We start from the raw sequence: 129,239 nt of genomic DNA, 5'->3' as shown, positions 1-129,239 counted from the left end.
CGAATGTAGAACTATACTGTCTAATTTATTAACAAATTCAAACCTACCAAAAGATCTTTCTGACGATCTTGCCCGAATGTTTAACATCTGTCTTAACCAAAACTACTTTAAATTTAATGACGCTATAGTCCAACAAAAATACGGACTACCCATGGGTCTTCCTACGAGTCCTCTATTTGCTGACATCTTCATGGATAACTTGGAAAAAAATATTTTTAGTTCTAACTCACTTCTTTTAAATAACGTTTTTATGTGGAAACGTTATGTTGATGACATTTTTTGCATATGGAAAGGTACAGAACGTCAACTTAATTCCTTCTTGTCCCTCCTTAATTCGTTCCATAAAAATATTCAGTTTACAGTAGAAATAGGTACTAATTACAGTTTAAATTTTCTAGACCTATCCCTTTCCATTATTAATAATAAATTTAATTTTAATATTTATAGAAAACCTACTTTTACCGATACAGTCATTCATAGTACTTCTAACCATCCCATTTCCCATAAACATTCTGCCTTCCATTCTATGGTCCACAGACTTGTCACTATTCCGCTATCTAAAGTTGACTTCAATATTGAACTCTCTATAATCAAATCTATCGCCATAAATAACGGATATACCCATACCTTAATTGATAAAATCCTTGCAAAAAAACAACGACTCATATTTTGTAATAAATTCCTGTACAATAGTATCCCCAACATCGCAGTAAACAAAAACCATGGTTGGCGTAGAATTTTATACATTAATAATTTCTCGTCCTCATGTGTTTTAAAATTTCCAACAGAAATTAAAGCCGCTTTTTATACCAATAATAACCTAGGTAAACTTTTAATTAACTCAAAAGATAAAGAAAATAATTTAAGCCATTCTGGCATCTATAAACTTAAATGTAATGACTGCGAAGCATTTTACATTGGTAAAACTGCAAGAAATGTTCAAACGCGGGTAGTTGAGCACTTGAGATGCTTAAACAACATAGGTTTTTCGGAATTTGCAACACATTTAATAGATAAAGATCACTCATTTGATAAGCCTTCAGGTGTAGAAGTATTACATAGAAACGGGATAGGTCTACGCCTCAACAATTTAGAAGCACTCGAGATAAAAAAATCCCTTAAAGTCAATAAAATCAATTTACTAAATAAACAATTAGATTTAACAAACAGCCCCATTTTAAATATATTTCCATTTCCTGCACCTATGTTTACCCCCTCTCTCCTACCTAAGTCTTCCACCCCCACCAAAGTTGATGTTCTCTCTCCCTCTTCCAGCTTAACTATAAGTACCCATACACCTCTGTAATTAATTTAATATGTTTTTATTAACCCTGATGAAGGTTCGGGCTGAACTGAAACCGGTTGGTTATAAATATATACAATAAAGTGGTATTTAAACAAAGTTATTTTATTTTAATTAATAAATTGACATTACTCACCATTATTTCATTTACACTTGTGACAGCGTAAATATTTGATACAAATATGGCGACGCCGCTATTTCTGTTAATTTTATATTTTGTTGCATAGTACGAGTAGCCCGGTATATTATAATTAATTTCACTCGATGAATGCGTTTCTGATAATATTATACAGTCAAGTCTATTTAATTGCTTAATAGTTATTAGAAATTCTTCGAAATTTTTTTCCAAAGATCTAACGTTCATATGTATTATTATTAGGCTGGCTGTAGGTTTTATATCTATAAAATCGTTTGTATTATTTACCGAGTCAAAAATCCTTTCGTCTATTTTATATGTATTATCTATTGCGTTTATTATAAAGTCGTTCATTTTGAGGTAGTAATAAAATTAACAATAATGTTGGCGCTGGGAATACACTTCACATTTGCAATTATAATATTATATGTGTTGGCTTGTACATTATCACTGCGTGTTAATGTACAAGCCAACACTTTGCGGGCGGGCTTTTCGTAATATTTTTTTGAAATATTGTGCATATTATTTAGGTTTTCGTTACACTTGTAATTAATAATATGCATCATTAGTCGTAATCGATGCGATCCCTCGCAATTTTCAGCATTTTGTTTCTATAGTTGCACCTAATACTGTTGGCTGCGTGGTCCGTGGTGTTTTTTTCTCCATATTTAGAATTTTGTCTGGTGCAGTTTACACATGCTGGTACTGTTTTATCTCTTCCCGGACATTTTGAAAGGATGTGGTCGCCCATGCAGTGTGGGCAAATTGGAGGGCTGGTTCGGTGTAGGCATCTTTTAGCCGTATGCATGAACATACAGCAATGAAAACATTGAGTCAGTGGATCGCAATCTTCAATTTTTACTCGTTGAAACTGTATATTTAGTTTACCGAGTGCAAGGAGACTTTTTCGCATTTTGCCACTAGTTTCCATGATGTAGCTAGTGAACTGGCGCTGCTTTTCGTTTATGTTTGTGTTTTTTATCTCCGTTATAAGTGTGATTTTGTTGTCTTCACTTTCCTTGTAAACATCTTCAATTCCTTCGTTCTGGGTAATTATTCCGCAAACTAATTCGTCTTCAGTAAGATTGGATTTTAATCCTTTTATTATTATTTTTGGTCTTTTCTTTTGAATTTCATTTACCACCAAATCGGTATTCAGTTTTTTTATTTCGGCGGTTAAGGTATTTGCATATTCCTTTTTTGGGCATGATATTATTATTTTTTCTTCTTTTGTTTTTCTCAAACCATTTATTCCTATCTTTATGTTACTTAAATTTATTTCTTTTTTAATTATCTTTTCAATTTCTTCTGCTTTAGCATTATTTTTGGTCGACGAAATGATGATTGAGAATCTCTCTTCTTCTCGAGGAGTGACTTTGGTTGTTGATAATACCTGTGCATAGGATGGTGTTGTTGCGCTTTTCATTATTTTTTCAAAGTTTCCCACCAGTTGGTCGTTTTTTTCGATAAGTTTGTCTTGTAGTTGAATTATTTGTTGTTGCATTTTTAATATTTCAGATTTCACTTCATTGTCAAGATCAATGATAATTTTTTCGATATTAGTTTTGGTTTTCGAGTCTTTAACGGTTTGTATTTTTTGAACTTCATTTTTTAGCGTACTTAACAACTCTTCTACCGTCATGAAAGTGTTACGTTGCGGTGTAACAAAGCGCGAAGACAGTACCGTGGGACGGGCTGCCGTTACGAGCGTAAGGTTATAACTGCTTCTTTACTACCAGTATTTATTCACTTGCTTAGTGACAGACAAAAATCAATTAGACTTGTACCAAAAATCAAGGTAATGGTTTGAGTTCACCACTCTAGGTACGTATTCTGGAAAAATATGAATTTATTTTATTTATTTATTATTATACATTTTTGTCATTGTACAAATAATGTGAACACGGGTATTGTATACATTATGCACATTGATATGTAATAATACAAGTACAAACTACAAGTTCAGGTCAAAGTACGTCGAGGATAAGCTGTAATGCAGGCCTGAATACATTATGTCCCAGTCCACATTAGTTTCTAACTAGGCAGTGCCTTTTCTAAGAAACTAATCATGACATCAATTTCTTTGGTTATTTAAGTTGTTTCGTAAGTATTAATTATTTCGTATGTAATATTAATTGAACGTAATATTAAATTGTAAAGATTTATAAAAGTAGGTATATTATATAAATTTATTTGGATAATTAATATTCTAAAGGCCAATTGAGGAAAAACCATGTAAAAATTTTTTTTTTGAGTGAGAAGAATTAAAAACAAACATACAACTAAGTATTCGCATTAACTTATTATTTCCAAATCTGTCCTGCTGAAATCTGATAACTATTTTGCTATTTTAGGTAAGGATTACTATTCCCACAGTTTCAGTTGTGAAGGGGTTTATTATATACTAGCTGTACCCCGCCACGCGTTGCTGTGGCTCAGGCAGTGTGTGCAGATAGAGAAACAATAGCGCGTTTTGGTTTTACGTTCAACAGAAGGCACTGTTTTACAACAACAGCTTGTTTCACTTATCACAGGTGACATCTATATAATATATATAAACAGATGCGGATTCAAATACAAAGTTGTGTCAAAATTACAAAGCAATCAGTGAGGAACTTTCGGAGATTTAAGATTTTGAACAAACGAACATTTACATTTTTTTTTATATATAGATATATCCATAATTATTTTATTATAATATATGTATCCATAATTAGTTGAGTGTTGACTAAGGAAGAGCAGGTTATTATTTCCTAGTCTACGTGAGGGGATATTCATTGAAAGGCAGTCGTAGTTAAAGTAGGCAAATCAATAATACAATTAATTATTTTGAAGAACCATTTGAGATTAAACTTGTTTACGGTTCTTCTAAAGGAGAAAGAGAAAGTCTCTTCCTTATTCTAGACTCCCAATAATTGTTGGACAAATAATTAAAATAAATACTCACATCGTTTTTAACTGAAAAATAAATATTTTTCTATATTTCGTCTCGATTACCTAACCCAAGTTTCAATAAGAAAATAGCAGAGAAAGCAGTCATTTTTCGTAAAATAATATTGAGATTAACGAAGGCTTTTTCTTTATTTATCTCTTAGGCACGAATGGTGTTTATTACATATGTCGATAGAAAGGACTATGTTCTGCCAGATATTTAATGTAATTATATCACAATAATAAACAAACTCGGTTTAGCTGCTAGTTTGAACAGAGATTCATCGCCTTTGAAGTCCATTTTAAAGTTTCTCTCGAGATTATTGCGCATTTCCAGAGTCATGTGGCCTATGCTAGTCAGGTGCCAGCATTCTGATTACTGGATAGAATTTTGTGTCCATTTTTGAGTCCCATTATTCTCCAAATTTTTCCAAATTGATGAGATTTCTGAAATAGAGATTGAAATAATGTTAAGTTCGGGTCGCTAACGTCAGGTTCTCTGCTATGAGGGGTAATTGGCGTTATGAAATAAGTAATTAAGCATACTATATTCACTAACTCTATTTTATGATGGTGTTAATTAAATCTTTTTCTGATTTTTCTGTTTCAAATTTTCATTTAGGAATCGCTAATATTGTATTCAATAATTAAATATTACGGTTTGAATATTTAATCTTTAATTTATTAAAAAAAAAACTATTAATATTTTTGAAATGTCTAGTTAACCCAGCTATTAATCCCAACATGATTAACAACAAGATTTGATTGAAAAGTGATGCCCAAGTCTTAAAGTTGTAAGTTTCAAGAGCTTTGTTATCAATATTTTCAGTAAAGATCACTGGATTTTTTATTCGAGAAATCTGACCATTTAAAATTTTGATATATTTAAGTGAAGTCTGTTTTCACTGTATAAAATCAACAATTTGTTGGGAGAATATTACAATTATAAATATTTGAAATAGTTCTAAAAAGTTGGAGGCATTGAAAAAAGTAAAATAAATACATCAAGAAGAAAAAAAATTATAATTTATTTCTATTAGATCTATCAAAAAATTTATACCTACATAAAAATGGAAATATAAGTCATTTTGAATACATGTTGGATAACGAAAGATTTTTTAAATATTTATGTTGAGGGATCAGTAGGATTTATAGGCCCTGTTAGGAGTTCTACTGAGCCGAACCCTCTGATATGAAAATATCTGGAGTCGGTGAATAATTTTCCCATTTGATCTCTGGTGAGTTGACGTGTTGTTCTTGTATTGTTTTGTATTTATTTCACTTATATAATGGACTTGCATAATGTTGATTGACTAGATGATGATTTGTGGAAATGTGTGTGGAAGGGTTTAGATTTTCCCATTGGAAAGATTTAACACGGACATAAAATCGATAAAAAATAAATTAATGTGTAAACAAGATTGAACCAAAGTATGAACCCTGTGGTACTCCACTAGGTGCATTATTTTTTTTCTGACACAAAACATTATGCTGTGTAGTAATCAACCTGTCTTTTTCTTTAACAGCATTTATTTTTGTTTTAATATTAAGAACATCTCTTTTTTAAAATTTAATTTAATAACACAATTCCTCCTGTAAAGTCATGCTATGCCAGAACATTTGTTTTGCCATGTGGTATCTTCAACAAGTCGTAGCAACGTTATGTATGGTTATGTTAGGTTAGTTTGCGTCGTACTTACTTATGGCCAGACGATCTTCTCAATCCAGTCTAGATATTGACTGACTCTAGTGTACACGGCGGGAATGGTGGAACCACATCCAATCCCAAAGGAGGTGATTCCAACCTGGTGATGGATACAGTCCTTCAGCCTATTGGTTGGCAGGTTAATAGTGAGAGGTCCACCGCTGTCTCCCTGAAAGATAAACACTTGACGGTAAACCGATACGATATTACAGGACAACGGACCTCTTGCACCACAAATACTGAACTCACACCGGCCACAGTAGGTACTCCTCTAATGCCATTACACGAAAAAATCACACTTCTATTAAATATAACACCAATAAATTTGTGTGTTTTCGTTTATAAAGTATTCAAAAAGTTAAATCCTTTTCTATCGTAAAAAAAAAAAATGTAAAAAAAATATCAATTTTTAAAAATATTAAAAATTAATAAAATTTCAATTTTTATAATTTTTTTTTTTTTGTAATTTTCAAATAGGTAGGTAGGTCGCTAAAATAGTCCACAAAATAAATAGTAAGTATGTAAAAATGAAAACACAATTAGACTAACGCTGCACGTGTCTTTCCCGCCATCAGAATTGCCGGCGCAGAGCTGCTGCGGGATGACACCTTGCTTCATGGTCCTCGTCACTCCGAAGCTCTGACGGCACTGCTGGTTGCTGAAGAAAGACAATTCCACCTCCTGCAAGGTGACCGAGCCACTGCCAGCTGAAATAAGGAAAATCATTCATTGTTTTCTCCTTTCTACCGCCAGTGGCGAAAGCAGCGCTACTGCACTATTTTTATATATTTTTAAATTTTGGGATGCTGAGCGGGGAGGAGAGGAAGTTCTGGGAAATAAAACAGTTGGACGTTTTGAAAACGGGAGCCAAAACATGACTCGCGCCAGTTGCCATTTGGTTCAGGGCCGGCTCTGATGTGGACACCCACACCTACATCCTTACCTTCTTTTCCCCATCTACTTTATCCTCACTACGCACAACTACTGGGGTTGCCATACACCTGGCTAAAGACGGTTGGGAGCAGTTGGTACTATTGTGCTGTATTGACATTAAAAAACGTAAACTTAAGAAGTTAAATTAAAGAATTTTAGTAAAGTCTATTAATACGTGAAGGTTAACTAATCAAAAAACGTGTGTAAATTGTTGTAAAGATTTTGATAAATGTTACTTTAGTGCACTTCTGTTTAGAGTTGTAAAACATTAACAATATATAATATATCGGCTTACAGTCAGCAAGTTACGGATTTAAGTTCATTTAAACCGGGGACTTATACATCATCAGCAGCGCAGAATGTTGATATTCCTAACATCACAAAATCTGATATGTTAGCTGCAGTTAAAAAACTCAAAGCGAAAACGTCATTTGGACCTGATTTTATTCCGTCATTTTTATTAAAGGGTTGTATAGAGCCTTTATTAATACCCCTACTTTACATTTTTAATTTTTCACTTAGCACGGGAACATTTCCTAATTTATGGAAGATCTCTAAAGTTACACCACTGTATAAAGATGGGGATAAATATTTGGTCTCTAACTACAGACCAGTAGCGATCCTCTCCTCTCCGGCAAAATTGTTCGAACTAATAATTCATAAATATATCTACGCCCAAGTAGAACCTTATTTAACAGACGAACAACATGGTTTTAGATCTGGCAGATCGACTGTGTCAAATCTGATGGTCTTTACGGAATATGTATCTCAAGCTCTTGACGGTAACAACCAAGTTGACGTCTCATACAACGACTTCGCAAAGGCTTTTGATACCGTAGACCCGCTGATACTCTTAAATAAATTAGACCGTTTTGGATTCTCGGTAAAAATTTTAAATTTATTTGTAAGCTATTTATCAAGTAGACAGCAATACGTAACGTATGGTATTTCTAACTCGTCGTACTTTCCCACAAACTCTGGGGTTCCTCAAGGGTCTAATCTTGGTCCTTTACTTTTTTCCCTTTTTATTAATGACATTCATCATGCTATAAAGTTTGCGAAATTTTTGTTATTTGCAGATGACTTGAAGCTATTTTTAAGAATCCGGACCTTAGAAAACTGCGCACAGCTCCAGAGAGACATAAATGCTATCGTGGTATGGAGTGAAATTAACAAATTAGGTTTTAATTTTAAGAAATGCGCCATAATGTGCTATACTAGAGCAAACACTGTGATTTATTACAACTATAGGATGTCCCAATGTTCTCTTAAACATATTTCTGAACCGAAAGATTTGGGAATAACCTTTGACCCACACTTAACATTTCACGTTCATATTGAAACGATATGCAGCAGGGCTTTGAGAATGCTTGGATTTGTGCTTTGTAACTCCAGGCATTTCTGCAGCTCTGCCGTGGTTCGCTTGCTATATTTTAGCCTAGTACGTAGTATTTTGGAAAGTGGCTCAATAATATGGGGACCAGGGGATGCAACGTACACTTCTATGGTAGAGAAAGTACAAAAGAAGTTTCTACGTTATCTTTATCTTAGAGACTTCGGGTACTATCCCTATTTATACCCATCAGCCTTCCTTTCCGGAATGCTAGGTATCGATAGTCTTGTCAACAGGCGAAAAGCTGCGTTGCTGATGATGGCCTATAACTTGTTGAACGGTCACATCAACAATCCAGAAATTTTGAATAAAATTTTATTTTACGTCCCTGATAACTTCGCAAGAGCGCGTAGACACAAACCATTCATTCTTCCGAGATGTAGGACTAACTTACCATCAGCAATGCCTCTCGGAAGAATGATAGGCCTTCTTAACTCACTAGCCTCTGACATCGACATTTTCCACCTGCGCATCACTAAATTTAAATTGCTAATTAGGCAATTATGATTGTATAATGTATCTTTGTTAATGGATATTTTTATTCTGTAAATATACATGTAAAATATAAATAAATAAATAAAATAAATAAATATACCTAGGCTAGTTCTACCCCATCCAATGGCCTTAGCAATTGTCTGCTCCATTGTCTCGTTTTGCCACAAACAGACGGGCCGAACGAAATCTGTCAACCTGTTGAAAAACAACCAAATCAATGTGTGTTGAAAATACTAATCACCAAGGAAAAATAAGTTGCATGTTCCATTAAGTCAGGTGAAAGTTTTTGAAAAATGCTGACGAGAATCAATATTTATAATGCGATATCAAAATATATAAATAAATTAAAGACAGTTGTTTCACAGAATTTGAATATTTCATCAAATTTCAAAGTAAAAATGAAAGTTCTGTGAAAATTCCATCCAAATTCTTATTTCGCCCTAGCCCGGCTGTTTCACACTACATTGATAATAACAATTAGAATTAATGGGACATTCACAGAGCTTGAATAATACATTTGAAATTTTACAAATAATTGTTCTAATTCTGCAAAACAACCCGAACTACTAACGGTAACATAAGTTATAATCAACAAATATTAAAAAGGTGATTTTAAACATCATTTCGACGTAATAAAAACATTAAGCGTCCCAACGAAAATTGGTATGGATTTAATTATTTAAAATCTTATGGATAATTTTAACAAATCTTCGAATTTCAAAGTAAATTGTCATGTTCTGTGAAAGATATTTTCAAGTTCTGTTATTATTTCAGTTATGTCAAGCAGCTAGCCTATAATGATATAATAACAGAACTTGAATGGGACTTTCACAGAACCCGAAAATGAAAGTTGAAATTTGAAGAATCATTCAAATTGTCGGAAACAACCCGTATGAAAATGGTAATGAACCCTTACTTGGCTGGTGTGGCTAATCTCAGCAGTGCTATGTCGTGATACTTGCTAGGCGACTTGTACTCAGGGTGAACAATAATGGACTGGATCTGGATATCCTGTAGTTCCGTGTCGTCCTTGGTAAAGTCCAACTCACCGAGGCGGACTATTTCTGGTCTACCGCTGGAAAATATTATAACAAACGATCTTCTTCAAACATAGAAAACTTATTTTGTGGTGAAATTTTATTAAAAAACAAAAAATACTTAGTTTGTATCGCTTTTTAAAAACAACCGAAGTGTTTCGGAAGCAATGTCTACTTCTGCAGAGTTATATTTTTCAAATATGTAAAGTTAAAAAACTGACCTAACAAGTCCAGAGTTTCTGGTAAAAGTGCAGTGGGCTGCAGTAAGAACGTAAAACTCGCTCAACAGAGAACCGCCACATAACCAAGAAAAGCCAGCATTATCCGTTAGCCTCCAACCCATAGCTACCTGTAAATAGGCGAAATAATAATACAACCGTCTGGAGCTAGTGGGACTATGGAATCCACAGTTGGGGTATGTTGTGAGGCTGAGGGTAGTGGGGAGTATCTGGTCACCGAACTAAATAATAATACAACCGTCTGGAGCTAGTGGGACTATGGAATCCACAGTTGGGGTATGTTGTGAGGCTAAGGGTAGTGGGGAGTATCTGGTCACAGAACTAAATAATAATACAACCGTCTGGAGCTAGTGGGACTATGGAATCCACAGTTGGGGTATGTTGTGAGGCTGAGGGTAGTGGGGAGTATCTGGTCACAGAACTAAATAATACTACAACCGTCTGGAGCTAGTGGGACTATGGAATCCACAGTTGGGGTATGTTGTGAGGCTGAGGGTAGTGGGGAGTATCTGGTCACCGAACTAAATAATAATACAACCGTCTGGAGCTAGTGGGACTATGGAATCCACAGTTGGGGTATGTTGTGAGGCTGAGGGTAGTGGGGAGTATCTGGTCACAGAACTAAATAATAATACAACCGTCTGGAGCTAGTGGGACTATGGAATCCACAGTTGGGGTATGTTGTGAGGCTGAGGGTAGTGGGGAGTATCTGGTCACCGAACTAAATAATAATACAACCGTCTGGAGCTAGTGGGACTATGGAATCCACAGTTGGGGTATGTTGTGAGGCTGAGGGTAGTGGGGAGTATCTGGTCACCGAACTAAATAATAATACAACCGTCTGGAGCTAGTGGGACTATGGAATCCACAGTTGGGGTATGTTGTGAGGCTGAGGGTAGTGGGGAGTATCTGGTCACCGAACTAAATCATAATACAACCGTCTGGAGCTAGTGGGACTATGGAATCCACAGTTGGGGTATGTTGTGAGGCTGAGGGTAGTGGGGAGTATCTGGTCACCGAACACGGCTACAGCCATTTCAAGCAACATTTCTAAATAATAATACAACCGTCTGGAGCTAGTGGGACTATGGAATCCACAGTTGGGTCACATTAATTATGTTGTGAGGCTCACGGTAGTGGGGAGGGGAAGGAGGTTTTGAGACTTCCTGGATATTCAGATCTCGTCACCGAACACGGCTACAGCGATTTCAAGCAACGTTTCAACAATATTACGTATTATTTGAAATGAATACGTTGTTAAAATAATACATATTTGGTATTCTTCTGTAGCCTTACCCCTCGACCACGAAGACATAAAAAAATATAGGAAGATAAGATGATTAGATGTTAAGGAGATACGAAGATAAAAGTTAACATTAAGAACATAAGAAGAAAAGAGAATAAGAATATAAGAAGAAAAGAATATCAGAAGATGAGAAGATGAGAATATCAGAAAATAAGAAGATAGTACGATAAGAGGATAAGAAGGTGAGAGAATTAGATGATTATAAGATAAGAAGATAATAAGATAAGAAGACAAGAAAATAAGAATATAAGATGAAAAGAATATAAGAAGATAAGAGGATTAGACGATTTGGAAGATAAGAAGATAAGAGGATAAAAAGATTAGATATTTTATTAAGAGTTTTGAGTATGTTTTATCTTACAATGTGGGGGAATGCTCCTGGGTCCGTGACGGTGGTTCCCCCTATAACACCGAATACAGGGTCATCTGGTTCCGGACAAAACAGTGCAGAATGCTCCAAGCACTCTAAAAGCAACAAAAAAACAATGTTATGTTTGGTCTTCTATAATCGGGAGAAGCCGATATCAATTCTTAATCGGAATAGACTCTATTTTTCATTTGCAAGTGTTTTTTTAATATTATTAAAATTGTATTCAAAATAAAAATTTAAAAAAAATTGTTTTCTCTTACTCTGTTGACTAATCCGTACGCCATTTTTAGTTCCGAGAGAATTGACGATTCGATCTGCTGTTCCTGGTCTCTTTACATCATCATCGGTACAGCAGAAAGTCAGCCCATCCGCTGTATAAACCAAACAATGTGTAAATACAAACACTCTACGGCTGGAGCCAGTGGGATTATGGCATCCCCTAATAGGGGCGGGAGAAGATGAGAGGGAGGAATGGTCGCCAAACGCCGCTAAAGCAATATCAAACAAAGATTCTGAAATATGCTATTTTACTGTGGTAGTATAACTCAAATATTTGATTTGAAAATTGTAACTGATTGTTCAGAAAAGCGATAACTTGGTACTACATACCTGCAATCTGAAAATTATTTTATTTCAACTAATTGAATGAACCTATCGAAGTCCTGTTTTAACTCGACTATTTCCTTGACGGCCAGCATAGTCCAGTGGTAACGCATTGGACTGCCATTCCGAAGGTCGCGGGTTCGAACCCGACGTGCGCAAATAAATTTTATTTGATTAATTTGTGTTATTTCACAATTAATTAATTAAAATAATATATAGTATATTTGCGGCACGTTCCAGAGTGGAAGATACTACCAGTATCGCCCTGGTGTAAGACCACCATTCAGAATTGAAACGTTGCTCCAAATGGCTTTAGCCGTGTTTAGTGACTAGATCTGAACAGCCAGGTACTTCCCCACCTTCCTCTTTCCCTTCCCCACTTACCTTCAGCCTCACAACATCCCCCAATTGGGGATGCCATAGTCTCACTGGCTCCAGACGGGAGCAGTTGGGACTCTTGTTAGGTATTCACTATAAAAAAAATAAAAAAAAATTCCTTGTTTGGTGTATCTGTTAATTTGTTTGTTACGTTCCGGAACCGGTTCAACATGGTTGCCGTATTGAATATTACATTTTTATGTACAGCCGTCAATTTGGAATATTTAATATTATGGTACGTTAAAAGTACGGTAAGACGTTAAATTTACAATTTAAATTGTAAAATTCAAAAAAGTGTCGTTTATAATTCAGTACCTAATTACAAAGGACTGTTCACAGAACTACTACTAGTAATTCTGTACTTTGTATATCTTTTGTTTAAATTTTTGACAGATTTCGAATTATTTCAAGTATAGGTAAATTTCTAGTTGTCTCTCTTTATTTTTTCAACAAAAACATAATTATAGAGAAAATAGATAATATTTGTTGTTGAATTCAAGATCATTCAGGTACCTCGCTCAATACATTAACACAAGAGGCCCTGAGGAGGGTCATTTCTCTCAAGGCCTGCCATCTTCGGGGATGCTGTGTGGTGGCTCTTTTTAAGTAAAATGAAGAGAGGAAGTTCTAGGGAGGAATATGATAATGAGGAGTGTGTCGGAATCTTGGGGTCAGTGTGTCCGTGAGTGACGTCCGGCCCGCCACACAACTCACATCCTGCTAAGTCACCAAACATAGCGCACTACTTGGTGATCTACGGCAAAGGTTATCAAATAAATAGCGGCGATCTGCCTACCGATTTATATGGGAAACCGGCTGGTATTATCGATTTTATTTATTTTTCAATTATGTACATACATATGTAACTACAAATCAATTTAAAAATAAAATTCACCTGTTCCCTGAGGCAATGGGGTAGAATAAACACTTTTAAATAAAGCGACCAAAAAAACAACAGAAAAAAATAATGTTTTCATTTTAAAATAGAATTACTTTTTAAATCACTGTCCGAATAATATGTAAAGTTAGCGACGTACTACTGCAACGCTAACCGATGTTACAATGCGCTTTGCTGAAACTGGTTGAGGTCAAAATACTATATACTACCTCTCGCATGGTAAGAACTACTTACAGGGTCGGACTCAGTAAAGGCACAGTTGGAAGGCTAAACTAGGGCGCTAAATTGAAAGGCGCGCTGGGAATTGACTGAAAAAATGTAGTAGAATTGTTTTAATTTTTACGCTACGGATAATCAAATATTCCTCAAAAGTTCCTGTGTGGGAAGTTTCGAGCTATTTCTAGACTTGTTATACTGAAAGCAAATGTCTGTAATAATAATCACGGCCCAGACAAGCCATGGACTAAGCATTAGTGCCATTCTGTATGTATGGCATTGAAGTCAAATCTAGGGTGAGAGGAAATTGCCTGATTTGTAAACAAGGTGGTGCATAAAGAACTAACTAACCATCACGCCGTTTTTCCGCAGGGGTAGGCAGAGAGGACGGACCGCCAAACAACTCGGTCAAACCACACACTCCTTGCCTCATTCACATTCATACATCGTCTCATACATACTCTTCTATTATTCTAACTCTTGACATGGCCCGACTCGAGTATCTGATTCACTTGGTCGTGCCATGTCCTCCTCAGGCGTCCTTGACTTCTGCTACCATTCACATGTGCATCGTATATTCTCCTTACACTCCTTTCTACGCTCATTGGCTCTACATGCCCTTACTATCTAAGCGTCCCTTTATTGGTCTTACTCATTACGCTTACATTAGCCTTGCACTTTTTGCGGATCTCCACATTTCTCAAACGATCGTACATGGTTTTACCACACATACGCCTCATGGATCTCATTTGAACAGCATTCAGTCTACTTTAATCCTTTCTCTGCCAGTTCCATATATCAGGGAAGGTACCAGCACTCCATTGTGGACTGCTAGCTTCGCTTCATTGGACAATGTTTAGTTAGCGCCAACTGCGTTCAGTCCTCCATGAATGGAGTTACCTGCATTTCCCCTTGTTTCAATATCTCTGTCAGCCTTCCCATCTCTCTAGAACATACTTCCTAAATACACAAACACATCCACCTGCTCCAAGTATTCCTCGTTCACAATATCATGCATAAGAAAACGTTTAAGTTAAAGCATAATTATCAGGAAAAACTTATAGTAATTTTGAAATTCTTAAGATAAAAATAAAATTCAGTCCACCCTACTACACCGTCCATTATTAGGTAGGTACATGAACAGATTTACCAAACTGCGGAGAAGGCCGGTTTACATGAACCGGTTTGTTTATCTAGATTGTTGTATGACCTTTATTTAACAACCAAAAATGACGCACAAATATATGATGCCTTTAGCAAACATGTTATTGCCAAATCAAGCTGCTAAATCCTTAACTAACCAACCGATGATGGTAATTTAATAGGAAGAAATGATATAATACTTGCTGCGAACAATTGGAACCCTAAAGTTGAAACCCTTGACTTCTGGATCAGGATACAAAAATTTTTCATGGATAATGTCATCTTTGGCGATGCTATGTGGAGTGCCTCTGTATCCTGGCATTGTTTCGGGGACCAGATCTGATTACCGTCTCATACCCCTCCCTCTACCAATTACACCAATTGAGGAGACCAGTTTAACTCGTCCGTTTTGTAATTTTTCAAGATGGTAGCCGTGTTGGGTACTGCCTTTTTATCCCGCCAGAGTTCGCATGAGCGTGGATCCTACTAAGAACTGTCAAATCGGAATAATCAATATTATTGTACCTGCCAGAATGAAGAAAGTTTAAAAAAATATTAATTATTGTCAAATTGTATTATTCTTATTTCAAATAATGAAATGGCTCATAAAATATAATATGCATTACAAAGTAGTAATTGAAGTTTCCTCATAGAAAATTAAACTAATGATTTCCGAAGAAATTTTGGTTTTAATTTAATAAATACTAACTGACGGTGTACCTGGCGTTGCTGGGGGTTATTCTTAAGAGGAAACTACAAGCCATAAATGTGTATATTCTTGGTATACCTTATATTGTAGGTAATAGGCATTAAAATCGCTTGACAAACGGAGTCTAGAAACCTTCGATTTCAAGCAAAAAATTGGTTTTATTTATTTTGTAAATAATTTTTTAAGAAAGCAAAAAAGTTCATCAAGTGAAACTGTCCCAGATAATCTTGGCTATAATACTGTATTTTTTAAAAGTTGTTTCCATTATGCGTTCATACATTTCTATTGAAAAAATATTTATTTTTTAGTAGTTTGCATTTATATTTTTTATTAAGTAATTTATTTTTTTTATTTGTAATCTAATCAAGCGAAGCGATAGTAAAATCTTTAATTTATCTAAAATATATTTTTTGGTTTTCATAATGTACACCAATTTGCTATAAAGATTAATCAAAATAGTGAGTTGGCATTAAGCGTCGCCTTAAGAGATAGACAAATACCATTAGGGACTTTTCTGTAGACCTTTTTAAGATATACAATTCTGTAGTACATTATTCTGATGTATCTCATAAGGTTTAGCCAGCGTTAGCAATGTAATTTTTGATGACTTGGTTAAAAAATATCGACTTTTCTCTACTTTCGATAAATACAATATAAAATTAATATACAAAATAAACCTTCCGGAAAAAATTCTCTAAATGATAGTGAAAACCATATCAAAATCTGTTACGTATTTAAGAAGAACTAAGCACATAAACAGACAGACGCGGATACCGACTATATTTTATACTATTTGAAGAAGAGAATATTCAAAACATACTTTTTCAGATGCGATGTCTACAACTATTCACAGAACTACAAGTAACGCGGTATTCACTTTGAACTGCATATTTTGACATTTTTAGCGCAAATAATCCGATATCTAATAATTATTAATATAATTTAATATTTTTTTGAAGAGTTGGTATAACCCTGATTTAGTAGGTTATTTCACAATAAAACTGAGAAGAATAAGGTTAGATTAATTTATTGCCTTTTGACATCAACACAGTCTAGAAGAGATATGTACTACTAAAACCAAAAAAACCCGAAGTCACGTGTATACATTTTTGAATTTATTTCTTAGTAGTAAAATATGATGGGATTTTCCTATTGCTTAAAATAGTCCGAAACAATATTACCTACATTTGAATTTCCGACAATTTTTGTCAAATTTATGACGTTTCATTATGATTTTTAACTGAATATCGCACAAGAGTCCCAACTGCTCCCACCCATCAGAAGCCAGTGAGACTATGGCATCCCCAATTTGAAGTTATGATGCTGAAGGTAGTGGAGAGGGAGAAAGGTAGGGAAGTATCTGGCTATTCGGATCTGGTCACCAAACACGGCTAAAGCCATTTTAAGCAACGTTTAGATTGTAGCGTGCCTCTACACGGGAGGTCCTAAGAAAAATAATTTCACTCGTGGCCTGTCATCTTCGGGGTTGCTTTGTGGAGGGTGGTATCTTTGGGGAAAGGAAGGAGTGAACCTGGATCTTGAAAGACCCGTGGTATAGGAGCTGTTGAACTCAAGATCAAGTCGTTAAAAGACCCGTTCTCGTGCACCGTTGCCGAAGAGATCTATGACACTAGTTCCTAGGAGCATCGTCCATTGAGATACCGGTAGAACAATGCGACGCCTGTGTTCTAAAGAAGCAGAATATATCAAACGGGCCGCCCGTTTCTCTTCTGTCAAAGTTTTTCTTTTCAGATATTTTAGAGCTCCATCCCAGAGGTGGTTGCCAAGTTCAACGGTCGGCGTACGATTTATATAAGGAATTATTTAAAGTTTTTATTCTAGATAAAAGAAAATTACAATTTACTTAATTAACTAGAAATAACTAATACATTACACACACTAACACATTACATTACACATAAATACATTATACATAAATACTTTACACATAAATACATTACATAACGATATTATCCACTTTCAGTGTTTTGTTGATTGAGCATAAAAGTGAACAATTTATTTTTAAATGTCCTATACGTTTTTGAATTTTGTCTGGAAGGCAATTATATATATTGCCCCCCTCGTAACCAATGGATTGCTTGCCGTGGTAAGTATGTATGGTGTTTAAATGTATGTTATCGTGTTGCCGTGTAAAGTGTGTGTGTACTTGGGACGTTTTAATTAGTTTTGTATTTGTATGTATGAGTTTATTATTGATTTTGTAAAGAAGGAGACATGTACAGTATAAATTAAATTTTCTTAATGTAAACAGTTTTGTTTCCATATATAACTTTTTAGTGGATGTTCTAGGTTTGAAATGAAATAGCTTTTTGATAACTTTGTTTTGTGTTACCTGTAGTTTATTTATGTATGTTTCATATGCGTTTCCTCAGATTTCTATCAAGTAGTTAAATGTGAATGTGCGAGGCTGTAATATGGACCCTTTTTAATTTTATTTGGTAACAGATATGATAACCGGCTAAATACGCTAATTAAAGGGGTGGTTTTATCTTTAATATCTTGAATATGCTGCTTAGAGTGTTTATCAATGCACATCCCAAGATATCTCTCCTGTATCAGGATTTGCAGATTGCCATATTCAATATGTAAGGGTGCACGAGGAGGAATGATTTTACGGGTTGAGCTAAACATCAGTTAGCAGTTGTGTATTATTATTAAATGAATACATTGTGAAATAACGCAAATTAAATGAATATATATTTGTAATCATTTCATAATCAAATGTATTGAAACCTCCGGGCCAATGTCAATGTTCTTAGTTATAGTAATGGATTTTCCAATAAGAGGTATTATTTTGAATAGCCCGCTATTTCGGTAGATGTTACTTTCGAAGCTGTCATTTTTTGATATTTGACAAGTAAAAACTACGCCATCAATAAAAATGGAACGATACACGCTTCAACAACGCATTGAAATTATTAAAATTCACTTGAGTGAATCAAATGCAAATCATCTTGAGTGATGAGGCCCATTTACACCTTAGTGGCTTAGTCAACAAGCAAAATTGTCGCATCTGGGGCTCGGAAAACCCAAGCGTTATTGTTAAAAAGCCTCTTTATCCTCAACGTGTGAGTGTTTGGTGCAGTTTATGGTCCGGCGGAGTCATTGGACCTTACTTTTTCGAAAATGAGGCTGGAGCAACAAATACGGTGAATGGATTGCGCTATCGAGAGATGATTAATGAATTCTTATGGCCGGAATTAGATGGTATTGATCTGGACAACGTTTACTTTCAACAAGACGGCGCTACGTGCCACACAAGCAACGAAACCATTGATCTTTTACGATTGAATATCAAAATAACACCTCTTATTGGAAAACCCTGTACTTATACTTATATTGGTGACATCAGTTTGTTTTCAAATCGCACTTCTTGGGTTTATCAGTTTCTTGTAATTCGATGTCGGGTTTTTCCCAATTCTTCATTAAATAGGTTAGACAAAATAAAAATGAATACTGTAACATCTCTTGAACAAAACACGCACGTACTAATGACATACTTATTAGGATGGAGCGGTCAATGCGGAGTCGAGTTGTTCACTCGATGGGTACTTAGATCAAACTGGCTGGCTCGGCGTGGCTCGGTGTGACTCGGCGTGGCTCGGGGTGGCTCGGCGTGGCTCGTCTCCGTGTTCCTCGCCGTGTGTACAATTTACAAGCAGACGGTAAACTGGGTACCTTTTTATCTGAAGCCGAACAAGAGTACCAACTGCTCCGAGCCGTCTGGAGTCAGAAAGACTAGGGCATCCCCAATTGGCGTGTGTTATGAGGAGGAAGTACCTGGCTATTCAGATATGATCACCAAACACGGCTAAAGCAACAATTTCAAGTAAGGTTTCAATATTTTGAATGGTCGTCTTACACCAGGGCGATACTGGGAGTATCTTCGACTCAGAAACTTGACGCAAATACTAGCTGTGCACCACCACGCGTTGCTGTGGCTCAGTCTGCCTGTGTAGATAGAGAAACAATAACGCGCGTTGCTTTTACGTCCAACAGATTATTTTATTAAAAAAAAGCAGAAGGCTTTTAAAGAAAATCATTTGTGTGTAATAGATGGCGATGTTTTTTAAAAAACAAAACTTGTTTTTACTTGTCACAGGTGACATTTATATAACACAGGTGCATAAAAACAAACGCGTATTCGAATGCAACGTTGTGTCAACATTTCAAAGCAATCGGTGAAGAACCTTCAGAGATTTTTAATAAATAGAAGATATTTATAAATTGTAAAACAACAGTAAATAAATCAAATAAAATTTACTTGCGGCCGGAATTTGAACCCGTGACCTCCGGCTTACTTGTCGAGAGCCTAAACCTGGAACACGGAAGCCGTCAACCTACCTACAGTGTAATATTTGAACCCGTGACATCCGGCTTACTTGTCGAGAGCCTAAACCTGGAACACGGAAGCCGTCAACCTACCTACAGTGTAATATTTGAACCCGTGACGTCCGGCTTACTTGTCGAGAGCCTAAACCTGGAACACGGAAGCCGTCAACCTACCTACAGTGTAATATTTGAACCCGTGACGTCCGGCTTATTAGTCGAGAGCCTTGACCTCGACCACGTAGTTTATGCAGATTTTATTCACACCACAATTTTTTGTAGGATTCCAAATTTGAAGTTCGTTCGATGCCATAGAGTGTGAGAAATCGGCTTTTAAAATCCGAACCCAAGTCTTGCAACTAGGCCCGTAAAATGATGATTTTTCCAAAAACGGTAGTTTTTTGCAGATTTTCTAATGGATTTCAATTTTTAAGTTCGTTCGGCGCCTACTAGTTAATGCGGTAGCCATTTTTATATTTTTTCACAGACATATGAATATATTGACTAGAAATTAAAGGTGAGGGGTAAAATCAACTGTTGAAGAACGAAGGGGGTAAAGCTGACTGTGATTCGTCAATAAATCAATCTGACAGTATATAGGCATCTCGCATTATAATATCACCATTTAGTTCTTAAAAGTAAAATCTGCTTTTGAATGAATAGACATTCTTACACGTTATGAACAAATTTGCGAAGTCCAAATTTGGCAAAAAAAAATTTCTTCTATTTTCAGAGTCGAATATTTTGTTTACGTATTTAGTTAAGACACTTTTATAAGTGTTCATAATTTAGTTCCCAGTAACCAACGATGCGTACAGATATATCTCGATGTGATAGTATATGTTTCTACAAACTGATCCATATTATACGATATAATTACGCTTAAAATAATGCTTACATATGGAATGTAATACGGAAATTGGGTTTATTCTCTTTTTCACCTCTATTTTTACAAGTTTTCATAGCTAAGCCACCATTTTGCCGTGTTATTTCGTAAAATGCCTCGACCATAGCTCGACGCTAGTTCGAACAAGAATGATGACGTCACATTCTCAAGATTCACGGGAAGCCATACGCGAGCCCAGCCGGCTCCAATGGAACCGGTATGGGGAGTGGGGAATAATACGATTTTAATCACTTAGGGCAGGTCTACTAATATTCACATGTATATGTATTTTTTAAATATTATGTTTATGTTCAATCTCAGCCGAATGTTTTTTTCCGATTTTTTGTGTAAGTTTTTTAAATTGAATACAATTTCAATTTTTGTAAGCGGTGAACGATTCATTTATTTATGTGAAACTCTGAGATCTAATACTCTTCTAAAATAATTTAGCAACAACTTCAAAAGTAATGAGAAAAAAAAACTTTACCAATTGTCACTAAGCATCAAATATGTTCTACCGCTCACAGTTTTATTTTAGATCTGAAAAGGTTAAAATGCGTCAAAACGTAAACCCAGCTGCAAAGGTTCTTAAAGTTTGGGTTTAGTTAAGTTTTAAATCTTTAGTAGCCGAAAAAAATTTAAGCAAAGAAAAAATCTAAAACAGATTAAAAAAAAATCGGGTTCTCAATAAATGTGATGTACATTCATCAGCTACCCGCTTGTATGTATTTTTTCTATTTGCACTCAAATAACCAACCTTTTCTTTTTTTCTAAATGTTAATAATTGAATGTACGTAGCAAAGTCCTGTTTTGCATTTTATCTGTCTGTGAATTTGTTTTTAGGATCCGTTTCCAATTCAAGATGGTGTCCGTTTTAATTTTTTAGTAAGGATTATTTTTTTACTTTTTATATCGTCGTCTTTATTTCGACGTTCTCATTCGCATTTTGTCAATATTATACCTATTGCATCCTGCCTGAACAGATTAAAAAAATTAACTATAATTGAGTTAGTGACGATTCTTGGTAAAATTGTATAATTTCTTTTTTGATATAAAAAAGTTAAATTAAATATTTTTGGTTTATAATTAAGTAGGTCGGTATTGTACCTAGTTACAAATCTTATAATTTTTAGAGAAAATGTTGGTTTTGATTAATTTATAATTGAAAATTAGAATCATACTTTTTGAGACACGAGGTCCACTGTTCATAGAACACAGAACTACAACTAATAATAAATTCAAACAGTTTGAGAATGGATTTAAAAGTCGATACAGCTGTCACAATAATAATTTTACACAATTGAAAATTAAAGATGAAGTCTTTTTTAAACTAAACTTTCAATAAAAAATACATAATTTAATATAACTAAAGAGGATTTGTGAGTAAATGTCCCTCGTGCTTGGTTGTTATATTAAAGAAACGCTGACCCTCCTAAAACGCCAAAACCCTATTAATAATTAATTGTATGTCGAATCCGGGAACGTTTCGCAATCAAATGTTTCGATTCTACCCATCACTAGAAACACAGCTCATATCTATCGTTTTCTATGGAATACAATAATACATCATCTGTCAGTTTTGACTAGGGGCGTATAACTCTCGCATAACCTTGTAACCCTGATGGGAGGAGTTATCCTCAACCCAAATTCTTATAGACAAAACTGTTGTGGCTGAAAGCTCAGATCTCATTGGCTCAGAGCAAAAATTGTAGTTTGATCTCTCGCTCTCTACCATAGCGACTTGTGTAACAGAAAGAGAAGTTAAGCACGTGTTATGCTGCGATAAAAATAAACGGTAATTTCCAAGACGCCATTTCGAAAGTCAAAGTCAGTTGAAGTTTTTAGCGTAAATATTTTGAATTTTGAAAATCGTCTAACCCATCTAAAAATAATGTTGCGTGCTAGAATTCTTCAAGGTGATAAATTAATGCCGTGTTGTGTTAAAGGTTGCTCAGACGGATTCGATAATCGTGCTAGCAAGAAGCAGCAAGAAATACGTTTGTTTGTGGCTGTCATTTCGCAATTGAAAGCAAAAATACGGTACTTTTGGGATTAAAAAAGAATGCTTGGCAACGCTCAGTCATCATTTATAATATCCTGTCTATCTCCACCAACTGAAAGAAGGACCCGAACCGTTGTCAAATACAGGTACTAACCTCTCGTTCTTTGATACAATGTTCCTAATTCCTGAATGTACTTCATTGGCTAATAATTTAATTAATTTTCCTTTTCAGACCTATCCGTATTCCGACGCGATACTATACCACGTATTAGGATGCTAAAACTGCTAAACAAAGCCACGATTACATCAAACAAGGTCATTTAAACCTCTCCAGAATTGCATCATGTAAGTATTCAGATTTAACCAGCATTTTCCATGATGTTTGCTGACGACAAAGCTGAGGAAATTATATGAAACCCTTGCAGGAGAATTTGAATAACTTTTAGTGCTGTGGCAATAATAATTAACACTTAAATTTGTTGAATATGTATTTTGTGTATATATTCTTGTATTTTTGTGCAAGGTCAAATTAAATCCTATTAAGTTGTTGCAGTAAGACTGGGTTCGATTCCTAGTTGAGACCGTTACTTTTTATTTTTCTGTGTCTTGTTCTGTTTCATGTTTTGTTTAGATATATTAGTTTTATCTTCTACTTCAATGATAAATCAATGCTCAATACATCGGTTGTACTGACCCTGTTTTGTATTACTGTCCATTGTCTTTTTGAAAATAAAAAGTATTTTTATGTGTGCATAGCTGTGGGTTTTTTTTATTTTCCTTTTCCTGCATTCCAATATTTTTATTTTTAAAATATAATTTTTGTGGGCTAATGATTGAACGATGTTAGCTGGGTGCAGTTATATTGTCTATGTTTGCACTTTTTTAAATGGCCTTGAGATTTATTTATGGTCCACAATATATTTACCTGTCTGGACCAAACGACCGTTTTATCTGTGGTCGTCTGTGGTTAAGGGTGTGACAAAATGGGGCCATACAAAAAGCCCGAAGATATCGATCTAGAGAGTGGTTTATTTATGAATCGGACAGCCTTGGAGTGAGGTCGAGTCAACAGGAAGGATTCGAGCAACTGCTTCAGACGACAAAATTACGGGAGATGCTGATGGCGGAATTAGCTAGTTTGAAGTAATCGCTGGTCATCACGTCTATCTTAACAAATTTTCCAGTTCTTTCCTAAGAGCTGTACGGCGCCTATCTGTGATTCAGGTCACACATTAATCTTTGTACACAATGTCACATATTTAACTGTAAATTGCTATCATTTAAATTCCTTCCGTGCCCGTAATGCCGCACACACCCTGAAAATATGTTAATCATGTCAATTGAGAGTCTCTTGTTCTTTTTGATTTGAATAAATGTAATTAATCATCATCTTTCTTTTTATTCAAAATCTTTCTGTCACTAAACCTCTTAGCGTTACAATGGCGCCCTAGCGTGGTTTGATTTGAATATAAGTTTACCTGATTGTGTTACAATTGGTGCCAACGTGGTAGTTGGACATTTGTAAAATAACTCATGTTACAATGGCGCCCTAGCGTTGTTTGATTTGAATATAAGTTTACCTGATTGTGTTACAATTGGTGCCAACGTGGTAGTTGGACATTTGTAAAATAACTCATGATACAATGGCGCCAACGTGTCATTTTAAATTAATTTATTACTATGTAAAAGTATCATGTTACAGCGTAACACGTGGACCTGAGGGGCTTTTAAGGTCCGTGGCGTAACTTTACTTTGTAGACAAACGTGTGTTCATCTCGTGCCAATCGTTTGTACCTGTTAATAATTTGCTAATTCGAGATAATATCCCTTAAACTGTTTAAAGCAGGCAGTTAAATTTATCATTTGATACTTGTGATAGTTATTAGTAAGTTCTAATGCTGATATTTTCTACTCGAATATTTTGCATGCATTGCTTCACTTACGCCATATCAGTACACATAAGTTGGAGCTGAAATTAATCCATTATTAGACGTTTTGTTTGAAATTGAGTATTACCTATCAATTTGACCTTGAAGTGACAATTTGTGTTACGAAGGAACTGATTAAAATAATCATACATTATAAAATTTGTTGACTTATATTTATATTATTTGTTGGTATACCTACCGTTATTTAATCGTACCTGCAAAATTTGTACTAAACTCTTTTTTATTTTGTTAGATTAAACTTTATACGAAGGGGACCAAACATGTGAATTATATTCCACATGACTTTTGACTAATGAAATATAGAAGGTTCTCATAAAATCTAAGGACTTCCAGGTTAAAGCTCTGCAAAGGAAGCCAAGCATCTTTAAGGTCACACCGGTTGTAAAACTTTTCAAAGAATCTGAACTGTCCTCAAAAAGTTTAAGACCTAGAAAATCAGGGAATATATATACCCAGATGCAACACGGCAGCTACAAGTCCACTACGAATTTCTAGTCCAAAAACTTTTAAAAAATTTACAGAATGCAATAAAAAGTGGAAGAGCTATTACAACTTTTAGAAAAAACTAAAAGAACTTTTTTTTGTAACTACTGTTGGTAACCTACTATTTTTTTACTCAATCCTGTATAAGTTTAATCAAATAAATTAGCTCCCCAGTTAAAGTCGAGGATATATCTCTACTAACTGGGTAATTCAATTAGTAAATAATAACGTTTTATAACATTTTATTCATAATTTGTTCCTTTTCTTAATATTTTCAATAAAAAATTAATTATAAAAACTGAAATTACTTCAAACGGGCAGATTGTATGACAAACGTAGTAAAGAAAGATACGACATGACATCGAAAACAGCGTTACTGGTGTGAATATAGGTCGGATCCTGGTTAATGATTTTCCTGGCTGCAGACTTCAGGATAAACCACCCTCAGATAGGAGAAGGCTCCGGAAGAATAAGATTTTGGTAGCTCCTTTCCACAAAAACGAAAATTCCTTTTTAATGTCAGGATAGTCAGTATCTATTTCTTGCGCGTGTTCCACTGCCACTAAAGTGCCCCCTTCACACTTGATCACATTATCGTCTTCTACTCCCAATCCTGAACTGCAATATTGCATCACGAGGTGGTGTTGGACTCTCTTCTTCGGGGATTGTCTCTGATTTCGACTTTATGGCACCGATGTCTGTCGTCATAATTTCCATGTCATATTAATTGATACCTTATTTCAAAGTTATCAAATTCTGCAGAAAAAAATTAACGGTCAAAACTTTTATTAATGCGGTCTAATAACACTCAGTGACGAATATGATTATTTGGACGTCAACTCGACTAAATGCTGATTGTTAGTCCGTTCCGGGTTTAGAACAAATTATGTTCAGAAGAATAGAAAAACTATCTTTTTGTTAAGCTGGTCAGCTTATTACAATTTGATGGAAAGCAGAAAAGCACCCAGAATCAGCGTGTAACGAGGAACTTAAAAATGTTTAAAAAAAAGAAAAAATAGTACGTTAAACAGCCATTCGATGACAATGTTACGTTTGAATTTCTGTGAAACAACTGGCCTATAAAAAAGTAACTTTTTCATATTTAAGTTGGAACTATGAAGTAAAATATATATTTTTTAAATAATTCATTACTTTAGTTCTAAAAAGAAACAAATCTTTCGAAATTTTGTTAATAAAAATGGCGGAAATTTTTAATTTGATAGGCTTTCATTCCTTGAACTTCATTTTCTTGCAAAGATCCTCCATACAGCGTCACCAAGGATGTCAAAGGCACTGTCTTGACGTCACTCACATACCAGAGGGAGGAAAAAATCCATACATGCGTCACTCCTAGACGCATTGACCTCCAGATTTATTTATATCCGAGAAGTGAACGTTTGCTTTCGATACATGAAAAAGATTGTTTCCGCAATGAGTCTAAATGTCGATCCTCAAATCTCCATTTCGAGAATACGAATAATTGCAGTCAGAACATGAAAAGCGTCGATGGTCTTTTCGGGCACATAAAAAAGGGTTTTTTTCCTATGTCGGTCGGCATGTGTTTCCTAAAATGTCCCTTTTGTGAACATGAGTAGTTGTTTTCAACATGAATAAGGTTTTTCTCCACTGTGAGTCTGCATGTGTCTCGTCGAATTTCCCTTTTGAGAACATGAATAATTACAATCGGAACACGAAAAAGGTTTTCCTCCACTCTGAGTCAGCATGTGGCTCGTCAGATGTGACTTTTGAGAATATAAATTGCTGCAATGGGAACACGAATAGGGTTTTTCTCCACTGTGAGTACGCATGTGTCTCTTTAAATTTCCCTTTAGAGAACATGAATAATTGCAGTCGGAACATGAAAAAGGTTTATCTCCGCTATGAGTTAGCATGTGACTCCTCAGATGTTCCTTTCGAAAATATGAATAGTTGCATTCAGAACATGAAAAGGGTTTTTACCCAGTATGAGTGCGTAAGTGCCTTTTGAATTTTGACTTATGAGAATAGGAGTTGTTAAAATGGGGACAAGAGAAACGTTTTTCCACAGGATGCGTCTTCAGATCTGTCGGTAAATTTACAAATTATACGTTTATAAAAGACAGTAAATACCAAAAAAAACTAACAAAATAGGATGGAACGAATTGTTTATTTTAAGGAAAAAAACTGATTTTACCTGCTGTCTGGGTAATTCTTGCAAAACGTTGTAAGCATTCCTTTTTAACATCCGGAAGGTCTATGGCAATTTCTTTGTAAGTAAATCCCCCCTTATCTTCTTCTGGGAGTCCAAGTTCCGCCTTTATGGGAACTGTCTCCACAGCAATGCTACCTAGAAACATTTAAAAAAATAAAAATATACTTATGAGAATATTTACGATGCAATATTTAATTGATTAACGATACAGAAGTGAGAGTCAGGTTAAGAGACTTGAAGGTTAATTTAAGAAAAAACAATGACTCCATATGTCCACTTCAGAGACCGGTGCTTCAAGAATGACACATTCGGTACGATGTTTGGTTGGGTAAAGTCAATGGAGTCAAGTTTTCTTACATCAATATTAACGAATTTTTAATTCATATAACTACGCATAACCAACATCACGTCGCAAATAAGATGAGGTGAAAACTTGAGGAATTGGGAACTTATCGTTGGCAATAGCGGTTTCCTTGGTCGGGGTAAGGCTCTCGACTAGCAATCACGAGGCCACGGGTTCAAATCCCGGCGTGCGCCAATAATTTTAAATGATTTATCATGATTGCGTTATTTCACAATGTATCCCTTTAAAAGATACGGAAAATATTCTCAGAATCGTCCGGGTTTCACATTAACAAATAAAACATTGATCAATTAACAAATGAAACAGTGACCAGATATGAATAGCAAGATTCTTAGCACCTTCCACTTGCATATCTCCTTCCAGTAACCTAAACCTCACAATTTTATCCAATTGCTCCAAGAGGCTGGGAGCAGTTAAGACTCTTGTGCGGTATTTTTCAAAAACAAAATATTATGTTTAAACAGTGTTGTAGTGTGGCTGTTTCCGGCAAAGATACAATAACAATAAATACCAAATAGGTGTATTTACGGAAAGAGGGGACGTTGTGTTCAAGCACATGCCTCGTCTGCCTGACAAATCAAAATATTTTAGATAAAATACGCAATGCAACTAACTAGCAGTCCCAGTACTCTCCAAATTATGCAAATATTCCTTCTTTACATCTGGGAGGTCGAAGTTTATATCAGTATGCGACATTTCACATCCACCTTCTTCCTTGGGCTCTGGTTCCGTCTTTATGGAAACAGTCTCTGGATTAAGTAGATCCATATCACTGCTGTGGTAGCGTTTGATAATTAGTTCAAGCCCAAACCAATTTACCTGAAACATAACATAGTTGTAACGGAATTCTAATTTGTATGAGCTTTGATTATTTGATTTCACTTGGAATATTCTGTTAAAATCGTTGTCAATGGTCAGATGACTCCGTATATAAAGATACATTGGTATTATTGTTCCATTTTATCCAAATAAGAAGTCACAAAGTCCATGTTTTTATAATCCGGTATAATTTTAATCAATGTCTTCGAAATAATATATAATATACGAAATATGACGTCGTGATAGTCTAAATATTCCTTGAAAAAACCCCAAATGGATTACTTTCCTTAAGCATTAGAACTTACCAATAATTATCACAAGTATCAGATGATAAATTAAATAATGTGGGTAAAACGGAGTTTGGAAACGGCAAGGAACGACGGTGAAGAAACAATGTGTCAACAATAAGGGACAGTAATGACGTCAGAGAATTTTTTTTGTTTCGTAAACTTGACAGTAATTCTTTCAAATTAATTTATATTTATATTATGTTGGTATTTTTTGTAATCATATCACTTGCAACGGCTCCCGCCAGGGAGTAACTTGATAGAAGTATAAAATATCGGCCGGCGTGGTCTAGTGGTATACGCTTTTGACTACAGATCCGAAGGTCGCGGGTTCGAACCCGGCGTGCGCAAATAAATTTTATTTGATTAATTTGTGTTATTTCACAATTAATAATTAAAAATAATATATAGTATATTTGCGGCACGTTCCAGAGTGGAAGATACTCTCAGTATCGCCCTGGTGTAAGACCACCATTCAGAATTGAAACGTTGCTTGAAATGGCTTTAGCCGTGTTTGGTGACCAGATCTGAATAGCCAGGTACTTCCCCACCTTCCTCTTCCCCATCTCCCTCCCCTCCCCAATACCCTCAGCCTCACAACATACCCCAATTGGGGATGCCATAGTCTCACTCGCTCCAGACGGGAGCAGTTGGGACTCTTGTGCGGTATTACTGTAAAAAAAAGAAAAAATCTCTCATAGCGATGACAGGTACTGACTGATATACGGGCCATACAAAGAATAATAAAAATAATCTTTTGTAAATATTAACATTCTCCTAATATTAATTATAAAAGTGCGATGGTATGAGTGATGTCAGTTTATTACAAGATATGTTGAGGGGTGTGGGAGGGATGGGGGATATAGGTATAGGATAAAGAGACGTAGGACGGGAGTAGATAGGAAGGAAGATTGTGTGGTCTAGAGGTGGGTCCTATGAGTACTTTTCGTTACTGGGTACAATGAGTACAGGTACAGGAAAATACCCGGTAAAAATAGCGGTGACAAAATACTCAGAAGTATTTAATCCCGACCTGAGGATTGATTCAGAATGAGTAATTCTAATCGCATAAATTCTGCCCACATATTACCCACAAACATTATACTTGAGAATGATTCCCCCTTTCATTATTCAAAATCCGTGGGGAGGGGGGGTTGTTAGAGAATGTCTGTATACATAATTCAAAATGAGTCAAAATGAGAATAAACATAATTCCCCACAAAAAATTTTCAAAATGAGTTCCCCACGAAATATTTGAAATCCATGGGGGGGTGGTTGTTACAGAACTTCAAAAAAATTCCGCACAGCCAAGCCAAAAACATCATATGTGTTTCCCCAAATGGGGGGGGTAGCTACGGAATTCCATCATTTCGAAAAATTCCTCACAGTTTTCCGGTCGCAAATACACATGAAATATACCCGTCAAAAATACCTTTAAAAATACCTACTAAAAATACCCATCAAAAATACCTACCAAAAATACCCATCGAAAATACCCATCCAAAATACCTATCGAAAATCCCTATCAAAAATACCTACTAAGAATACCCATTAAAAATACCTACTAAAAATACCCATCAAAAATACCTATCAAAAATACCTGGTAAAAGTACCTATAAAATACTCATGAGTATTTTGGAACCAGGTATTTTGGAGATCTGTCACAATGTTGGAGATCTGTCACAAGTACGAAGTATCGAATGGAAATACCCGGTTCTTTTACTGGGTACAATAAATACGCCTCACCTCAAGTGTGGTCCCTTTTGGTGATGGGCAGGACGCATTTACACTATCGAAAAATTGCGACTCTTATCGTTAAAACGAATATTTACTTATTTAATTTTTTTTATTTAAAATAAACAGTAACTGATTTGAATCCCCTGAAATAGTATCGCCGATAAATTATCTTGTTCCTAGTAGATCAACTAGAATCATATTATTGCAACAATCCTGCCACTAATGCTGAACACAATTTTCTAATATATCGCCTGCGTAGATAAAGAAATGATGATTTTGATATCAATGATGAATGAAGTCTGTTATCATATAAAAGATGCATAAAAATATGTTTTTCGTATGCAAGATTGAAAAGATGATTAATAAAGCATACTTAATTCACTATATGTATTTTATGATATTGTAGATAAATCACCGTTACCTTTTTTATTTGGAAAACAACAGTTTATAGATGTATATGTGTAATTTACCTGAGAAATTAATGATTGATTACTTTACTACACTAACACATTAAACTTTAATAATTATACAGAACAGCTAATATATATTATTTAAAATTACAACAAAAATTACCCCATAATGCATGTACTTTGGTTTATTTGGAAAATGAATAAATTTTAAACACACTTTAATTCACTTTAAAGGTGAACTTACGTAGGTCATCAAGTTGAATATATGTTTGTAACTCGCTATCACTACACTTGCTTTTTATTTTAATCACAAAGAACTTTAACAAGCAATATTTTAGAAATAATATAATTTAACTAATTTCGGCAACCGTGTCGCGTGGCCTCGAGCGAAATGTCAAACTCTAAGCCAATGAAATCTGTTATTTTTTTCTAAAAGAAATCGGAGTTGGGCGTGTCGGTTTCAGATGTGTTTCAAGTCCAGACACATAAATAAACCACTCACTAGACCGGAAACTTCGGGCTTTTCGTACTTAGCAAATTGGTCATAGGTATATTTAGAAAAAAAATTGCGTGCAACAAAAGTACGTCACACACCATCGACGAGGATAGAGAAAACTAAAAAAAATGCGCGACCATAGACAATATAATATTCAATCGTAGCCTACCCCATTCAATGGACTAAAATATTATTTAAAAAATAAAAATCTTAGAAATGTCGAAATATTCCATCACAACAAGAAAGATTTTTAAAACAAAGTGCTGTCCTGCAAAATCGAGCTTAAAGTATCTTTCTTTACTACTTGTTTTTTCAGGACAGCACGAGTCATGTAAAATCTTGCTCCAAGATGAACAATCAATCTGTGTTAAAATAATCTACGATGACTTGAAATTTGAAACTCTTTAAATAAAGGATTTGATTTAAAATCATACAGGGGAAAGGGTTGTTACGGAGAATTTGTACGTTCATTTTCGAGATCTGTGAAAGTCCTATTCAAATTCTGTTAGTATATATCAATAGGCTAGTAACTTGACAGAACTGAAATAATAACAGAACTTGATAAATTTTTTGTACAGAACATGAAAATATATTTTGAAATTTGTAGAGTCATAAAAATTCTTCTAAACAACCCGTCATTTAGGTTATCAAATATGAAATATCAAGACGTGCTTTTTACGTCGAAATCGAATTTTGAAATTTCTCTGCTTTTAACAGAAAATTGAAGAACACAGAATTTTTTGTTTCGTTTACTTAGAATTACATTCATTCATATATATTAAGAAATTAAATTAAAGACCATTATTGGTCATAAATTCTTTATCGGAAAAGAGAATTTCTTGTTTCTGATAAAAAGGAAGCCACGATTCTTTGCATAAAATATAATTTTACTAATGCATTTTTTTGTTGGAAAATGATAAATTAAAATTGAACCACTACGAGGAAAGGCGTTTGGATCATAGCCAGTTAAATAAAAGAACCGGGTATTTTCATGTAGTAGATTGTACTTTGGACAAATCTATAAAATACCTTGTTCCAAAACACTCATAAGTAGTTTATATTGGGACCAAGAATAAAATACTTGTGAGTTATTTTACAACCCCCCCCCCCCCCCTATGGAGTTGATTAAATATTGATGGGAATTACTTCCTTTAAAAATACTCTAATAACTGCCCCTACATGGATTTGAAAAATTACTTTGTGGAAGCAAATATCGGAAATTTTCGTAGGGAATTACCTTTCACAGAAAACTTTTATGAAAACCCCTTCTCTAACTTGACTCAAGTGAGTGTTTTGATGAATAAAATTATTTAAGGAATTTTGACCCAAATATGTAAAAGAAATGTACAATGGACAAAATCAGAATTGCTTGACCTAAATATTCGATTAGAAACGATTTGATTTCGTTTTTCTTGTTGTGTTTTTTTTAAGGGTCACAGATTTCTCACAGTTAATAGATTAAATATCTGCTAGCGCTATAATATTTACATGACGCAAGTCGAAAGAAATTGTAATGTTCTTAAAAGCCCAGGTTCATGAAAATTATATTAACTGTCTATGACTTCATTATTGTCTATGCATAACCTATATATTTTTTGACATGTGCTTTCTTCTCTGACAGTCTTTCTTCCTGTTTCTACACTCTGTTTATCCCGCCCTGTCAAACTTATTATCCCATGCATGTGATGGTTCTTGGTTAGTAATAATAGTTAAATTCATCGCTATTCATTTTGGTTGCGGCCGTTATTCCAGTTTAGTTAGGGAATCATTGGGCGTTTTGTCACAGCAGAATGTTTAAACTGTCAATTTGACATCTACCTATTATTAGATTAGAATTTCAAATGCATTTTTAAAAATTACAACAAATATACTTGTTACATTGATGATTACATGATTACAACGGAATGGCGGTAGACATAACAGTAAATAAATAAAGAATTTATCCAAGATAAACGTCTCTCTCAACCTTTGTCAAAACTTCGAGGTTTTCTAATATGTATTTTTGCTACGACTTGAGAATCCAAATTTAAAAAACTGATTTATATTTGAATTCCGTTACAACTTTGATCTGTTTCAGATATATTTGTTTGGGGTTAAACAAATTACTAAGCCCTACCAAAGCAGACCATGGATCTACTGAAGCCAGATACTATATCCATCAAGACGGAACCAGGGCTGCAGGAAGAAGATGGAAGTGAAATTAAATTTTCGGATTTAGATTTCAACCTCCCAGCTGTAAAGAAGGAATGCTTGCAATATGCGGAGAGTACTCAAACAGCCAGTTAGTTGCATTGCATAAGTGTAAAATATAGATCCTTAAATTCAGATGTCCGGAATCCATCTCTGATTTGAAATGTCGTGCAAACAGGACAAATACTTTTTCACAACATCCTCTCTTGTAATTCATGTGGTGTATATAGTATATACCTTAAAATGCGTCCTTGCCGGAAACCATCATAGTACAGCACTCTTTTAAATGTATTATATTATTTACAATAAGTTGTCGACTCCTCGATTTTTAGCTAATTTTATTTTTGACATAAAGTAAATAACACGTATTTTTTATACGTTAAAATTTTTTGGTTAACTTGGTGTACTAAATAAACGTCTCGATTTATCCAGTTTGAGCGTTTATTTAAGAATGCACAAATAGCAATTACTACACACAATAACGCGTTTGTTTTACAGGATTAATACGAGGAGGCACTATATTATTTTGGCGCGGAATGCGGGTGAATAATTAGATTAAGTTTACAAACGCGGCGTAATACGCTGGCTGACTGGTTAAAAATGATTGACTACTCGCTGCGTTGGGCCTACTTATATAGACAACGCCGGCGGCGGTGGTAAATATGCGAGACCGCTGGTAAACTACGGGTCCCTCGCTTCAGCGAGATTCTTCTGGTAGTTTCGATGGCGCTGGAATTATGCCTAGGCAAAAGCCTAGAACCTTCAAGCAAGTGCGCGAAATGTTCATAGTTCAATCATAATTCAATCGCAAAGTATTGTCGTATGTAGTTCGCTTGGACGTCGCTTAGACATGTAGCTGGTACCTATTTACATTACGCGATGAAATTTGTTGCATAAAATGTCTCGTACATTCTCAGACCATGCGTTTTAAACCGGTCGGCTTTCTCGAATACTCTAGCAGTATCGATCGCTACAAATTCATAAATATTGATTCAGAAAACACTTTCCCATTGACTTAAAACTCTTTACTTATGGTGCCCTAGAGCAGGGTTTTTATTACTTGAAGAAGTTCCCTCAAGCAGACGTCTAAGGTCATTTTTATCTGATATTGACCTTTAAAACTTCCATCCAAATCCCCATTTCTACATTGTTGATCAATGGTATCTTTATTCGTAAAAAAATAGCTTTTTTTTTTTCAATTAAAAAAATGTTTCGTTTCATATCAATAGTACGAAGATACAGGGCTGCCCCCATGTGGGTACAATTGGAGCAGTTTGCTCCGGGCGTCGAATATTTAACCTAACACATGGCCCTTTATATTATTTTTGATAAATACCGCGTTACAAAAAAACACAAATCATCATTTTATCGATTACAGTGATATCCTGCCTTGGCGTGTACTAATTTAGACTGTTAGGGCAGCCAAAATTGGTTTGGGGCTGGTCATGCAAAAATTCATTCTATTTATTGTCCTTTTTTATTCCAGGAAGCATTAATGTGGATAGAGTTACCATAAACGCGGATCTCGGAGCCCGACAAGTTGAAACGGAGCTTACTCATATGAAAATTGACATAGACCTGCTGGATGTTAAAGAGGAATGCTTAGAACGCTTTGGGAAAATAACCAAGGCAGCAGGTAAAACCAATTTTTGTAAACTGAACAATTCGGCCTCTCCTATGTTTTTTAACGTTTCTAGGAACTAACTTAGCTTATTTAATCTAAGTTTAGGAAATAAGTTTCACCGAGTCATTTTCATCGATGTTATTTTTCAAATTTGTCTACAGATCTTCAGACGCATTTTGTGGAAAAAGGATACACTCCTCCCCATCGCAACTACTGCTTCTCTCCCAAGTCAAATTTTGCCATGAACGTAAGCTCCCATGTTATAGAAAAATCTTTTTCTTGTTTCAAGTGCAACTATTCAAATGCTCAAAAGCGAAATTTAAAGAGACACATGCTGACTCACAGTGAAAAAAACCTTTTACATGTTCCTTGTGCAACTATGCATGTTATCAAAAAAGCAATCTCAACGGACACATGCTGACTCACAGTGGAGAAAAACCCTTTTCATGTTCCGTGTGCAGCTATGCTTGTTGTCAGAAGAGTCAGCTGAAGAGGCACATGCTGACTCACAGTGGAGAAAAACCTTTTTCATGTTCAGTGTGCAACTATGCATGTTATCGAAAAAGCGACCTTAACGGACACATGCGGATTCACAGTGGAGAAAAACCTTTTTCATGTTCCGTGTGCAGCTATGCGTGTTGTCATAAGAGTCACCTGAAGAGGTCTATGCTGCTTCACAGTGGAGAAAAACCTTTTTCATGTTCAGTGTGCAACTATGCATGTCAACAAAAGAGCCACCTAACCAGCCACATGCTGACTCACAGTGGAGAAAAACCTTTTTCATGTTCAGTGTGCAACTATGCATGTTATCAAAAGAGCTACCTAACTCGCCACATGCTGACTCACACTGGAGAAAAACTTTTTTCATGTTCCGTGTGCAGCTATGCGTGTTGTCAGAAGGGTCAGCTGAAAATGCACATGCTAACTCACAGTGGAGAAAAACCTTTTTCGTGTTCAGTGTGCAACTATGCATGTTATCAAAAGAGCCACCTAACGAGCCACATGCTGACTCACAGTGGAGAAAAACCTTTTTCATGTTCCGTGTGCAGCTATGCGTGTTGTCAGAAGGGTCAGCTGAAGATGCACATGCTAACTCACAGTGGAGAAAAACCTTTTTCATGTTCAGTGTGCAACTATGCATGTTATCAAAAGAGCCAACTTACGCGCCACATGCTGACTCACAGTAGAGAATAACCTTTTTCATGTTCCGTGTGCAGCTATGCGTGTTGTCAGAAGGGTCAGCTGAAGATGCACATGGTGATTCACAGTGGAGAAAAACCTTTTTCATGTTCAGTGTGCAACTATGCATGTTATCAAAAAAGAGACCTTAACGGACACATGCGGATTCACAGTGGAGAAAAACCTTTTTCATGTTGTCAGAAGGGTCAGCTGAAGAGGCACATGCTGACTCACAATGGAAAAAAGCCTCTTCCATTTTCAGAGTGCGACTATGCATGTTGTTAACAGGGTAACCTGAAGACACACATGCTGACTCACAGTGGAGAAAACCACTTTTATGTTCAAAGTGCGACTATGCAAGTTATTAACAGGGTAAACTAAAGAGACACATGCTGATTCACAGTGGAGAAAAACCACTTTTATGTTTGGAGTGTGATTATGCAAGTTATCACCAAAGTAAACTTAAGAGACACATGTTGATTCACAGTGGAGAAAAACCTTTTTCATGTCCCCTGTGCAACTATGCGTGTTATCGAAAGAGTCAACTAAAGTTCGACATGCTGACTCACAATGGAGAATAACCTTTTTTTATTTATTGTTTTTGTGTTTAATTCGTAGAACTTCATTTAATTTATTTTTTTTATAAATTTAATTTAGATTAAATTTGATAATATTATTATTAAGTTCTGCAACTGTTTTAGTTTTTTATTATTGTGACAGCTGTTTCGGCTTATAAGGCCATTTTCAAACTGTGGTTAGTCCACATTGAGACGACGTATTTATACTCTTTCAAATGTAAATTTTGAAGGTGCATACATTGATTTATTTCTGGTTAAACCGATGACTTGATCTATGGTTGGTCAAACCAATCTATGTTTTCCCCTCAGTAAATGGTAATGAGTTCTTAATTATTTACAACATTATTTACAACTCACAGTGGAGAAAAACCTTTTTCATGTTCCGTGTGCAACTATGCATGTTATAAAAAGAGCAAATTGACGGGACACATGCCGACTCACAGTTGAGAAAATCCTTTTTCATGTTTCTTGTGAAACTATGCATTTTATCAAAAATCCGACCTTCACGAATAGATACGGATTCACAGTGGAGAAATACCTTTTTCATATGATTTAAGATTTTTTTCACTGCCAAAAGTATTTTTGTTATTTGTTTTTGGGGGATTATTCCGTGTTGCGCTAACTCCTTCTTTAGCCAACGTTTAAAAAAAAAAAAAATACGTTTATGTTTGCTCAGAGGGTTGGAGCTGGTAACACGGGATCCCATCCTCATACATAAGCTCACATTTCACCACAACCTCAAATAACACATCTGCCCTGATAATGGACACTGCAATGCTGTCCGAAACGTTGGCTAAAGAAGGAGTTAGTGCAACACGGCATAACACCCCAAAAACACATAACAAAAATACCTTTTTCATCTTCCATAAGTCTCATATTAATGTTTTTTTTTATTTATTTATTCATTTGGGAAATTGACAGTGTACATTTAATCACTTTGTACATAAGTGTTATTTAGTAAAATAAAACCAATTATGGATTTCCTCCTTGTGACTTTAACTGAGACAATATAATTTAAATTTGTGAGAAAGGAATATTATTTAAAAAAATTATACCAATCAAAAGATTATATAAAACTAAAAATTTACGAAACAATACATTTATAGTCATGGAGAGAGTTTGTAGATATAAATTATATCATAATAGAGATATTAACAATAGAGACATAAACATTATTCGTTTTGCTTTGATCAACCCTGAATAGGACACAAGAGCGTGTTTAACGCGCAGGTACATTGAATGGCATCTTGTTTAGCAACTCTGGGCATGGTATATTATTTTAACTACTTTATACAGGAATAATGCCTAATAATTATGATGCCTCCGTACACTCAGTGAATCAATTTTAAAGTATAAAGCTGCCTCCGTATAATTATTAAATCTTACAAATGACTTGTAACAAATTTATTTTAGGAATTCGTTTTGAATTGCTTCAATTTAGTTTATGTGGATTTTCTAAATTGGAGACCAAACAACTGATGAACACTAAGGGCTGCCACCTTTCAAAAACAGTAGACCCGGAATTTTGGAAATATAGTTTTTTTATTAAAATAAAACTTATTTAGTACAAATTATTTAATTAATGCAAAATGTTGTTGAAAATTACCGATGGTAATGTTTTTCTCTTGAGACATTAATGATTTGCACGGATCGAAGCTTCTCGAACCTTCCATTTTTTCCATAGATTCAATATTTTACTGAATTTTACAATCATTCAGATAAAACTGTTATTTGGTAACTCTTTGCCAAAAAAAAACTGTTCTATAAACTAGATAAAATACTCTTTGAGATGTGTGTATTACAAGTCAACATATTTATTTCTAAATAAATAAATTTTGATATCAAAAATGCCAACAGGCTTACAAAAAACTTACCCGTGTATTTTCATTTAAAAAAGTATTAAAATTTACGAAACTCGGAATTTTGAAAACACGTTCCATCACTCAACACTTTTTTAAAATTAAACTACCACTTCACTTTTTAAAGCTTTCATATAATTTTATTTTAAAATTGAGGGTTGAACTATGATATTTTTATTTCATATATTTTCAATCACCCAAATTATTGAAACTTTTACCTCCGTTAACCATTGATTGCATAATCTGATTCTAAAAGTATTTACGATGCTCATATGCCTAAAGCATTTATATATTAAATTAATATCACTTCTGTTTATTTCCTGTAAAATTAAATGAATATTTTTCAATTTAAAATTAGTGTTACACATAACCTCAAAAAATTCTGTTTCTCCCAAATCGTGACGATAAAATCAACGTAGAACTTGAAATTTACTGGTTAATATAACATAATTGATCAATTTGTTTAAACAAAACGGTATAACCACCAATTTATACTATAAATTTTGAAATTAAAACACGCAAAAAACTCGATTCCTAACGTTCCCGCACGCAAATATAACTGACATTTTGTAAATATTAGGGATGTGCAGTTCAACTCAAATAGACGAATTACGAACCGATTCGAAATTCCCCTGCGGGGCTTTTTGTCCCGCGTTCGTTTTTTACAATTAAATAAAACGATATAAAAACCATGGAATTGATTTACATGACATACCGGTTTCGCTTTGTTTATTGGGGTACAAAATTAAACTTCTAATAAAAATATTTATGCGCACGAGTAATTTATTATTACTTTAATATATATTAAATTATTTTCTATACAGATGATAAGTAGAACGAAAAATAATCTTGTAAATAACATAATATGTAAAAAAAAAATCGGAAACACTTAAGAATTATCGCATATCTTCATATATATTTGCTTTGGAAGCAATGTTTTTAGAGTGAAATATATCGACAGAGCAAGTTTCATTCCCCACACGATACAATATCTAAGAACTGTATATAAAAATTAGTGCGAAGGCAACTATATTGAATGGAGCATGGAGTCTAGTATTGTATTTATTGGTTAAATTGTAATTATCATACTCACTTTGCAATGAGTTCGTTGATGATTTTAAATTATAATAAAAAAAACATAAAATTAATTAAATGTGAAGACATTCCCCATTTTAGAACAGTTAAATCTTTGTTAATGCCATATTATAGCAAAGCTTAATTTAAATAAATGGAGATAAAACAACAAGAAAATAAACGCGTTAAAAATAGGTACATTCATAATAACAAGACCACAACGAAATAGCTAACATAACCATCGGGACGTCCTGTGCGAAGGATACCAGAATTAAAAAAGTATGACTTATTCGAGCCGTAAGAAAAGAAAAAAAAATGTTATCGTAGCAGATAAAAAAAGGTTCGTGTCTCCATCATCTAAGCCTACATGAATGATCACAACAGTAATAAAAAAATTGATTGAGTTCGTATTTTGTGAAAAGAACATATGACACCAAAAGCAGCCGACAACTAAGACATGTTTATTCCCAAAAATTTTGACACAACGTTAACAACACTTGCCATCAAAAGAAGAAACTTACAAAAGCGAACCCACAACAAATGCCTGAATACTAAAAAATACTAAACCAAAAATTTAAAAAACAAGCCTGTAACAAGATGAAACTAATTATTTGTTTTCAGAAATATATAAACATTATGTCGCTAGATTCGGAAAAGTAACTAGTGAAACCGTGACCATCCTAAGGACCGTGATCGTTCTAATGTACATACGTCAAACAAAACTACTTGAGGGTTGATAGCAGGTGAATTGCAGGCAGCAGTGCTTAAGATAATTGAATACAACGTTGATAAGAAACACGCATTAAACAGACTAAGTAATTCAAATCTCCGCAGTAGCAAAGTTTTCCTCAATAGAACCACGACGGGCGGTCGAGTGACGAAAACATAGCATTATAATGTGCAAAGCAGGTACTGGGCCGCCTGGGGGAGGGAAATATATGCACAATTAGCCATCCAGATGATAACAATCAACAATAGATGATCAGTCACGACAAGCAGAAAACACTGTAACCCTGTCCGCACAATATGAGTATTCAGTCAGATTTATTTACATTTGATAAACTAATAAGATTCCTTTCTGCGCACAACAAGGTCGCCGCTCTAAATACACCATACCTGCGAAACTAAAGGCAGGTATGATAATATTTAAAGCATGGTTCTACGCAGAGTGGTACCTCACAGGTTTCACAAATAAAAATTGTTCTCTTTTCAACCCTGTTGCGGTCGGCACACCAAATGCACCGGAGGCGCCGTTTTTTATTTACTGGTGGAGGTTGTATGTCGTTTGTTTCAGTCTGTAAGTCAGTGGTCATGAAATTAGTCTTTGGGAAGTGGTTAACGGGGCGGAGGCGGGAAGGGTTGGCAAACTTGTCGTTCACTACTACTCGTCTTGCCGGCGTCCGTAGCTGTGCCAACAGGAGGTGCTTTTCCGTCAACTGCGACACAAGCGACGTCCTGAGCATCAAAGTAGTTACCTTCAATGAAGACGATTGCCGATACATCACCATAGAGTTGTCAATACTCACGTTGAGCAGACGCTTGAACATCTTGTGGTGCCATTTCTGGCACCTCTTGCGTTCAATTAAGTAGGGTTCCAGCATCTGATCTTTTTTGTCAACACCTCCCATGTATTTATTGTAGTCTCTGACAACTTTTGGTTTATATATATTCTACCTACCCCTGGAAGGTCCAAGTTCCATTTCTGCGCCATGGTAGGTCGATATAGTCGTCACCTTCTTCTTGTCTTGCCACGATAGTACGGCGACATCACCAGCGTGGCGACCGAAATAATGTCCGTCAGCCATGTCGATACGACTGAATTCTGGTGGAACATTGGCACTATTAGTGCGCAATGTCAGTCTGTCTTATTTCGCTTGAGGTACCTAGCTAATAGAGGAGCAATTGTCCATCCAAAGCTTATTCAATAGTGGTTTTATAAGCCTAAGCACTGTGAATGTGGATCTCAAAACCCCAGGTGTTGAATCTACAGCAGTTGTTTTTCCCGAATAAACAAAGAACGACCACAGATAGCTAGTCACGGAATCACAAAGTTCAAAATTCTTCAATCCGAATTTAGCAGCCTTTGTTTTAATGTATTTCTTCATACCCAATTGACCTTTCCATAATGTTAACGACTCGTCAATTGAAATATTTTGGCCTGGAACATAAAGTTCTTGAAATTTGGTATTCAAGTGAATTATTATAGGCAATATTTTCGAAAGCCGCATGTCTTCAGGACAAGTGTACCTACGATCGTTGTCGTTGTAGTGTAAACACCTCACCAACTCACCGTACCACTTGTAAGTAATTAATTTTCTAAACATATTAGTTTTCACCAACCAATGAGTTGAGGAACAAGAATTTATTGTTGGCATGCGAATAATTCCTAGCATCATGAAAAACGAAAACAAAATTAAAATTTCATGTCTGTCAGTGTTCCTCCATGTAAGGCTTAGATTGTCATGACGCCGAGCGTCCATCGCATATTTGTTCGTCTCTGCTACAATAAAATCAAGAATCTCATCAGTCCATATAGCTCGAAATGCGTCATAGATGGTATCATACTTAGAGGTAGGCCCTAACATCTGGGGCACAAATGTTTCCTTCTGACCGGCATATGGACTTATGCCAGCCCAAAAGAACTCCGATGCGTTCTCACTATCGGTCAACAAATGATCACCGGTATCCGAAATGGGGTCATCCACTTCTTCAATGATTCTCGGGCGCTCTTCGGGGCTGCCGGCTGCTTTTCGGAAGCGCTCCGAGTTTATTTTTGAAATCCTGGGAAGTCCTCAATTTTCCAGGTGTAAATTTAGCATAAAATAAACGCATTAAGTTTTAGTTTACGTGTTTAAAAGTAAAATAATTTTTCTGTAGCCCCTTCGGGCTTAATTCAAGTTTTAATATAAAGTTTTACATATTTTTAGTTCAAATCTGCCACGTTATCCAAAAAGTGCACAGTGAAAGGCAAAACATCGGTCGTCGGTTTTAAATGCTTACCACATGTGCACGGTGATAGACTAGTGAACAGTTTCAAGTGCGTGTAAGTGATTTATGAGGGTATCTTTTGGGCTATGATGGTTGTAAACAATGTCGGATATGACCGGGCCACACTACTCAGACTTAATAGTGAAAGTGTCTATTTGGACCCTGCAATAGCTGCAAAGATATCGCTGTATAACCTTGGACGCGTTATTACTAAAACAACTACCCGTAAAATTAGGTTTCGTGGTTGCAGAGCTGGACACAGTAGGAAAAAACATCTGGAACACAGCATCGAAATAGTTACGTCACCGCTAACAGAAGAACAGGGAAAAGTAGCAACTCAAATTCTCCCGAATCCGGAGAGAGAATATAACACAGTTAATGCTTGTATACAACGGCATGCCAACTTTAAGAGCCGTCAACTAGGTATAGGATCCTGGAATGTTAGATCTCTCAATAACAAGATAGAGGAAGTAGGGGAGGTTTTCAACGAACAGAATCTTCATGTCCTGGCCATAACTGAGACTTGGCACGAAAATAGTGACTCTTTTTCAATAAAGAGACTCCGAGCTTTAGGTTATGTCGTGCTAGAAGAAGCCCGACCTAAAGCAACAATTTCTCGGGATGACAACATCGCTAGCGTAAATCACGGGGGTATCGTGATTTTAGGTCGCCAGGGCTTGCGTTTAACAAGGGTGTCAATTGGTGCATACCGAACCTTTGAGCACTTGGGATGCCGAGTTTCGTCTGCAGGAGCATCATTCATTTTATGTACCCTATACCGGCCTGGTTCAAAACAAATCACTTTGGATTTTTTTAATGAATTTTCGTGTTTTCTCGAGCGGGTTGTGGGACTTTCCGATAATATTTTCATAACAGGCGACATTAACCTTCACTTAGAGCGTCTAGAATCACCAAATACTCTTAAATTCACTGATTTATTAGACTGCTTCGGATGCCGTCAATGGGTTAATTCCCCAACTCACGATGCTGGCGGAACTTTGGACATTTTTATCTCAAAGTCAAGCGGTCCGTTTCTGGTAGCGGATAGTGTGGATGTAGGACTATCAGACCATCGACTTATTCGCGCAGAAATCGATTTTAACCCACCGAAAATTCCTTACGTTACTATCACATCAAGAGCATGGCGCGGTTTTAACTTTGACGACTTCCTGTCAGAACTAAAAGCTTCTCCGCTCTGTACACATAGCGCATGGGAAACAGAGTCGCCAACCAAACTAGCAGCAGATTATAACACCATCCTTTCAACCCTTTTAAATACATATGCTCCAATTTCTACAAAAACTCGGCGTCTACGAAAATCTGATGCCCTGTTTGACGAAGAATGTCGGAGCCAGAAGAGATTGATGCGTAAATTGGAGAGGTCCTACAGACACTCGGGGGTTACATCACGGAACGATTGGATACAGGCTCAAAAAGAGTACATGATCTTAATCCGTTCAAAAAGGTCTGAATATTGGACAAATAGGATCACTTCAGAGCGTCAAAATCCACGTAGTCTTTGGAACTCGGTTAAGACAGTCATTGCTGATGTCCATGCACCAAAAACAATCGACATAGCTCCGGAAATCTTCTTAAGTCAATACGAGCCCTAACAACCTACGCTCCACCACCGTATTTTACTAAATGCAATAGAGAAAACCTTTCTGCCTTCAAATCTACATCCCTAGAAGAAGTAAGGAAATTAATTCTTACTTCACCGAACAAGCAGTGTTCGCTCGACCCTATTCCAACGTGGCTACTGAAAAAGTGTTGCAATGAAATTGCTCCCTTTTTAGTTCATCTTTTCAATAAGTCACTTAGCACGGGTGACTTTCCAAAATCCCTTAAATCAGCTATCGTAACTCCATTATTAAAAAAACCACAACTGGACGCTGAAGATCTTTCAAATTACCGACCCGTTTCAAATCTGCCTTTTATATCAAAAATATTAGAAAAAATCGCTTCCTCACAGGTCATATGTCACTTAAATTCAAATGAATTATTAACTAAATACCAATCTGCATATAGACGGTTCCACTCCACAGAAACCGGGTTACTACGTGTTTTGTCGGACATAACTACTGCCATTGAGTCGGGTAAACTGGCACTTCTTTCAGTCTTGGACATGAGTGCTGCATTTGACACGATTGACCATGACTTTCTTATTAAACGATTAGATGAATCATTTGGTTTAAACTGTGATGTTAAGACCTGGCTGACATCGTACCTGGCCAACCGTTTACAAGCCGTAAAAGTAGGAAAAAACCAATCAAATTATGCAACCCTTTCATCTGGAGTACCCCAAGGGTCCGTTCTGGGCCCACTACTCTTCATCCTCTTCACAAATGATGTCGCTAAAATAATAGAATCATTCGGCCTTCTATCTCACTGCTACGCTGATGACCAGCAAGTTTATTTTTACTGCTTACCAGAAGAAATAAACAGTCTAAAAATTCGTATAACTGAGTGTATAAAAGCAATTACTCGCTGGATGACCTCAAATAGATTGAAACTGAATCCCACAAAGACTGAGTTTCTGTGGACTGCTACAAGCAGACGTCAGCATAACATTGAAAACTCCCCAATAACCATTTCCGGAAGTGACATCACTCCAAAAACGTGCATCAAATTACTGGGTGTCAATCTGGACGCTAATTTTTCCCTTAAAACTCAGGTGAACAGAACTGTAAGCACGGGGTTCTTTCAATTAAGGCAAATTAAAGCAGTGCGGAGAAACCTTCCAACAGAGGCGACTAAATTGCTAGTCAATTCCTATGTTGTTTCACGTCTAGATTATTGCAACGGAATATATGCAAGTCTCCCTAAATGTCAAATCAACAAATTACAATCCGTTTTCAACGCCGCGGCAAGGCTTATCACCGGAGTATCTAAATACTCCCACATTTCAGAGCATCTCAAAAATCTGCACTGGCTCAAATGTCCTGAAAGAATCCAGTTCAAGGTATGCTGGATGGTATTTAAGTCACTTAACGGAATGGCTCCAGCTTATTTATCAGAATTGTGTATTCCAGAAGATTCCAATTCCCGACAGTCAACCCTTAGGTCAGCAACGTCATCAGCTATCGGAAGGTTGAAGGAACCAAAGCGCACACCAGATACTAAGTTCGGTGAGCGTGCTTTTGCCGTGTCAGGACCTAAAGCCTGGAATGGACTGCCACATGATTTGAGAATGATCGCAGACTCGACAGAATTTAGGTCTAAACTTAAAACGCACCTTTTCAGACAGTCGTATCCATAATTTCAGAAACCTCCACTTTCACAGTTGATGGCAATTTAAATTTAAATTAACAAAATGTAAAAAATACTAAAAATAAAATAAAATAAATCAAAATAATAATTAAAAATAAATAAATAAAAACGATAACAACTAACAATTTTTAGGCTTTTAAGACAGTTAAAATACACTTAAATTAAAATAAAAACTATAGCAGACTTAAGATCATGCGACGACCAGTGTTTTTTGATATAGTGTCCTCTGCGTGCAGTTCTATCTTTTATAAGCATAAACTTTTTAATATAAGTGTGTTTGTTGGAAGTGACTTGCCAGGTAAGTATGTTTTGGTATCTTTTCTAAATAACAAATGTAGATCCTAGGAAATAAATTGTACAGCGCCCTTGAGGTGATTTTTCACAAAAACGGCGCTCTACAAATTATCCAATTATTATTATTATTATTATTATTCACCATCTGCCTCAAGTGTTGGCCGATGATCAGAACGTGCTGGCAACGGTGCACCTCGCGCTTGGCGAATGCGCCCACCGCGAGCCATACGGGTCATTTGTGCCCGAGATAAAGCCGAGAGCTCGGGAGGTACCTGGTCATCCGTCGTATAAACCTCAGTTGGTAAATTCCCGGATACCCAGGTATCTCCCGTTCTAACAGGACGTGCCCTCCCGCGGCGTTGCTGAATAGCAGCCCGGACGATGTTGCTGCCTTCGGTCCCAACACCGTTTCCGCGGGTGCGTCTGTTTCCGCGGCCGCGTCTACCCCCCCGTGACGCCTCCAGTGGAACAAGGAGCTCGAAATCTAAAAATAATGGTAGAAGTTATAGAAATTATTACTTTCTGTCATATTTTGTAAAAGTTTATGTAAAATAATAATAAATAGATAAAAAAGTATATAAAATGTACCTTCTGCGTAGCTGCCATCCACTTGGCTAGCAATACCGCCACCGACGTCTGTCATCAATTCTGAAAATATAACAAATTATTAGAATGCAAGTACATAAATCGATATATACATATCTTAAAAAATAAATATAAATGAATTTACGTTCTGCATGGCTGCCTCCCGCCTGGCTAGTACCGCCGCCACTGACATCTGTCATCAATTCTGAAAATATATCAAACTATTATAATGCAAGTACATAAATCGATATCTTCATAAGAATAACTGTGCTTTATGTTACGTATTTATTACTACAATATTTTTACTAGCACTCATACCATCGTCCGTGGTCTGGAAAACTACTTCCATCATCCCCACATCCATATTCCTTGCGTAAAATGATGACGCCTGTAAATAAAGCAAATATATTATTATATAATTATTCACCGCATTATTTTTGTGTGCAGTGTGAAATAAAATAAATAATGAATACCTCTTCGAAATCATCAACCGGGTTGAGTTTTTTTTTTTTTTTTTTTTTTATATTAACTCCACACAGGAGGCCCTGAAGAAAATAATTTCCCTCAGCGCCTATGTCATCTTTGGGGATGCTGTGCGGAGGGTCTTTTTGTGGAGAGGAAGGAGTGAACATGGGTCTTGAAGAGTCCCATGTTGTAGGAGGGAGGAAACACAGAGGCCGGCAGTTCGTTCCACAGCCAAGCTGTTGAATTTAAGAACGAATCTTAGAAGCGACCCGTTCTCATGTGACAAATGTCAACCGTGTACAAATGTTGGGCGCGCGTTTGGCGTGTATCCCGACCATGCACCGGTGCCGAAGGGATCAATGACGCTAGTTCCTACTCTAGAGTCTACTGTCTGAACCAACTTGTCTCTTCGTCATCTTCTTCGCTGCTGGTACTTATCATTTCTGTTTCGAGAAATTCCAGCAACTCGGTTGGTGGCTCTTCCTCCGTTGCGCAATTCCATAATTTCCCAATGTAATTGTCACAATAATGAGTTTTATGTATTATTCTATCGCTGAATTGTGGTAACCAAAAATCTTTACAATTAGATACTTACCTATTTATTATTTCTGTATGTTATTTTTTTTCTCCAATTCATTATCAATATTTAATATTATTACGATAGTACATACAAAAATGATTATAAGCAATCATTATTAGCCTGAAATTTCCATTCAAACTGACAAGAATCGAACACGTTTAAATATAGCATATAATAATTTGTTATCCTTTGTGCTATGCATAAAAACCTTGTCCTATAAACTTTAGTTTGATATTAAAAAAAAAGATTATTATTAAATTTTTAATTTAAAGAAATTTTATATAAAGATAATGCACAATAACGATAATATACCTACTTTATAAAAATAAAATTAAAATTACAGTTACAAATTAAATAATTAATACCCACAAATCTTCGAATAAATTATCGATTCAATTTTGGTTGGCCCCCTCACTAAATTATGCAATTCAGAAATTTGGTACATAAAACATATTTCGACATTCGAGTTGACATTTTAGAACAATACTTTGTAATTATATAAAAAGTCATTACTGTGTTTCGTGAATACTAAATGTAAATATATGCTTCCACTTTTTACATAAAAATATTCATAAAATACACGGAACTCAATTACTAAAAATGGATTTAAAAATGCGTTTGCGGCGATTTAGCATTTTTTAAATTTTCTATAGGATAATTATTGCATTTTTAATCATCAAAACCTATCAAATATAACATCAACACGTATATAATATATTGATTAACAAATACAAGTTTACTTACCTAGACATTTCGTCGTATTTTTTGTTAAAAACGGTTTTTTGTAAATTCAGGCGCACACACTTCACGATTGTACTTGTGAATAAACGGCGGGAAACAAAACGGTCACTTTGATTCAAGATAGTAAAATATCTATGTAAAATAGCTTCAATATTTCAAAGACAATGACAAGCACTATTTTGTTCTCTTTCTGACATAAAAGAAATAATTAATTTTTAGATGATAGGAAAAGAGATATATGCATTTTAATAATGTGCGGTCGTTCTGGGACAAATATGGTCTTAGGAGAGTATAATGCGCGCACGGCATTTGGGACTGTTTGGGTCTTAGAAGGTCCCAAGGGTTAATAAATTGAAGATCTGCTAGAGCTATAATATTTACAATACGCAAGTCGATAGAAATTTTAATGTTCTTAAAAGGCAAGGTTCATGGAAATTATTTTAATTGTCTATGACATCATTCTTGTCTATGCATAACCTATATATTTTTTGACATGTGCTTTCTTCTCCGACAGTCTTTCTTCCTGTTTCTAAACTTTGTTTATCCCGCCCTGTCAAACTTATTATCCCATGCATGTGCTGGTTATTGGTAAGTAATAATACTTAAATTCATCGCTATTCATTTTGGTATCGGCCCTTCTTCCAGTTTAGTTAGAGAATCATTGGGCGTTTTGTCACAGCAGAATTTTTAAACTGTCAATTTGACATCTACCTATTATTAGATTACAATTTCAAATGCATTTTTCATAACAGTTAATAAATAAAGAATTTACCCAAGATAAACGACGTCTCTCTCTCAACCTTTGTCAAAACTTCAAGGTTTTCTAATGTGTCTTTTTGCTAAGACTTGAGAAGCCAAATTTTATAAACTGATTTATATTAGAATTCCGTTATAACTTGGTTCTGTTTCAGATATATTTGTATGGGGTTAAACATAATACCAAACTCTACCAAAGCAGACCATGGATCTATTGAAGCCAGATACTATATCCATCAAGACGGAATCAGGACTCCAGGAAGAAGATGGAGGTGAAATTGCATTTTCGGATTTAGATTTCGGCCTCCCAGCTGTAAATAAGGAATGCTTGCAATATGCGGAGAGTACTCAAACAGTCAGTTAGTTGCATTGCATACGTGTAAAATATAGAACCTTAAATTCGGAAACTGGGTAAAAATGACTAACTACTCGCTGCGTTGGGCCTACTTACATAGCGCAGCCGGCGGCGGTGGTAAGTACGCGAGTCCGCTGGTAAACTACGGGTCACTCGCCTCAGCGAGATTCTTCTGGTAGTTTCGATGCCGCTGGAATTATGCCTAGGCAATTGGCTAGAACCTTCTAACGGATGCGCGTAATGTACATAGTACAACTCGCAAAGTATTGTCGTAGGTAGCTCACTTGGACGTCGCGAATAGGTAGCTCTTCGACAGGTAGCTGGTACCTATTTACATTACGCGATGAAATTTGTTGCATAAACTGTCTCGTACATTCTCAGTTTGATGCGTTTTAAACCGGTCGGCTTTCTCGAATACTCTAGTAGTATCTATCGCTACAAATTCATAAATATTGATTGAGAAAACACTATACCATTGACTTAAAACTCTCTACTTACGGTGCTTATTTCTTGAAGAAGTTCCCTCAAGCAGACGTCTGAGGTCATTTTAATCTGATGTTGACCTTTAAAACTTCCATCAAAACTCCCGTTTCTCCATTGTTGATCACTGGTATCTTTATTCGTTTTTTTTTTTTTTTTTTTTCAAAAAAAAAATGTTTCGTTTTATATCAATGGTACGAAGATACAAGGCTACCCCATGTGGGTAAAATTGGAGCAGTTTTCTCCGGGTGTCAATTATTTAACCTAACACATGGCCCTTTGTATTATTTTTGACAAATACCGCTTTAAAAAAAAAACACAAATCATCATTTCATCGATTAGAGTGATATCCTGCCTTGGCGTGTACTAATTTAGACTGTTAGGGCAGCCACAATTAAACTCGCGCCAGGCGCCGTTTAGTTCGGGGCTGGCCATGCAAAGATACATTCTATTTATTGTCCTTTTTTATTCCAGGAAGCATAAATGTGGAGACAGTTACCATAAACGCGGATCCCGGACCCCGACAAGTTGAAGCGGGGCTTACTTATATGAAAATTGACATAGACCTGCCGGATGTTAAAGAGGAATGCTTAGAACGCTTTGGGAGAATTACCAAGGAAGCAGGTCAAACCAATTTTCATTGTAAACTTGAACAATTCGGCCACTCCTATTTTTTTCTACGAACTTACTTCGCTTATTTACTCTTAGTTTAGGAAATAAGTTTAACCGAGTCATTTTCATCCGTGTTATTTTTCAGATTTGTCGACATATCTTCAGACGCATTTTGTGGAAAAAGGATTCACTCCTCTCCATCGCAACTACTCCTTCTCTCCTAAGTCAAATTTTGCAATGAACGTAAGCACCCATGTAAAAGAAAAACCTTTTTCTTGTTCCATGTGCGACTATTCAAATGCTCAAAAGCGAAATTTAAAGAGGCACATGATGACACACAGTAGAAAAAAAACTTTTTCATGTTCCGTGTGCAAATATGCATGTAATCATAAGGGAGACCTAACGAACCACATGCTGACTCACAGTGGAGAAAAACCTTTTTCATGTTCCGTATGCAGCTATGCGTGTTGTCGGAAGTGTCAGCTAAAGAGTCACATGCTGACTCACAGTGGGAAAAAACCTCTTTCATGTTCGAAGTGCAACTTTGCAAGTTATCACCGGGGTCACCTGAACAGACACTTGCTGACTCACAGTGGCGAAAAACCTTTTTCATGTTCAGTGTGCAACTATGCATGTTATCAAAAGAGCCACCTAACGAGCCACATGCTGACTCACAGTGGCGAAAAACCTTTCTCATGTTCTGCTTGCAACTATGCGTGTAATCAGAAGAGTCAACTGAAGAGCCACATGCTAACTCACAGTGGAGAACAACCTTTTTCATGTTCAGTGTGCAACTACGCGTGTAATCAAAAGGGTCAACTGAAGAGCCACATGCTGACTCACAGTGGAGAAAAACCTTTTTCATGTTCCGTGTGCAGCTATGCGTGTTGGCAGAAGGGTCAGCTGAATAGGCACATGCTGACTCACAGTGGAGAAAAACCTTTTTCATGTTCAGTGTGCAACTATGCGTGTAATCAGAAGGGTCAACTGAAGAGCCACATGCTGACTCACAGTGGAGAAAAACCTTTTTCATGTTCCGTGTGCAGCTATGCGTGTTGGCAGAAGGGTCAGCTGAATAGGCACATGCTGACTCACAGTGGAGAAAAACCTTTTTCATGTTCCGTGTGCAGCTATGCGTGTTGTCAGAAGGGTCAGCTGAATAGGCACATGCTGACTCACAGTGTAGAAAAACCTTTTTCATGTTCAGTGTGCAACTATGCAAGTTATCAAAAGAGCCACCTAACGAAACACATGCTCACTCACTGTGGAGAAAAACCTTTTTCATGTTCAGTGTGCAACTACGCGTGTAATCAAAAGGGTCAACTGAAGAGCCACATGCTGACTCACAGTGGAGAAAAACCTTTTTCATGTTCCGTGTGCAGCTATGCGTGTTGGCAGAAGGGTCAGCTGAATAGGCACATGCTGACTCACAGTGGAGAAAAACCTTTTCATGTTCAGTGTGCAACTATGCGTGTAATCAGAAGGGTCAACTGAAGAGCCACATGCTGACTCACAGTGGAGAAAAACCTTTTTCATGTTCCGTGTGCAGCTATGCGTGTTGTCAGAAGGGTCAGCTGAATAGGCACATGCTGACTCACAGTGTAGAAAAACCTTTTTCATGTTCAGTGTGCAACTATGCAAGTTATCAAAAGAGCCACCTAACGAAACACATGCTGACTCACTGTGGAGAAAAACCTTTTTCATGTTCGGAGTGCAAATATGCTAGTTATCAACAGGGTAACCTGAAAAGACACATGCAAACTCAAAGTGGAGAAAAACCTTTTTCATGTTCCAGGTGCAATTATGAATGTAATTGAAAAGATTATCTAAAGAGCCACATGCTGACTTACAGTGGAGAAAAACATTTTTCATGTTCCTTTTGCAACTATGCATGTAACCAAAAAAGTCTCCTTAAAATACACATGCGGATTCACGGTGGAGAAAAACCTTTTTCATGTTCCGTGTGCAACTATGCATGTTATCAAAAGAGCGACCTAACAAACCACATGCTGATTCACAGTGGAGAAAAACCTTTTTCATGTTCCAGGTGCAACTATGCATGTTATCGAAAGGATAATCTAAAGAGCCACTTACTGACTCACAGTGGAGAAAAACCTTTTTCATGTTCCGCTTGCAACTATGCGTGTTATCAGAGAGGTCGACTGAACAGCCACATGCGGATTCACAGTGGAGAAAAACCTTTTTCATGTTCCGTGTGCAACTATGCATGTTATCGAAAGAGTGACCTAACAAACCACATGCCGATTCACAGCGGATAAAAACCTTTTTCATGTTCCGTGTGCAACTATGCGTGTTTTCGAAAGGGTCAGCTTAAGAGGCACATGCTGACTCACAGTGGAGAAAATTTCTTTCATGTTCGGAGTGCAACTATGCAAGTTATCAACAAGGTAACCTGAAGAGACATTTGCTGACTTGAAGTGGAGAAAAACTTTTTTCATGTCTCGTGTGAAACATTTCATTTTATCAAAACGCTTACCTAAAGACTCGCATGCTAACCCACAGTGGCGAATAACTTGTGTTATGTTCCAAGTGCACATATTAATGTAATTATAAAGGCAATTTGAAGCGCATGTTGACTCACTACGGAGAAAACTTTTTCTTGTTCCTTGTTCATCAATGTATATTCTCAAAACGCACATCTTAAAAGCCACATGTTGACTAACAGTGGCGACAAATCTTTTTCATTTTCCAAGTGCACATATTCCGTTTATTGGGAAGGCCACCTTACCCCCCATATAGGACATTTGTCGGAACACATGCTGACTCAAGCGGAGAAAAACCCCCTTTTCTCGTTCCGAGTGCAACTATGCAAGTTTTCAACAGTGTAACTTGAAGAAAAACTTGCTGACTTACAGTTGAGAAAAATCTTTTTCGTTTTCTGGCTCCAATTATTCATGTTCTCATAAGAAAGATTTGAAAAAACACGTGCGCACTCACATGGTTTTTTTCATATGCAATTTTGCATTTTATCGAAAAGACTCTTTGACTGGACACTTTTCTTGTTCCTTGCATTAACATTCACCTGCACGAAAACTTTTTACAGAATAAATTCTAGTTATAGATATGATATGTTTCACCTGAGATTTACCAGTATATAAAATTAGTATAATTTTATAATGGTCAAAATATTTATAAACTTTCGATTTCATTGATTTTTTTCTGAATCGCATTGTAAAAGATTAGATTTTTTTAAAACTTAAATGTACGTGTGACTTAAATGTAAATGTTTTTGTAAAAAAGATAATTATGTCATGCTACACGAAAATCAAAATATATGTGTACAGTAATGTATTTTATTATTTAGTATTTTTTTATACAAACCGCATAGATAAAATGTAATCTTGTTTTTATTTTATATGCCCGTAGTTTGTTTATGTCTAGGTACAATAATATAATAACTTATATATTATATACTCTTATTTAATATTTATATAAATGACATTTACGTATGCTTTAAAAATAGTTACTTTGTTTTATACGCGGATGACATGAAAATTTATAAAGCTATAGTGTTTAAACGATTGTATGGAATTGCAAAGCGATCTTGATAATTTGTGCGTATATTGTGAATCAAATTTATTGTCCTTAAACATATCTAAGTGTCACTCGATTACATTTACTAGAAATAAAAACAAAATCATCTATCCATACAACTTGAATAACAAACCTCTACAACCTATGTCTACGTGTAAAGATCTAGGTGTTTACTTAGATAGCAAATTAATTTTTGACAAGCACATTGAACATATTATTTCAAAATCCTACAGAATGGTAGGTTTCTTATTAAGAATATGCAAAGTTTTCAAAAGTGCTAAGACTCTGAAAATTTTGTTTTGTTCATTGGTCAGAAGTCCACTGGAGTATGCTTCCACAATATGGAATCCTCAATATAAGGTATACATAGATTTAGTAGAAAGTATACAGAATAAATTTTCGAAACATTTACTTAAGAAATACAACAAAACTACAAATAATATGTTAACTTTACAAAAAAGACGCACATTGTCAGACCTGTTGTTTCTACATAATCTGCTAAATAATAAAATTGATAGTCCCGAATTGCTATCCGTCATTGGTTAAAATGTTCCAACGAGGCGTACCAGGCACACTACACTATGTCATATTGAAGCCAACAATACCAATGCAGCAAACAACTCAGTAATTACTCGAGCAATCACAACATACACCCATTACGAAAAATTACTACATTTAGACATATTTCATGATTCCTTTCTAACATACAAAACTAATTTATTACATTTCTTAGCATGACATATTTCAAAAATAATTTCACATCATTTTTCAAAACTCCTATGTATTAACAGTCAATTACAATTCGTGAGTTTATTATAATTCTTGTTTTCAATTCAGTTATTTTATATATCCACACACTTCCTTCCTTTTATAATAATCTCTATGGACTACAATAATAGTTACTACGTAATAGGTACTACAACTATGTAATAACTAAAAATATCTAACTGTATCTTATTGTACTGTGTTTGTCTTAACAAATAAATAAATAAAATTATCCACGCACAGGCTGGGCCTTAGTGGGTTCCAAAACAATACTTAAAAAAATATACTTAATTTAATCACTTTTGATCAAAATTTGTTTCCTTTGAACATTACACATTATTAAACAATATAATAAACAACATCATATTTAATAAAATTATATAATATATAATAAAAAATAAAACAAACATTTCTTTCAACTTCATAAATATTTTTAGGAATTCCAAGTTAATGGTTATTATCTGGGTTATAATTATATCCCTTAAAAGGTCGGATTTGTTACAGAAGAGCTATTGCCAAGGACCCTTTCTTCAGAGAATCCCTACCTGGAGTGTCATAAACCACACCCTTCCTTTTGTGTTCCTTGTCTGGGGTACCTGGGGTTTTTCTACTCTTTCGAAAGTGTGCGTGAGAGGTCAAAGGGCTATAGTTAACGTTTGCTTTTCAAACAGTGAACATTCTGAATATTCTGAACATTATTGAACAACGTTCTTGTAGTGACTTCGAGGTTTGTGAGATTTGTGGGAATTTGTCTTCTACAGCATTAACAAGCCATGCTCGTGCAGGTTCGAGTTCAAGGCAGAAAGAAATGGTGTATTTAATTGACCACATGTCTCATCAAATCACTGGCAATAAATTACCATGTAACTGTCAAGTTTTACGCAGCTTATTTTATAATATGCGGCAAGTGAAATTGAACACCAGAGAAGCTACAATACTAAAAATACAGGAAGTTGTAATTTTTTGGGAGAAAGCTAAGATACCAACCAAACACTTTCAAAATTGTGTTTCTAAAAGCACAGCTCAAAATAAAAAAAAAGTAGAAGCTTTCAAGTCAGCCCTTGATGACCTTTTTGATATTACTCGCCAGGATGCATTAAAAAACACTGTTGAAGAAGACAAGCAGTTTTTGTTACTCCAGAGAAAAAAGGGACGTCCTGGCTGCATGGGAGGCGTTTACATGAATTAAGTAAAAGCACAACAACGAAGAGAAAAAAGACATGCAGCTGAGATGGCGAGATTGGAAAAATCACAAAAAAGTAGGTTAGTAGAGTTTTTCTCTCTTTTTTCACGTTTTCCCTATCCTATTTCTCTTCAGATTATTTGACTTGATGCCTATTTCGTAACTGGAATCTTCAACAAGCAGCACATCAGAAGAAAAGGAACAAGAAGAGATGGAGGTGAATTTTCTTGACACAGAGGAAGGAGAACCAGAAATAAAGAAAAAGAAGTACGCGAGGAAGTGTAGAGATTATTACCGAAAGATTGGCTATATTGTTAGAGAGATGTAGTATTTCAGATAGAGACGCAGTTCGAATAATATCAGCTATTGCAAAGGCGTTAGGTTTTGACTCACAGAATTTAATTGTATGGAGAAGTTTAATACGACTTCGCAGATAGCTATTCCGAAAACAAAGGACTGAGCTTATCAAACATAGATTCAAAAATTTCGATTTAGAAGGAGCTGCTGTGCACTGAGACGGAAAATTACTTCCAGATATTTTGAGTAAAGAAAATGTAGAAAGGGTAGCGGTTTTGATTAGTTGTGGGGATGAAGAACAGTTGTTCCTCAGCTTGAAAATGGTACTGGAATTACTCAATTTTCAGCAGTTGAAGAGTGGGGGGCAGTTGAGAAAATCCAGGCAATGTGTTTTGATACCACTGCGGTAAATACTGGTCGCTTCAACGGAACCTGCGTTTTGTAGGAGCAATTATTAGAAAAAAATCTTCTTTATTTAGCATGTCGTCACCATATTTTAGAAATTATTCTAAAATCAGTTTTTGATTTCAGATTGATTTCTCAAATATTTTTAAAAACATTCAAACTGGGTGGTCGAAGCTAGACAAGACAAAATATAAAACTGCTATTGAAGATAAAAATATTAGACATAAAATAGGGAATTCAGATGAAATATCATTTTTTCTTCCAGAACAATTAAAAAACCAACAGCCAAGGGATGATAACAAAGAATTAATTCAAGTTTCGTTAGTTGTGTTAGGACGTACTCCCCCAAAAAATACTTTTGTCAAAGTTCCTGGTGCCATTCATCACGCTAGATGGATGGCAAAGGTCATTTATTCTATCAAAATATATCTTTCCAGGGATCAATTTACATGAACAAATTTAGAAAAAAAAGCTATCACTGACATTGGTTTAATTTTAGTAAACCTTTATGTAAAAGCGTGGTTTAACGCCCCCAAACCCACTTTGGCCCCCAACCAAGACCTACAATTTTTAAAGTTTCTTGTAAAATATAGAGAAATCGATAAAGAACTTGCAGACAAGACACTGTCTAAAATGATAAATCATTTGTGGTACCTCAATTCTGAGCAAGTCGCATTTTCTTTCTTCGATGAAAATTTTGAAAAAAGTGTCAAAACAAGCTTGGCTGTTAAAATTTTACAATTAATTCCAATTGAAGAACAAACATGTGATAGGGATGTGAAAGCAAAACTCAGTGTCCATCAAGTGGATAATTTATTGGATAAAGATATCGATTTTTTTGTTTCTCATCAAACTCTAAATTTTTTCAAAAGATTTGAAATTGATACAGAATTTTTAAATACGGATCCTGATATAAGGTGTGAAAATGCACATTATTTAAAAGCAAAAAAATAGTGAACGGTTTCAATGTTGTCAATGACACAGCTGAAAGAGGGGTAAAATTAATCCAAGACTTCAATTCCTGTTTGACAAAAGACTAAAAACAACGACAGTTTCTGTTACAAGTTGTATCGGAATGTCAAAAAAATTTTCCTGACTCTTCAAAAGCCATGTTATCTAAGCCATTACCACCTTAATCTGATAATTAATTGTTTATGAAAATAATAATAACTTCTTTCTTTCATAATGCTTTCTTTTGTATATTTTAAATAATAAAACTTTGAACATTATTTCTTCTTGTTTTTTATACCTTTTTGCATTTCTCTCGTAAATCCATCATTTTCAATTTGATTTAAAAAAAAAAAAAAATTATAGAAAGTTAAACTTCAACCTTGATGAGGCATAAGTTAACCTTATCCAATTGAGCTGAAACTTCACCAATCTCATTTTTTAGCCAATTGGAGGCTTTTAGGGGGGTCAGCACAAAAATTCCAACATTGATGTTTTGTAACCACCCTAATAGGAAATATTAAAAAAAAATAAGTAACCTAAAAAGAGTATACTACGCACTAATCCAGTCGTTAATTCAATACGGAATTATCGGATGGGGGGGTCATACAATAAGATTCTAACCCCGATCAAAATGGTCCAGAAGCTAATCCTTAAAGTAATCTCCAAGGAACATCAAAATTAAAAAATGTAATACCAAACAAATGCAAAATAACTTTACCTATTTAGGAATAAAGTATTTCAACAACCTTCAGATTGAAATAAAATTATATTAACAAACTTAAACTGAAACTGAAGCACCACTTTCAGAACGAATTAACTGAATAATTGCCTGTTTTTCCCTTTATTGATATTGATTATCAGTCTGTACTCAACTCCACTGTATTTAGATGTTGTCTCTTTATATAATGTTCCTATTATACTTACCTATAGCATAATGGTATTCTGTTTTCCTTATAATTAGTGTAACTCTCTCACCAAGCACAAGAACCAGTTTCTTCATTGGTGAGATGGCGAACATTAATATATTTTGTAACCATATGTACTCATGTAACATCCTGTACCCACTTATATATATATATATAAATAAAAAAATTGTCGACTTATTACAGTTTAGTTGCGGAGTGCAAAGTATGTTAGTTGTATGACGTTATCGCATGGAAATGATTTAAGTTCATTACTATTTTTATGTTTACGGTATAACTTTTATTATTGTAATCACGCACCGATCGTGGGTAATCTCTGCTAATCTGAAATTGAAATCTATGATAGGTAACTACTATTTTATTGATATTTATGCAAGACCGCTTAAGAATATTGAGATAGAAAAAATGTATTATTTATCGTTTTATTAAATCTTATATGGATTTGTAAATTTATAAACAGATGCGAGTTAAAATTATTATGATTACGTACCCAGAATGCTGTTATATTAACCTTCCAGCGGGCGCGCTGTCGTAAAATTTACGACAGACGCGCCTTATAGCTTCGAGCTATGCTAGAGTCAAATCAAATGTCAAACATTTACCGCAAGATATAAATGTTTTTCTCAAAGTGAGTTACGGTAGGGCTATTGAACCGATGACAGAAGAAGAAAACATAAGCTTTCCAAAACTAGGTGTTTGTCGGTTATGTGCACTGGATAAGAAAAGATCCTCAGCATCAATGAAGTGTTGCCGTTGCCAGTCCTTTACATGCAAGAACCATTCTTCAGTTGAGGTGGTTTGTAACAATTGTAAGGATGGGAATAGTGATTCTGACTAAATAGGTCGATAACAAATTTTGTTTTGAAATATTAAAATGTTTTGAGTGTTGTTTCGTTTTTTTAAGAAAGTCAATTTGTTTTTGTTTTAAGTACTGCCTATTATCATTCTTCATATAATTAAAAAAAATCCCTAACATTTGTATAAAGAAAACACCACTTATATGGAGAAAACTTGATGACGTAAAATTTACGACAAGCGCCCGCTCAAGGGAAATTTCTCAACGCGCCCGCTGGAAGGTTAAAACAAATATTCATTATTTTAATTTACATGAAAAGTACAAATTGTATACATAATTATCCAATTAGCCAAACAGTCTACTTGTGTGAAATCTAAGGATACAAATTACCATTGCGCTTAAGATTGAAGGAAGAAACAGAATTATGTGGTTTTCTCTTCCCTTTTGATATTCGCTTTAATTAACTTAGCAATCACGAGAAGCCATTAGGTATATTGAAATTTGATGAAATTATATTTTAAAAATCTACAGCAGTTAACATATATTATATTATATAGGATTTAGCTTAGGTGTTAGCGGTGAGGTTAATTCGTAATGTAAGTTAAGTAATATTTATTTCGCTGCTCGAAATTTAACAAAAAAACCAATATTAACATGTAATACTCTTAACAACAACAGCTAATACTCTTAATTCGGGGGTTCTTGAATTTGTTACCCTAATTTGAGAATAAATAAATTATGCCTTTTCCTAAATAAAAAAATAAGTATATGTTATATATGACATTGAGGCCGCTATTGTGAAGTCAACGGAGGACTTAATTTATTACTTACATTGTGCTATAGATTATCTTCAAAGACATCGCGGTAGATGATAAATGTGAGATCAGTTTCAGTCAAGATATGTAGGGAGATGAAAACGTGCTCTTGCTTTCAAATAAAGGTTTGTTTCAATATGCGGGCTGATGATGGGCTCGAACCGCGAGCGAGGCCGGTACGCTTGTAGGTACCTGCGGATTGATGCGGACAGAGTCGCCGCCCATCGTCACTAATTGTACATGGACGCTTGAATGGGACTGACTCACTTGTAAGACTGACCCATGTACCGCGATGTCACCATGTACCACTCGTTCGAGAACAAATCGCGAGTAGGTAGGATTGCGGCTTAGCTGTCATTATAGATAGGTAGATGAGGCGTACATTTGCCGTCTTACTGGTAGGTTCCAATGTGAGGCGCGTTGCATTTATTGAATTTCTAGAACCTACTCGTGTTTCTTTTAGATTTATTGGTATTATCTTCTTCTTAAATGATATATTACATATTAAAAGAAAAGTTATCCAAAAAATGTACAATTTTTATGTTCTTTATTTATGTATCCTGTATCTTTTTAACTCCTGTACTTACATTATTTTATTTATTTGTCATTTTAATTTCTGAAAAAGAAGTATTTTACCGAGTAGGTATAAAGATTCTACATGATAGTAACTTTTTTCGGAATTCAAACGTTTTAAGGTTGTTTTTAGGTAAAAAATTGAAAATTGGTGAGAGAAAATAAATATCTTCTCGGGAAAAATATTTTTGTAAGGGAAAAACATACATTTGAGTAATACATATCACCTTCCGTAGTTATCGCACTTTACCCTCAGACACCCGGTAAACTCGTAATAAATATATGGTAAAGTTCTCTGGGCACTTAAACAAATAAAAAACAGATACAATTTTAGATTTTCACGGCCAAATGTATAAAAGTGGTTTATTTGAATTATGCCGTGTTGCGCTACCTCCTTCTTTAGCAAACGTTAACAGCATCCATCACCAAGGCAGATGTGTAAAACATCTGCCTTGGTGATTTTAGTTTACCACATCTGCCCTGATGATGGACGCTGTAATGCTGTCCGAAACGGAAAGATCGTAGTAATGTTGGGTTTCTAAGATACCCACGTTGTAGGATGAAGGAAACAAAGAATCATTTCTCAGCCGAGCTGTTGAATACTAGAACCAGGGTAGAGACGCATAGAAGTGATACGTTCTCATGTGACACTTTTTATTTTTTTATGTGAATTGATAAGGAGATTGAATAAAAGGCTAACGTGGTTAGTTGAAAAATCATTAGTTTCTCATCATTTGTCGAGAAATGTTCAGGGCACTCTTTCTTTTCTCCACCGTCTTGGTTGCAGTTTTCGGTAAGTCAATTCAAAATTATAACAAACTAATCTGCTATTTTCATAATTTTATTTTGATTTTTAAAAATGTTTGATTAAAACATTTTGCCTTGGATTTATTACAACCATCTCTAACTTACAATATAGAAATCTTTCTTCAATTGGAACTTCTTCAAGGACGGCTCTTCAGTTTTCTCTGGACGTCAACAGTATTCTGGTAATTTTGAATTCAAGTGGCATTGAGAATGCAGAAGTCTCTCTTCAATAATATCATGGTCAGTGGCGGATCCAGGGGGGGGGTCAGGGTGGTCATGACCCCCCCCCTGGATCCCAGCCCAGGGGGGGTCATGACTACCTAGGTCCTGGGCCCATCTAGGACCTAGGTGGACCACTAATTAAAATTGTTAAACATAATGTTTTTATATATTTTTTGTCACAATATAAATTTTATTTAAGTACTTTCAATATTTAATTAATTTAATATAATACTTTGTTTGACGGCAAACGCATTATTCGGGAACGAACGCATCGAAAATTCGAATGTTACCGCGTCACCGCGCACCGCCACCGGCGCGCGCTTCGGCCGCCACCTTTCATATTATTATGACACATTTCGTGGAACCACGTGTGACGCTTGCGCGCGCTTTGTTTCGACTAACGTCTAGCGTCTAGCAAAACCTAACCTCAATCGGAACGACTAAACTTTATTAATAAAGTGTTTACTTTTATTTGTTTACTAAGTTAAAAAAAATTAGTTCCAATATAAGTAATAGTGTTCTTAAAAATTGTTGCTGCAAATTCAATTCATTACAAGAAATGGTAAGTAATCTAATCAGTTTCTTCATTATGCCAGTGTATGTGTGTTTAAACTCAAATGTTATTTGTTAATGTTCTAAGGCTGGGGTTAGACTCGTAAGTTTTTTTCCTGTAAATCGCTCTTGAAGGCGAGTTTGGCCAAATTCCCAATGTAAACGACACCAAAAGTCACTTAACGTAATTTTAGTAAGTTACAGAACTTATTCTTTCGGAAGTTTTTTGACAGGTCTGGACAGGTCTAACGCGCCCGCGCGAATTACCAGCCTTCCTATACTTCCTAAAGCAATTCTTAAGGCGAGACACAACCTCGTTCATCGAGGTTTTGCCCAAGGCTAACATTTTAATTTATTTCGGCGAAATTATAATTGAATTTAAAAAAAATAAAATTATGCCGCACGAGGGATGCAAGTTATTTATATTTTAGATTAATAAAACAATACCTTACAATTAATATATTTTACGTTCAACGATTTTAAAACTTTATAACCCGTGTATAACTATAAAGTTAGCGGACTTAGCGGTAAGTACCAGATTTTATTTTTCTAGATGATGAATTAATAACTTCGGAAGTGGACACATTTTTAATATTTGTAACAAATTCTTCAGAATCAATTAAAATGAAGGCGTGTGTGGATAGATTTTTTTACTAAGATTACGAAAACGTTAGTAATTTTTTTTAGAAATGCTTAGTATTATTTTTAATGATGGATTTTGAATGATTTACATGAAAATGTTCCGTCTCCGATTATGTTCCCTTAATTTTGTAAAATTCCACACTGATTTTTTTTTTTATACGGCAACACTTTGATATCCGGCGAATTTTTGAATTTGACGTTTAACGTTCACTAGATTTATTAATAATTCACTTTCAGAATATTTTTGTTTGGATTGTAAATAAATAAAATCAATTCAAATTTTATAAATATTTACTCTTATTAGCGTTCCCCATAGTTTGAGGATTGTCGATAATATTGACTACGCTGCCGGCTCGGCCGCTGCTGGCAAAATAGAATGGACGGTATTCATCCACCAGGTAACAAGGTATTAACAAGCGTATGGAAGCATCGGCGAACGGAGATCTCGCTGGGCGCTTCTTACGTATTGCAAGCACCGCGTCATGGCAACAATATTTATTTCAAATTACTTGCCTCGTGCAAATCAGGCCAAAATATGACGGTGCAAGGCGCTCGGTTTTAAAATTTATAAAGCACAAGAATCGAAATATTTCCAGCGTTTATATTCCTCTTAAATATGGAAGTATAGTACTTACATTTATTAATAACATTTGCTGCACACGATTGGTCCTAAAGGAGTTCAAATTTTTAATTCATTCGGCCTCACTATTGAGAAGAGCACGCTGGAAGGCATTATTCTACTCTTCGATAGACTGGATAGACACTTCATACCTACAGTGAATATTACAGTGGAACGATTCAAATTCTTTACCAGGAAGCAAAGAAATAACGGTCAACAAGCTGTTATTATTTGTCTATTTTGTCGTGACAAGCGAAGTGTTACAATAATAATGTCGAGTCAAATTCTGCAAATGCAGAATGCTACGGATATGGTTGGCGAGTGGAAACGTTTTAAGCAATCATTTCTTTTATATATGATGGCGAATAACTACAACGAGGAAAAGGAAATTCAAAAAGTTGCAAGATTCCTACACACAATACTATGTTGAAGACACACCTGACACCATGTTATATTGTGGTGAAATAAGAACACGATTAATAATTGTAATCTGTACTGTATTGGTTGACAATTGACATTACACGAGCCTACGCCGCCCGGGCTTGCGGAGCAAAAGACAATCTTAATGATATACCTAGTGTTACCATATCCAACAATACCTACTTTTTACTTGTATATATTATTATCAAAATTAAATTATAACTTCTTGTAACTGTAACTGACCGGACCTAAGTCCTCCATCACAACACAAGCAAGCATTTTCGGCTTTCTGTGGTGGTGGTAGGAGTTATTGTTGGGTTATTCGTAACCCGGGAATGTTTGTCTTTCTTTAAAAAAAAAAACTTGACCACGACTACGTGACCCCCCCCTGGCGCCAAAGCTGGATCCGCCCTTGATCATGGTGCTTGACTCTGTCAGTGAACAGCGCGACAGATATTATTATAGTTGTATAAAAGCCCATGTTTTAGTTTGATATCTCTCTTTTTCCTTCAGCTCATAACTAGTAAGCACGTATCCGTAATCTTTGTACTCGGTTAACAATAAACTGAGTTATCAATCTCTGAATATCATTGATATGAATAATCCCAGAACCTTATATCAATAGTGGTACAGCCTACAACCATAATCATAACATATATCGAGTTGCGTTGCGCGAACAACAGGGAATAAAATACCTCCACATTTTAACAACAAAAATCCTGTAAAATCTAAAGAATAACATTTAAACCAACATATTAAACAAAAGATAGAATCAGTGGAGTGAATCAGTGAATTCTTAAAACAAATAAAGTCACTTTAACAGTATAAAAACCTGGTACAATAATATACTTAACCTAAAAGTTGAGCGGTCAACTGTAAGTCAACGACTATACCTTAAAAATAAAAGTGAAACCAGCGAATATAATATCACATGAATATAGTGTTAATTATACATTAATCAAGTAATATGTATGCGGAAAAAATATCACTTAAAAACCGAATCTAATACTTTTAAATAACCTACAACAATTTAAAGTTAAAAAGTGTCACAGCAATATAGTATCAATAAGACTTTAATAAACTAATCTGCATGCGGAGAAAAAGCATCTTAAAACTCAAATCTATCTAGTGTAAGTGCTAATAATAAAAATCAGTAAAAAAATCCGTTGAAAAAAAAACACTATTTTATCATAAAAAAGTGCACATTGGAACTCTATACACGCAAAAAATCTCGTTATCCGATATCCGGTACATAGCCAAGTGGTTAGCGTAGTTCATTTGAAATAACAAAATCTCGAGAAGCAGTGTTCGATCCTCAGTCAAACCAAAATTATATTTTATTTTACTTCCCATATTTATTTAATATAATTAAGTATAACTCCATCTCGTGCCGACAACTAAAACTGATAGTGTTAAATTTTAAATAATTTTAAGGTATTAATTACAAACCTGAACTAAAGTGACATCTCTGGAACTATTAAATTAACGACAAAAATAAATAATCACAATCTCTGGTATAAAATTGAAGTAAATGTACACAAAAAAATATAATCAAATTTAACATCACCCAGCACATCAAGCATGGCAACTACAAGAGGAAAAGGTGCACTGGAATTCGATGATAAAAATATGGAAAAAATTATCTTTCACATTGATAAAAAAATGGAAAACATTAAAAAATAAATAATCACTAAAATGGAAAAGATCACTGCAGAAACTCAAAAAAGCATTGAATTCATAAGTAATCAATATGACGAACTACTGAAAAAAATAGATCAAACTTTCTTACAAAATAAAAAAATTGAAACTGAAATGGAAATAATCAAAAAGGAACATCAAGATAAAAATGCAATCGTAAAACACCTCGAAATCAAACTGTCTGAACTTGAATTCAAATCCCGATTGAACTAATTCAAATCCCGATTGAACTATCTAGAGATAGCCGGAATAAAACAATTAAATGGAGAACAGGCGACAGAAATAGTCACAAATGTGGCAGCAGCGGCTGGATTGGAGATAACAAAAAACGACTTAACAAATGTAAAAAGAATACCTGACAGACGTACCGATGCCCCCCCTAAACTGCTCGTACATTTCAGAAACAAAAGCTTGAGGGACAACCTCATTGCGGTAAGAAAAAACATTAACTACGCGTCCCTAAATCATCTTTCACAAGCAACGATATATATTGGAGAAGAACTCACCCATTACCATAAAGAACTGTTATGGCAAACCAAAAAATGCGCCAAAGAAAAAAACTATACCTACGTCTGGTATAAGGAGGGTAGAATAATGGTAAGGCGTAACACCAACGAAAAAATAATATATATTAGACACGTAGATGATTTAAAAAAACTTACTTAAAAAGGTGTAAACTATTCACACAAAATTAATCACAATCTTATTATTATGGAAAATTTTTACTATTTAATTACTTATTCTTATTGTAATCATGATAATTGTTTTATACATTTTAATAATCCTACTATTTCATTTTTTTTTACCATTATAATATTTATTATGACTTTTCTAATCCTTATTGCCTTATTCCAGTCAACGCTCCTAATCTTTTTACATTTTTTAGTAACGCACGATTATTCATCCAAGTACAGTATTTTTTTAATGATTTTAACATTCTCAATTTTGATGAATCTCATTCAAATTAATCAAGCAATAGAATTATTTCATTATATAACTCTTATAACTCATGTATTAATTCTTATTATTCTAACTGTGCTCTTTATTTCACTTCGTCAAATTATTACAAATCATGTAATTTCTCCAATCAGCGTATTAATTTTATTCATTACAATAATTTTAGTGATTTTAATTAGCACAGCTAATTCAATTTACATACCAAATTTTATCAAAATTTCTAATCGCACTGATCTCTTACTTATATTCTCTAAACGTATATATATTCATTTACTTAACTTAATTTTTATTTTATTAATACTTATACTATTGCAATTATGTAATTCCATCAAAATCCTCATTTCTTTAATTATTTTTAAATATTTTATTTACGCTATCTGTTCTAAATGTTTTTGCTCTCCAAATTATTTTAATTATGTTTACATTCTTTGTATAAATTTTCTAATCCATTAAATACCTCCATTTATATTAATCCATTTAATTCTTAAAAGTTTAGTGTCTTATTATAATTCTTCAAATATTTATAATTTTGCAATTCTGTTAAAATTTCTAATTTCTAATTTCTAAATTTCAATTTATTCTTATATTTTATATGATTATTTTACTATTTCAAAAATATATTATCTGTCTGTTCATCTTTTTCAACTATATTGATTACACTATTGGTTCGAGAGGTTTTTATTATCCAAATTACTTTAATTATGTGTAGATTCTTTGTGTATCCTTTCTAATCCTTGCAATACCTTCATTTATGTTAATCCATTTCATTCTTAAAATTTTAATGTTTTATTATATTTCTTCAATTCACAATACATATGCAATTCTTTTAAAATTTCCAAATTCTACATTTTTATTTATTCTTATATTTTATATTGGTGTGTAAGAAGTTATGTAGTTGTTTTTTATGTTAGTGTAAAAAATGATTGTCGAAGGACCTTGAATGATTGAGCAATGCCCACTGCACATAAGATAATATTTGTTGTATGGATACAGGAAGGACTCACCATTGGGAAAGGGGCACTTGTTTCTTCCCGTCTTTTCTTCACAACAAGCGGATTGCACTATATCGTCGCGAATAATAATTTCGTAAGATAAGGGAGACGAGATCTCGAGCGGATGCGGTTTATTGTTAGCGGTTTGGGTTATTGCAACATACTGACTACCAAAGGGCACATAAATTAGCAGGAATGGGAAGGAAGGTAGGAACAAAGGAACAACAATACTATCTCAGTACAGTGGTCGCAGGTATGTGTGTATGTGTGCATGAGATGTGTCTATAATTAATGTCTATTGCGTATTGGCGCAACCATGCCCCCCGCCTGGAAGGGGATGAAAGAATCCACTTCCATAAACCATAAAAAGGTCAGTACGCTTTAACGTTAAAACGAACAAAATTGTAGTAACACGCGGTAAAATTAGTATTAATTTGTAAAAAGGTCAGAAAAATGTTAATATGTGATGCTATTGTATTAATTTAGTAATAAAATTAATCAGCGGTAAATTTAAACTAAATTAAATAGGATAATGTAGAAAATAAAAAAGAGGGCCATAGATGTACCATCTGATGACCAAGTTGCCAAGGACTATTATTGCGACGGTAAAGGGCAGAGTTTTACTACTGCTCTGCGGTATATGCCGGTGTTCGTTTTGACATCAGCAACACGGGTCACTCCGTCCAAACCGGGATATACGTTGACTATTATGCCAATAGGCCATTGAAGAGGCGCAATATTGTCACACTTGATCATTACAATTGTGCCTGCCGTTACCGGGTTTGAACTCGTGTTCCATTTCTGCCGCGATTGTAAAGTATTTAAATATTCCATACGCCAGCGGTTACAGAAAGTCTGGACGAGATGATCGACGAGATGCTTCCTTTGCAGTAAGTTTACGGACTCGTTGGACAAGTCAGCGGCGGGTAGAGATTTTAACGGCGTAAGTGTTAAAAAATGCGCGGGTGTTAAAGGTAACGGAGCTGAAACATCGGTGACACTAAGTACCGACAGCGGACGTGAGTTTAAAATTGCTTCAATCTGAGAAAGCACTGTCTGCATCTCTTCGTAAGTCAGTAGAGAGGTGCCTACGATTTTATTTAAATAACTCTTCAGGCATTTAATGTTACTTTCCCAGATTCCACCAAAGTGTGGAGCTTGAGGAGGATTCATTTTCCATTCGATGCGGTTTTCCCGTAGATTATTTGAGAGTTCCTTCTTATAATTACGAGACTCTATTAGATCGAATAAAGAGTTTAAATGAGACTTAGCTCCCACGAAGTTCGTTCCATTATCGGAGTACATTACACTCACAGGACCACGTCTAGATAAAACACGCTTGAAAGCGTTGAGAAAGACTTCGGTGGAAAGATCTGAAGCGAGTTCGATATGAACCGCACGGGTCACTAGGCAGATAAATATGCAAATGTATGCCTTTTGACTTCGGACCCCCCGACGTCTATAAGGGATTATTTGTAGCGGGCCAGCGTAGTCAACACCTGTGTGTAGAAAAGCCTTAGCTTCGCTGACGCGACAAGCGGGTAAATCTCCCATTATTGGGAATTGTGGTTTAGGCTTAACTTTGAAGCACGTATTGCACCGATGGACGCGCTTCCGGACCAGATTACGCGATGAAAGTATCCAGAATCTCTGTCTTAGTAGAGACATGAGTAAAGTGGGACCCGTATGTAGGTTCTTTATATGATAGTAATCTATTATTAAATCGACTACATGATCACGCGCGGGTAATAGGATGGGATGACGACTGTCAAATTCTATTTCAGCGTTTTTTAATCTGCCTCCTACCCTTAGAATACCGTGATGAAGAAACGGATTCAATTTTGCAATAGCTCGCCGAACCTTCTTCCCATCATTGACTGCCTTTATATCTTCGGAGAAATGTTCTTGCTGTATTGATTTTATAACAGCTATTTCTGCAGTTAAGATATGACTTAATTCGAATGTTCGCGGTAATTTCTTAATGAAACGAAAAACATAGATTACAATCCGAATTAATTTCGGCCATGAACTAACACGAGAAGCTAGTGCACACAGTAAAGGTGGAGCAATTGTTTTGAGGCGGTTATTGTTTTGAACGGACATCAAAACTTTAGTTTTCAGTTCGGGTGGATCAGATACAGATTTCGAATCAAAACGCTGTAAAGGCCAATCATTTTTAGGTAATTGAGCGAATGCGGGGCCATTAAACCATAACGGATGGTCTATGAGTTGAGCGGGGGTGAGACCACGCGACAGGCAGTCGGCGGGATTGTCTTTCCCTTTTATATGATAGAAGCATTCAGCCCCCAGGTGTTTTTGTATTTGTGACACACGATTGGCAACGAAGGTCTGCCATTTCGCAGGCGGTGAATTTATCCACGCTAGAGCAACCGTGCTGTCGCAAAAAGCTAATGTCGTATGAGCTCTTGAATTTGATGCGTAGGTATTACTGACCGTATGCATTAATCGCGCAAGTATTAGTGCTCCACATAGTTCTAATCGCGCAAGTGAAATCGTCTTAGCAGGAGCGACTTTGGATTTGGCACATAATAAACTAATTGTGGTTTTATCAGTATTCGGACAGTAAACATGTAAGTAAATAACACCTCCGAATGCGCGTTCACTTGCGTCTGAAAACCCGATAAGGGTTAGTATACATTGGTGTTCGATTCCTACAAAACGAGGAATTTTAATAGATTGCAGTAATGGCAATTCTTTTTTAAACTGTCGCCAAAGCGTGACAACAGTTCCAGGAGGAGTATCGTCCCAATCAAGCTTGTATTCCCAAAGAGACTTAATTATAAGCTTGGCTAATAATACAACTGGTGCAACGAAACCCATCAAATCCCAAAGACGAGCAATCGTCGAGAGAATGTTTCGTTTAGTACAAATTTTTTCGTTGGAGTTTACAACAAATACGAAATTATCTGAAGCGGGTATCCAATGAAGCCCTAGTATTTTTAGGTTTTCATCAGGATTAAATTCCACATGTTCCTTAACACGACGCGCTGAAGGAATCGTGGACAAAAGATTAGGAGAATTGCTAGAGAACTTTACAAGGTCAAATCCTCCAGCAGCGAACAGCTGAATTAATTCCGTCGATAACTCGGAGGCTTCCTCGACCGACGAACAACTGGTGACGAAATCGTCCATATAGAAAGAGCCATTTTCCACCAAGTTTGCAGCAAGTGGAAAACGAGGTCGTTCATGCGACGCGAGTTGGCGCAGTGTACGCATTGCCAAAAATGGGCTGCAAGACATGCCGAATGTGACGCGATTAAATTCGAACAATTGTAAAGGGTCGCTATTGTTAAATCTATAAAGTATTCGCTGATAACGACGGCATTCTTCTTGCACTACAATTTGAAGATACATTTGTTTTATGTCGGCGGTTATAGCTACTGCAAACAATCGGAACTTAAGTATAATCCGAAACAAATCACCTTGTAAATTCTTACCGGTATGTAGAATGTCGTTGAGCGAGTAGCCCGAATCGGATTTCATGCTCGCGTCCAGAACCATGCGGATTTCGGTAGTTAATTTGTCCTCGCGAACTACAATATGATGCGGAATGACGTAATGGGGTAAGTCAGAATTATCGACAGGCGAAATGTACCCTTTCTGTAGGTATTCGCGCAATATTTTGTCGTACTCTAATTTTATAGCGGGTTGAGCTATTAATCGGCGTTCGAGAGATCGGAACCGGCGCTCAGCCGCTGGCAACGATTCACCGAGGATAGAAGGACTGTTACGAAACGGCAACGCAACAATGTAACGACCTGTCGTGTCACGGGAAGTGGTGAGTTTAAAAATGTCTTCACATTCCTGTTCATCAGGCGTTAAAAACTTCTCGTCTGGAATGTCTTCCAATTCGAAGAAGCGCGAAAGGCAAAAGTCATCATTTTTCGCGAACGTACAAAATGATGGTGTGGCGTTTATACTTGGGGTTTCAGTCATCGTTGGAGCAGTGCCTAGGATGAGATAGCCCAAAGTAGTTTCGATAGCAATTGGCTGGCCGGGATAACCTGATATTTTGTTTGCTTTAAAAATGCGAGCAAACATGTCACATCCCAAGATAATATCAATCTCACCGGGCGTGTGGAAAGTATTATCTGCTAAGGGCAAATTGTCGAGATACGACAACGAGGCGCGGTTGACGTTAACAGTAGGCAACTCACTAGTTATAGTTTCTACTACATAAGGTTCAATCATATACGAGTGAGTGTCGTCGTAGCGAGAGTATAATTTTAGACAAGTCATGCCCTTTGTCAAATTTCTTGAGTCGCCTATTCCCGTGACGTAAGTGCCTTGCGATGATCGCACCGTGAGATTCAAACGTAAACAGCATTTACGCGTAATAATATCCCTTTGGGAGCCGCTATCTATCAGAGCGCGTATTGTCTGCACCTGGCCCTTAGCATCTCGGGTAGTGCAAACGGCAGTTCCTAAGAGTGCAGTAGTATTTGCTCTAGTAAATGAATTTGTCACGCACAGTGATACCGGGCTTGCAGAATTTGAATCGTCATTATCGACGTCTGCTGGCGACGCGGGAGACGGTATTTGGTCTCGTTGTGGTTTTCGCTGATCAGTTTGTTTGAAATGCAACAAACTATGGTGGTGGAGAGTGCATGATTTGCACGTACTCTTTGATTTGCACGCTTTTGTGCCGTGCCTAGTACTGAGGCAGTTCACGCAAACTCGTATATTCGATGACTTGATTAAATTAAATCGCTCGCGTGGTTCTAAACCATTAAATTTAGAGCATTGATACAAAGGGTGCGATCCCCTTTGACAACAAAAACAAATTTCGACAGAGTGATTGTCGCCTTTTTCGACATTAATAAATGTCTTTGCGGAATTATTATTATTTGAGCCAAGACGGCTCGACGTAGGTTGTGCGATTTGCGCGCGATTAAGGATTCGTTGCTGTCCTCTCACAAAATCAATTAAATCAGAGCTGGACGGGAAAATTTCATCATTCCGAATAGACGATTCGAAAGCCTTCACTGTCTCTATGTCAAGACGTTTAAGGCCCAGTTGTAGCAAAATAAATTCTGCGAGATCTTTGATTCGTAACTGTTTCAGTGCGGCAATGTTAGTCGCGTATGTATCTGCAAATTTTTCTAGCGAAGCGGGCGTAACCGAAGTAACAGCAGGTATTTTCAGCAATCGATCAAAGTATGACTCAGCGAGAACGCGTGGATCATTATATTTGGTGCACAATGCGTCCCATATCACTTGATAATTTGTACCGGTAGGTGTGATAGTTTTGCAAATATTTAAAGCTTTTCCCGTCAACTTGGACATCAGATACTGCATCTTTTCTGAATTATCCAATGAATTATTTGAATGGATAACCGAGATATAAGTCTCATAGAAAAGAGGCCAATTTTCTAATTTTCCGTCAAAGCACGCTATTTCTAAAGGCGGTAATTTAATTTGACGGCGAGGTTTTTCAACCGGATTGGCCAGCATGTTCGCTTCGGTATATTTAATAATGCCGAAAATTTCCTCAAAAGCATTTAATTGAGAATATTCAGCGACTGCTTCTGGGTTCAATTCCAGTTCACAATTAACCTTTTCATCTAGAAGCGTTATAAATTCGGACCGAATTCTTTCTAGTGTACTTGCGCCTGATAAAAAAGATTGCCGATTGTTAACACTATCAGAAACCTTCTTCATCTTGTCGAAGACTGATTGTAAACATGCAAAATTAGCGGCCAATTTGGCATTTAAACGTTTCAAGAGTCTTTCGTCACGTGACGACCCTGACGCGCTTGTAGCCATTTTCTGATTCTGGTTATTTTATTATATAATGCGGTAAAAAATATTATAATAATAATATTTATAGAAAATAAATTGATTGATATTTAATTTTTATTCAATAAATTAACTTTTATGCCCGTAGGGTTAACTGATGATGGACACTGCAACGCTGTCCGAAACGTCGGCTAAAGAAGGAGTTAGCGCAACACGGCATAACACCCCAAAAACAAACAACAAAAATAGTCTATGGTAGTTACGTTAAAAAGAAAACTTTTTTTTTTTTTATTGTAGGTAATTAGTTTTTTTTTTTAGATTAACATATTTATGTTTTTATATAAAAATAAATAAAAAATTTTATTCAAAAAAAAAATGTTGCCCAACCGCCTAGCATTCCGTCTCTCTTACACTAGCCTGACATAGTAGATCTCCATCACATTTGAATTTCGAAAGATGTTTGTATGAAAATATAGGCACCGATTAGGCAAATATTTGGATCACGAAACACGCCCACAAGGCACTTCTTTTGTTATTATTTATTCTATGCTAGGTAATATCATAAAATGCCGAATGAAATTATTGTTACTAAAAATGTTTTTCAAAAAAGAAAATATGTCTGCCCCCCAACATTTCGACGGTACCGAAGAAAAATTTCAGATGTGCACATTTTTAGTTTGGCAGGAGAGGTGTTAAAAGTTTCGTTTCTGAATTTTTATTGTTTTCGATAATGTATTTCTCCATTTAAATAAATAGCCAATATATCAAAAATACATAATTTCTTGATTTCAAAAACAGTTAAAATACAGAAATGAAACTTTAAACAGCTTTATTGCAAAAATACAATACTTACACATCTGACATTGTTTTTCGGGACTGTCGATTTGTTAGGTTTGTGAATATATTCACATTTAAACAAAAGATTTTAAAAACAATGTCAATGGACGAAAAAGTTATGGGACAGTAAGTTGTAGACAAGTGCGCAGTACTGTAACTTGGATTGGTCTCGTCGAAAGAAAATCACAAAGAAATGGCTCTCTGCAAGTGTCGATACCTGCAAATAAATACACAAACAAAACATTTACTTAACTGCAGTCATAAAGCGTGAATTATTTTAGTTGATTTGGTATTCGTGATTGAACCTGTCTTGTTTCTCGGGCGTTCTACATATCAACTCCACATACTCCGGTTTTGTTTACAAAAGTAAGTAATTTTAATTTTACTAATTCATAATAGTTGATTAATTTGAGTTGATAAAATTATTAAACAATGATTTAGTTCCGAATACTAAAATAACACGAAATTAATTAATAAACAAGTGATACGTGTATTTGATGAAAAGTAATCGAGCAAATAAATATCCTAGTAAAATAACATACAACATTATATAAAAATATTTTTAATCGGTCACATAAAAATCGAGTAAAATGTTTTTTGCTGTTCCTGAAAAAAGAGGTATTTTGAGTTGTACTTCTCTTCATCTAGGTGTGCGACATATTTCACGGTACCTCACATGCGGATTTTAGCGCAGTGGTGAGAACTCCCTCTAAACCTGCACCGAGATTGGAAAAACCCTAGTTAGAATCCCAAAGATTCCAAGAAAATAAATACGATTATGATATAAATATTTTCTAATGCCGTTCTAAATAAATACACAAAATCCAAACACGATTCTTACTAAAATATTTTACTCAATACAAATGCGGCTTTTATCCCAGTGGTGATAGCGCCCGCCATTACTTTGTAGAGTTTCGGAGAACCTCAGTTCGAATCCTTCTGGCATTAAGTAAAAATAATTATTTCTATTTTATTTTTATTTTCAAATTTTGGCCTTAGAATAACATTAAATTAACAATAACTACTCTTCCACTACTCCAACACATTGAAGTTTTTCTTCTTACCGAAACTTGGCTTGATCCTGATATTCACACCGAGGAACTTGGATTTTCATCTTACAATACCTACCGCCTTGACAGAAATCCAGCCACTAGTACTAAAACCAGAGGAGGAGGAGTTCTTATATCCGTTACAAAATTACTGCCATCCACTCGATTAATTTGTAAGCATCTGGACGTGGAAAAGGTATTCGTTTTACTAAAAACTAAATCAGTGGAACAGGTATTCGTTTTACTAAAAACTAAATCAGTGGAACAGGTATTCGTTTTACTAAAAACTAAATCAGGTAAAATTCTACTTGGATGTGTCTACATTCCTCCTGGATCCAATATCACAGTCTACAGAAACCACATAGATGACCTCGAAACCTTTAAAAATAAATACCCTGATGCCAGAACAATTTTATTTGGTGACTATAATACCCCTTGTATTGATTGGATGAATAAGGACTCTTATAACAACTTAAGCCTACCAGAAAATGCCCGCGAAATAATAGATATGACGAACTTACTCTCTCTACATCAAGTCAATCAAGTCTACAATACCAATAATCGGCTGCTGGATTTAGTATTCTGCAGTGATACCTCAGTCCATATTGCTAAATCAGTTGACGAGCTTCTCCCCCTAGACTGCCACCACCCCGCCCTAAGCATAACCATCACTACTAATAACTCACCAGATGACACAACTGTTCTTCCTAACCTAACTTATAATTTCTCCAAAGCTGACTATTCTAACATGAATCAATATCTTGCAAATGAAGACTGGTCATTTCTTCACCATAATAATACTATTAACTATAATCTTGAATTATTTTACAAAATTATTAATAGGGCCATTGAAAGCTTTGTACCACTTTCACACTTCAAGGAAGCGAAGTTCCCAAAATGGTTCAGTGGCGAGCTAATTAACCTAGTTATCTGTAAAAAAATTGCACACAAAAACTTTAAAGAATCAAACTCTCTTATCGACTACAAGATATTTCACAACTATAGAACTCAATGTAAAAAACTATCAAGAAATTCATATTTCAATTATATAAATGGAATCGAAAACTCTATACCTTCTAATATACAAAACTTTTTCACTCACGTTAACTCTCTTAGAAAAAACAAACAAGGTTTACCCCTTTCAATGCACTTCAAAGAAAAGAGTAGTACTGACATGAATGTAAAAGTTAACTTTTTTCCTGATTATTTTAAAAGCGTCTATGACGAAGATATCCCAGACAATTATATACCACCTTCATCGCTTAACGAGAGCATACATATCCCTGCCATACACATCAACATAAACGACGTTATAAGTAAAATCAAATCCTTAGACAAAAACAAAAAGGCTGGACCTGATAATGTACATCCCAATATCCTGATAAATTGCATTACTTCACTGGCTGAGCCGATTTTTCTATTGTTTAATCAATCCCTTGACACAGGGTGCTTCCCTGATATTTGGAAACGTTGTTATCTAACTCCTATATTTAAAAAGGGTAATAAAAGTGATGTTACTAACTATAGACCAATATGTAAGCTATCTGTAATTCCTAAACTTTTTGAAAAACTATTCCTTGATAAAATTTCACCATGTATTAACCATCTCATTGTTCCGAATCAACACGGATTTTTGTCAGGTAGATCAACTCTGACAAATCTCTCGTTATATGAAAACTATATATTAAACGCATTAGCTAACAGAACTCAAGTCGATTCCATATATACGGACTTTATCAAGGCCTTTGACAAAGTATGCCATAAAATTCTCCTGATCAAACTACGTAAGCTCGGTATTGACGGAAAACTTTTAGAATGGTTTACTAGCTATCTAACTGATAGAGTTTTACTTGTAAAAATCAATTTGTTCATTTCCAATCAATTTATAGCTACCAGTGGTGTACCACAGGGGTCTCATTTAGGCCCAATATTATTTTTACTGTTCATAAATGATATTGTAAATATATTTGATGAAGATATTAATACGTTACTTTTCGCAGATGATTTAAAAATATTTAAAATAATCAAAAGCGCTGAAGATTTTATCTGTCTACAAAATAATTTGAACAGGTTAATTAATTGGTGTTCTCTTAACAAACTTCATCTGAACATAAATAAGTGTTATTCAATTAAATTTTACAGAATAAATCAACCAATTATTCATTCATATAAACTCAATAACTCAATCCTTACCTCTGTCGAAGAAATTAATGACCTGGGGATAACTTTCGACTCTAAATTAAACTTTATATCGCATATAAATAATATTAATAATAAAGGAATGAAAATGCTAGGCTTCATTCTTCGAAATTCCAGAGGTTTCAAGAATATTTCAACATTAAAAATTTTATATACATCCCTGGTTCGTAGTCAAGTCGAATATAACTCCTCGATCTGGTCCCCCCACTACAAATTACATTCAGATTCAATCGAAAAAATTCAACATAAATTCCTAAGACACATTAATTTTAAACTCGGTATTCCCATTGAAAATAAAAAATTATAATTACTTGATGAAAAATCTAAATTTATTAAAACTCTCAGATCGAAGAATTATATCCGACTTAATATTTATGTTCAAAATGGTAAATGGTAGTATAGACAGTCCTGATTTAATTAACCTCATTGAATTTCATATACCCACGAGAGCTACTCGTTCTAAAATTTAGTTTAAATGCAACAATATCAGTACTGAGTATTCCAAACACTCGCTTGTACCTAGGTTGCATGAAGTTAGTAATAGATACGCAGATGTGGCAGATCTATTTAACTGCACGCAAGGTAGGTACAAGAGGGCTATGCTATCAAATCTTTTCAATCAATATTAATTTAATCTAATTCTACCTTATTTGCACTACAGAAACTTATGTACTTGTATCTCTTGTTTACTTACTTTCTTACTCTCTAATGTCATTTCACAATCATATGCCACATATATTTGTAATTCTTTTTTTAAAATATTTCTACGATTTTAACTGTGACATGTTATCATTGTTTATGGTATATTTATACCGTTGATATTAAATAAATAAATAAATAAAAAATGTCTAAATCTCGCAGAATGGTTTGCAGTGTGAAGAAAACACCATCATCACCTCTATTGACTGAATCTGGCCCCATGGACTCACCGTCGGCAACGCACCAGTCAATAATAAACATTGACACAGACTCCCTTATTAACATCTTTGAGTCAAAACTCGAAACAATGCGCACTTTAAGTAAACTCGCAGTTGACGCCATTCATCTAAAATTGGACGCGCTGTCAAATGAGTGGAAGGACCGGTACACCAAAATTATGGGATGTGTAACTGTTCTCCAGGAAGAAAATGCCAGCCCAAGACAGGAAATGGAATCAATCAGAGACGCTCATGATGAAATGGAGCAGCTGATGTCATCGCTGCGGTAAGGACTCGCCGCGGCCTCACAACAGGCCTAATAGGACCTGGCGCTCCCACCACTAACTTCTATGTAAATGAACACCTGACAATAAAAAATAAAATACTCTTTGCAAAAACACGTGCCGCCGGAAAAGAAAACGGCTATAAATACGTATGGGTGCGGAATGACAGTATCTTGGCGAAAAGGAATGATCTCTATCGAGTGGTCACCATTTGTCGTGACCTTAGCAAAATTAGCACTCATGATCAACAAAATATGTGACTTCTACAACACACCCGTTACTGCTGCTGTCGATGCCAACTCTCTCACACTATCCTGTACCCTTGTTCATTCGTCTGTTTCTTGGAAAATTGCTTAATATTTTTGTTTACAGCGCAATACCTCCATAATCATATAATAATAATAACAATAATAATACATTCTTTATTCCAGGATGTGGGGAGGTTAGTGCAATCCCACACATCCCATAGAGGATAAAAGTACAAATAATATTTACATAAAGTAACGTAAATAAAATAAATAAAAAGAGATTAAACAATTAAAAATTAAATAGAAAATGAAATTAAGTTAAAGCAGAGAAGCACGGGAATCCATCGGATCTAAGATTGTGGGAGCAAGTATCTTTCTCCAATGGTCTTCAATGCTCGATCCTGAAGTCAGACGGGATTCTATGATAATAGTGTTTCTGGAATGGTTTATCCTTTCCCTCAGTCCTGCAATCCTGGTTCTTAACAGAGCTGTAAATCCTGGAACTCGCCCTTCTGTTAACATCGAGGAGGCACTGCAGTTCCTGGGGAGTCCGAACATCAATCGGTAAGCGTTATTATATTGAACCCGAAGCCTTTTCATTGTTCTTTTCTTGAAATTAGCTCAGAGCTCGCATGTATACAGGGTGGTGCAAAAGGCTGAGAAGAGCGTCCTTTTCACTCGTGGACTACAGAGCCAAATCTTCTACTGAGCATGTTACATTTTATACTCAGTACACGCCTCTGCCTGTCAATATCTTCATCATCCGTTAACTTGCTGTTGATGATATGTCCTAGATATTTTATGTTTTCTACTGTTTTCAGAATCTTACCATTCAAAAAGACTAGGGGAATGTTTTTTGGGCCTTCCCCGTGTTTTATGACCAACAGTGCTGTTTTTTTCGCATTATAGATCATGTTGGTTTCGTGAGCAAATTCATCACAGATTTTCAGGAGAATTCTTAATCCCCGTATTGACGGTGCCATCAGAACCATATCATCTGCGTAGCTCATATTGTTAACACATAGACCTCCGATGTGGCAGCCCACTCCAGCATTGTTTAACCTGTGGGTTAATTCGTCCATGTATAAGTTGAACATTACTGGGGACATACATCCTCCCTGTCTGACCCCGCTTTTCAAGAAATAGGGTTCTGAGAATCCATCTTTCCACTTTACAAGGTTTTCCTGTTGACGACGCCATGATTCAAGAATTTTTACCACTTTCCATGGTATCCCTCTTTCCTTCCAGTTTTTTCCATAGTAGGGGGTGGGAAACTCTGTCGAATGCCTTACTAAGGTCCAGAAAGTATGCGTAAGTTATTGTTTTTATTTTCCTGTAGTATTCCAGCGTCCGTTTTACGCAGAATATGGCTGAGTCCGTGGAGCATTCTGTTTTGAAACCCATCTGATTGTCTTTCGTTTTCAATTGGGGTCCGATTTGGTCTAAGAGAACTCGTTCAAATATTCTGGCGGTCGCTGTGGCGATGGATATCGGTCTGTAATTTTCCTGTAAAGTTATGTCTGTCAGTTTAGATTTTACTATCGGTATTATGATTGTCTTTGTCATGTCTTTGGGTAGATAACCACTCTTTATGATGTTGTCAGTAGTTTCAGAATCGCTACCCCTGCATGTTTGACGTGTTCGATACTTAAGCCGTCATGTCCTGCTGATGTTCCGGATTTCATGTTTTTAATGGCGGTTTTCACCGTGTTTGCAGTGACTATGGGGTCAATATCATCATAGGCGTTCAAATGCGTTTCGTTTGAGGAGATGGTCGGCGTAGTAGTCGTGAAATGTTTTTTGAAAATATTGGCAATTACTTCAGGATTTGTTTCTCCGTTTATGTTGCACGAAACTTTGGAACGCATGTTTAACATTTTATTAGACTTGTTCCAAAATGATTTGAAGTCCCGATTATCTAAGTCCGCTGCTATTTTATCCATCTGGAGTTGTGTCGAATTCTTTTGGCATTGTTTTAGAGCTGTTTTGAAGGCGGCACGCTTTGTCCTTCTATCCTCCGCGATGGGACCATTGTGCGGTCTCCCATTATCAATCCAGGTGAGCATCGCTTGTCTCGATTTTTGTATTTGTCTGCGACAAATTCGTTCCATCCACAAACTTGCTTATATTTTGGTGTAGTAGTATTTCTAAATATACTAACGGCACTGTATCGTAATGCTTGTACTATACATCCGTAGAGGTGTTTTATTTTGGCACGTTCAGGTTTGCCACCGTCCTCAAGAGATGTATTTTTTGGGTTGATTTTAGCTAGATAAGTTTGCGAACATGAGTTGTAAATTTCGATATCACGTATATTTTTCGGATTCCATAATGCTGGATCCCTTAATATAGATGAAAATACTTCCGATGTTACTATTCCATTCGTATTTAAAGTTATTTCGAGGGGTCGGTGGTCAGTCCAATCAACATCGTAATGTATTTTTATATCGGTAATTAGTTTGTAAATATTTTTTGTAACTAGACAGTGGTCTAACCACCTGGTAGTACTATGCGCGTCACTGACGTATGTGTAAGAATTCTCAGGTAAAATTTCGATGTCGGCACAAATGTATTCGAATTCTTGACAAAACGATTTTAGCTCTATTCCAAATAGTGAGTCGGGATTAGCGTTGAAGTCTCCGATAATAATTATAGCACTATCAAATCTCTTGCCCCAATAAGTCGTCAAAAACGTGGCTTAACCACAGTTTGAAAATGGCCTTGAAAGCCGAAACAGCTGTAACAATAACAAAAACCAAAAAATACTTGCAGAACTTAATAATTATATTATTAAATTTGATTTTAATTCAATTTAAAAAAAATTAAATGGAGTTCTACGAATTAAACACAAAAACGATAAATATGCAGGAATTTATAAATTAAATTGTAACAATTGTCCAGCGTTTTATATCGGGAAGACAACGCGCAATGTCAACATTAGGATTAAAGAATATCTTAGATGCCTAAATAGCAATGGCTTTTCAGAGTTTGCTAATCATCTTATTGAAAAAGATCATAACTTCAATAAAAGCACCGGTGCTAAGATTCTCCATAAAAAAGACCATAGTAACAAATTGAATAACCTAGAAGCACAAGAAATAAAGAAAGCCATTGAAACCAAGAGTTTAATTCTGAATAATCAATTAGATTTGTCAAAAAGCCCAAAACTGGGAATATTCCCACTAAACTGTAAAATTCCCAGTATCCCTTAATCACCTTACAATTAATAATGCCTATTCTCTATTATTACAATATTTATATACACTAATCGTTTTCTTTTAATATATACATAATAATACTAAAATTCACAGCCAAAACTATTGCATCAAACTGTACAGTACTAAAAACAACAAATAAAATTAAATATCTAGGAGTAATTATTGATAAAAATCTGAAATGGAAGGAACAAATATGTCAAGTAGTAAACAAAATTAGAAAATTAATATATATATTTTTAAGAATTAGAAACTTTCTGTCGATAAAAAATCTATATTTAATTTACTATGCCTTAGTTCAATCCACTTTACAATACGCTATTATTAGTTGGGGATCCGCGTATAAATGTAACCTTCTTCCAATTGAAATTATACAAAGAACAATTATTAAAATTATATTTAAAAAATCCTTTGACTACCCAACAGAACGCCTGTTTGAAGAATTTCAAGTACCTACATTTAAAGACCTATACATATATTAAAAACTCATTAATCCAAATTATAAAAGAAAAAGATAAATATCAATTTTTAAATGCAAACAGAACGCGACTTAGACATGTTTTTCTATGCCCAAAACAAAATACGTCTTTTGCACAACATCATTATACTTACCAGGGAAGAACTTTTTTCAATCGTCTACCAGAAGAAATCAGAAACATTAATGATAAAACCCGAATACTGCTCTCTGTCAAGAGACACTTTAAAAATATTCTGAACAAAAACTACTGTCACTTAATTAATCTCATAAATATCCTTAGTTTTCCATAACTTCCTTTCTTTTTTTAAATTTAATAAATTAATATATTATCCTTCACTACTTTCCAAAGAAATACTATAGCAAACATACATTTATGTACAGTGAATTATTTAAGTACTAACTAACAACAACATTTATGTACACTCCCCTTCCATACACAAGCAAATGCTTTCAATGGAAGAGTAGTAAAAAACCCATGATGTAAAATGAATTATGTACTATGTAAACATATTATTAAAAAAAAAAAATAATTAATAAAAAATAAAAAAAATATATATATATATTGTTGTTTCATTTTGGTTTTACTTTCTCTCTCCCTCTGTATGTATATATAATGACACATTTTGTATTATTGATTAGTTTAATTTTGTACCCTGACGATGCTCGAGTGAAGCGAAACCGGTCGGTCTTAAAATTAATAAAAATTCGTGGTTTTAAACAAAAAATATTGTTTTATTTCATTAAAATGTTAAACCACAAAGTGATTGCTTTCTACGAAAATACAAAATGTAATTTTATTATTTGAAAAAATAATTAAATTCATTATTGTACACATATTAACATATATTTTGATATTCGTGTAAGTTGTTACGTAATACAGTCACCTTACATAAAAAGGATGGCCACCCTATAGTAACACTTGTCTCCCCACTCTACTGACCAAGCCGCCAGATGGTCAACACGTGCGCTCTCGCCTCGGGCAACGCCAGTCACCATTCTACCAGGGCCTCGGACAGTCACGCACTCTGCGTCCCAGTTTGGCAATTATTACGCCGCCAATTATTAATACGCCCGAATCTTGCGTAGTTTCCACGTGTTTTAACCAACTCAATTATTGTAATCAACAGTTTGCCGCATCATTCTTAAACATGTTCTGGATCCGTTATATACTCGGCCCGTTGGAAGTCGTTTGTATTACCGTCAAATTCTCCTGTTTCCTCGTTCGTGTGTACCCTCCATTCATCAGGCCTTGGCGAACCGTAAGCTCTCCAGCATATCCACTTAACCTGTGTTCAATTCCATTTACTACATGTAAAATCCTCGTTTCATCCGGTCGTCACAGAGAGAGAAGAGAGTAGAGATCCAATTTAACCCTGTGTTTCTTTAGAAGATGATTAATATACCTTGTGCCTTTACTCATGTGTTATTATTTTGTGTTAGCCTTTCCAAACTCCTGACCGATGGACGAAGTAATGAATAAAGAAGTTCCTCACCCCTGATCGTATCCGAGTCTCATCTGCTTGCCCTTTCACTGAGCTAGTCAATTTATAACCCGGGTTCAAGTCCCGATGGGTCTCAACCGTTAATATAGCAAAGTAGTATGACATAATTATCTTTTTTACACATAATTCGTATTTTTAAGTTTAAAAACATCAAACCTTTTTCAATGCGATTCAGAACAAATTTAAAGAAATCAAAAGGTAATAAATATTTTGACCATAACAAAAGATACATCTTTTATTGACTGGAAACTCTCTGGTGAAACATCATGTCTATAACTAAAATTTATTTTGTAAATAGTTTTCGTGAAGAATGTTAACACAAGGAACAAAGAAAGTATCCAGTCTAAGAGTTTCTTCGAGAAAATGCATAATTGCATATGAAACAAACTAGTCTTCACTGTAAGTGTGGAGGTGTATTTTCAAATCTCTCTTTTGAGAACATGAATAATTGCAGCCAGAAAACGAAAAAGTTTTTTCTTAGCTGTAAGTCAGCAAGTTTCTCTTCAAGGTACACTGTTGATAACTTGCATAATGTCACTCGGAACAAGAAAAATGTTTTTCTCCTCTGTGGGTCAGCATGTGATCCATCAAATGTCCAATATTTCCAATAAGAGGTGTTATTTTGAATAGCCCGCTATTTCGGTAGATGTAACTTTTGAAGCTGTCATTTTTTGACATTTGACATGTAGAAACTACGCCATTAATAAAAATGGAATGATACACGCTTCATCAACGAATCCTTAAAATGCGTGAAAATGATCCGGAATTCCATCGAAAAATCATCTTGAGTGATGAGGCCCGATTCCACCTCGGTGGCTTCGTCAACAAGGAAAATTGTCGCATCTGGGGCTCCAAAAACCCAAGAGTAATTTTTGAAAAGCCTCTCTATCTCTATCGTCAACGTGTGACTGTTTGATGCGGTTTATGGTCCGGCGTAGTCATAAGACCTTACTTTTATGAAAATGAGGCTGTAGCAACAGCAACGGTGACTGGATTGCGCTAACGAGAGATGATTAATGATTTTTTATGACCGGAATTGGATGGTATTGAACTGGACAACGTTTACTTTCAACAAGACGGCGCTACGTGCCACACAAGCAACGAAACCATTGATCTTTTACGATTGAATATCAAAATATCAACACATATTGGAAAACCAGTTATATCTTACATAGGGGTAAGATAACCTTGCCTAGAAACTGAATATGTGAACTTGGAAAATTAAAAAGGTGTGTCGCCACTGTGAGTCAGCATGTGGCTTTTTGATGTGCTTTTTGAGAACATCCATAGATGAACAAGATACAAGAAAAAGTTTTTCTCCGCAGTGAATCAGCTTGCTCATCAGATTGCCTTTTAAAACATTAAAATGTGGACTTACGGAACATAAAACATGTGTTCCACTGTGGGTCAGCAAGTGGGCCTTTAGATGGGCATTTTGAACATGAGAAATGTTTTCCTCTACTGTGAGTCAGCATGTGGTACTTCAAATAACATGTATTGTTAAACACCTAAAATTGAAGAGATTTTTGGTTTTCATATGGCTCTTTGATTGACCCTTTTGACGACACGCATAATTGCACACGGAACATAAAAAAGGTTTTTCTCCACAGTGAGTCAGCATGTGGCCCGTTAGGTCGCTCTTTCTATAACATGCATAGTTACACACGGAATATGAAAAAGATTTCTCCACTGTGAGTCAGCATGCGTGTCTTCAGGTTACCCTGATGATAACTTGTTTAGTCGCACTCCAAACATGAAAGCGGTTTATTTTCCACTGTGAGTCAGCATGTGACTCTTCAGCTGACCCTTTCGACAGCACATATATTTGCACACGGAACATGAAAAAGGTTTTTCTCCACTGTGAATCAGCATGTGCCTCTTCAGCTGACCCTTTCGACCGCACGCATATTTGCATACGGAACATGAAAAAGGTTTTTCTTCACTGTGAGTCAGCATGTGGCTCGTTAGGTCGCACTTTCGATAACATGCATAGTTGCACACGGAACATGAAAAAGGTTTTTCTCCACTGTGAGTCAGCATGTGCCTATTCAGCTGACCCTTGTGACGAAACGCATAGTTGCACACGAGACATGAAAAAGGTTTTTTTCCACTGTGAGTCAGCATGTGGTTCGTTAGGTCGCTCTTTCGATAACATGCATAGTTGCACACGGAACATGAAAAAGGTTTTTCTCCACTGTGAGTGAGCGTGTGGATCTTTAGTTGAACCTTTCGATGACACGCATAGTTGCACAGGGAACATGAAAAAGGTTTTTCTCCACTGTGAATCAGCATGTGTGTCTTCAGAATACCCTGATGATAACTTGTAAAGTCACACTCCGAACATGAAAGTGCTTTTTCTCCACTGTGAGTCAGCATGTGAATCTTCAGCTGACCCTTTCGACGACACGCATAGTTGCACACAGAACATGAAAAAGGTTTTTCTCCACTGTGAATCAGCATGTGTTGCTTTAGTTTATCCTGTTGATTACATGCATAGTCACACTCCGAACATGAAAGTGCTTTTTCTCCACTGTGAGTCAGCATATGCCTCTTCAGCTGACTCTTTTGACGACACGCATAGTTGCACACGGAACATGAAAAAGGTTTTTCTCCACTGTGAGTCAGCATATGCCTCTTCAGCTGACTCTTTTGACGACACGCATAGTTGCACACGGAACATGAAAAAGGTTTTTCTCCATTGTGAATCTGCATGTGTACGTTTGAATTTCGCTTTTGAAAATTCATGGCAAAATTTGACTTAGGAGAGAAGGAGTAGTTGCGATTGAGAGGAGTGAATCCTTTTTCTACAAAATGCGTCCGAAGATCTGTCAACAAATTTGAAAAATAACATGGATAAAAATGATTCAGTTAAACTTAGAATAAATAAGCGAAGTAAGTGCTTAGAAAAAAAAAGGATATGCAAAATTTTTCAAGTTTACGATGAATATTGGTTTTACCTGCTTCCTTGGTTATTCTTCCAAAGCGTTCCAAGCATTCCTCTTTAACGTCCGGCAGGTCTATGTCAATTTTCATATAAGTAAGACCCGCTTCATCTTGTGGGGATCCAAGAACCGCGTTTATGGTAACTGGTTCCACATTAATGCTTCCTGGAATAAAAAAGGAGAATAAATAGAATGTATCTTTGAATGGCCAGCCCTGAACCACACGGCGCGAGTTTAATTTTGGCTGCCCTTACAGTCTTAATTAGTATACACCAAGGGTGGATATCAATGTAATCAATAAAATTATGACTTTTGGTTTTTTGTAGCACGGTATTTATCAAAAATAATATCAAGGGCGATTTGTTAAGTTGAGTATTCGACGCCCGAAGCGAACTGCTCCAATTGCGTCCACATAAGGCTAGCCATGTATCTTCGTACCATTGATGTAAAACGGAACATTTTTTTAATTAAGAAACTATAAACTATTTTTTAACGAATAAAGATACCATAAAAGCTGGAATTTGGATGAAAGTTTTAAAGGTCAATATCAGATAAAAATGACCACAGACGTCCACTTGAGGGACAGATTCAAAAAGAAAGAAAAACCCTGCTCTAGAGCACCTTAAGTAGCGAGTTGTAAGTCAATAGGATAGTGTTTTCTAAATCAATATTTATGAATTTTTAACGTTTAAAAAATACGTGTTATTTACATCATGTTCCAATAAAATTAGGGGAAAATAGAGGAACCGACAACTTATTGTGAAAAGTATAATCATGTTAAAATAGTGCTGTATTTTGGTAGTTTCCGGAAAGGACGCATTTTAGGGTAAATACCCAATACACCTTTTGTATTAGAAGAGAGGATGTAACAAGTATGTGTCCTGTTTACACGACATTTCAAAACAGACATGGATTCCGGACATCCGTATTTAAAGTTCTATATTTTACATGTATGCAATGCAACTACTCTCCGCATATTGCTAGAATTCCGTCGTTACAGCTGGGAGGACGAAATCTAAATCCGAAAATGCAATTTCACCTCCACCTTCTTCCTGGAGCCCTGGTTCCGTCTTGATAGATATAGTATTTGGCTTCAGTAGGTCCATGGTCTGCTTTGGTAGAGTTTGGTTATTTGTTTAACCCTGAAACAGAAGAAAGTTGTAACGGAATTCAGTTTTTAAAATTTGGCTTCTCAAGTTGTAGCAAAAATAGACAATAAAAAACCTTGAGAAAGGTTGAGAGAAACGTCGTTTATCTTGGGAAAACTCTTCATTTATTTATTGTCTATGTCTACCGCCATTCCGTTTTAATCCACCTGTGATTAAACAACTGTTATCATTTTAATAAATGCATTTGAAATACAAATATTTTAATAGGTTGATGTCATATTGACAGTTTAAAATATTCTGATGTGACAAAACGCCCGTTGATTCATTAACTAAACTGGAAGAACGGCCGCTACCAAAATGAATAGAAATGAATTTAAGTATTATTTCTTACCAATAACCATCACATGCATGGTATAATAAGTTTAACAGGGCGGGATAAACAGAGTGTGGAAACAGTAAGCAAGATTGTCGGAGAAGGAAGCACTTGTCAGAAAATATATAGGTTATGCATAGACAAGAATGAAGTCATAGACAATTAATTTAATTTTCATTAACCCGGCCATTTAAGAAAATTGTAATTTGTACTTTAATTTAAATGGGTACGATAAAAAAAATTTGCCTCTCCTAGTAGTAGTACAGTATATATTAATCATTTACCGACAGAAAATGCGTTAGTAAAAATATTTTTTAATCAAGACATAAAAGAATCGTGGCTCCCTTCTTATCAGAATCAAGAAATTCTTTTTTCTGATAAAGAATACATTACCAATAATGATCTTCAATTTAATATCATAATATATATGTATAAATTTAACTCTTATTAAACGAAATAAAAAATACTGTGTATTTAATTTTAATGTTAAAGTCAGAGAAATGTCAAAATTCGATAAAGTCGTAAAAACCACATCTTCATATTTTATAGTCTAAGAACGGGTTGTATCGGTGAATTTTAATAATTCTTCAAATTTGAAAGTTAATTTTCATGTTCTGTGAAAGATTTTTTCAAAATTCTGTTACTATTTCAGTTCTCTCATGCTACTAGCCTGATTGTGCGGAAATCTTTCGTACGCAATTGTGCGGGGGGTTGCGGTAATGCGGATGCGATATAGACTGAGACAAATAAAAACGAATTGAATTGCCTTAGTGTTTTGCAAGAGGAAAATGAGTAGGAAAGGCCAAAAGACTTACCCTGGTCTCGTTCTCCTTAAGCCGCTGGTTCTGTTCTCTTATCAGTTTGCATACAATTAACATTAACACTTAACACAAAACAAAAAACACAGTGAAATTCACTGCGGCGGGTAAAACCGTTTCACTGGACGATTGTGCTCCAAAATAGTCACGGCCGAGTTCAACATATGCGGGTTTCAATATGACACGAAATGTTCGCGGGTAAGATGCAACGATAACAACTGATAACAATACTCCTTGTCTCTGGGCCCGGATCAAGGAAAGGGGACAAGGGGCAAAGGGGGGTGAAGGGTACACATTTAAGGCTATTCAATTTTAAACCTCACGCGCAACTATCCCCCCCGCCTTGAAAGGGTGCGAAATCACCCCTTTTAAAACCGCATTGTCATGGCATTTATCATATAAACAAATTAACATAACCTACAGTTATCCTAAATTTCCTAACCTACATTGACTAAACCTAATGCTACTAGACTACTATTGAGTTGGCAAAGGGTATAGCCGTATTACTGGGCGAATATAAGATCCCAGCACTGTTCTGACACGAGCAACACGAATTACTCCATCTTTTGCGGGGAAAACTTCATCAATAATAGCTAACGGCCAATGTAATGGTGGGGCGTTTTCAGTTCCCACTATTACTACTAAGCCGACCTTTACTGGATTAGTAGGAGTATTCCATTTTGGACGTACTTGCAAAGTATGCAAGTAATCTAATCTCCATCGCTTCCAGAATGATTGAATTAATTTATCGAGTAAATCATGACGCGATAGAAGGTTTAAATTATCCTTCTGGATTTCCATGGCGGGCAGGTTTTTTAAGGGAGTTGTCGTCAAGAAGTGAGCTGGCGTTAACGCAAGGGGCTCGGAGGGGTCTGAAGAGAGCGTTCTACACAATGGCCTCGTATTCAAAATGGTTTCTACTTGTGCAAGTACTGTAGTTGCCTCTTCAAACGATAGAATCTGATCTCCTATTACCCGAAAAAGATGAGTCTTCATACTTTTAATATTGGATTCCCAATTTCCTCCAAAGTGGGGTGCTATTGGCGCATTCAAATGCCAGCTTATTCTATTATTGGCCAAAATACTTGCGAATTCTTCACCAAAATGTGAAGATGACGAAAATGCGTGCAATTCATTCAATTTTCTCTTGGCTCCTACAAAGTTAGTTCCGTTGTCTGAGTATAAATTTGACACAGGACCACGCCTAGAAAGAAATCGTTTGAATGCGTTCAGAAAACATTCGGTGCTCAAACTTGATGCCAATTCAAGGTGTATAGCTCTTGTTGTCAAACACACAAATAAACAAATATACGCCTTTTGAGAACGAATTCCACGTCCGCGTGATACAGTTACCCTTAAAGGCCCGGCAAAGTCTATACCCACATGCGTAAATGGTTTTATAGACTGAATGACACGACAATCTCTATGATCCGCCATTAAAGGTGCAATTGTTTTAGGGCTTAGCCGAAAACACGAATTGCATTTATGTACTCGATTTCGAATTAAACTACGGGCTGACAGTATCCAATATTTTTGCCTCAAAATAGACATTAATAATGCGGGACCCGAGTGACAATGAATTTTATGATAATGATCAACCAACAAATTTAAAACGTGATCCTTTCGCGGGAGAACTATGGGGTGCTTTTGATCATAATTTAAATCCGAATTAACTAAACGACCTCCCAACCTTATGATTCCATCATTCAAGAACGGTCTCAAACGTTGAAATACGGGTTTACACGTCTTTCCTTGTTGTAGATTTATCAATTCCCCGGGAAAGTACGCTCGTTGTATTTCGCGCAATATTTTAAGCTCAACGAACTCTAAATCTGACCCACTTATATATTTTCGATATGGCAACACCTTAAGAAAACGAAATACGTAAACCAAACATCGTAATAATTTATTCCACGAGGAAAAACGCTTTGACAGGGTTAGAATATCATATTCTTCTAAACCAGAAGTCATTACTAACGAAATAGACTTCTGTTCGGGTGGTTCTGTGACCATGTTGACATCAAATGTGGTAATGGGCCACCGTTCAGGCCTAAATTTCATCCACGGTGGGCCATGAAACCATAGCGGGTGATCTAAAATCTGATTGGGGGTAAGCCCTCGTGACAGACAATCAGCGGGATTATCTGTGCCTGCTATATGATTAAAACAGGTAGCCGATAATTCAGATTGAATTTTAGCAACTCTATTAGCCACGAATGTCCCCCAACGGTGCGGAGAAGACTGAATCCAACAAAGTGCTACAGTGGAATCAGTAAATGCGTATATATTTTCAATTTTCAAGCGTTTTTCTAAGGTTTCTACTACGTTATGCATTAATTTTGCAAGTATTAATGCAGCGCAAAGTTCTAATCGTGCGAGAGAAACAATTTTCACAGGAGAAACCTTCGATTTTGCACAAGCAACATGTACTGAAATTGCTTCATGATTTTGGACATGGAAATACACTATACCTCCATATGCCTTTTCGCTGGCATCTGCGAAACCAACAATGGTTACGATGCTACTGGACGTGATGCCAGTATGGCGCGGAATTTGTATTCTATTTAGTGAGGAAAGTTCCTCACAGAATTGCGTCCATATCCTTACAATATCGTCGGGAGGCTCATCATCCCAATCGCATTTGTGTAGCCACAATTGTTTAATTAAAAGCTTGGCATATAAAACGACAGGCGCGATGAAGCCCATAATATCCCATATTTTTGCGACACAAGACAATATATTTCGTTTTGTACAACCTGTTTTAGGTGTAGAAGTGACGAACGAGAATAAATCGGAATTTGGTGACCAGTATAAGCCCAATATTTTATGCATGCTTACTTCATCAAATTCCTTTATCGCTGATAAGCGATGCGAATCTGGAATAGATTCCAGAACATCTTGCGAATTGCTGGTCCACTTGACAAGGTCAAATTGGCCAGTCTTCAATAATGCGATTAACTGAGAGGACGTTTCCTTTGCACCCTCTTCAGTTTCCATACTATATACAAAATCATCCATATATAAAAATTCTTCAATAATTTTCTTAGCCTCAGGAAAAGCTTCTCCTTCATCGGAGGCCAATTGCCTGATAGTTCGTAAAGCTTGAAATGGGCTGGATGTAAGACCAAAACAAACGCGGTTAAACTCATAAGTTTTAATATCTTCGCTGGGCGAGAAGCGATACAAGATTCGTTGATATCTCCGATCACTATCTTTCACTCCTATACACAAAAACATTTTGCGTATATCAGCTGAAAGAGCTATTGGGAATACACGAAAATTCATAATTATATTAAATAAATTTCCCTGTAAATTTTCCCCACTATATAAAATATTATTCAATGACACGGAAGTGCTTGTTTTTGCGCTAGCGTCCAGGACTATTCTCAAACTGGTCGTGATTTTATCCTCTCGTACAACTCCATGGTGCGGAATTATGTATGAAGGCATCTCATTTCCTTCATTTGAAGTGCTGAGAGTCAAATAATCCTTCTCTAAATATTCATTGATAATATTATTATAAGCTTCTCTTAATTTTGGAGAGGCTTCCAATTTACGTTCAAGGCATAAAAAACGTTTCTTTGCCATTGCAAATGAATCACCAAGGGTTGAAACATCCCCTTTAAATGGCAAAGTTACTATATATCTTCCATTTTCAGGGTCTCTTGTGGTTGTTCTTTGATATATTTCCTCACATTCACGATCTTCGGGACTTTTAATAGACGGTACGTTTACCTCTTCTAATTCCCAAAATCTTTTGAGACAAATATCATCTGGTTCTTCTAGCATGGCACAACAAGATACGCTAACATTATCCTCAACCCGAGTTGGTGCTGATCCCAAAATAACATATCCTAGAACTGTTTCTAAAGCATGCAGATTATGCCCCTGAAAAGGGTCTTGAACCCTTTTTGACAACAGGAGATGCGGGAAGAGCTGGGCTCCTAGCAACATGTCAATTTCTCCTGGTTCTCCATATGACTCATCCGCCAACGGTAAGTCATTCAAATATGACAATGAAGGTACATCAACTTTGGCGGTAGGTAAGCGCTCTGTAACTTTATTCACAATCAATGAAGTAATGTTATAATTTATTGCTCGATTGAAACGAGAGTAAATTTCGGTCTGTATGGAGCCTGTAATGGGCTTAGACGATCCTCCAATACCCTTAACGGTGGAACAAGACGGGCGTTGATATTCAAAAAATCCTAATTTTCTACAACAATCCCGAGTAATAAAATTGCTCTGAGATGCGCTGTCCAATAAACACCTAACGAGATGTTCATTTCCGTGTGCGTCTATTATTCCCACTCGTGCGGTAGCTAGCAATACAGTACAATGAGTCTTTAGATTATGAGATCGCACAGTTGAAAAAGTACACAAAGCTACATCAGAATTGGAGCAGCCCGGTTTTGGATCATTCAATTGATCAGCTTTCTGGTTTTCAATTCTTTGGGCATTTTGAGAGTCTGACTGCCCCTTGTGTGATGCACCCTGTTCTTCAAAATGTAACATTGTATGATGAAACTTGTCATTACACTTATGACAATTTTGATTTGATTTGCAAGTCCTAGCCTTATGTCTATCACTAAGGCACCTAAAACAGAATCCCTTGCTTTTGATAAAATTGAACCGTTCCCTTACAGTCAATTTTTTAAATTCTGAACATTTAAACAAATTTCCATGCGATAGATTATTGCAAAGTAAACATTTAATAGGCTGACGATTTTTCTCACTACCAGCGCTCATATAGGCTTGCGTCGATCTTTGTGACCGTTTTAACGTTTCACTTTTATTTTCCACCGATTTTCTTGAAGAACCGGTTCTTTGCAAGATCTTAATTTGTTCACGCACAAATTTCACCAAATCTTCAAACGAGGGGAATTCATTTTCCCGATTGTATGTTTCGAATCCTTTCACCGAGTCCATATCAAGTTTTTTCAATGCAATGTGTAAGAAAATAAAGTCACACAAATTATCTAAATTTACATTTTTAACGGCTGCCACAGCTGACGCAAAATGATCAATGAAGGATTCCAGATTATTAATATTTGCAACAGCAAAGGATTTAAAATCCAAAATTTGATCGATGTATGCAGAAGATATTACTCTTTTGTCGTTATATTTATCGATCAACGAGTTAAAAATAATTTCGTAATTTTCCGGCGATAAAATGATCCCGGCGAACGTTGATTTAACACGGTTACTGATTTTTACCAACAAATAATATAACTTTTCTGAATTCGAAAGTGTATCGTTATTGTGTACGGTATTAATAAAACTTGAATAAAATATGGGCCAATTTTTTATTTCCCCATCGAAATATGCCAATTCAATCGGTGGGAGTTTTACACTACATTTTTTCTGTTCACTAACCACCCGCGAAGTGTTTTCCCGATTTAACGATATTTTTCTTTTGATATGTCCGTACATATCGTCGAACTTGAACCATCTTTCAAAATCAGGTTCAAAGTTTGAATCGATTTCCAAATTTAATATATTTATTTGTTGAGATATGTCCTCATACTTACTTCTAGTCAAGTCTAGAGTTTCAACTAACGAAAGAAACTCCTCTAGAATACTCAAGTCGGAAATTTTATTTGATAGTTCAAATAACTTAGTAAGACGTGCATCTAAAGCATCTCGCTGAGCCGTCAGTAATCTCAACTTTTTTTCTTTAGTGGCCATTATGTATTTAGCAATAAATAATTAACCCAAATAATTAATTATAATTTAAATAACGCTATAATTGAATTAACGCTAGCGTAATTGATCAAAGTAAACAATTCTTCTGATATGTGTTTCCAAATTAAACTCAATAACAACTGAATATTATTATTCTGTTTACTATCTATTGTTAGCGGTCGTTAATACATACCTACGTACTTAACGCTAGCGAAGTATGTACTCGTATTATTAGAATTCAGTATTGAATACAAGTACCTACTTACACAATACGATTCCTTGCGTTAAACCAGGTACCTACATACACGATTAAATTATTGTCAACCTATAATTTGCCACGAGGAATTAAATGTAATTCGTTTTTAATATAACTATTTGACGGACTAAATTTTAACCCATTTATAATGCAAATGCCATGATTTTGGTACAAATAATGATTATAGATTGCAATTGCGAACGAAAGTAATACAATATAATCCGGTTCGAAATTGGACCAATTTGATGATTGTGCGGAAATCTTTCGTACGCAATTGTGCGGGGGGTTGCGGTAATGCGGATGCGATATAGACTGAGACAAATAAAAACGAATTGAATTGCCTTAGTGTTTTGCAAGAGGAAAATGAGTAGGAAAGGCCAAAAGACTTACCCTGGTCTCGTTCTCCTTAAGCCGCTGGTTCTGTTCTCTTATCAGTTTGCATACAATTAACATTAACACTTAACACAAAACAAAAAACACAGTGAAATTCACTGCGGCGGGTAAAACCGTTTCACTGGACGATTGTGCTCCAAAATAGTCACGGCCGAGTTCAACATATGCGGGTTTCAATATGACACGAAATGTTCGCGGGTAAGATGCAACGATAACAACTGATAACAATACTCCTTGTCTCTGGGCCCGGATCAAGGAAAGGGGACAAGGGGCAAAGGGGGGTGAAGGGTACACATTTAAGGCTATTCAATTTTAAACCTCACGCGCAACTATAGCCTATAAAGATAAAATAACATGATTTGAATGGGACTTTCACAGATCCTTAAAATGAACCTTGAAATTTGATGAATTGTTCAAATTCTCCGAAACAAACCTTTCTTATAAATGATTTCAAATCAAATCCTTTATTTAGAGGATATCAAATTTCAAGTAATCTTTAATTATTTTTAAGACAGATTGATTGTTCATCTTGGAACAAGATTTTACCTGACTTACGTTGTCCTGAGAAAATGAGCAGTAAAGAATCATACTTTAAGCTCATTTTTGCAGGACAGGACTTTGTCATATAGATTTTTCATGTTGTGATGGAATATTTCGACATTTTAAACTTTTTTTAAAAATAATATTTTAGGATAATGAATGGGGTAGTCTACGAATGAGAATTATATTGTCTATGGTCGCGCCTTTATTTAGTTTCCTCTATCCTCGTCGAGGGTGTGTGACGTATTTTTGTTGCGCGCAAATTTTTTTCTTCACATATTATGGTTAAGAGGACCAATATGCTACGTACAAAAAGCCCAAGGATGTCGATGATAGTTAGTGGTTTATTTATGGGTCTGGCTTTGAAACCGGCACGCCCAACTCCGTTTTCTTTTAGAAAAAAATAACAGATCTTATTGGCTTAGAGTTTGACATTTCGCTCAAGGCCACGCGGGAAACGACATGGTCGCCGAAATTAGTTGAATTATATAATTTCGTGTCTAAAATATTGCCTGTTAAAGTTCTTTGTGATAAAAATGTAAAGTCAATGTAGTTTTAGCGAATTACAAACATATATTCAACTTGATGTACTTCCTAGGTAAGTCACCTTTAAAGTGAATTAAAAATGTGTTTAAAATTTATTATTTTTCCAAATAAACCAAAGTACATGCATAATGGGGTAATTCTTGTTGTAATTTTAAATAAAATGTATTAGCTGTTTTGTATAATTATTAAAGCTATACTGTGTTAATGTAGTAATGTAATCAATCATTGATTTCTCAGCTAAATTACCCATATACATCTATAAACTATTGTTTTCAAAATAAAAAATGTTACGGTGAATTAATCAACAATATCATAAAATACAAATAGTGAATAGAATTTGCTTTATTAATTATCTTTTCATTCTTGCATACGAAAAACATATTTTTTATGCATCTTTTATATGATAACAGACTTTATTCATCATTCAGCGTCACCTCAGTGCTTAGTTGTCTAAACGACCATTTGCAAATTTTACAGGAGGAGGTTTTCTTTAATTATTTCAATGAAACATTATGACAGGTGTTTAAGATGAAGATATTTCCGTCAAGCTAAAGGTCTCATCAGTTTAAGTAATTCTTTGTAAATTGACTAAGGATAGTTTTTGATACTTTTTTTTACATTTTAAAATGGAGATTGAATAAAAACGCACCACCAGAATTTTGTAAAAGGAGATTGAACAAAGTGGAATTGGAGATAGGGCAACTTTTGCGTAGAACTTTCCGTGCTTTTTTGTTCACAATTCGTGGACAATTCGTGGTGGAATCTATATATATATATATTTATATTTATAATAGTGATTTTTTCTTTGTTTGTTCCTTCTTATTTCCTATACCTTTTCCATACATAAAAGTGAGCTCTGGCGTTATGAAATTTATATACAAATTCACATTTTTATTTTATTTTATTTGTGTACAAAAAAATTTACAACATTACAGATATTTTATCTAACTAATTGTAAAAGTACCATTTTCACAGTGAGAATGTAGTGCCAAAAACCTTACAAACTCATTGAATTTTCCTAAGAATATGTCGAAATTTTTATCTAATATATTTAAATAGCGTATTGCTCTTCCCACGGGCGAATACGGGTATAGATTTGTACGACTCAATCGGCAATATAATATGTTATGATGACGTGCCCGAGAGTGAGACTCTGGGACAAATAAATTGATTTGCGCCAGAATCTCACCGTTAGAGACGAGGCCATTGATTAATTGAAATAAATATTTTAGCAACGCAAAACATCTACTAGTTTCTAGAGAATGGTAGTTAGTCATACCTGGAATAAATTAATCTCGATGGCTATAAATATGGATATGTTCCATAGAGGCGTAAAAATAAGAAACGTAGGAATTTTTTATGAACTCTTTCAATTTTTAAAACATAGGATGCTTCAAATGGGGCCCAGATAATACAATTCGACTCCAGGACACTTAGCATCAGTGAGTTGTAAAGTAGCCTAATTGTTAGTGGGTTTTGAAATGAGCGTGAATTGCGAATGACAAAGCCCAGCAGTTTATATGCTCTGTTGCATAAGTCATTTGTGTGCTGGTGGAATGTCATTTTGCTGTCGAAAGTAACCCCTAGATCTTTTATTTGACTAAAGCGATGAAAAATGTTATCGTTAATTGAATATTCAAATATGATGACTACACTACTACCCTGTGAAAGAGACTACATTGCATTTAGGTGCACTGAAGCTTAAGCAGTTAATTTTTGCCCAGTTTGCGACAGAGTTCCCATCGATTTGTAGGAGGACACAGTCAGCGAGATTTTTTATTATGCGGTAGAGTTTTAGGTCATCAGCAAACAATAAATAAGAGGAATGAGTGATGATTGAGCCAATATCGTTGATGAACAACAAAAATAATAACGGTCCAAGAATTGACCCTTGCGGGACTCCAGAAAAAAACAGGAATTCAGCAGAGCGAGAACCTTTATAAAAAAAGTATTGTTTGCGATTAGTGAAGTATGAAGCAAAAAGTAATAAAAGTTTTTTGGAAAAGCCAAACGTAGGTATTTTTTTAATAGGACATCGATATCGACCTTGTCAAAGGTCTTTTCAAGGTCAAAGTATGTAACATCTACTTGATTTCCTTGGTCGAGAGTTCAAAATTCAAAAAAAATTTTTTTGCACAAAAATAGTACAAAGGGTATAACTTATAGGTTACATCCTATTTCTTCCAGCTAACCCAACAAATACACATTATATCACATAACCCAACAATTACATATTAACAAATAAATAACAATAAATAACAGTAAATAAAAAAAACAGAGGTATTTAATTCGTGTAAGATATTCATTCAAGGTGTTTTGTTTTTAGTGTTGATTTAAATTTAAGTGTGTCGGTTATTTGTTTGATGCTACGTGGAAGGTTGTTATATATTTGAATGGCCATGTAGTGTGGTCCTTTTTGAAAAATAGTTTTGGTTGCTTTTGGGATTAATAGGTTTTCTGTGAACCTTGTAGCGTGTTTATGTGTTGAGTTTTTTTGTGGGAACTTTTCTGGAGATGATCGTACTAACAGGCATAATTCTATTATATATATGCCTGTCGCTGTCAGAAGTTTGAGATTTTTTTTAATTGGTCTACATGAATCCCGGTGATCAGAGTTTTTTTTAATTTTTCGTAGGCACCTCTTTTGGATGATAAAAAAATATTTGGCGTTTACTGAGTTTCCCCAAAAACCTATTCCGTATTTTATCATTGAGTATACGTATCCATAGTATGCGGTGATTACTGACTCGATGTTTAAGATATTTTTAAGGGTGCCTAGAACAAAAGAAAAGCTACTGATTTTTGCAACAACTTAAGATACATGTTCTTTCCAGTTTATATTTGCATCTAGTTGTATTCCCAGCAGTGAACAAGTTTGGGAAGGTTCGATATGATTGTTAAAAGTTAACATTTATGTTTATAGGTGTAGCTTGTACTGGAAAAAATTTTAGAAGTTCTGTTTTGTTTGTGTTAAGCGACAGATTTTGTGATAACAGCCAGTTTGCTATTGATTGACAAGTCTCGTTAACATGTTTATTAAACTCGTCAACATCTCCAGTACATTCAAATAACAGAGCAGTGTCATCAGCAAACATTGAACATTCTGTGCCAGCAATTATTGGAAGTTCATTTATGTACACAAGGAAGAGGAGACGCCCAATAATGCTTCCTTGTGGCACGCCCTTGTTTATGGTTCTCCATTGTGATTCTACCAGTGGCGGTTCGTGGTCTTTTTAACAGGGGGTTCAGAAATTCAAGAGAAGATAAACATATCTAATTAAAATTTACTTACTGTTGTCCTTCGTCAAATAGTCGAATACGGCAGCAGTCACACAACTTAAATAAAGTTAGTGGGAGGGGTACCTACATATTATTGTTTTTAAATCACTTTACACAAGACACAATTATTAGATAATGCGAAAAGTTTTATAGGAATTAAATTATATTTATAATTATTAATAAAGGAAAGATCGTTTACTCCAATTTAAAACCACGATGGGTCGCCTCCAAAAACTAAACAGGGGAAGCAAAATAACCGATTGGTTTCCTCGCAACCACATAACCAAGTACAGCTCGCGTACCAATCACGTTTAAAAACTCGAGTGAATTTCTCGGTTTTCGCGGCACAAACCTGCTTTAATGAGAGGTCAGGACGCGGAGGCCCTTTATTTTTAATTTCCAACCTTTTTTCATAAGTATTGGCATTATTTTTTATATAGGCAACACTGTATTCCGCCATTGTATTAAAAAAATATGACAAAATATTCGCGACAATCAATAAACGCAAACGCATAAAAAAACATATACGCAAACGCATAAATAAACATATACGCAAACGCTTTCAATTTGAAATCCGAAAGAATACTGGAGATTGAGAACTGGACCAAACACAAAATTGCATAACTAGCGACGACAATGGGGCGTTTGCCGAAACTTTCGCAAATATAATTAAGGAATATAACGACTTATCTAAAAAAAAATACGAAAACAGAAATCAAAATCGGTCTACTTCAATAGGTAGTAGATTTACAAATGCCATAAGCAAACGGTTGGAGAAATGCAGAAACAAGAAAACAAAAATATGTACAAAAATGACTACAAAGTTAAATACCATAATATAACATAAAAAATAACACTTGCTTCACTATGGTTCAAAGGTCAAACGTCGTCAGTCAGTCCGCGAAGTGCTCGGGTTTCTTCGGTTACATTCGTCAATGTTCGGAGGTCACGTGATATCACAACGCGTGTTCGGCGCACACAATTTGTCTTAGTTTTGCAAAGAAAGACCAAATTTTGTATATGTCACCGTCATAGGGTCTGTACCGGCTAAAATTCTTTTGTATGAAGAGTTTGGCGCGGATTACAACTCGCACATACTTGGAATATGTATCGTATTTTTCGGTGGCGCGGGTTTTGAAGGCGAAATTTTAATAGCGTGCTATCTATAATGTGCTTATATTATTATGAAACAAGTTTGTTTTATTTTCTCATCTTTTTAATGGGGGTTCGCCACACAAACGCACTTTAGAGAAAACCGCCACTGGATTCTGCAACATTTTTTCGTCAATATTTGAAATTTGAACTTTCTGTTTACGATTGTTGAGGTACGATTCAAACCATTTTAAGGCTAAGCCCCTTATACCAATGTGTTCAAGTTTAATTAGAAGAAGCTTATGGTCAACATTATCAAATGCTTTTGTCAGGTCGAGAAAAATGCCTACGGTTTTTTTGCTAACATTTATACTATCCAGAATTTTGTTTATGAAGTTTAAGACTGCCTGTGTTGTTGAACGACCTTTACGAAATCCAAATTGTTGTGGACAAATTATCTCGAATTTTTCGAGGAAGTTGTAAATGCGGTTGTACATCGAACTTTCAAATATTTTAGAAAAATTTGGTATTCTGGATATTGGCCTATAGTTTGAAATTTCTTGTTTAGGGCCCTTTTACAGCGGCACAAAAACGGATTGTTTTAAGTGTTCTGGGAAAGTTCCAGATTCAAATAATTTATTTATTAGTATTTCTAATGGGTAACTTAAAGCTTATGCACATGTTTTTATAATTTTTATAGGGATTTTGTCAGTGCCGACACTGCTTTTATTTTTCAATAATTCTGACAATTTCCTCTTTGCTTATAGGTGTTATAAAAAATGATCGAGAATGTCTATTTGTGACTGTTTTAGCAGATTGTGATGTGTTTTGTGGTGATGGCTGTGGAGAAGAGTCCTAAATTCATTTGCAATGTTTTCTGGTTCTGTTACCATGTTATCATTTATTTTAAGACAGATTTTTGGTTTAGTTTTAAATTTTGAATTGTTTTAGTTCTCTTTTATTATGTCCCTTGATACTTTGGTTTTATTCTGCGCATTTTGAATACGTTGACTATTGTAATTTCGTTTAGCTATATGTTTTACTTTAATTACAATTTTTTGAATTGTTTTTATTGGTTTGTGATTGACATGTCATTTGTTTGTTTTTGTTTTATGTACAGATCGCTGCCTTAGTTCTTGTATGTTCAATAGACCATTTAGCTAATTTTACAGGAGACGTTTTTTTTTGTTTTTACAGGCAAATTCTAAAAAATTCTCGATTTTGGTCATTTCGTTTAATACATATGTGTAACAGGAAATTATTAAAGATCATTTTTCGAAGATTGAAGCTATATTAAGCCCATATTATGACTTTAAAGGTGGACGTTGAACATGGCTTGAAAACGATGAATGATTATTTTGGATATTGAACATATCGTCTGGAGATTGAGCAATTCGGCTCCCATAAGTTTGAGGTATTTTTTGTTCAATTAGCCAATTAGTGGTAAATTGTATATACAGGGTGATTTTTAGATTTCAAATACTTTACTTTTATCTTAGTTAGTAGTTGACTTAAAGTATTACTTTAAAATATACAAACAGAGTCCTTGAGTTGATTTTTCACAAAAACTGCTCTGTATAAATCATCCAATATTTTCGAAGTTTGAAAACAATGCACAAGTACAAAGCTACCTACCGCTAATATACTACTATCGGTTGTCGGTGCATGCGTGATGTGAAATATTCTTACATCGTACGTATTACGGCCTCCGTAGTCTAGGGGTATTCTTGACTAGAAATACGGAGGTCGCGGATTCAAATCCCGGCGTGCGCAAGTAAATTTTATTTGATTCATTTATGTTATTTCACAAGTTATTAATTTAAAATAACATATTGTCTATTATTTTTTTGATAAATTAATGTTTTTAAGACAAGATTTAATTTATGCATAGCACAAAGGATAACAATTATTTTTATAAGCAATAATTGTTCGCCTGAAACACTCATCCACATTGAAAAAATCTCCTGATAAAAAATACATGACGCCAACGGGACGTCCCGTTGGCGTCATGTATTTTTTATCAGGAGATTTTTTCAATGTGGATGAGTGTTTCAGGCGAACAATTATTGCTTATAAAAATAACATATTGTCTATTTGCGGCATGTTCCAGAGAGGAAGATATAGTGAAAAGACCACAATAAGAATTTAAATGGCTTTAGCCGTGTTTGGTGATCAGATCTGAATAGATACGCACATACCATCTCTCTTCTCCTTCATCCTCCTTCCTCCCTTTCTCCTCTCCATCTCCTTCCCCTCCACACTACCTTCAGCATCACAATATACTAATATACCCCAATTGGGGATTCCATAGTCTCACTGGTTCCAGATGGTTGGGAGCAGTTGAGACTGTGTGCGGATTTCCATTAAAAAAAATTCCGAGTAATGCGTAAAATTATTGAAGTTCAATTTTCAGTTGAAAATTTGTTTTTTTTTATTGTTTCGTTACCTACATTTGATAAATGTAATTTTAAAAGATTACTTAATTTGGAAAGATTTTTTTTCTTTCGGAAGGTCTTATTTGCCGTGAGCTTATTATTTATGTTGATTATCGTGAATAAAATATAACTAACTAACTAACTAACCATCACGCCGTTTCCCCGCAGGGGTAGGCAGAGAGGACGGACCGCCAAACAACTCGGTCTTGGCACACACTCCTTGCCTCATTCACATTCATACATCGTCTCATACATACTCTTCTATTGTTCTGACTCTTGACATGGCCGGACTCAAGTATCTGATTCACTTGGTCGTGCCATGTCTTCCTCGGGCGTCCCCGACTTCTGCTACCATTCACATTTGCATCGTATATTCTCCTTACACTCCTTTCTTCGCTCATTCGCTCTACATGCCCAAACCATCTAAGCGTCCCTTTCTTGATCTTACTCATTACGCTTACATCAGCCTTGCACTCTTTGCGGATATCCACATTCCTCACACGATCATACATAGTTTTACCACACATACGCCTCAGGGATCTCATTTCAACGGCATTCAATCTACTTTCATCCTTTCTTTGCCAGTTCCATGCCTCACTTCCATACATCAGGGTAGGTACCAGCACTCCATTGTGGACTGCTAACTTCGCTTCTTTGGACAATTTTTTGTTAGCGCCAACTGCGTTCAGTCCTCCATTAATGGAGTTACCTGCATTTACTCTTCTTTCAATATCTCTGTCAGCCTTCCCATCTCTCGTAAACATGCTTCCTAAATACACAAATTCATCCACCTGCTCCAAGTATTCCTCATTCACAACTATATTGCACACTGTTTTCGTACTTTCTCTTTCAAACACCATTACTTTAGACTTACTTACATTCATCATTAACTCATTCTTCACGCATACTTCGTTCATCCTAGACACTAGAGACTGCAGATCATCCATACTATTAGCAATCAGCACCGCATCATCAGCATACAACAGGCAACATACTTTCAGATTACTCAAATTCGCGCCCAATCCCACATCTTTCAATTCTTGCATACAATTATCCATGTATAGATTGAATAACCACGGTGACATTACGCAGCCTTGTTTAACACCTTTTGTGATATCAAACCACCCCGTAAAACTACCGTTCACCCTAACACATGCAACGCTTCCCTCATATAGAGACGCAATTGCCTGAGTCAGATTCGCATTCACTCCATACTTGGACAACACCTTCCATAGCTTTTTCCTGTCGACTCGGTCGTATGCTTTTTGTAGATCTACAAAGGCACAGAAAAGTTTCTGGTTTTTTGCCAGAAACTTCTCGGTGAGCATACGCAATGAGAAGATCTGGTCCATGCACCCCCTTCCACTCATAAAAGCACCTTGCACATCCCATATTTTATCCTTTGTTTCCTTTCTTACCCTTTCAATCAAAATTCTACCATACAGCTTGCCAACTGAACTTAGCAGGCTAATAGCCCTATGATTCCCACATTCCATACGTGACCCTTTACCTTTGTATAATGGCATGATCACTGCCCTTCTCCAATCTAAAGGCGTGTAACCTTCCTTTAAACATTGGTTAAAAAGATTGCACAACCATGTGAGAATTATACGGCTACCTCCTTTAAAATATTCAGCAGCAATATTGTCGAAACCGACAGCCTTACCATTCTTCATACACTTAATTGATCTTTCTATCTCATCCATGCTAATTTCGGTAACATTCAGTCCATCATCGTTCGTATCTGATTCGCCGCTAGAATCACTGTCACTCACTTCGCTTTCAAAGACTTCCTCGAAATACTTCATCCATCTCTCTTTTATTTTTTCCTCATTCGTCAACATTTTTCCATCTTTCGATTTTATTACTTTCATGCTTCCGGTTTCAGGGCCACACCGGGACCTTTTGACTTCCTTCCAAAACAGCTTAATGTTTTCTTGGAAATGGTTTGTCATTTTCATTCCTTCTTCCTCTTCCAGGCGTTTCTTTCGTTCTTTCACTCCAACTCTTACTTTTTTCTTACATTCCTTATATACTTCTTTCGCTCGATCCTTCTCTTCGCTGGAAGCACTGCCAGCCGCAATCGGACATAACCATGCTTTCTTCTTCTCTGAGACCAGTGCTTTAATATCATCATCCCACCATGCATCACCTTTCTTTCTACCTTGCGTACTTATTCCACACACCTCTCTAGCAGATTCACAAAGACTCACTTTTATGTGGTTCCATGTTTCGTCTATGCTTAGACCATCCATTTTTTTCCCATTCAATCTCATCTCTGCACAATTCACATACTTACTTCTCTCATTATCGTTTTGTAGTTTTTCTATTTTGATTCTTGTTGGCGTTAGTACCGTTTTCACTTTAGAGCGCCAACCGCGAAAGAGGTTTACTCTCGACACCACCAGAAAGTGGTCAGTTTCAACCTCTGCCCCTCTGAAAACTCTCGTGTCCTCGGTAACGGCTCTCAACCTAGAGTCAATTACTACAAAATCGATAATTGACCTCTCATTTCCTCTTTCCCACGTATATTGGTGGATACCTTTATGATCGAAAAAAGTATTGGACACAAACAGGTTCCACTCTAAACATACTTCAAGTATTCTGTTCCCGTTGTCATTCGTTCTTTTATCCCCAAACATACCTAAGGCCGATTCAAATCCGTCACGTCTAATTCCTACCCACCCATTCAAATCGCCTGCCATTACAATCCTTTCATTAATATTTTTCAGTCTCATCACATCATTCACACCAGTCCAAAAATCATCTTTCTCTTCGTCGCTCTCAGAATTGACAGGGGCATAACAAACAACAAGAAACACCCTTGTCAAACCGATTTTGAACCTAATCCACATTATTCTCGGACTTACACATTCATACTGCAACATACATTCAATCATTCTGGGAGACAGTAGCGCTGCAACACCTTGACAAGCCCTCTCTGTATCTGGTCTCCCAGACCAAATGACGAGCCTATCATTATGCTGCATTGTACCGCTCCCTTTTTTCATACTCTCTGTTACACAAAGTATGTCCAAATATTTGCTAACCATTGTGTCACACAATTCATTCATCTTTCTTTCCATACCTCCTCTAATATTCCACGTACCAATTCGACATTGTTCGAGTTCCTTCCTCCTCTTTGCGCCACCGAAGGGTTGGCGATGTGATGGATAGCGAGCCTTATCGACACCTGTGTCGGCCATTCCCTTCTACGAACTGCTTATCTAGTCTAACATACTGATACTTAGGTATAAATCACTAACATACAAATTAGTATAATATTTAACTTAATCCTAACGCCATCAAAACTATTCCAGATGTCCAAATGAAAAAACTTAATTCTAAAACAAAAAGTATTATAATCACTATAACAATACACTAATCACTGCATAATTGTTTGTAATACGTTAATATTACATTAATTGTTTGTAATACGAACTGCTTATCTAGTCTAACATACTGATACTTAGGTATAAATCACTAACATACAAATTAGTATAATATTTAACTTAATCCTAACGCCATCAAAACTATTCCAGATGTCCAAATGAAAAAACTTAATTCTAAAACAAAAAGTATTATAATCACTATAACAATACACTAATCACTGCATAATTGTTTGTAATAGTTCATATTGGCAGAAGACAAAAGACGCGGCTTCATTTCGATTTCGTCCTTCCTAGGGCGTAGGGGCACGGGGGCGGTGCAGCGGGGGTGTAGAAATTGCCAGATGATTGTTTTGTATGGGTCATCTTGTAGGGGCGATGGTCGTGAGCGAATCAGTGACCGAACCACGGACAGGTCGTATAGCCGACAGACGTCTATAACGGAGCCGGTAAAGGTAACGGCGAGCATGGTGGCGGCAGCGGGGGTTGAAATATCGGTATGTGACGGTCGATGAGGTCTCCACATCTGGTAGAAATTATCAAATACCAAACTCGGGCTCACTGACACTGCATTTTTTTTTGCGGCACCGGGGGTTGACGTATCGGTACGGGGTGGCGAGAGACACGGGTAGGTTGCTGCGACCGCCGATGAGATGTCACATCTGGTAAAAATTCCGGACTCGGGCTCACTAACACTACACTATCCCTTGGGATAAACAATCTTGCTAATTATTCTTAAAACTCGTCATTCTTCCACACCTGTCACCGTAAAATTATTATAACTGCACTAACGTAACTGACAGACAATAAGACACATTTACGTGTACTTTTAACGGCGGAATATATTAAATATCCCTATAAATTAGGGAAGGATAGTGAGACCGACGAAGAACACGTCAGGCTGTCCCGAGAGCCCGACCTACTCCGTCTAATATTATTTTTCAGCTCTTAAAATCCTAAAATTATAATATGCCGCGATTTGGGTTATGTGTGTGCGCTATTTAACATTACATTTATTCTTGTTAGTCATTTGCCTAGTTGGTTTTATTGTAGTTCCTACATAAGAATATGTTTACTGTTTTTTATGTGACTAAAAAAAAACAAAAAATCAGAAACTTTTAACTGAATGAATTCAAAATTGAAATATTTGAACTTCGTTTTCATCAGCGATCTCAGCAGTGATAACGGACAAAATATGTGTCGTAGATGTCTTTCAATCAGACTATGAGGACAGTTGACTTTTTGCACATTTCCATGTCCTGGCTCTTTTGTTGTATTTCTTGAATAAAAATAAGTTTTAATGCACTAATTTAATTTATTAATACTCATTTTATGTAAAAGTCCTAAGTTTGTACATAAATAATTGAATAAATAAATAATAAATGAAGCATCCTGTATATTTGCCTAGCAAATTCAAGAAGTACATTTAAAATATGGTGAAAAAGCCTATAAATGACATAATTTTAAGACTTTTTTTTATATTAACTCCACACAGGAGGCCCTGAAGAAAATAATTTCCCTCAGGGCCTATGTCATCTTTGGGGATGCTGTTACCTTTCTATTTGAGCTACTGTTCTTAGGTGAATTGATTCTGGAGTCGGTGAAGTCATTTTTAGTTCAATAACAGTATATATTCGCAATTAAACGTATTTTTAGTGGAATAATTTCGTTGTTAGAAAACAACTAAAAATCAGCATGGCCGCACATTTTTACTAGCCGGCTCCTGATTGGTTGACAGTGGAGATTGAACATTCAAGACCTCAAAGTTCGGCGGGATGTTGAACAAATATCTATGAACTTTTTAAAAATATTATTATCATAACTTTGAGTGTTTGAATGTTCAATATCCAGGAGATTGAACAAATAAGAACTGAAACATTATTCAGTGAATGGATATTGGCACTCGAAAAATGTTTAAAATGTCACTTAAAAACCAAAAAATAAGTTTTTTTTTAACTTCATTCATAACTCAGTTTTGCAAAAAAAGGTCTATTGAACATACAAGAACTAGGACAGCGATCTGGGTTATATAGATTTCACCTGTGACAAGTAAAAACAAGTTTAAAAAAAAACAGCGCCATCTATTACACACAAATGCTTTTCTATAAAACAGAGCCTTCTGCTTTTTTTCAAATAAAATAATCTGTTTTCTACGTAAAAGTAAATTTGCGTCACGTTCTAGAATCAAAGATACTCCCAGTATCGCCCTGGTGTAAGACGACCATTCAAAATATTGAAACGTTACTTGAAATTATTGCTTTAGCCGTGTTTGGTGATCAGATCTGAATAGCCAGGTACTTCCTCCTCATAACACACGCCAATTGGGGATGCCCTAGTCTTTCTGACTCCAGACGGCTCGGAGCAGTTGGTACTCTTGTTCGGCTTCAGATAAAAAGGTACCCAGTTTACCGTCTGTTTGAATATTGTACACACGACGAGGAACACGGAGACGAGCCACGCCGAGCCACCCCGAGCCACGCTGAGTCACACCGAGCCACGCCGAGCCAGCCAGTTTGATCTTAGTACCCATCGAGTGAACAACTCGACTCCGCTTTGACCGCTCCATCCTAATAAGTATGCCATTAGTACGTGCGTGTTTTGTTCAAGAGATGACACAGAATCCATATTTTATTTGTCTAACCTATTTAATGAAGTATTGGGAAATACCCGACACAGAAATTACAAGAAACTGATAAACCCAAGAAGTGCGATTTGAAAACAAACTGATGTCACCAATGTAAGTATACATAAGTACTATAACTAAGAACATTGACATTGGCCCAGAGAGGTCAATACATTTGGTTATGAAACGATTACATATGTTTATTTACAGCGTTATTTCACAATGTATTCATTTAATAATAGAACACAACTGCTAATTGATTTTAAGCTCAACCCGTAAAATCATTCCTCCTCGTGTACCCTTCAAAATTGAATATGGCAACCTGCAAATTCTGATACAGGAGAGATATCTTGGGATGTGCATTGATAAACACTCTAAACAGCATATTCAAGATATTAAAGATACAATCCCCCCTTTAATTAGCGTATTTAGCCGGTTATCATATCTGTTACCAAATAAAATTAAAAAGGTCTATATTATAGCCTCATACATTCACATTTAAACTACTTGATTGAAATTTGGGGAAATGCATGTGAAACATATATAAATGAACTACAGGTGATGCTAAACAAAGTAATCAAAAAGCTATTTCACTTCAAACCTAGAACATCCACTAAAAAGTTATATATGGAAACAAAACTGTTTACATTAAGAAAATTTTATGTATATTATACATATGTCTCCTTATATACAAAATAAATAATAAACTCATACATACAAATCCAGAACTCATTAAAACGTCCCAAGTACACACACACTTTACACGGCAACACGAAAACATACATTTAAACACCATACATACTTACCATGGCAAGCAATCCATTGGTTACGAGCGGGGCAATATATATATATATAATTGCCTTCCAGACAAAATTCAAAAAGTATAGGAACATTTAAAAATAAATTGTTCACTTTTATGTTCAATCAACAAAACATTGATAAGGAATAATATTGTCATGTGATTTATTTATATGTAATGCATTAGTTATTTCTAGTTAATTAAGTAAATTGTAATTTTATTTAATCTAGAATAAAAACTTTAAGAAAAACCTTGTATAAATCGTACGCCGACCGTTGAACTTGGCAACCACCTCTGGGCTGGAGCTCTAAAATATCTGAAAAAAATCTTTGACCCCGTGCAGAAACGGGCGGCCCGTTTGAAATATTCCGCTATCTTAACGGACTGCAATCTTTAGAGCACAGGCGTCGCATTGTTCTACCGGTATCTCAATGGAGGATGCTCCTAGGAACTAGTGTCATAGATCTCTTCGGCAACGGTAAACACGTCAAACGTGTGCCCAGCAATTGTCACACGAGAACGGGTCGTTTCAACGACTTGATCTTGAGTTCAACAGCTCCTATACCATGGGTCTTTCAAGATCCAAGTTCACTCCTTCCTTTCCCCAAAGATACCAACCTCCACAAAGCAACCCCGAAGATGACAGGCCACGAGGGAAATTATTTTTCTCAAGGCCTCCCGTGTAGAGGCACGCTACAATCTAAACGTTGCTTTAGCCGTATTTCCGTATTATTTTATCCGAATATCCAGACACTTCCCCACCTTTCTCCCTCTCCACTACCTTCAGCATCATAACTTACTTAGACTGGGAATACCATAATCTCACTAGCTTCGGACGGTTGGGAGCAGTTAAAATCCTAATGAAAAATGAATTGTCGGAAATTCAAATGTAATATTGTTTCGGAGTATTTTAAGGAATAGGAAAATCCCATCATATTTTAATACTAAGAAATAAAATTTAACATTATATACACGTCACTTCGGGTTTTTTTGGTATTAGTAGTACAGAGTCTCTGTGTTGATGTAAAAAGGCAATAAATTAATCTAACCTTATTCTTCTCAGTTTTATTGAGAAATAACTTACTAGTTCAGGATTGTACCAACTCTTCTAAAAAATATTAAATTAATTTTTATATTAATAATTATTAGATATCGGATTATTTGCGCTAAAAATGTCAAAATATGCAGTTTAAAGTGAATACCGCGTTACTTGTAGTTCCGTGAATAGTTGTAGACATCGCATCTGAAAAAGTATGTTTTGAATTTGTCTGTTTATGCTCTTAGTTCTTCTTAAATACGCCACGAATTTTGATTAGGTTTTCACTATCATTTAGAGCAAGGCTACCCAACCTTTTTAACAGTTGGGCGAAATTGACGATTTTGAATCACTGGCGGGCCACTGAATACCTGACGGTTCCTATTTCCATGGGGGGGGGAGTTGTTAGAGAATTTCTATAAAACATAATTCCCCACAAAAAAAATTCAAAATGAGTGCTCCCCAGTGGGGGGTGGCTACAAGATTCCATTTCGGACGCAAAAAATATTATATCAAAAAACGGTGTATTTTTGTTTAAAAATTAAGTTCAACAGGTTAGATTTTTTCGTCGCTGATTCTCGTTCTGAGTAGCCTAAATAGCGATAAATCGCCTTCGTTGGCAACACTGGTGACCGCGCGCAAGCTGCATTGTTTGTTTTACCGCGGGCCCGCGACACTTTTTCAAATTGGCGGATTGGCGGGTTTTTTGAAAATGGTTCACGCGGGCCACTTATAATTCGTTTGCGGGTCCCATTGTGGCCCGCGGGCCTGGGGTTGGGCAGCCTTGATTTAGAGAATTTCTTCCGGAAGGTTTTTTTGTGCATTTTAATTGTATATTATATTTGTCGAAAGTAGGGAAAAGTCGATATTTTTTAACCAAGTCATAAAAAAATACATTGCTAACGCTGGCTAAACCTTATGAGATACATCAGAATAATGTACTACAGAATTGTATACCTTTAAAAGGTCTACAGAAAAGTCCATAATAGTATAATATGTATATCTCTTAGGGCGAAGCTTTGCCAAATCACTATTTTGATTAATCTTTATAACAAATTGGTGTACATTATGAAAACAAAAAAATATTTTTTAGATAAATTGAAGGTTTTACTATCGCTTCGCTTGATTAGATTACAAATAATAGTAAAAAAATACTCATTTAAAAATATAAATGCAAACTACTAAAAAATTATTTTTTTTTCAATAGAAATGTATGAACGCATAATGGAAACAACTTTTAAAAAATACAGTATTATAGCCAAGATTATCTGGGATAGTTTCACTTGATCAAATTTTTTGCTTTCTTATAAAATTATTTGCAAAATAAATTAAAACCAATTTTTTGCTTGAAATCGAACGTTTCTAGACTGCGTTTGTCAAGCGATTTTAATGCCTATTACCTACAATATAAGGTATACCAAGAATATACACATTATTGGCTTGTAGCTTCCTGTTAAGGGTAATCCCCAGCAACGTCAGGTACACCGTCAGTTAGTATTTAATTAATTAAAACCAAAATTTCTTCTGAAATCATTAGTTTAATTTTCTATGAGGAAACTTCAATAACTACTTTGTAATGCATATTATATTTTATGTGCCATTTCATTATTTGAAATAAGAATAATACAATTTAACAATAATTAATATTTTTTTTAACTTTCTTCATTCTGATAGGTACAATAATATTGATTATTCCGATTTGACAGATCTTAGTAGGATCCACGCTCATGCGAACTCTGGTGGGATAAAAAGGCAGTACCCAACACGGCTACCATCTTGAAAAATTACAAAACGGACGAATTAAACTGGTCTCCTCAATTGGTGTAATTGGTAGAGGGAGGGGTATGAGACGGTAATCAGATCTGGTCCCCAAAACAATGCCAGGATAAAGAGGCACTCCACATAGCATCGCCAAAGATGACATTATCCATGAAAAATCTTTGTATCCTGATCCAGAAGTCAAGGGTTTGAACTTTAGGATTCCAATTGTTCGCAGCAAGTATTATATCATTTCTTCCTATTAAATTACCATCATCGGTTGGTTAGTTAAGGATTTAGCAGCTTGTTTTGGCAATAACATGTTTGCTAAAGGCATCATATATTTGTGCGTCATTTTTGGTTGTTAAATAAAGGTCATACAACAATCTAGATAAACAAACCGGTTCATGTAAACCGGCCTTCTCCGCAGGTTGCTAAATCTTTTCATGTACCTACCTAATAATGGACGGTGTAGTAGGGTGGACTGAATTTTATTTTTATCTTAAGAATTTCAAAATAACTATAAGTTTTACCTGATAATTATGCTTTAACTTAACTTAACTTTAACGTTTTCTTATGCATGATATTGTGAACGAGGAATACTTGGAGCAGGTGGATGAGTTTGTGTATTTAGGAAGTATGTTCTAGAGAGATGGGAAGGCTGACAGAGATATTGAAACAAGGGGAAATGCAGGGAACTCCATTCATGGAGGACTGAACGCAGTTGGCGCTAACTAAACATTGTCCAATGAGGCGAAGCTAGCAGTCCACAATGGAGTGCTGGTACCTACCCTGATGTATGGAACTGGCAGAAAAAGGATCAAAGTAGACTGAATGCTGTTCAAATGAGATCCATGAGGCGTATGTGTGGTAAAACCATATACGATCGTTTGAGAAATGTGGAGATCCGCAAAAAGTGCAAAGCTGATGTAAGCGTAATGAGTAAGATCAATAAAGGGACGCTTAGATGGTTAGGGCATGTAGAGCCAATGAGCGAAGAAAGGAGTGTAAGGAGAATATACGATGCAAATGTGAATGGTAGCAGAAGTCAGGGACGTCTGAGGAGGACATGGCACGATCAAGTGAATCAGATACTCGAGTCGGGCCATGTCAAGAGTTAGAATAATAGAAGAGTATGTATGAGACGATGTATGAATGTGAATGAGGCAAGGAGTGTGTGGTTTGACCGAGTTGTTTGGCGGTCCGTCCTCTCTGCCTACAGCTGCATAAAAACGGCGTGATGGTTAGTTAGTTTTTTATGCACCACCTTGCGTACAAATCATTTCAAAAGTTAGTCATACAAGATGGCTGCCAGGCAATTTCCTCTCACCCTAGATTTGACTTCAATGCCACACATACAGAATGGCACTAATACTTAGTCCAGGGCTTGTCTGGGCCGTGATTATTATTACAGACATTTGCTTTCAGTATAACAAGTCTAGAAATAGATCGAAACTTCCCACACAGGAACTTTTGAGGAATATTTGATTATCCGTAGCGTAAAAATTAAAACAATTCTACTACAACTTTTTCAGTCAATTCCCAGCGCGCCTTTCAATTTAGCGCCCTAGTTTAGCCTTCCAACTGTGCCTTTCCTGAGTCCGACCCTGTTAGCAGTTCTTACCATACGAGAGGTAGTATATAGTATTTTGACCTCAACCAGTTTCAGCAAAGCGCATTGTAACATCGGTTAGCGTTGCAGTAGTACGTCGCTAACTTAACATATTATTCGGACAGTGATTTTAAAAGTAATTCTATTTTAAAATGAAAACATTATTTTTTTCTGTTGTTTTTTTGGTCGCTTTATATAAAAGTGTTTATTCTACCCCATTGCCTCAGAGTACAGGTGAGTTTTATTATTTAAATTGATTTGTAGTTATGTATGTAATTAAAAAATAAATAAAATCGATAATACCAGCCGGTTTCGCATATAAATTGGTAGGCGGATCGCCGCTATTTATCTGATAACCTTTGCCCTAGATTACCAAGTAGTGCGCTATGTTTGGTGACTTAGCAGGATGTGAGTTGTGTGGCGGGCCGGACGTCACTCACGGACACACTGACCCCAAAATTCCGACCCACTCCTCATTATCATATTCCTCCCTAGAACTTCCTCTCTTCCCTTTACTTAAAAAGACCCACCACACAGCATCCCCGAAGATGACAGGCCCTGAGGGAAATGACCTTCCTCAAGGCCTCCTGTGTTAATGTATTGAGCGAGGTACCTGATTGATCTTGAATTCAACAACAAATATTATCAATTTTCTCTATAATAATTATAATTATGTTTTTTTGAAAAATAATAGAGAGACAACTAGAAATTTACATGTACTTGAAAAAATTCGAAATCTGTCAAATATTTAAACAAAAGATATACAAAGTACATAAATACTAGTAGTAGTTCTGTGAACAGTCCTTTGTAAACCTTGCGTCCAAATTAAGTGTGTTTCTCATTTTCCCTTATTTAATAAATCAAAATAGAAATTTCCTCGGAAATCATAAGATTTGTAAATAGGTACTGAATTATAAACCACACTTCTTTGAATTGTACAATTTGTCCAAAGTAACGTCTTTGAAGTCGTCTTACCGTACTTATACAATAATATTAAATATTCCAAATTGACGGCTGTACATAAAAATGTCATTTTCAATACGGCAACCATGTTGAACCGGAACCGGAATGTAACACACAAATTTACAGATACACGAAACGGCAAATAGTCGAGTTAAAACAGGACTTCGATAGGTTCATTCAATTAGTTGAAATAAAATAATTTTCAGAATGCAGGTATGTAGTACCAACTTTATCGCTTTTCTGAACAATCAGTTCCAATTTTCAAATCAAATATTTGAGTTATACTACCACAGTAAAATAGCATATTTCAGAATCTTTGTTTGATATTGCTTTAGCGGCGTTTGGCGACCATTCCTCCCTCTCATCTTATCCCCCCCCCCCAACTCCCTCCCGCCCCTATTAGTTGTTGCCATAATCCCACTGGCTCCAGCCGTAGAGTGTTTGTATTTACACATTGTTTGGTTTATACAGCGAATGGGCTGACTTTCTGCTGTACCGATGATGATGTAAAGAGACCAGGAACAGCAGATCGAATCGTCGATTCTCTCGGAACTAAAAATGGCGTACGGATTAGTCAACAGAGTAAGGAAAACAAATGATTTTTTTTAAATTTTATTTTGTATACAATTTTAATAATATTAAAAAACACTTCGAAATGAAAAATAGAGGATATTCCGATTAAGAATTGATGTTGGCTTCTCCCGATTATAGAGGACCAAACATAACATTGTTTTTTTGTTGTTTTTAGAGTGCTTGGAGCATTCTGCACTGTTTTGTCCGGAACCAGATGACCCTGTATTCGGTGTTATAGGGGGAACCACCGTCACGGACCCAGGAGCATTCCCCCACATTGTAAGATAAAACATACTCAAAACTCTTAATAAAATATCTAATCTTTTTATCCTCTTGTCCTCTTATCTTCTTATCTTTTTATCTTGCGCCCACTTATATTGTACACAGGTTCCTATTTTTAGAATTTTGTGATAACCTACTGTTACCAGCTCTGTACCGCTTATGTTATGTTTATTATATGTTATGTTTATTACATGTTATGTTTGGTTTATTTATGTTACATTATGTTAATTGTGTATGGCCAAGATCACCCCTAATGGGTGAAAGCTAAAATAAACAATAAATAAAAAAATCTTTTCTTCTTATCTTCTTATCATCTCATCATCTTATCTTCTTCCTATCTCCATATTTTCTTTTCTTTTTATATTCTTATCTTCTTGTCTTCTTATCCTATTATCTTCTTATCTTATAATCATCTTATTCTCTCATCTTCTTATCCTCTTATCGTGCTATCTTCTTCTATTCTGATATTCTCATGTTCTTATATTCTTATTTTCTTTTCTTCTTATGTGCTTAATGTTAACTTTTATCTTCGTATCTTCTTATCATCTTATCATCTTATCTTCCTATCTTCCTACATTTTTTTACGTCTTCGTGCTCGAGGGGTAAGGCTCTAGAAGAATAGCTTATATGTATTATTTTCACAACTTATTTCAAATAACATGTAATATTGTTGAAACGTTGCTTGAAATGGCTGTGGCCTTGTTCAGTGACCAGATACCCCCCACTACCCTCAGCCTCACAACATACCCCAACTGTGGATTCCATAGTTCCACTAGCTCTCGACGGTTGTATTATTATTTAGTTCGGTGACCAGATACTCCCCACTACCCTCAGCCTCACAACATACCCCAACTGTGGATTCCATAGTCCCACTAGCTCCAGACGGTTGTATTATTATTTAGTTCGGTGACCAGATACTCCCCACTACCCTCAGCCTCACAACATACCCCAACTGTGGATTCCATAGTCCCACTAGTTCCAGACGGTTGTATTATTATTTAGTTCGGTAACCAGATACTCCCCACTACCCTCAGCCTCACAACATACCCCAACTGTGGATTCCATAGTCCCACTAGCTCCAGACGGTTGTACTATTATTTAGTTTGGTGACCAGATACTCCCCACTACCCTCAGCCTCACAACATACCCGAACTGTGGATTCCATAGTCCCGCAAGCTCCAGATGGTTGTATTATTATTTAGTTCGGTGACCAGATACTCCCCACTACCCTCAGCCTCACAACATACCCGAACTGTGGATTCCATAGTCCCACTAGCTCCAGACGGTTGTATTATTATTTAGTTCGGTGACCAGATACTCCTCACTACCCTCAGCCTCACAACATACCCCAATTGTGGATTCCATAGTCCCACTAGCTCCAGACGGTTGTATTATTAAAATATTGAAGACAATATTAGTGATTTCTAAACGAAAATCTGAAACAGAAAAATCAGAAAAAGAAACGGTCACATCTGGTTGTATTATTATTTAGTTCGGTGACCAGATACTCCCCACTACCGTGAGCCTCACAACATACCCCATCTGTGGATTCCATAGTCCCACTAGCTCCAGACGGTTGTATTATTATTTTGCCTATTTACAGGTAGCTATGGGTTGGAGGTTAACGGATAATGCTGGTTTCTCTTGGCTATGTGGCGGCTCTCTGTTGAGCGAGTTTTACGTTCTTACTGCAGCCCACTGCACTTTTACCAGAAACTCTGGACTTGTTAGGTCAGTTTTTTAACTTTACATATTTGAAAAATATAACTCTGCAGAAGTAGACATTGCTTCCGAAACACGGTTGTTTTTTAAAAAGCGATACAAACTAAGTTTTTCTTGTTTTTTAATAAAATTTCACAACAAAATAAGTTTTCTATGTTTGAAGAAGATCGTTTGTTATTATATTTTCCAGCGGTAGACCAGAAATAGTCCGCCTCGGTGAATTAGACTTTACCAAGGACGACACGGAACTACAGGATATCCAGATCCAGTCCATTATTGTTCACCCTGAGTACAAGTCGCCTAGCAAGTATCACGACATAGCACTGCTGAGATTAGCCACACCAGCCAAGTAAGGGTTCATTACCATTTTCATACGGGTTGTTTCGTACAATTTGAACAATTCTTTAAATTTCAACTTTAATTTTCGGGTTCTCTGAAAGTCCCATTCAAGTTCTGTTATTATATCATTACAGGCTAGCTGCTTGACATAACTGAAATAATAACAGAACTTGAAAATATCTTTCACAGAACATGACAATTTACTTTGAAATTTGAAGAATTGTTGAAATTTTCCATCAGACTTTAAATAATTAAATCCATACCAATTTTCATTCGGACGCATAATGTTTTTATTATGTCGAAATGAAGTTTATTATCACCTTTTTAATATTCGTTGATTATAACTTATGTTACCGTTAGTAGTTCACATTTCTTAGGACCGGACGGGTTGTTTCACAGGATTAGAACAATTATTTATCAAATGTCAAATGTAATATTCAAGCTCTGTGAATGTCCCATTAATTCTAGTTGTTATTATCAATGTTGTATAAAACAGCCGGGCTAGGGCGAAATAAGAATTTGGATGGAATTTTCACAGAACTTTCATTTTTACTTTGAAATTTGATGAAATCTTCAAATTCTGTGAAACAACAACACTGTCTTTAATTTATTTATATATTTTGATATTGCATTATAAATATTGATTCTCATCAGCATTTTTCATAAACTTTCATCTGATTTAATGGAACATGCAACTTCTTTCACCAATCTTCCTTGGTGATTAGTATTTTCAACACACATTGATTTGGTATGTTTTTCAACAGGTTGACAGATTTCGTTCGGCCCGTCTGTTTGTGGCAAAACGAGACAATGGAGCAGACAATTGCTAAGGCCATTGGATGGGGTAGAACTAGCCTAGGTATATTATGTATTGTTAATGTTTTACAACTCTAAACAGAAGTGCACTAAAGTAACATTTATCAAAATCTTTACAACAATTTACACACGTTTTTTGATTAGTTAACCTTCACGTATTAATAGACTTTACTCAAATTCTTTGATTTAACTCCTTAAGCTTACGTTTTTTAATGTGAATACAGCACAATAGTACCAACTGCTCCCAACCGTCTGTAGCCAGGAGTATGGCAACCCCAATAGGTGTACGTAGTGAGGATAAAGGAGATGGGGAAAAGAAGGTAAGGATGAAAGTGTGGGTGTCCACATCAGATCCGGCCCTGAATCAAATGCTCCCCTTTTCAAAACGTCCAACGTCCAACTGTTTTATTTCCCAGAACTTCCTCTCCACCCCGCTCAGCATCCCAAAATTTAAAAATATATAAAAATAGTGCAGTAGCGCTGCTTTCGCCACTGGCGGTAGAAAGGAGAAAACAATGAATGATTTTCCTTATTTCAGCTGGCAGTGGCTCGGTCACCTTGCAGGAGGTGGAGTTGTCTTTCTTCAGCAACCAGCAGTGCCGTCAGAGCTTCGGAGTGACGAGGACCATGAAGCAGGGTGTCATCCCGCAGCAGCTCTGCGCCGGCAATTCTGATGGTGGGAAAGATACGTGCAGCGTTAGTCTAACCTACCTTTTTTAAAATTACACAAATTTAGTATTTTAAATTAAATTTAAATTTAGAATATTTTATAAATTTTGTAATTTTAAAAATTTGATTTTTTTTTACGTTAGTAAAGGTTTTATTATTTGAATACCTTATAAATGAAACCACACTATTTATTGGTGTTATATTTAATCAAAGTGTGATTTTTTGGTGTAATGGCATTAGAGGAGTACTGTGGCCGGTGTGAGTTCAATATTTGTGGTGCAAGAGGTCCGTTGTCCTGTAATATCGTAGCGGTAAAGTAATTTGTTTATCTTTCAGGGGGACAGCGGTGGACCTCTAACTATTAACCTGCCAACCAATAGGCTGAAGGACTGTATCCATCACCAGGTTGGAATCACCTCCTTTGGGATTGGATGTGGTTCCACCATTCCCGCCGTGTACACTAGAGTCACTCAATATCTAGACTGGATTGAGAAGATCGTGTGGCCATAAGTAAGTACGACGCAAACTAACCTAACATAACCATACATAACGTTGCTACGACTTGTTGAAGATACCACATGGCAAAACAAATGTTCTGGCATAGCATGACATTACAAGAGGAATTGTGTTATTAAATGAAAATTTTAAAACAACAGATGTTCTTAATATTATAACAAAAATAAATGCTGTTAAAGAAAAGACAGGTTGATTACTACACGGCATAATGTTTTCTGTCAGAAAAAAAATAATGCACCTAGTGGAGTACCACAGCGTTCATACTTTGGTTCAATCTTGTTTACACATTAATCTATCGATTTTATGTCCGTGTTAAATCTTTCCAATAGGAAAATCTAAACCCTTCCACACACATTTCCACAAATCATCATCTAGTCAATCAACATTATGCAAGTGCATTATATAAGTGAAATAAATACAAAACAATACAAGAACAACACGTCAACTCACCAGAGATCAAATGGGAAAATTATTCACCGACTCCAGATATTTTCATATCAGAGGGTTCGGCTCAGTAGAACTCTTAACAGGGCCTATAAATCCTACTGATCCCTCAACATAAATATTTAAAAAATCTTTCGTTATCTATACATGTATTTAAAATGACTGATTTTTCCATTTTTATGTAGGTATAATTTTTTTGGTAGATCTAATAGAAATAAATAATAATTTTTTTTTTCTTGATGTACCTATTTATCTTACTTTTTTCAATGCCTCCAACTTTTTAGAATTATTTCAAATATTTATAATTGTAATATTCTCCCAACAAATTGTTGATTTGATACAGTGAAAACAGACTTCACTTAAATATATCAAAATTTTAAATTGTCAGATTTCTCGAATAAAAAATCCAGTGATCTTTACTGAAAATATTGATAACAAAGCTCTCGAAACTTACAACTTTAAGACTTGGGCATCACTTTTCAATCAAATCATTTTGTTAATCATGTTGGGATTAATAGCTGGGTTAACTAGAAATTTCAAAAATATTAATAGTTTTTTTTTAATAAATTAAAGATTAAATATTCAAACCGTAATATTTAATTATTGAAGACAATATTAGCGATTCCTAAATGAAAATTTGAAACAGAAAAATCAGAAAAAGATTTAGTTAACACCATCATAAAATAGAGTTAGTGAATATAGTATGCTTAATTACTTATCTCATAATGCCAATTGTCCCTCATATCAGAGAACCTGACGCTAGCGACCTGTACTTGAAAAAAGGTTAATCTCTCTATTTCAGAAATCTCATCAATTTGGAAAAATTTGGAGAATAATGGAACTAAAAATTAGACACAAACTTCTATCCAGTAATCAGAATGCTGTCACTTGACTAGCAACATGACTCTGGAAATACACATTTATCTCAAGAGAAACTTTAAAATGGACTTCAAAGGCGATGAATCTCTGTTCAAAGTAGCAGCTAAACCGAGTTTGTTTATTATTGTGATATAATTACATTAAATATCTGGCAGAACATAGTCCTTTCTATCGACATATGTAATGAACACCATACGTGCCTAAGAGATAAATAAATAAAAAGCCTTCGTTAATCTCAATATTATCTTACCAAAAATGACTGCTTTCTCTGCTATTTTCTTATTGAAACTTGGGTTAGGTAATCGAGACGAAATATAGAAAAATATTTCTTTTGCAGTTAAAAACGATGCGAGTATTTATTTTAATTTTTTGTCCAACAATTATTGGGAGGCTAGAATAAGGAAGAGACTTTCTCTTTCTCCTTTAGAAGAACCGTAAACAAATTTAATCTCAAATGGTTCTTCAATATAATTAATTGTATTATTGATTTGTCAACTTTACTACGATTGCCTTTCAATGAATATCCCCTCCCGTAGATTAGGAAATAATAACCTGCTCTTCCTTAGTCAACACTCAACTAATTATGGATACATATATTATAATAAAATAATTATGGATACATCTATCTATAAATAAAAATGTAAATGTTCGTTTGTTCAAAATCATAAATCTCAGAAAGTTCTTCACTGATTGCTTTGTAATTTTGTCACAACTTTGTATTTGAATCCGCATCTGTTTATATATATTATATAGATGTTACCTGTGACAGGTAAAAAAAGCTTTTGTTGTAAAACAGTGCCTTCTGTTGAATGTAAAACCAAAACGCGCTATTGTTTCTCTATCTGCACACACAGCCTGAGCCACATCAACGCGTGGCGGGGTACAGCTAGTATATAATAAAACCCCTTCACAACTGAAACTGTGGGAATAGTCATCCTTTGGTCCAAAAATAGCAAAATGGTTATCAGATTTCAGCAGAACAGTTTTGGAAATAATAAGTTAATGTGAGTACTTAGTTGTATGTTCGTTTTTAATTCTTCTCACTCAAAAAATTTTTTCTTACGTGGTTTTTACTCAATTGGCCTTTAGAATATTACTCATCCAAATAATTTTTTTTTATTTTTTTTTTTATTTATTTATTACTTGTCAATTATTTAACATTATAAATGATAACAATATGCAGACTTATATATACAATTTTTACATTATTATTCTACTACTCCATAAGTTGAGCTCCAGGAGCTCGTGTTTATGGGAGGAGTATTTACCTTTAGTTCTAATGATTTTTAAACAATAATCAAAAACTTTTGATATAAATACAAACATAATATTAACATAGGTACACAAATTAGAGAAGTGTGTTTTTAAAGATAATTAAAATAATATATCTTTTTACAGATTGTAAGCGTGAGGAAATTAAGGGTACAATATATCAGGTAAACAAATTATAATTAAATTATATTATATACTTTTATAAATCTTTATAATTAGATATTACGTACCTAATTATTACGTACAATTAATATTACTTACGAAATAATTAATACGAAATAATTGATACGTACAAAAATAATTTGGTAATACGTACCAAACAACCAAAGAAATTGATGTTTCTTAGAAAAGGCACTGCCTAGTTAGAAACTAATGTGGACTGGGCCATAATGTATTCAGGCCCGCATTACAGCTTATCCTCGACTTTGTACTTGTATTATTACATATCAATGTGCATAATATATATAATACCCATGTTCACATTATTTGTCCAATGACATAAATTTACAATAATAATTAAATAAAATAAATTCATGTTTTCCAGAATACGTACCTAGACTGGTCAACTCAAACCATTACCTTGATTTTTGGTACAAGTCTAATTGATTTTTGCCTGTCACTAAGCAAGTGAATAAATACTGGTAGTAAAGATAAACATTGAAATTGAAATCGATTAAAATATCCGATGGAATTCACACATTGAAGAAATTACAAATAAAATCGTGAGGTACATATAATCCGTAATATCCTCAACACAAACGACTTTAAAAAAGTGTACTACGCTTTGTGTCATCCTATTATAGATGAATTATCCTGAAACGCTGTGAATACATTAATCGCTAATCTCCCAACCATTTTCGGAATTCCCCAAGGAACTGTCCTTGGCCCTACACTGATTCCCTTCTTCGTTAATGATTTCTGCACCTAATATATGATGGATACATCAAAATAAATTTCAAAAATAGGATCACTAACAAAGGTCGTGGAACAGTTCTTTGGTCCCGTTATTGTTACAAATACCAACCTGATCAAATTCTTTGCTTCAAAATAATCAAAAAATGTACGCATCGAAATTGAGCATACCTATTATTGAAGAATTCATTCAGTCTCGACACACTTGTGAGACAGGCACAGTAAAATACGTATTAAATTATTTATATGATGTACCTAGTAAATAAATTATTGTCTTTGAATTTTAATTAGTCCATCACGTTTGGTTTCAACGACGTTCAAGGTGGTTCGAAAACCGCAAATGAGTTACTGAGACCTAACCAGCTTATTATTACTATCATTAAGGGAGTTGGAAAGGAAAGGAGATTGGAAAGATATTGGTTGTATTTTGAACGGTATATCTAGTATTTATAAAAAAAAAAATACTATAATATAATAATATAATATTATTATAAATGATAAAAAAGACATAGAACGTCAAAGAAGAGTACTGAGTGTGCGAGCTAACATGCTTGCCAGGAGATTCAACAAATGCAGTCCTCCGGTGAAGAAGCAACTTTTCCAAACATATTGTATGAGCTTCTACACTAGCGAGCTATGGACGACATACACACAAGGCGTCATGAACACACTCCGAGTACAGTACAACCACGCATACAGAGCCCTATTTGTCCTCCCCTGGCGATGCAGCGCCTCACAGATGTTCACCGAAGGAAGGGTGCATGGGTTCGCTGCTTTGATGCGCCACAGAATAGCCGGGACGAGGCAGCGCTTTTTTTTTTTTTGTTTATAGTGAATACCTCACAAGAGTCCCAACTGCTCCCGTCTGGAGCCAGTGAGACTATGGCATCCCCAATTGGGGGATGTTGTGAGGCTGAAGGTAAGTGGGGAAAGGAAAGAGGAAGGTGGGGAAGTACCTGGCTATTCAGATCTAGTCACTAAACACGGCTAAAGCCATTTGGAGCAACGTTTCAATTCTGAATGGTGGTCTTACACCAGGGCGATACTGGTAGTATCTTCCACTCTGGAACGTGCCGCAAATAATTAGATAATTAGCGCTACCAGAGATCGGACAACACTCTTGTCCAGGCCGTTGCCCAGTGGCAGGGAGCGCCTCTACACCGGAGATGGAGAATTTCACTCAAGCCACCATAAAGACCTAATGTGCACATCAATGTATTGATTTTTTATTTATTATTTTTATTTTTATTTATTTCTTTATTCATTTTATTTTTATGTTGTTATGAATATGAATTTGACACAATGTTACGATACTTACTTAGCCCATAGATGTGTTAATAGGCTGTTATTGTGTGTGGTTTTTCTAAGTACATTATTGACTGTTAATATGATAGAATAGTGGGTGGCCAAGTTTGACTTTGTTGGTCTTTGAAGGCCAACGCGCCAGAGTCCCTTCCAGTGGTTGAACTGGAAAAGAGCTCGCCAAACCGACCTACCGACGGTAGAGCATAATTCTCCATTCAGGGCGGGGAAAAATATATCCCATCTACATGATGTTTGAAAGGAAGTTGCAAGGTTGTAGAATGAAAGTAATCTGGATAAACTTTGGACTGGCCGTAACAAATTATATTTGATAAATTTCACAGAGAAATACAAAAAAGGTGAAAACTTACCCCCATCGACCAGAACGTAGAATCTATCTACCCTGTCTAAAATAATAAGAACGTATTTAGTTATGAGGAACGAACACTGAGTGCCGCGAATGGCGGAGTAGATGAATCAGCCATGTAGCTAGAGGACGGCAGCATCAGGATGTGGCTGGCCGACGGCCCAGTGTGGTCCAGCCAGTAGGAGTAGACGGCATCAGAATGTGGCTGGCCTACGGCCCAGTGTGGTCCAGCCAAGAGGAGTAGACGGCATCAGAATGTGGCTGGCCTACGGCCCAGTGTGGTCCAGCCAAGAGGAGTAGACGGCATCAGAATGTGGCTGGCCTACGGCCCAGTGTGGTCCAGCCAAGAGGAGTAGACGGCATCAGAATGTGGCTGGCCTACGGCCCAGTGTGGTCCAGCCCTGAGTAGACGGTTAATCCGTAAGTTGCCCTTCCACGAAGGCAAGGTGGAACTTAATAATGCTCTGAATCAAAATGCACACGGCGAAAACAGATTATCGGCAGAAATAATCACCGATCGCTTGAATAAACTCGGATTACCACCATGGCCACGCATGGTAAAAACGTTTTCATTATTCACGCCACCCGGGGCGAATTCCACTCGCGGGAAATATGACTAGACTTCTAATCTCGAAGCACAAACTGAACATTTCGGTATTAATCGCAAATCCATGAAATAACTTTCGATTAGAGCCTCAGACCTCCAGAAATAATAATTGACCCCCCGACCGGACAGCCTGTCTCTCCTGTGACCGGCCGGGAAGTGCCACCATCTTGAATTTCTTCTCACTTCCTGTTAAAGTTCTAAGTTGCCAGAGCATAAACAATAGACAAGATAAATCACAGATTTGACAGGTTCTTACTTAGAGTGAAAATCGTATGTTATTTTCATAACATTACCCCGGTCGCCCCCAACGTGTTTGCCCTCAAACACAAGGAGAACAAAATAAAAGCCTGAGCTAAGAGATACCCTAACTTGGTCTGATGGGTTCCTAAAACATACATGATATAATAACATAAAAAAACGAGTTATATAGCAGAAATGTACTAAAAGTAATAGTATGCTTGCAAAAGGGTGTGCCACAAAATCAGTCGCGCCCATCATGCGTAAGACATGATGGATGAGTCTGCGGCGCATCCAATTGAAGTTCAGAGTATTAGATATAACAAAATCAGAACTTAGAAATAAAGACCTTAAATTGTACACAATTAGCAGTAAGAAGATACGTGGACGGGGCCCGTAATCACCCGCAGCATGTACGACGCTGGGTGATGTATTCTGACTCTCGTCTGGGACTACCGTAGACGTAGCATCTATAACAGAATAGAACTTAAAATTAGTATACAAATATTATCACTAAAGCATGACATCAATATACATCAAAACATTAAATATGCACAAAGCATCACTGTTCAGATTCACTTTTTTAAATAAGCCAAAGTAGGCTACACTCGTAGATGGTGTACCATCTGCACTTTATCACTGATTCTAAATCCATTTTGGAAAAGAAGAGTTCCTCTATAGAAGAGTATTCCTATCTAACTCCCTAAACTGGTCTCGTGGGTTTAGTTTTTCTGACAGTTATACAATAGAAAACAACATATAAGTTTATTTTACCATTGGTATATGAAATACAGGATATAACCAACCATTGTAAATGAATGGTGTTATGAATAGTCTTACAATCATCGCAAAAATGATGCCACATTATTTAGTAAACAACCATCGTTAAAAATGGTGCCAATAGAATTGTTAGCGACCATCGTAAATAAATGGTGCTATAAATAGTCTACAACCATCGTTAAAAATGGTGCCAATCAATTAAGTATTCGTCTTTTGTCCCCGAGGGTTCAATTTGTAAATTGTAGTATTAGTGTAACTAATTACCGAGGTTCTCACAGGAACCAATCAATCACTAATTTATTTTTAGGATTGATTTACATTTTTCAAATGATGAAGTTTTAATATTATATAAATTTATTAATATTAGTTCAGTAGTAACTTGTTTATAGAAACTTAACAAGAATTTTTTTTGTAATAGTAAAGATACTTACATAGACAAATGGGCAATGAGACCTATGTAAGCACAATATATTTAAACTCGGAACATCTTGAAATACTGGGCGAATAATTCCATATGTTTTTACTTAAAGTAATACAATATAAAGGTATATGAACACAGTTCATATGATATTAAGCTTAGAATACAAGAGGATATGCGGGTTCATATCGTCGTATAATCCAAGTTGACATAAAAATAAACTTAAAAATAAATATGAGCTAAGTTGAACTGATCGTGACCAGAAATATGTATGTATTTGTGTTTCGAAGCATCTCACATTTGTATATATATTTTATAATCTACCAAATTTTAACTTATTATTTTAATGAGAAATTATACTCGAGTAACCAACTGGAGTAAAATTTATTTTCCGTG

General features: G+C 35.7%; 3 protein-coding genes across 6 annotated transcripts; 2 read left to right on the top strand and 1 right to left on the bottom strand.

Annotated features, from left to right (window-relative positions):
* Window positions 1–3,549: 3,549 nt before the first annotated feature.
* Window positions 3,550–13,911, bottom strand: LOC149416043 (serine protease snk-like). Of its 2 annotated transcripts, XM_089642038.1 has the most exons (9): window positions 13,725–13,911; window positions 12,109–12,219; window positions 11,840–11,943; window positions 10,155–10,282; window positions 9,813–9,971; window positions 8,997–9,091; window positions 6,625–6,782; window positions 6,071–6,244; window positions 3,556–4,817 (listed from the first exon to the last, which is right to left on the bottom strand). In XM_089642038.1, exons 1-8 carry the CDS (start codon window positions 13,804–13,806, stop codon window positions 6,071–6,073), a joined length of 1,011 nt encoding a protein of 336 aa, XP_089498164.1. In that variant the 5' UTR covers window positions 13,807–13,911; the 3' UTR covers window positions 3,556–4,817. The 2 variants fall into 2 exon arrangements, with proteins under 2 accessions (XP_089498166.1, XP_089498164.1); XM_089642040.1 differs by lacking the exon at window positions 12,109–12,219 and having other exon boundaries at window positions 3,550–4,817.
* Window positions 13,912–33,389: 19,478 nt separating this feature from the next.
* LOC149416042 (uncharacterized) lies at window positions 33,390–79,623 on the top strand. The gene is made up of 6 exons (XM_089641860.1): window positions 33,390–33,464; window positions 33,847–34,050; window positions 35,446–35,595; window positions 35,745–35,927; window positions 46,981–47,093; window positions 79,537–79,623. Exons 2-6 carry the CDS (start codon window positions 33,897–33,899, stop codon window positions 79,621–79,623), a joined length of 687 nt encoding a protein of 228 aa, XP_089497986.1. The 5' UTR covers window positions 33,390–33,464; window positions 33,847–33,896.
* A 36,162-nt stretch (window positions 79,624–115,785) lies between these two features.
* LOC149416041 (serine protease snk-like) lies at window positions 115,786–124,052 on the top strand. Of its 3 annotated transcripts, XM_089642035.1 has the most exons (9): window positions 115,786–115,979; window positions 117,180–117,290; window positions 117,457–117,560; window positions 119,167–119,294; window positions 119,476–119,634; window positions 120,389–120,483; window positions 120,979–121,136; window positions 121,446–121,619; window positions 122,872–124,052. In XM_089642035.1, exons 1-8 carry the CDS (start codon window positions 115,898–115,900, stop codon window positions 121,617–121,619), a joined length of 1,011 nt encoding a protein of 336 aa, XP_089498161.1. In that variant the 5' UTR covers window positions 115,786–115,897; the 3' UTR covers window positions 122,872–124,052. The 3 variants fall into 3 exon arrangements, with proteins under 3 accessions (XP_089498161.1, XP_089498162.1, XP_089498163.1); XM_089642036.1 differs by lacking the exon at window positions 122,872–124,052 and having other exon boundaries at window positions 121,446–121,757; XM_089642037.1 differs by lacking the exon at window positions 122,872–124,052 and having other exon boundaries at window positions 120,979–121,116; window positions 121,446–121,613.
* Window positions 124,053–129,239: the final 5,187 nt, after the last annotated feature.

The sequence above is a fragment of the Hesperophylax consimilis genome, chromosome 17 (assembly GCF_061612785.1).
Source record: "Hesperophylax consimilis isolate HC1 chromosome 17, BYU_Hcon_1.0, whole genome shotgun sequence".
In the NCBI taxonomy this organism is placed as follows: domain Eukaryota; kingdom Metazoa; phylum Arthropoda; class Insecta; order Trichoptera; family Limnephilidae; genus Hesperophylax; species Hesperophylax consimilis.
The sequence above is the reverse complement of the archived record's forward strand: the minus strand, read 5'-3'. Positions and strand labels throughout refer to the sequence as shown.

What these genes read in the sequence shown, in the direction of transcription:
- LOC149416043 (XM_089642038.1), bottom strand. Translation starts at nt 13,806, where the DNA reads ATGAAAACATTATTTTTTTCTGTTGTTTTTTTGGTCGCTTTATTTAAA. An exon ending in CCCATTGCCTCAGGGAACAG is followed by an intron (nt 12,220 to 13,724) that starts GTGAATTTTATT and finishes TGGTTTATACAG; the next exon opens with CGGATGGGCTGACTTTCTGC. An exon ending in AGAAACTCTGGACTTGTTAG is followed by an intron (nt 9,972 to 10,154) that starts GTCAGTTTTTTA and finishes AATATTTTCCAG; the next exon opens with CGGTAGACCAGAAATAGTCC.
- LOC149416042 (XM_089641860.1), top strand. Translation starts at nt 33,897, where the DNA reads ATGGATCTACTGAAGCCAGATACTATATCCATCAAGACGGAACCAGGG. An exon ending in GGAGAGTACTCAAACAGCCA is followed by an intron (nt 34,051 to 35,445) that starts GTTAGTTGCATT and finishes TTTTTATTCCAG; the next exon opens with GAAGCATTAATGTGGATAGA. An exon ending in GAGACACATGCTGACTCACA is followed by an intron (nt 35,928 to 46,980) that starts GTGAAAAAAACC and finishes ATCTGCCTCAAG; the next exon opens with TGTTGGCCGATGATCAGAAC.
- LOC149416041 (XM_089642035.1), top strand. Translation starts at nt 115,898, where the DNA reads ATGAAAACATTATTTTTTTCTGTTGTTTTTTTGGTCGCTTTATATAAA. An exon ending in ATGGGGTAGAACTAGCCTAG is followed by an intron (nt 120,484 to 120,978) that starts GTATATTATGTA and finishes TCCTTATTTCAG; the next exon opens with CTGGCAGTGGCTCGGTCACC. An exon ending in GTGGGAAAGATACGTGCAGC is followed by an intron (nt 121,137 to 121,445) that starts GTTAGTCTAACC and finishes TTTATCTTTCAG; the next exon opens with GGGGACAGCGGTGGACCTCT.